Source organism: Dreissena polymorpha, chromosome 1 (genome assembly GCF_020536995.1).
Source record: "Dreissena polymorpha isolate Duluth1 chromosome 1, UMN_Dpol_1.0, whole genome shotgun sequence".
Classification (NCBI taxonomy): Eukaryota; Metazoa; Mollusca; class Bivalvia; order Myida; family Dreissenidae; genus Dreissena; species Dreissena polymorpha.
Window position 1 is genome coordinate 45,219,776 of NC_068355.1, and position 144,179 is coordinate 45,363,954.

Here is a 144,179-nt window from a genome sequence, read left to right on the forward strand (position 1 = left end):
TGCCCAGAACACAATAAATCTATCTTAAAAATAGAGGGAAAGTGTCACTTGAATAAACTGGTTTAAACTCAGTCAAGTGTTACAACTGGTCAGTGTGTGAGACATCTGTCTCAGTGTGTTATTTTGCCGTCTGTAGGTATCGGTTTCCATGTTTATTCTCGCACAGCTTCTGAAATTCTCAAAGTATATTAGTACCAATGATAATTGGTGTTGTTTCTGAAAATGTTGTATCAGGTGAAATAAGAAATAAAGCTGGTTGCTGTTCAGTATCTTGGACACCATCTGTTGTATCTACTTCAACTTCAATGTAACCAGAGTATGGCAATCTAGAACCACTGGCACATTCAATGTTCATAATGTCTGAAACAGTTAAAAGATTAATGTTGATCATAAATTCACTAATTCTACTTGCAAACAGCTTAAATACACATAAACACTTCTATCTAATCAATCTAACTCACTTAAAACTATCAGTGCATTCACTGAAATAATTAAAACATTTAACCTTTGAGATTAATTAAAATAAAATTTAAATGAGAATTCAAACATAAATCTGAAAAAACAATCATTATTAGTTCATCATCTATTTCAATACACAATGTACTCAGGATATGCAAAGAGTTTTACTTAATTAATGCACTTAAGTTCTATTAAATAATGCACTGAGTTTTATTGTATTAATGCACTAATTTCAATTGATTAATGCACTATGTTTTATTTAACTAATGCACTAACTTCAATTTAATAATAAGTTTCACTTAGTTAATACACTTTGTTTCACTTAACTAATGCACTAAGTTCACTTAAATTATGTACCAAGTTCACTTAAATAATGTACTAAGTTCACTTAAATAAATCACTTAGTTCACTTAAATAATGCACTAAGTTCACTTAAATAATGCACTAAGTTCACTTAAATAATGTACTAAGCTTCACTAAATTTTAACTTTACTGAAGTTAACAAGTATCTACTACAATGTATGCAAATGTAGAAATCAATACACACACAAAAAACACAATTGTTAATCAAAGGTATTAACTGCTACCAAATTGTTCAAATTAAACAACAAGTCAAAATAAGTGACACTGCTTTCAAATTAATTGATATCAACTCAATCAATTTGAAATTATCAATTAAAGAGTAACTAAAATAAAATGAATATTTAATTCAGAAAACAATTCAAATGAAAAAGTTCAGATATGTGAACTTGACCGCACACAACTACAATATGTATTTTTAACAACTATCATGTAACACATAGTCTTAATACTAATTGTTCTAATTAATTCTATTTACTAACATTAAAATACTGATTTAACTATTATTAATTTCTACTTGCTTTCAATATCAATGCAATCTGAATGAAAATTGTTTAATTAAATTATTTAATTAGTTTTATTTAAATTAACCTTAATTACTACAAGTCAATGTCAAGATAAATCAGTTAAATATCATTTCCATCTTAAGAGACACAATCTTATAGTAATTAAATTATTTATAATATTTTTGTTTTTGTTTGTACTGTCTAACTCATAAAGTATCATACTTCAACTAAATAGCATTATCATATGCAATAATTGTTCAAGTATTCCTGTTTAAAGAAGAACTAAAGATTTAATTTCAATGCAAACTAACTTCTCTTATCCAATTTCTTCTTTATTATGTCCCATCAGAACATGTGCTTTGAAGCTTAATTCTCCCAACTTAAGAAATACTGTAATTACTCTATGTTTTCGGACACTTAAAAATAATTATTTTCTTTTGTGTCCGAAAATTTAGATACGAAAAATATTTAAAAATTACGAGTGTTCGAAAATTTAGAAACATACATGTTATGGTAGTTTGTCAATTATTGTAATGAAATAAAACCAATTATAAATGTGCAATAATTTTAGTGTGTTGTACTCTCCTTTACCTGCTGCAAATCAAGTACAACTTCACTTATTTACAATCGCTTACCTGAAATGGTTTGTAAAAAACGTCATAAAAACAACCATACTGCTCTCGAATACTATAAAATTTCAAACGCTGTTGGGTGAAACCATCGTTTATTTAACGGGTATACATTGTAATCTACCCAATAACGCAATTGTAATGGTCCATTGCCCTCAGGGCATTCTATGCCAGGTTTTATTACGTTAAACCGGTTGTAAAACTCCATGATCGAAGGGTCCCAGATAAGCGAAAACAGGGCAAAAATCTAGTAAACTAGTGCTGTTAAATATACTGTCCAAAAAATTGGAGTCACTAATTATGGACGAAAATCCGTATGTCCGAAAATATAGTCACGAAAAATAATAATTTTGGCTAAAAAAGAGGGTGTCCGAAAACTTAGAGTGTCCGAAAACTGAGTAATTACGGTAGGTCAATGGTCAGTTGATTTAGTCAACCAATGATACAAGACACTCCAGACCAGTGTCAAATGATGTCACTATGGGGAATACCTCTATAGCCAATCAAATGAGAGTTCAAAATAAAGAACAATCTGTGTCAAGTAATGATCAATGATGCATGAGCTTGTCAAAATATTTACATGAAAATGTGTAACGAAGTGCATTCAAACATGTATTTACATTATACTGGTACTTCAGTCTTCAGTGATTACTGTTTGAGTTATGCTCTGTACACTAAAAGTACAAACTGGTTTAATTACAGTATTAAAGATACCAAAGACCTGTATTCAAGGTTGCAATGTACTAAACAAGCTAAAAGAATGAAAATAAATGCATATTTAGTAGTTTAAGACATTTAGTGTAAGAAACATCACCAGGGTTTGCAAAATGGTAGAACCAACCATCTGGCCCCCTTTGGAGGAGATAAGGCAGAAACAGGCAGAAGAGTGTAAGACAAGACGGACCTATGGTAGAATCAACCATCTGGCCTGCTTGGGAGGGAGAGAAGGCAGAAACAGGGAGAAGAGTGTAAGACAAGACAGACCTATGGTAGAACCAACCATCTGGCCCGCTTGGGAGGAGAGAAGGCAGAAACAGGAATGAGAGAGGAAGACAAGACGGACCTATGGTAAACCCAACCATCCGGCCCAGGTTAGTTGAGATGGAGCAAGGATGACAGGTTTAGAAAGGCGAGCCGTTAGGTAAACCCAACCATCCGGCCCAGGTTAGTTGAGATGGAGCAAGGATGACAGGTTTAGAATGTTGATCCGTTAGGTAAACCCAACCATCCGGCCCAAGAAGTTAGTGGAGATGGAAGCAAGGAGGTTTAGAAAGGCGAGCCGTTAGGTAAACCCAACCATCCGGCCAAGGAGATTAGTGGAGATGGATGCAAGGATGAGAGGTTTAGAAAGGCGAGCCGTTAGGTAAACCCAACCATCCGGCCCAGGTTAGTTGAGATGGAAGCAAGGATGAAAGGTTAAGAAAGGTGAGCCGTTAGGTAAACCCAACCATCCGGCCCAAGAAGTTAGTGGAGATGGAAGCATGAAGGTTTAGAAAGGCGAGCCGTTAGGTAAACCCAACCATCCGGCCAAGGAGATTAGTGGAGATGGATGCAAGGATGAGAGGTTTAGAAAGGCAAGCCGTTAGGTAAACCCAACCATCCGGCCCAGGTTTGTTAGATTGGAAGCAAGGATGAGAGGTTTAGAAAGGTGAGCCGTTAGGTAAACCCAACAATCCGGCCCAAGAAGTTAGTGGAGATGGAAGCAAGGAGGTTTAGAAAGGCAAGCCGTTAGGTAAACCCAACCAACCGGCCAAGGAGATTAGCGGAGATGGATGCAAGAATGAGAGGTTTAGAAAGGCGAGCCGTTAGGTAAACCCAACCATCCAGCCCAGGTTAGTTGAGATGGAGCAAGGATGCGAGGTTTAGAAAGGTGAGCCGTTAGGTAAACCCAACCATCCGGCCCAAGAGATTAAAGGAGATTTAAGGAGATGGAAGCAAGGATGAGAGGTTTAAAAAGGCGAGCCGTTAGGTAAACCCAACCATCCGGCCCAGGTTAGTTGAGATGGAAGCAAGGATGAGAGGTTTAGAAAGGAGAGCCGTTAGGTAAACCCAACCATCCGGCCCAAGAAGTTAGTGGAGATGGAAGCAAGAAGGTTTAGAAAGGCGAGCCGTTGGGGAGAAGAGTGTAAGACAAGACAGACCTATGGTAGAACCAACCATCTGGCCCGCTTGGGAGGAGAGAAGGCAGAAACAGGAATGAGAGAGGAAGACAAGACGGACCTATGGTAGAACCAACCATCTGGCACGCTTGGGAGGGAGAGAAGGCAGAAACAGGGAGAAGAGTGTAAGACAAGACAGACCTATGGTAGAACCAACCATCTGGCCTGCTTGGGAGGGAGAGAAGGCAGAAACAGGCAGAAGAGTGTAAGACAAGACGGACCTATGGTAGAACCAACCATCTGGCCCGCTTTGGAGGAGATAAGGCAGAAACAGGCAGAAGAATGTAAGAAAAGACAGACCTATGGTAGAACCAACCATCTGGCCTGCTTGGGAGGAGAGATAAGGCAGAAACAGGGAGAAGAGTGTAAGACAAGACAGACCTATGGTAGAACAAACCATCTGGCCCCTTGGGAGGAGAGAGAAGGCAGAAACAGGGAGAAGAGTGTAAGACAAGACAGACCTATGGTAGAACCAACCATCTGGCCCGCTTGGGAGGGGAGACAAGGCAGAAACAGGGATGAGAGAGAAAGACAAGACGGACCTATGGTAGAACCAACCATCTGGCCTGCTTGGGAGGGAGAGAAGGCAGAACAGGGAGAAGAGTGTAAGACAAGACAGACCTATGGTAGAACCAACCATCTGGCCCGCTTGGGACGGGAAAGAAGGCAGAAACAGGGAGAAGAGTGTAAGACAAGACGGACCTATGGTAGAACCAACCATCTGGCTCGCTTGGGAGGGCAGAGAAGGCGGAAGCAGGGAGAAGATTGTAAGACAAGACGGACCTATGGTAGAACCAACCATCTGGCCCGCTTGGGAGGAGATAAGGCAGAAACAGGCAGAAGAGTGAAGTTTCATGATCCTAGGCGTATGCGTTCTTGAGTTATCATCCGGAAACCATTTTACTATTTCGGGTCACTGTGACCTTGACCTTTGACCTAGTGACCTCAAATCAATAGGGGTCATCTGCGAGTCATGATCAATCTACCTATGAAGTTTCATGATCATAGGCCAAAGCGTTCTTGAGTTATCATCTGACAACCACCTGGTGGACGGACCGACAGACCGACCGACAGACAGACCGACTGACATGAGCAAAGCAATATACCCCCTCTTCTTCGAAGGGGGGCATAAAAATAGAGGGAAAGTGTCACTTGAATAAACTGGTTTAAACTCAGTCAAGTGTAACAACTGTCAGTGTGTGTCATATGATGACATCTGTCTCGGTGTGTTAAAGTTCTGAAAGAAGTAAACCAAGGATATGTTAATTTTGCCGTCTGTAGGTATCGGTTTCCATGTTTATTCTGGCACAGCTTCTGAAATTCGCAAAGTATATTAGTACCGATGATAATTGGTGTTGTTTCTGAAAATGTTGTATCAGGTGAAATAAGAAATAAAGCTGGTTGCTGTCCAGTATCTGGGACACCATCTGTTGTATCTAGTTCAACTTCAATGTAACCAGTGTATGGCAATCTAGAACCACTGGCACATTCAATGTTCATTATGTCTGAAACAGTTAAAAGATTAATGTTAATCATAAATTCACAAATTCTACTTGCAAACAGCTTAAATACACATAAACACTTCTATCTAATCAATCTAACTCACTTAAAACTATCAGTGCATTCACTGAAATAATTAAAACATTTAACCTTTGAGATTAATTAAAATAAAATTTAAATGAGAATTCAAACATAAATCTGAAAAAAAAATCATTATTAGTTCATCATCTGTTTCAATACACAATGTACTCAGGATATGCAAAGAGTTTTACTTAATTAATGCACTTAAGTTCTATTAAATAATGCACTGAGTTTTATTGTATTAATGCACTAATTTCAATTAATTAATGCACTATGTTTTATTTAACTAATGCACTAACTTCAATTTAATAATAAGTTCACTTAAATTATGTACCAAGTTCACTTAAATAATGTACTAAGTTCACTTAAATAAATCACTTAGTTCACTTAAATAATGCACTAAGTTCACTTAAATAATGCACTAAGTTCACTTAAATAATGTACTAAGCTTCACTAAATTTTAACTTTACTGAAGTTAACAAGTATCTACTACAATGTATGCAAATGTAGAAATCAATACACACCCAAAAAACACAATTGTTAACCAAAGGTATTAACTGCTACCAAATTGTTCAAATTAAACAACAAGTCAAAATAAGTGACACTGCTTTCAAATTAATTGATATCAACTAAATCAATTTGAAATTATCAATTAAAGAGTAACTAAAATAAAATGAATATTTAATTCAGAAAACAATTCAAATGCAAAAGTTCAGATATGTGAACTTGACCGCACACAACTACAATAAGTCTTTTTAACAACTATCATGTAACACATAGTCTTAATACTAATTGTTCTAATTAATTCTATTTACTAACATTAAAATACTAATTTAACTATTATTAATTTCTACTTGCTTTCAATATCAATGCAATCTGAATGAAAATTGTTTAATTAAATTATTTAATTAGTTTTATTTAAATTAACCTTAATTACTACAAGTCAATGTCAAGATAAATCAGTTAAATATCATTTCCATCTTAAGAGACACAATCTTATAGTAATTAAATTATTAATAATATTTTTGTTTTTGTTTGTACTGTCTAACTCATAAAGTATCATACTTCAACTAAATAGCATTATCATATGCAATAATTGTTCAAGTATTCCTGTTTAAAGAAGAACTAAAGATTTAATTTCAATGCAAACTAACTTCTCTTATCCAATTTCTTCTTTATTATGTCCCATCAGAACATGTGCTTTGAAGCTTAATTCTCCCAACTTAAGAAATAGGTCAATGGTCAGTTGATTTAGTCAACCAATGATACAAGACACTCCAGACCAGTGTCAAATGATGTCACTATGGGGAATACCTCTATAGCCAATCAAATGAGAGTTCAAAATAAAGAACAATCTGTGTCAAGTAATGATCAATGATGCATGAGCTTGTCAAAATATTTACATGAAAATGTGTAACGAAGTGCATTCATACATGTATTTACATTATACTGGTACTTCAGTCTTCAGTGATTACTGTTTGAGTTATGCTCTGTACACTAAAAGTACAAACTGGTTTAATTACAGTATTAAAGATACCAAAGACCTGTATTCAAGGTTGCAATGTACTAAACAAGCTAAAAGAATGAAAATAAATGCATATTTAGTAGTTTAAGACATTTAGTGTAAGAAACATCACCAGGGTTTGCAAAATGGTAGAACCAACCATCTGGCCCCCTTTGGAGGAGATAAGGCAGAAACAGGCAGAAGAATGTAAGACAAGACGGACCTATGGTAGAATCAACCATCTGGCCTGCTTGGGAGGGAGAGAAGGCAGAAACAGGGAGAAGAGTGTAAGACAAGACAGACCTATGGTAGAACCAACCATCTGGCCCGCTTGGGAGGAGAGAAGGCAGAAACAGGAATGAGAGAGGAAGACAAGACGGACCTATGGTAAACCCAACCATCCGGCCCAGGTTAGTTGAGATGGAGCAAGGATGACAGGTTTAGAAAGGTGAGCCGTTAGGTAAACCCAACCATCCGGCCCAGGTTAGTTGAGATGGAGCAAGGATGACAGGTTTAGAAAGGTGAGCCGTTAGGTAAACCCAACCATCCGGCCCAAGAAGTAAGTGGAGATGGAAGCAAGGAGGTTTAGAAAGGCGAGCCGTTAGGTAAACCCAACCATCCGACCAAGGAGATTAGTGGAGATGGATGCAAGGATGAGAGGTTTAGAAAGGCGAGCCATTAGGTAAACCCAACCATCCGGCCCAGGTTAGTTGAGATGGAAGCAAGGATGAAAGGTTTAGAAAGGTGAGCCGTTAGGTAAACCCAACCATCCGGCCCAAGAAGTTAGTGGAGATGGAAGCAAGAAGGTTTAGAAAGGCGAGCCGTTAGGTAAACCCAACCATCCGGCCAAGGAGATTAGTGGAGATGGATGCAAGGATGAGAGGTTTAGAAAGGCGAGCCGTTAGGTAAACCCAACCATCCGGCCCAGGTTTGTTAGATTGGAAGCAAGGATGAGAGGTTTAGAAAGGTGAGCCGTTAGGTAAACCCAACAATCCGGCCCAAGAAGTTAGTGGAGATGGAAGCAAGGAGGTTTAGAAAGGCAAGCCGTTAGGTAAACCCAACCAACCGGCCAAGGAGATTAGCGGAGATGGATGCAAGAATGAGAGGTTTAGAAAGGCGAGCCGTTAGGTAAACCCAACCATCCAGCCCAGGTTAGTTGAGATGGAGCAAGGATGAGAGGTTTAGAAAGGTGAGCCGTTAGGTAAACCCAACCATCCGGCCCAAGAGATTAAAGGAGATTTAAGGAGATGGAAGCAAGGATGAGAGGTTTAAAAAGGCGAGCCGTTAGGTAAACCCAACCATCCGGCCCAGGTTAGTTGAGATGGAAGCAAGGATGAGAGGTTTAGAAAGGAGAGCCGTTAGGTAAACCCAACCATCCGGCCCAAGAAGTTAGAGGAGATGGAAGCAAGAAGGTTTAGAAAGGCGAGCCGTTAGGGAGAAGAGTGTAAGACAAGACAGACCTATGGTAGAACCAACCATCTGGCCCGCTTGGGAGGAGAGAAGGCAGAAACAGGAATGAGAGAGGAAGACAAGACGGACCTATGGTAGAACCAACCATCTGGCACGCTTGGGAGGGAGAGAAGGCAGAAACAGGGAGAAGAGTGTAAGACAAGACAGACCTATGGTAGAACCAACCATCTGGCCTGCTTGGGAGGGAGAGAAGGCAGAAACAGGCAAGAAGAGTGTAAGACAAGATGGACCTATGGTAGAACCAACCATCTGGCCCGCCTTTGGAGGAGATAAGGCAGAAACAGGCAGAAGAATGTAAGACAAGACAGACCTATGGTAGAACAACCATCTGGCCCCTTGGGAGGAGAGAGAAGGCAGAAACAGGGAGAAGAGTGTAAGACAAGACAAACCTATGGTAGAACCAACCATCTGGCCCGCTTGAGAGGGGAGACAAGGCAGAAACAGGGATGAGAGAGAAAGACAAGACGGACCTATGGTAGAACCAACCATCTGGCCTGCTTGGGAGGGAGAGAAGGCAGAACAGGGAGAAGAGTGTAAGACAAGACAGACCTATGGTAGAACCAACCATCTGGCCCGCTTGGGACGGGAAAGAAGGCAGAAACAGGGAGAAGAGTGTAAGACAAGACGGACCTATGGTAGAACCAACCATCTGGCCCGCTTGGGAGGGCAGAGAAGGCGGAAGCAGGGAGAAGATTGTAAGACAAGACGGACCAATGGTAGAACCAACCATCTGGCCCGCTTGGGAGGAGATAAGGCAGAAACAGGCAGAAGAGTGAAGTTTCATGATCCTAGGCGTATGCGTTCTTGAGTTATCATCCGGAAACCATTTTACTATTTCGGGTCACTGTGACCTTGACCTTTGACCTAGTGACCTCAAATCAATAGGGGTCATCTGCGAGTCATGATCAATCTACCTATGAAGTTTCATGATCATAAGCCAAAGCGTTCTTGAGTTATCATCTGACAACCACCTGGTGGACGGACCGACAGACCGACCGACAGACAGACCGACTGACATGAGCAAAGCAATATACCCCCTCTTCTTCGAAGGGGGGCATAAAAATAGAGGGAAAGTGTCACTTGAATAAACTGGTTTAAACTCAGTCAAGTGTAACAACTGTCAGTGTGTGTCATATGATGACATCTGTCTCGGTGTGTTAAAGTTCTGAAAGAAGTAAACCAAGGATATGTTAATTTTGCCGTCTGTAGGTATCGGTTTCCATGTTTATTCTGGCACAGCTTCTGAAATTCGCAAAGTATATTAGTACCGATGATAATTGGTGTTGTTTCTGAAAATGTTGTATCAGGTGAAATAAGAAATAAAGCTGGTTGCTGTCCAGTATCTGGGACACCATCTGTTGTATCTAGTTCAACTTCAATGTAACCAGTGTATGGCAATCTAGAACCACTGGCACATTCAATGTTCATTATGTCTGAAACAGTTAAAAGATTAATGTTAATCATAAATTCACAAATTCTACTTGCAAACAGCTTAAATACACATAAACACTTCTATCTAATCAATCTAACTCACTTAAAACTATCAGTGCATTCACTGAAATAATTAAAACATTAACCTTTGAGATTAATTAAAATAAAATTTAAATGAGAATTCAAACATAAATCTGAAAAAAAAAATCATTATTAGTTCATCATCTGTTTCAATACACAATGTACTCAGGATATGCAAAGAGTTTTACTTAATTAATGCACTTAAGTTCTATTAAATAATGCACTGAGTTTTATTGTATTAATGCACTAATTTCAATTAATTAATGCACTATGTTTTATTTAACTAATGCACTAACTTCAATGTAATAATAAGTTCACTTAAATTATGTACCAAGTTCACTTAAATAATGTACTAAGTTCACTTAAATAAATCACTTAGTTCACTTAAATAATGCACTAAGTTCACTTAAATAATGCACTAAGTTCACTTAAATAATGTACTAAGCTTCACTAAATTTTAACTTTACTGAAGTTAACAAGTATCTACTACAATGTATGCAAATGTAGAAATCAATACACACCCAAAAAACACAATTGTTAACCAAAGGTATTAACTGCTACCAAATTGTTCAAATTAAACAACAAGTCAAAATAAGTGACACTGCTTTCAAATTAATTGATATCAGCTAAATCAATTTGAAATTATCAATTAAAGAGTAACTAAAATAAAATGAATATTTAATTCAGAAAACAATTCAAATGCAAAAGTTCAGATATGTGAACTTGACCGCACACAACTACAATAAGTCTTTTTAACAACTATCATGTAACACATAGTCTTAATACTAATTGTTCTAATTAATTCTATTTACTAACATTAAAATACTAATTTAACTATTATTAATTTCTACTTGCTTTCAATATCAATGCAATCTGAATGAAAATTGTTTAATTAATTATTTAATTAGTTTTATTTAAATTAACCTTAATTACTACAAGTCAATGTCAAGATAAATCAGTTAAATATCATTTCCATCTTAAGAGACACAATCTTATAGTAATTAAATTATTAATAATATTTTTGTTTTTGTTTGTACTGTCTAACTCATAAAGTATCATACTTCAACTAAATAGCATTATCATATGCAATAATTGTTCAAGTATTCCTGTTTAAAGAAGAACAAAAGATTTAATTTCAATGCAAACTAACTTCTCTTATCCAATTTCTTCTTTATTATGTCCCATCAGAACATGTGCTTTGAAGCTTAATTCTCCCAACTTAAGAAATAGGTCAATGGTCAGTTGATTTAGTCAACCAATGATACAAGACACTCCAGACCAGTGTCAAATGATGTCACTATGGGGAATACCTCTATAGCCAATCAAATGAGAGTTCAAAATAAAGAACAATCTGTGTCGAGTAATGATCAATGATGCATGAGCTTGTCAAAATATTTACATGAAAATGTGTAACGAAGTGCATTCATACATGTATTTACATTATACTGGTACTTCAGTCTTCAGTGATTACTGTTTGAGTTATGCTCTGTACACTAAAAGTACAAACTGGTTTAATTACAGTATTAAAGATACCAAAGACCTGTATTCAAGGTTGCAATGTACTAAACAAGCTAAAAGAATGAAAATAAATGCATATTTAGTAGTTAAAGACATTTAGTGCAAGAAACATCACCAGGGTTTGCAAAATGGTAGAACCAACCATCTGGCCCCTTGGGAGGAGAGAGAAGGCAGAAACAGGCAGAAGAGTGTAAGACAAGACGGACCTATGGTAGAATCAACCATCTGGCCAGCTTGGGAGGGAGAGAAGGCAGAAACAGGGAGAAGAGTGTAAGACAAGACAGACCTATGGTAGAACCAACCATCTGGCCCGCTTGGGAGGAGAGAAGGCAGAAACAGGAATGAGAGAGGAAGACAAGACGGACCTATGGTAAACCCAACCATCCGGCCCAGGTTAGTTGAGATGGAGCAAGGATGACAGGTTTAGAAAGGTGAGCCGTTAGGTAAACCCAACCATCCGGCCCAGGTTAGTTGAGATGGAGCAAGGATGACAGGTTTAGAAAGGTGAGCAGTTAGGTAAACCCAACCATCCGGCCCAAGAAGTTAGTGGAGATGGAAGCAAGGAGGTTTAGAAAGGCGAGCCGTTAGGTAAACCCAACCATCCGGCCAAGGACATTAGTGGAGATGGATGCAAGGATGAGAGGTTTAGAAAGGCGAGCCATTAGGTAAACCCAACCATCTGGCCCAGGTTAGTTGAGATGGAAGCAAGGATGAAAGGTTTAGAAAGGTGAGCCGTTAGGTAAACCCAACCATCCGGCCCAAGAAGTTAGTGGAGATGGAAGCAAGAAGGTTTAGAAAGGCGAGCCGTTAGGTAAACCCAACCATCCGGCCAAGGAGATTAGTGGAGATGGATGCAAGGATGAGAGGTTTAAAAAGGCGAGCCGTTAGGTAAACCCAACCATCCGGCCCAGGTTTGTTAGATTGGAAGCAAGGATGAGAGGTTTAGAAAGGTGAGCCGTTAGGTAAACCCAACAATCCGGCCCAAGAAGTTAGTGGAGATGGAAGCAAGGAGGTTTAGAAAGGCAAGCCGTTAGGTAAACCCAACCAACCGGCCAAGGAGATTAGCGGAGATGGATGCAAGAATGAGAGGTTTAGAAAGTCGAGCCGTTAGGTAAACCCAACCATCCAGCCCAGGTTAGTTGAGATGGAGCAAGGATGAGAGGTTTAGAAAGGTGAGCCGTTAGGTAAACCCAACCATCCGGCCCAAGAGATTAAAGGAGATTTAAGGAGATGGAAGCAAGGATGAGAGGTTTAAAAAGGCGAGCCGTTAGGTAAACCCAACCATCCGGCCCAGGTTTGTTAGATTGGAAGCAAGGATGAGAGGTTTAGAAAGTCGAGCCGTTAGGTAAACCCAACCATCCAGCCCAGGTTAGTTGAGATGGAGCAAGGATGAGAGGTTTAGAAAGGTGAGCCGTTAGGTAAACCCAACCATCCGGCCCAAGAGATTAAAGGAGATTTAAGGAGATGGAAGCAAGGATGAGAGGTTTAAAAAGGCGAGCCGTTAGGTAAACCCAACCATCCGGCCCAGGTTAGTTGAGATGGAAGCAAGGATGAGAGGTTTAGAAAGGAGAGCCGTTAGGTAAACCCAACCATCCGGCCCAAGAAGTTAGTGGAGATGGAAGCAAGAAGGTTTAGAAAGGCGAGCCGTTAGGGAGAAGAGTGTAAGACAAGACAGACCTATGGTAGAACCAACCATCTGGCCCGCTTGGGAGGAGAGAAGGCAGAAACAGGAATGAGAGAGGAAGACAAGACGGACCTATGGTAGAACCAACCATCTGGCACGCTTGGGAGGGAGAGAAGGCAGAAACAGGGAGAAGAGTGTAAGACAAGACAGACCTATGGTAGAACCAACCATCTGGCCTGCTTGGGAGGGAGAGAAGGCAGAAACAGGCAGAAGAGTGTAAGACAAGACGGACCTATGGTAGAACCAACCATCTTGCCCGCTTTGGAGGAGATAAGGCAGAAACAGGCAGAAGAATGTAAGAAAAGACAGACCTATGGTAGAACCAACCATCTGGCCTGCTTGGGAGGAGAGATAAGGCAGAATCAGGGAGAAGAGTGTAAGACAAGACAGACCTATGGTAGAACAAACCATCTGGCCCCTTGGGAGGAGAGAGAAGGCAGAAACAGGGAGAAGAGTGTAAGACAAGACAGACCTATGGTAGAACCAACCATCTGGCCCGCTTGGGAGGGGAGACAAGGCAGAAACAGGGATGAGAGAGAAAGACAAGACGGACCTATGGTAGAACCAACCATCTGGCCTGCTTGGGAGGGAGAGAAGGCAGAACAGGGAGAAGAGTGTAAGACAAGACAGACCTATGGTAGAACCAACCATCTGGCCCGCTTGGGACGGGAAAGAAGGCAGAAACAGGGAGAAGAGTGTAAGACAAGACGGACCTATGGTAGAACCAACCATCTGGCCCGCTTGGGAGGGCAGAGAAGTCGGAAGCTGGGAGAAGATTGTAAGACAAGACGGACCTATGGTAGAACCAACCATCTGGCCCGCTTGGGAGGGAAGAGAAGGCGGAAGCAGGGAGAAGATTGCAAGACAAGACGGACCTATGGTAGAACCAACCATCTGGCCCGCTTGGGAGGAGAGATAAGGCAGAAACAGGGATGAGAGAGGAAGACAAGACGGACCTATGGTAGAACCAACCATCTGGCCTGCTTGGGAGGGAGAGAAGGCAGAACAGGGAGAAAAGTGTAAGACAAGACAGACCTATGGTAGAACCAACCATCTGGCCCGTTTGGGACGGGAAATAAGGCAGAAACAGGGAGAAGAGTGTAAGACAAGACTGACCTATGGTAGAACCAACCATCTGACCTGCTTTGGAGGAGAGATAAGGCAGAAACAGGCAGAAGAGTGTAAGATATGACGGACCTATGGTAGAACCAACCATCTGGCCTGCTTGGGAGGGAGAGAAGGCAAAAACAGGGAGAAGAGTGTAAGACAAGACTGACCTATGGTAGAACCAACCATCTGGCCTGCTTGGGAGGGAGAGAAGGCAGAAACAGGGAGAAGAGTGTAAGACAAGACGGACCTATGGTAGAACCAACCATCTGGCCCGCTTGGGAGGAGATGGCAGAAACAGTAATGAGAGAGGAAGACAAGACGGACCTATGGTAGAACCAACCATCTGGCACGCTTGGGAGGGAGAAAAGGCAGAAACAGGGAGAAGAGTGTAAGACAAGACAGACCTATGGTAGAACCAACCATCTGGCCCGCTTGGGAGGGCAGAGAAGGCGGAAGCAGGGAGAAGATTGTAAGACAAGACGGACCTATGGTAGAACCAACCATCTGGCCCGCTTGGGAGGGAAGAGAAGGCGGAAGCAGGGAGAAGATTGTAAGACAAGACGGACCTATGGTAGAACCAACCATCTGGCCCGCTTGGGAGGAGAGATAAGGCAGAAACAGGGATGAGAGAGGAAGACAAGACGGACCTATGGTAGAACCAACCATCTGGCCTGCTTGGGAGGGAGAGAAAGCAGAACAGGGAGAAGAGTGTAAGACAAGACAGACCTATGGTAGAACCAACCATCTGGCCCGCTTGGGACGGAAAAGACGGCAGAAACAGGGAGAAGAGTGTAAGACAAGACTGACCTATGGTAGAACCAACCATCTGGCCTGCTTTGGAGGAGAGATAAGGCAGAAACAGGCAGAAGAGGGTAAGACATGACGGACCTATGGTAGAACCAACCATCTGGCATGCTTGGGAGGGAGAGAAGGCAGAAACAGGGAGAAGAGTGTAAGACAAGACTGACCTATGGTAGAACCAACCATCTGGCCTGCTTTGGAGGAGAGATAAGGCAGAAACAGGCAGAAGAGTGTAAGACAAGACGGACCTATGGTAGAACCAACCATCTGGCCTGCTTGGGAGGGAGAGAAGGCAGAAACAGGCAGAAGAGTGTAAGACAAGACGGACCTATGGTAGAACCAACCATCTGGCCCGCTTTGGAGGAGATAAGGCAGAAACAGGCAGAAGAATGTAAGAAAAGACAGACCTATGGTAGAACCAACCATCTGGTCTGCTTGGGAGGAGAGATAAGGCAGAAACAGGGAGAAGAGTGTAAGACAAGACAGACCTATGGTAGAACAAACCATCTGGCCCCTTGGGAGGAGAAAGAAGGCAGAAACAGGGAGAAGAGTGTAAGACAAGACAGACCTATGGTAGAACCAACCATCTGGCCCGCTTGGGAGGGGAGACAAGGCAGAAACAGGGATGAGAGAGGAAGACAAGACGAACCTATGGTAGAACCAACCATCTGGCCTGCTTGGGAGGGAGAGAAGGCAGAACAGGGAGAAGAGTTAAGACAAGACAGACCTATGGTAGAACCAACCATCTGGCCCGCTTGGGACGGGAAAGAAGGCAGAAACAGGGAGAAGAGTGTAAGACAAGACGGACCTATGGTAGAACCAACCATCTGGCCCGCTTGGGAGGGCAGAGAAGGCGGAAGCAGGGAGAAGATTGTAAGACAAGACGGACCTATGGTAGAACCAACCATCTTGCCCGCTTGGGAGGAGATAAGGCAGAAACAGGCAGAAGAGTGAAGTTTCATGATCCTAGGCGTATGCGTTCTTGAGTTATCATCCGGAAACCATTTTACTATTTCGGGTCACTATGACCTTGACCTTTGACCTAGTGACCTCAAATCAATAGGGGTCATCTGCGAGTCATGATCAATCTACCTATGAAGTTTCATAATCATAGGCCAAAGCGTTCTTGAGTTATCATCTGACAACTACCTGGTGGACGGACCGACAGACCGACCGACAGACAGACAGACCAGCAGACAGACCGACATGAGCAAAGCAATATACCCCCTCTTCTTCGAAGGGGGGCATAAAAATAGAGGGAAAGTGTCACTTGAATAAACTGGTTTAAACTCAGTCAAGTGTAACAACTGGTCAGTGTGTGTCATATGATGACATCTGTCTCGGTGTGTTAATGTTCTGAAAGAAGTAAACCAAGGATATGTTAATTTTGCCGTCTGTAGGTATCGGTTTCCATGTTTATTCTGGCACAGCTTCTGAAATTCGCAAAGTATATTAGTACTGATGATAATTGGTGTTGTTTCTGAAAATGTTGTATCAGGTGAAATAAGAAATAAAGCTGGTTGCTGTCCAGTATCAGGGACACCATCTGTTGTATCTCGTTCAACTTCAATGTAACCAGAGTATGGCAATCTAGAACCACTGGCACATTCAATGTTCATAATGTCTGAAACAGTTAAAAGATTAATGTTGATCATAAATTCACAAATTCTACTTGCAAACAGCTTAAATACACATAAACACTTCTATCTAATCAATCTAACTCACTTAAAACTATCAGTGCATTCACTGAAATAATTAAAACATTTAACCTTTGAGATTAATTAAAATAAAATTTAAATGAGAATTCAAACATAAATCTGAAAAAAAAAATCATTATTAGTTCATCATCTGTTTCAATACACAATGTACTCAGGATATGCAAAGAGTTTTACTTAATTAATGCACTTAAGTTCTATTAAATAATGCACTGAGTTTTATTGTATTAAAGCACTAATTTCAATTAATTAATGCACTATGTTTTATTTAACTAATGCACTAACTTCAATTTAATAATAAGTTTCACTTAATTAATACACTTTGTTTCACTTAACTAATGCACTAAGTTCACTTAAATTATGTACCAAGTTCACTTAAATAATGTACTAAGTTCACTTAAATAAATCACTTAGTTCACTTAAATAATGCACTAAGTTCACTTAAATAATGCACTAAGTTCACTTAAATAATGTACTAAGCTTCACTAAATTTTAACTTTACTGAAGTTAACAAGTATCTACTACAATGTATGCAAATGTAGAAATCAATACACACCCAAAAAACACAATTGTTAATCAAAGGTATTAACTGCTACCAAATTGTTCAAATTAAACAACAAGTCAAAATAAGTGACACTGCTTTCAAATTAATTGATATCAACTCAATCAATTTGAAATTATCAATTAAAGAGTAACTAAAATACAATGAATATTTAATTCAGAAAACAATTCAAATGCAAAAGTTCTGATATGTGAACTTGACCGCACACAACGACAATATGTATTTTTAACAACTATCATGTAACACAGTCTTAATACTAATTGTTCTAATTAATTCGATTTACTAACATTAAAATACTGATTTAACTATTATTAATTTCTACTTGCTTTCAATATCAATGCAATCTGAATGAAAATTGTTTAATTAAATTATTTAATTAGTTTTATTTAAGTCTATTACTATCAGTCAATGTCAAAATAAATCAGTTAAATATCATATACATCTTAAGAAACACAATCTAACAGTTATTAAATTATTAATAATATTTTTGTTTTTGTTTGTACTGTCTAACTCATAAAGTATCATACTTCAACTAAATAGCATTATCATATGCAATAATTGTTTAAGTATTCCTGTTTAAAGAAGATCTTAATTTCAATGCAAACTAACTTCTCCTAACCAATTTTTTCTTTATTATGTCCAGCCAGAACATGTGCTTTGAAGCTTAATTCTCCCAACTTAAGAAATAGGTCAATGGTCAGTTGATTTAGTCAACCAATGATATAAGACACTCCAGACCTGTGTCAAATGATGTCACTATGGGGAATACCTCTATAGCCAATCAAATGAGAGTTAAAAATAAAGAACAATCTGTGTCAAGTAATGTTCGATAATGCATGAGCTTGTCAAAATATTTACATGAAAATGTGTAAGGAAGGGCATTTATACATGTATTTACATTAGACTGGTACTTCAGACTTCAGTGATTACTGTTTGAGTTATGCTCTGTACACTAAAAGTAGGAACTGGTTTAATTACAGCAATAAAGATACAAAAGACCTGTATTCAAGGTTGCATTGTACTAAACTAGCTAAAAGAATGAAAATAGATGCATATTTAGTAGTTCAAGACATTTAGTGTAAGAACCATCACCAGGGTTTGCAAAAAATGGGGTTATAGTTAGATTTCAGTGAAATCACTGTCTACAATATCACTTCCAGCAAATATCAAATATTCGGATCTGCAGTTATTTGAACAGAGATTTTACAAATTACACAAAAATAAGCACTTAATAATAAAATAACCAGTTTGGACTGGGAAACTATAACTGCAGTTCCTGAATATTTTGAAAACAATGTGTACTATATTTTGAAAACAATGTGTACTCACGATACTGTTACAGGTTACATCTGCGAAATTGGCCACTAGATCACAATGTCACTATCCAGTCCTTTAATTTGCAGCGGCACTGGTTAAAGTCACACACTTCACATAACACACAAAATTCAGTGTCACTGATAAAACACAATAAAAACTGATAAAAGTTCTAGTCCGTAGATCCTCCAAACTTGAACGTGAAGTACGCAATGGTCTTGTCCCCCGTTGGGCGCCATTTGTAATATAGTGTCTTTCTGGTTGGGTTCAATGTTGAATTTCATTATGGTCAGTATATAAAACTTTAAACAATATCTTTCAATAATATTGTATTCAATTTTATAATAGTGTTCATAAGAAAATGTTCATCACGAAACACTGCACAGTAGAGTTACACAATTCCCTGTAGATTGGATCAAGACTTTTAAAGCCCTGCAATTACACAATAACATACACATAAATATCATATAGAAAACATATAGAATAACCTGCAAGTAAATCATGTTCACACATAAACTTATTAACAGGATGTGTTCTAGTGTCCCAATTAAAATAATCCTTTACACATGTATAAATATTCTTTAGGCAATACATATGATAAAACAATGCATAGAAAACAGTTAACATCACAGAAATAAATTACAAACAAAAGTTATGTTTTCTTCTCTTTCACACATACACACAGAATACATATCAACATACCAAATGTGGTTTGGGCTTTTACATCAGTCTGTCTGCCTCTCTTGTCTCACTGACTCGTGATGGTTAAAACTGCAACATAAGATTTATGGTGCACAATAGAAAGAGCGTGATAACTGCATGTAGGACTTACAAAATGGAAAAGCACAGTACTCTCCCAAATACAGGTTAATACACAAAACCTCAAAACAAAGTATTTACAAACAGAGCAATACCCATTTGCAATCGATTCAAAAGTATATAATAACTACAAAAAATGTACAAAAATGTATTTCATGTTTAATACAACTTAGTTCTAACCTGGTAAGAAGAAATACAAATGAAGATATAAAAATCTGCAGCTCAAGCAAAAACTGACTGCTGACACTTTGACTGCCCAGAACACAATGCAAAAAAGAGAGGGAAAAATAATCTGGCTGAACAGGTTTTAAAATCAATCAACTGTTGTAATTGGTCACAGTGGTCACCTGACTGAGTTGATTTAAAGTCAGTCAACTATGACATTTGGTCACAGTGGTCAAAGGTAGATAATTGACTAATAGAATTATTGGAAATTCTACCTGGTTACACAGTTACAGTGTTTTTATAGTCATTCAAAGCTTTCAATTAATCTTCACCAATCATCATTCCCCAGTACTAATCCTGTTTTAATCAACCTGTAGTAGATGAGTTGGCATATGATGACCACAAATCTTCAAAACACTTGTTTGTAGCACATGTAGTGTTAAGTAGGAAAATAAATTGTACTTAATATGTCAGAGGCGTATCCAGAAAATTTTCAGAAGGGGGGCTCAACTGGGGAGGGTGCGGGAGGGGTGTCCCAGAGCTCCAGATAAGGTTTTGTGAAATTCTTAAATTACTACCAGATTTTCAAAAAGAATTCTTAACTGTGAAATTTTATTCTTAACGTTACTACTAAGTTTTGGAAAATAATTCTTATTTTTTCTAAATGACCTAAAAATAAATAATAATGGTTATTTTCATGCAAAAAAATCAAAATAAACATACTAGCAACTTTATTTATACAAGTTCATCAGTGTCTTTTCAGTATTATACAATTTTATTTTTCAAATACCTTCATATGCCCAAATTGTGCTTAGATTGCATGCCTTAGATGAATTTTTACATATTTCGCAATTAAAACGGGTCTCCCCTTCAATCTTTTCAACGATTAGCCACGGGACTTTTCCCTTCCACTCGTGCAATGTTTTTTTTTTGTGTTTAAGTTTGGACCAGTCGAGTCGCGTTTTTGTTTAGCTTTTCCGACTGTGTCGGCAACTGAACATACAACATCGTAAAGGATCTTTTCTATAATGTCTTTCTTAACATTTAACTTCGGCTCACTTTGCGTACAATATGTTAAAAGCGTGTTTTTGGACGCTTTGCAGTTTTTTAGGACGCTCTGGGCGCCGCCATTGTTTTTTGACTGATAGACTGTATACGCCACTTTTATTGGAAAAAAGGCGCTTTGTTAAACAAACCCGATAACCATTTTATATAAGCACCGCAAAGATCTTTAATACGCGAAAAGAACTCAATAAAAATCGATACGAACCGATGTAAAAATAATATTCGTAACTTGATTTTGTAATTCTTAATGGTACGACACGATTTTAAAATAAATACGTAACGGACTTGAAAATAATTCGTAACTAGAAATGGCGCGGCAGAGGCCGACGCGTATCCCCACGCCGCATGTTTGACCCAAGGGCGCCCCAGGGTTGATCATGGGGCCATGCATAGTTGAGATTGACTGTATTGTCATAAGAGAAGTTCAGTATCAATTAGAAGTGAATGGGTGTAAAAATAAAGAAGTTATAGTAAAAGGCAATTTTGGGAGGGTGTGGCCTATGTGGGCGGGGTGCCCCAGGGTTGGTAATGGGGCCATGCATAGTTGAGATTGACCGTATTGTCATAAGAGAGGTTCAGTATCAATTTGAAGTGAATCAGTGTATTAATGAAGAAATTATAGTAAAAGGCAATTTTGGGCGGGTGTGGTCTATGTGGGCGTGGCGCCCCAGGGTTGGCAACGGGGCCATGCATAGTTGAGTTTGACCGTTTTGTCATAAGAGAGGTTCAGTATCAATTTGAAGTGAATCAGTGTAGAAATGAAGAAGTTAATGTAAAATAACCTAAATTTTTTTTATAGTAAATGGATTTTTTTGGTGGGTGTGGCCTATGTGGGCGGGCGCCCCAGGGTTGGGATTGGGGCCATGCATAGTTGAGATTGACCCTAATGTCATAACAAAAGTTCAGTATCAATTTGAAGTGAATCCGTGTAGAAATGAAAAAATTATAGTAAATGGAAATTTTTGGTGGGTGTGGCCTATGTGGGCGGGGCGCCCCAGGGTTGGGAATGGGGCCATGCATGGTTGAGATTGACCGTATTGTCATAGGTGAGGTCCAGTATCAATTTGAAGTGAATCGGTGTAGAAATAAAGAAGTAAATGTAAAATAACCTAAAAAAATGAGTGATAATTTCTGACGCGGCCCCACCCCAACCCCTATAACTTTTGACCCAGGGGTCAGATCAAAATTCCAAATAGTGCACCGTCGCACATATGCTCATAGCTACCATGTGTGTAAATTTCAAGGTTCTAGTGCTTTTAGTGTAGGAGGAGATAGTGGCCAGGACGGACGGACAGACGGACAGACGGACGGACGGACGGACGGCGGAGATCACCACAATATCCCCACCTTTTTTTCAAAAAGCGTGGGGATAATTACAAAAATACGACCCTTATCTAGAGCTCTGGTGTCCCCTTCCGTTGTAGATTTTTTTTTTTAAACGGCACCTTAAAATGATGCGATTTCCTGCTATATAATCAGCATTTTGCATGATAAAAGTGCATGTAAAACAAACAAGAACTTGAGTTCACACATCAAGTGTGACAGACACACGGACAGACAGACACACAGAGGTAAATCAAATGTCTCTCAAACCACTAAAGTGGTGGGAGACATTATCTTTATCCATAACTTTTTTAACCGAGTTAGATGGGTGGACCTCCTATTGAACCTTGTTGGATATCCTACTAGGTCAACTTAGGTACAACATTAAAATGTTTATGTCCATGTTCCTATGAATGGAAAGCAGGCACACAGCGGACAACCTGTCCTGACCCATTGATGATCTGAGTTTTGTCTAAACAAGTCCTTGGGCACTGATACTCCTTTCACACTCGCATGATGTGACAGGGAACACACATGATATGGACAAAACAGTGTAAATGATGGGGTACAGCTGGGAATCACAATGCGCAACATAGCCCTGAAGGGAAGTAGGTGGATTGGGAACACCTTTCCACCTAGCCTGCCATATAAAGTGCAACTCGGCAGGGAGGGACTGAGGGGAAGGGAGATCATCATTGAACCATTCAAGGTCACTAGCACTGACAGGAGAGGATCACATTTGTTCAGGTATAAACTTCAATCCCATGGCTGCCTTAGTCTGCAAATCACTGAATCGGGTGTCCATTTCGTTCACAAAAGTGTCAACAAAGGGAGTCGTTAGGTTTCTTGTGTAGTTTAATTCGGGTGTTGCTGCCTCGATGTTGTCACGCTTTAAGAAAATGATTTAGTTTCATATAGCAAAGTAATTCTTCATTTTTGAGTCTTTTTTAATTTTAAAAACTATGGATGAACATCAAAGCAGTTAGCCCGATTTGTAAAAAAAAATAAAAATAAATAAATAAAATAATTGCCATTCATTACGTGTGCAGTTGAATTTCACAAATGAGGAAAACTGCCCCCCCCCCCCCTGGCAGCCATGTTATTCAACTGACCGGAACCATTTTCAAACTCAACTCTCATATCAAGGAAACAAATGTTTTGACCAAATTTGATGAAAATTGGGCCAAAAATGTGACTTCTAGAGTGTTCACATGATGTTTTCACTATATACATATAGAGAAAAATACCCCACCCACTGGCGGCCATGTTTTTTCACCGATCTGGACCATTGGACCTAGTGACCTGAAAAGCAATAGGGGTCATCTGCCAGTCATGATCAATGCACCTATAAAGTTTCATGATTCAAGGCCTAAGCGTTGTTGAGTTATCATCCGGAAACCATCTGGTGGACGGACCGACCGACGGACTGGCAGACGGACCAACCGACTGACATGTGCAAAACAATAAACCCCCTCTTCTTCAAAGGGGGGCATAAAAATAATAGAAATAAATATTTTTTTCATACACCAGAGAAAGGTTTTCAATCTGTCTTTCAGAGAATATGATTTTTATATTTATATAGGTGAACTTGTTCAGAGAGGTTATCATCCAATCAACAAGATTCTCATATTTATTCAAATCTACAAGATCCCACTTGTTGTCATCCAATTAACAAGATCCTCACAACAGCTATGCTCCAATCTACAAGATCCTTACTGGTTATCATCCAATCTACAACATCATCACTGGTCATCATCCAATTAACAAGATCCTCACAACAACTATGATCCCATCTACAAGATCCACATTGGTTATCAGCTAATCTACAATATCATCACTTATAATCATCCAATCTTCAAGACCATAACAATAATTACTATGCCATGTACAAGATCCTCACTGGTTATCATCCAATCAACAAGATCCTAGCTGGTTATCATCCAATCAACAAGATCATCACTGGTTATCATCCAATAAACAAGATCCTCACTGGTTATCCAATCTACAAGATCCTCACTGTTTTTATCAAATCTACAATATTATCACTGGTTAACATCCATTCTACAAGCTCCTCACTAATTATCATTCAATATACAAGATCCTCACATTAGTTATGCTCCAATCTAAGATCCTTTCTGGTAATCGTCCAATCAACAAGATCATCACCACAGTTATGATCCCATCTACAAGATCCCTTCTGCTTATCATCCAATTTACAAGATCCTCGCTGGTTATCATCCAATCTACAAGATCCTCACAACAAATATGATCCCATCTACAAGATCCTCACTGGTTGTCATCCAATCAACAAGATCCACAAACACTTATGATCCCATCTACAAGATCCTTTCTGCTTATCATCCAATCATCAAAATCCTCACAACAGTTAAAATCCAATCAACAAGATCCTCACAATAGTTATGATGGAATCAACAAGATCATCAATAGTTATCACCCAATCAACAAGATAATCAAAACTAAAAGATCCTTACTCGTTATCATCCAATCAACAAGATCCTCACTAAAACCATCAAATCAACAGATCCTCACAACAGCTATGATCCAATTATAATGATCCTCATTTGCTATCATCCAATAAACAAGATCCTCACTGGTTATCATCCGATTTACAAGATCCTCACTGGTAATAATCCAATCTACAAGATCCTCACAACAACTATGATCCCATCTACAACATCCTCACTGGTTATTATCCAATCAATAAAATTCTTGAGTAGATAATCATCTTTTTACAAAATCCAATTCAAGTTTTGATTCATCAACAAGATTCTAAAACAGGTTATGATCCATCAACAAGATCCTCACACAGGTTATGATCCATGAACAAGATCCTCAGACAGGTTATGATCCATCAAAAAGATCCTCACACAATTTATGATCAATCAAAAAGATCCTCAGACAGGTTATGATCCATCAACAAGATCCTCACAAAGTTATGATCCATGAACAAGATCTTCAGACAGGTTATGCTCCATTAACAAAATCCTCAGACAGGTAATGATCCATTAACAAGATCCTCAGACAGGTTATGATCCATCAACAATATCCTCAGACAGGCTAAGATCCATCAACAAGAGCCTCCGACAGGTTGTGATCCATCAACAAGATCCTCAGACAGGTAGCGATCCAACAACAAGATCATTAGACATGTAATGATCCACAGACAGGTTATGATCCATCAACATGATCCTCAGATATGTTATGATCCAATCAACAAGATCCCCATACAGTTTATTATCCATCAACAAGATCCTCATACAGGTTATGATCCTTGAACAAGATCCACAGACAGGTAATGATCCATCATCAAGATCCACAGACAGTTTATGATCTATCAAGAAGATCCTCATACAGGTTATGATCCATCAACCAGATCCACAGACAGGTTATATTCAAACAACAAGATCCTCATACAGGTTATGATCCATCAACAAGATCCACAGAGAGTTATGATCCATCAACAAGATCCCCAGACAGGTTATGATCCATCAACAAGATCCTCAGACAGGTTATGATCCATCAACATGATCCACAGACAGGTTATGATCCATCAACAAGATCCCCAGACAGGTTATCATCTATTAACAAGATCACCAGACAGGTAATGATCCATCAACAATATGATCAGACAGGATCCTTTCACATGTTCTAATCCAATTAACATGATTACACTGACCGATATAGTGTTTTGAGTACCCATAATAACAAGCACTGAATTTGTGAAACACAATTCCCTCAACTGCACGATGAAGCCACACAGCAGCTCTAACCCAATTAAAAACGATGGTCCAGAAAGAAACTCACACTTCATCTGTGTGACTGATGTATACCTGACTGACACACCAAAATTCAGCTTAATATCTTATTATTATTTTGCTTACAAAACCTCCTAAGTCCAAAACCCATTACTTCCCCAAAAATCAATGGTCGGAATGAAACTAACAATTCATCTGTAAGTCATGTAGGTAGACTTGCACATCAAATATGAAGTAAATATCATGAAGTGTTAAAGAAAAAATCCAGAAAGTGGAATGCAGGACAGACTGACAGACAGACAGAGAGATGCCATCCTACTGGGGACATACAAATAAATACAACAACATGGAACATAGTTTGACATTGTCAAGATACCTGAAGTACAAAAACTATAAATAATATACTTTACATAGAAATGTTTAAGTTTAAGTATGTGAGGTAATGGATACATAACTTTTATCATTAATTAACATTTATTCTTCATTGGTGGACAAAAAGAACATTTTCAAGATGACTAGATATTGGACAACCTAATAAAGAATTCGTACAGATTGGTCCTACCAAGTTTTAACATTTGTTGAATTGATATCCCCCGTCAATATGCTTCTCTCAAAAAAAGCATTTTATCAAGACACAAAAGGCCATAACTCCGTAATTTACAGATGGTGTACGATTCCATTTGGCGTGCATCATCCTGTTATCCATATATGTACTCATACCAAGTTTCAATGAAATCCGCCAAAGCACTTCCAAGATATGGCTACGGACGGACGGACGGACGGACGGACGGACGGACGGACAAACAGACTGACAATGCCAAAACAATGTCCCTCCGCCTATGGCGGGGGATTATAATAAACGTAAGTACTTTTACAAGATATCAGACCAGCCTAAATGACAATCTATTTCTAACCAGACCAATTATTTTCCTTAATTGATAAATATCCTGTTTTATAATTTACTTCCCATTGCCAAAATAACTAACCGACGTGGTGGTGGTGGTGGTGGTGGTGGTGGTGGTGGTGGTGGTGGAGGTGGTGATGTTTATTGATACAATGCATTACAAAAATGCAGTTAGCCTTACATTTGGTAAAATTTAAATCTATTACAAGGGAGGCAAATGCTGTAACAAAAAGAACATGCATAAACGGTAGTTGTTTCCCTTGTTTGAACCATGCTAAATCCTTAAAATGCCTATTTCCAGTAACTGTGACCTTTACCTGTGACCTTGACCTTTGACCTAGTGACCTCAAAATCAATAGGGGTCATCTGCGAGTCATGATCAATGTACCTATGAAGTTTCATGATCCTAGGCCCAAGCGTTCTGGAGTTATCATCTGACAACATCCTGGTGAACGGACCGACAGACCGACCGACCGACATGAGCAAAGCAATATACCACCTCTTCTTCGAAGGGGGGCATAAAAATTATACAAGAGTTCCGCGGTCGGAGATGACCGCATTGAAGCCGGATTTTTGATTTAAATGACAGGAAAGTACCTTTCGTGTTTTTGTCAATGCAATACTTAAATTACTGAAATATTGTTCAAAGGTCAAAATGAAATGTAAGTACTTTTCAAGGCATGAGCAAACCTTGTGTTATGTTTTGAATGCATGCATATACATGAACAACAATAACATTTAAGGTCACAAATATGAACTTGAATTGACAATTAGGAAAGTTTGATCTCAATTTTTTTATTAGCAAATTAGTAACATATTGTTTGAAGTTTCCATCAATTTCATTATCAAATGTAAGAAAATAAACTTAGAACTTTAACATTTTTACCTACCAAAGTTATAAGAACTTTAACATTTTTACATTCAAGGTCACAGTGACCTTGACCTTAGAATGAATGACCTTGAAATGACCAGTGGTCATCCAAGTGTGCTTGCAAACCTTCATGTCAAGTTTGAAGACTCTATGTCCAAGCATACCAAAGTTATAACAATTTTAACATTTTAACATTTAAGGTCACAGTGACCTTGACCTTCAAATGAATGACATTGAAATGACCAGTGGTCATCTTCTAGTACTGGCCAATCTTTATTTCAAGTTTGAAGACTCTAGGTACAAGCATACCAAAGTTATAACATGAAATAAGAACTTTAACATTTTTACATTCAAGGTCACAGTGACCTTGACCTTCAAATGAATGACCTTGAAATGTCCAGTGGTTACTTACTAGTTCTGGCCAACCTTCATGTCAAGTTTCAAGACTCTAGGTCCAAGCATACCAAAGTTATAACAACTTTAACATTTTTACATTCAAGGTCACAGTGACCGTGACCTTCAAATGAATGACCTTGAAATGTCCAGTGGTTACTTACTAGTTCTGGCCAACCTTCATGTCAAGTTTCAAGACTCTAGGTCCAAGCATACCAAAGTTATAACAACTTTAACATTTTTATATTGAAGGTCACAGTGACCTTCACCTTCAAATGAATGACCTTGAAATGACCAGTGGTCATCTGTTAATCCTGGCCAACCTTCATGTCAAGTTTGAAGACTCTAGGTCCAAGCATACCAAAGTTATACCATGAAATAAGAACTTTAACATTTTTACATTCAAGGTCACAGTGACCTTGACCTTCAAATGAATGACCTTGAAATGACCAGTGGTTACTAACTAGTTATGGCCAACCTTCATGTCAAGTTTCAAGACTCTAGGTCCAAGCATACCAAAGTTATAACAACTTTAACATTTTTTATATTGAAGGTCACAGTGACCTTGACCTTCAAATGAATGACCTTGAAATGACCAGTGGTCATCTGTTAATCCTGGCCAACCTTCATGTCAAGTTTGAAGACTCTAGGTCCAAGCATACCAAAGTTATACCATGAAATAAGAACTTTAACATTTTCGAGCACGCCGCCACCCCGCCCGCCCGCCCGCCCCCCCGACAACATCAATCTATAAGCCGAGATTTTTTCGAAAAAAATCCGGCTAAAAAACTATTTTGTCAAATTTGTCGAAACCAAACGATGTACCTATAGTTGAAATGGCGTCGCTACGCATTTTCGTCAGGAAAAAAGCCAACAATCATTCTACAACATTTCGTCACGTGGCTTTTTCAAGGGCTCGGATTGGCGTAGAGCTACGAGATATAGCATAGAGCTACGCGATATAGCCCAAAACGCGCCAAACTTAATATATTCGGAAAAGACGAAAAAAATATTTTGAAAATTTTGGAGCTATGAGGTTTGAGAACGACAGCGACGATGTGTAATATATATCAAATTTAAGCTGGTTAATTTACTAATGTGCTGCAATGCACACTGTTTGACTTACCCTTGAAAGTCTTCTAGTGTGTATCATCTCTGGAATGATCTTCAGATAGGCAATACATTGGTTCTTCTTAGTAAAAGTACACAGCACTGCTTCGAGATTGACTGAAAATTCATGAGCACAATTACACAGACCTGCTATGAACTTGACTGGAAAATGAATATTCTTAGATCCTCTTCTTGTGCTGGAAATCAACCATCAGTTGCAAATGTCTCATGACAGTACGGTTAATATCCCCACACCAAAAAATCATTAAAAGGTGTTCTGAAATAACTGAATTATATCCTGTATTATTCCAACAATATTCAAATCATTATTTGTACAAAATTTGTTAACACCTTATTTCAATATTTCTGCAGCAGGAGGTTTCAGACCCGATCAGGTGTGTAAACTAGTGTTTTATTAATCAATGCATATTTTATGCCCTCATTCCAAACACTACAAACAAAAATATGGCAATCATGTGAAAAATGCCCAGCATTTTGACACTTGCAAACAGCAGAAATTGAGAAAAGTTTAAGAAAACAAAACACATACAAATGCCAAATGTGGATGGGACTTTACAATCTCACTGCTTCAACTTGTTAGTTATATTTACACAATCACAATTATCAAATCACAAGAGATAAAAAGTAACACACACATTATAGTCCACACAATTAATACTAACCTTTATTTAGTAATATTACAAAAATGAATGCATGAATGATCAGCTCTAAAATATATCTACTTACACTCAAGACTGTACAGAACACAATATATCTATCATAACAATGAAGGGAGTCCTTGACTGAACTTATTAAAACTCAGTCACACTAAACAACTGGTCAGTTTGTGTCATATGGTGACATTTACAGTTAGTGTTTTCATAGGCAGTCAATCAAAGCATTTTATTAATTTTCACCAGCAATCATGCCCCAGTACTAATCCTGTCTTAATAAGACTATAACGCATGAGTTGGCATATGATGAGCACAAATCTTCATAAACATATGTAGTGTGAAATTGGCTAAGAAATTGTAATTCATGTTACAATGGTTTGTTTGTCCTCTGATAAGACTAAAAGCCCACTAACAGAAAGGGATACAAACATGGACATGTGGTCAAACTGGAGTAACCAATTACTCTTACTAAATTAAGAACGACAAGACTATTGCCAAGCAATATAAAATTATGTCCCCTACCGGCACCACCATTGTCCGAAATTCCACCATTGTCAACTTTTTTTATTTGTTTCCATAGCAAAAATAATTTTTGACATAGGAACAAAATTAAATGATGAGCATAATGTCCATATTGTCATCTATCCATGTTTCAAGTTATATGAAAAATATGAAAAACTTTGAAGTTATCGCAGGATCCAGAAAACCACCATTTTCAGCAGTATTTCTAGTCTATTTGTTGCCCTAGCAAACAGAACTTTTGACGTAGGAACAAAATTAAATGATGCATTATGTCCATATTGCCATCTATTCCTTTTTCAAGTTTCATGAAAAAATATAAAGTTTTAAAGTTATTGCAGGATCCAGAAAAGTGTGACAGACAGACAGACAGACTCACAGAGCGAAAACCATAAGTCCCCTCCGGTGAAACCGGTATGGGACAATAAATATCTATGTTATAATAATAATACACACAAGGGATGCTAATTAAGTTTCAACAAATATTATAAATTCAATACCAAAGGCACATATGCTACTCCAACCAAAGATGTATAAACAAGACTATTGCCAAGCAATATATGTCCCCTACCGGCTCCACCATTGTCAGAAATTCCACCATTGTCATATTTTTATATATATTTTCTTATATTTGTTTCCATAGCAACCAGAATTTTTGACGTAGGAACAAAATGAAACGACGTGCATTATGCTCATATTGCCATCTATCCATGTTTCAAGTTTCATAAAAAAATATCAACAACTTTAAAAGTTATCACAGGATCTAGAAAATTTCCATTCTCAGCAGTATTTTTAGTCTATTTGTTGCCATAGCAACCAGAATGACATAGTTTTTGACCTGCCATGACCCATGTTTGAACTTGGCCTAGACATCATCTAGATACAACTTCTGACCAAGTTTGGTGAAGCTCTGATGAAAACTACTTGAACAAGGGCTGTTTGTAAAACATGCATGCCCTCCATATGGGCTGTCAGTTGTAGTGGCAGCCATTGTGTGAAGACTTTTTTGTCGCTATGACCTTGACCTTTGACCTTGTGACCTGAAAATCAATAGGGGTCATCTGCCAGTCATGATCAATGCACCTATGACGTTTTGTGATTCTAGGCGTAAGCTTTCTTGAGTAATCATCCAGAAACCATTTAACTGTGTCAAGTCACCCTGACCTTGACCTTTGACATAGTGACATAAAAATCATATAATGATGGAGGAGTTGCCATGACTGATATATATGCTTTTGAAAAAACTATGAAAATGACATGGTTAAGGAAAATTGTATCAAGTAACGGAAAATGTTTCCAACTAGTATATTCTATGTTTGATGTGAAAAAAATGTTTAATTTAGGAAAAAATTACATAGAAAAAATTATGATAAGTTTAAAAAATTGTTTTTGGAGAGATGTCCTTACATGTTACATTGAGTATATTAATAAACAAAATGTCAGTAAGTGTGAAGATATTCTTGATATGCCGTTATTTTATAACCACAATTTTAAGATAGGTATGAATATTATATATAATACAAATATGTATGACAGGGGAATTAGATATGTAAGAGATATAATGTGCACTTCTGGAGAATTTCTAAAACAATCTGTATTAGAAAATCTCATTGGCGTTAAAATAAACTTCCTTTTTTATGAAGGTTTAATTAGAACTGTGAATGCATTTATCAGATTATCAGGACTTCAATTTATAAAAAAGCCAAATACACAATGTGCATTTATATCTTTTTACTTGAATAACATAGTATTAGGGTATAAACAAAACAAACTTGTTTATAACTGTTTTAGCAATAATACAGATATACCAACTTGCCATTTAAAATGGAATACACTTTTTAATAACGTTGAATGGACAAAAGTGCACGCACTTGTTTTTATTATATCTAAAGACACATACACTCAGTGGTTCCAGACAAGAATTGTTCACAGAATCCTAGGAACCAAATCTTTGTTATTTAAAATGAACATTGTTCATGACAATTTATGTTCCTTCTGTAATGAAAATGAAGAAACCCTATTACATTTATTCTGGGACTGCATTTTCACAAAGAGAATTGTTAATTATGTTGTAGATTTTTTAAGATCCCATAATGTGCAAAAATGTACTGATATTTCATGTCAAACAATGTTATTTGGTTGTACAAGTATTAACATGACTGATATTAATATTCTTATTCTTGAAATTAAAAAGTATATCTTTGTATGCAAGAGAAAGGGTACATTACCTTCAGTAAGAGGGCTGAATAATTATCTGTGCGTAGCATGGGAGATTCAATTTAATACTAAATTTAAAGAAAAGGAACTACTTAATTGGTCAATTGTAAAACTTTTTGTAGATCAATAGAATAGTGTTATTGTAAATTGCGTTGTTTGCTTAAAATATGTAATACCATGGTCGTTTGATAAATGTTTTTAATTGTCTGAAATCCAAATGTTTGATTAAAGATTATGTTTTTCTGAAGTCCAAATACTTTTCCTTTTTGTATCATAACATGGCATTCATTTGTGTATGTGTCTGTGTGTGCGTGTGTGTGTGTGAACTGTATGATTGTGTCTATATAATGAAATGCATAGATTTTATTTACCTCGTTCAATTGTTAAAATCCTATATTAATGTATACTAACAAAATAACATGTAAACTAACGATACACTTTGTAACGTAAATGTATGGAGGTGAATAAACGCTATAAATTCAAAAAAAAAAAAAAAAAAAAAAAAAAAAAAAAAAAAAAAAAAAAAAAAAAAAAAAAAAAAAAAAAAAAATCATAGGGGTCATCTGCGAGTCATGATCAATGTACCTATGAAGTTTCATGATCCTAGGCGTAAGCTTTCTTGAGTTATCATCCAGAATCCATTTCACTCTGTCAAGTCACTGTGACATTGACCTTTGACCTAGTGACCTGAAAATCAATAGGGATCATCTGCCAGTCATGATCAATGTACCTATGAAGTTTCATGATCCTAGGCCTAACCATTCTTGAGTTATAATCCTCAGGAAACCATTTTACTGTTATGAGTCACTGTGACCTTGATCTTTGACCTAGTGACCTGAAAATCAATAGGGGTCATCTGCCAGTCATGACCAATGTACATATGAAGTTTCATGATCCTAGGCGTAAGCTTTCTTGAGTTATCATATGGAAACCATTTTACTGTTTCGAGTCACAGTATCTTGACCTTTGACCTAGTGACCTTAAAATCAATAGGGGTCATCTGCCAGTCATGATCAATGTTCCTATGAAGTTTCATGATCCTAGGTGTAAGCATTCTTGAGTTATCATCCAGAAACCATTTAACTATTTTCGAGTCACTGTGACCTTGACCTTTGACCTAGTGACCTGAAAGTCAATAGGGGTCATCTGCCAGTCATGATAAATGAACCTATGGAGTTTCATGATCCTCAGGCACAAGTGTTCTTGAGTTATCATCAGGAAACCATCTGGTGGACGGACCGACAGACGGACAGACCGACCGACATGTGCAAAACAATATACCCCCTCTTCTTCGAAGGGGGAGCATAAAAAGGTTTTGATAATACTTGCGTCAGGGCACATGATAGATTGATCATAGCTAGTATTTTCGTTATTTAATAGTTCTGGCTTTCATAGCTTTATATGTCAAAATAAATAATAGATTTCAGGAAAAGAAAGTCATGTTTACAATTTCCAGTGATTTTTTTGCTTATATTTGTTACAGCCTGTGCCATTTGAATTGGGAAAATAAGCGCGAAAAACCATGAAAAAGGGAAAAATAGTGTGATAACCATGAAATTGGGAAAAATTTATAATTTTAAATATGATTATAAGTAACAGAATTAAAGTTGTTTTTAAGTGCATGCATGTTCAGGCTGTTTTCTTGCCATTTTGGGAAAAGGAGTCTGTTCAAAATGGGATTTTTTTTAATTGACGAGTTTGAAAATTTGGGAATTATTTATCGACAAACAGGACTAAATTAAAGTTATATATTATGTAGAATTTTTAAACTGGACTGTTAACAAGATTTTACTATAGCCATATTGGGGAAAATGTACTGCCCCTTGGCAGCCATGTTTTTCAAGCAAAGGTTACCATTTTTAAACTCATCCAAGATATCATTGGAATATATCATCTAAGAAAGTTTCATGAAGATCGGAAAATAAATGTGGCCTCAAGGTTTTACTATAGCCTTATAAGGAAAAATGCCCCGCCCCCTGGCAGCCATGTTTTTCAACCAACCGGCATCATTTTCGGACTCGTCCAAGATATCATTGGGATGAAAGTTCTGACCAAGTTTCATGAAGATCAGACAATAAATGTGGCCTATAGAGTGTTAACAAGATTTAACTACAGCCATATATAGCCATATAAGGAACAAGAGTGCCAAACTGTCACAAGATACGCCCGTTTGAAGGTTTTCAGGTTTTTTTATCTGATTTTGGGGAAAGGGCCTGGCCTTTTTTGAGTGGAAACAATCACACGAGACGCCGGATTTTGGGGGAGAATAAGGAAAGTCTTAAATATTCAATTAAGCATATTTTACTGTTTTTAAAACAAATTTAAGAAAACAGAAAATTGAATTATGCAATATTTTTCTATTTTCTACACTGGATCAGGTTACCTTATAAATTTAAAGGTTTAAAAAAAAAAGATTCTTTTTTTAATTTTTTTATTTTTTGTTGGGAGGGGAAAATGAAATCTAGGGGAAAATTTACCACCTGATGGGGAACAAAAATCGGAGGGGAAAGGGCAGATTTCTAGATGGCTTGTGTTTTCTTGGCAATGAAGAAATAGTATTAGTCATGAGTTTTAATGTGTAGTTGTATTTGCATCATAATTCAGAATGGAAAACCTAATACAGTAACTGTTTAAGAAGCTACATATATTTATTAAAATTGCTGCAAATGTTTCTGTACAGTCAGTTATACACGCTTCAATATCCCAGAACACGGGTAGTACAGTACTACCTGTATTTTTAGATATGGTAGTACAGGTACAAATTGATTTCAAGCGTTACTCCTTTTCTTTCTGTCAGTGGCAGTACCGTTACTAATTTCACAAATCCTTATCTGGAGCTCGTTTGTGTTTGTACATTTGTGAAACACAATGTCCCCCTATATGACATTTGACCTTGAAGGATGACCTTGACCTTGACCCTTCACCACTCAAAATGTGCAGCTCTATGAGATACACATGCATTTCAAATATAAAATTGCTAGCTTCAATATTGCAGAAGTGACATTACATGAGCAATTTTGACCCATTTATTTGACCTTGAAGGATGACCTTGATCTTTCACCACTCAAAATGTGCAGCTCCATGAGATACACATGCATGCCAAATATCAAGTTGCTATCTTCAATATTGCAAAAGTATTCATAAAATAAGCGATTTGGGCCACATATATTTTACCTCTGACCTTGAAGGATGACCTTGACCTTTCACCACTCAAATTGTGCAGCTCCATGAGATACACATGCATGCCAAATATCAAGTTGCTATCTTCAATATTTCAAAAGTATTCATAAAATAAGCGATTTGGGCCACATATATTTGACCTCTGACCTTGAAGGATGACCTTGACCTATCACCACTCAAAATGTGCAGCTCCATGAGATACACATGCATGCCAAATATCAAGTTGCTTTCTCTAATATTGCAAAAGTATTCATAAAATGAGCGAATTTTGTCACATATATTTGAGCTCTGACCTTGAAGGATGACCTTGACCCTTCACCACTCAAAATGTGCAGCTCCATGAGATACACATGCATTTCAAATATAAAATTGCTAGCTTCAATATTGCAGAAGTGACATTACATGAGCAATTTTGACCCATATATTTGACCTTGAAGGATGACCTTGACCTTGACCTTTCACCACTCAAAATGTGCAGTTCCATGAGATACACATATCTTCAATATTGCAAAAGTATTAATAAAATAAGCGATTTGGGCTACATATATTTGACCTCTGACCTTGAAGGATGACCTTGACCTTTCACCACTCAAAATGTGCAGCTCCATGAGATACACATGCATGCCAAATATCAAGTTGCTTTCTTCAATATTGCAAAAGTATTCATAAAATGAGCGAATTTGGCCACATATATTTGACCTCTGACCTTGAAGGATGACCTTGACCTTCACCTTTCACCACTCAAAATGTGCAGCTCTATGAGATACACATGCATGCCAAATATCAAGTGGCTATATTCAATATAGCAAAAGTTATTGCAAAATGTTTAAGTTGGCGCAAACCAACCAACCAACAGACCAACCACTCAACAGACCAACCAATAGACAGGGCAAAAACAATGTGTCCCCAACTACTATAGTGGGGGACATAAAAAATAATGAAGATCTGACAGTTACCGATAATTGGTAACGGAGCTCCAGATAAGGATTTAGTCTAAAGGGTATTTCACCCCCTGATATTATTATTTAAGCGTATTTTACTCCTTTGTTACAGCCATAAAAGGTATTTATGTATATTTAGGGGTATTTTCCATTTCCATAGCAAACTGACAAAGTAAATAGCGTGTTTAATCTATAAATATTATTATTTGTTATTTATATTATTAAATTCAAACAGTATGAATTTAAATGACGATAAGAACAGATTTTCTTTTAAATTATTTTCGCAGAAGCCGCTGGTCGCTTAAAACATCCCTTTTTTGATCCACAAACATGATGGGCCGCCATTTTTAATACAAGCTTATTTTGATTGACTTAGTTTTGATTCAAAGGTTAACTTACACTAAAAACCCAACTGGATTATAAAGTTACGCACTTCAATTGATTTGAAATACGTACCAAGATTTGTATTGCGTTTTGTTACGTACTGGGCCAATTTTAAATGCGTTTTTTTAATTATTCAATGCGTAAATACGCAGATACGCCTCTTATCTGGAGCTCTGATTGGTAAAGTACAGGGAGTTTAAAGAAGTTTTCCGAAATATATCACTTCTGTTGGACACTGATTGATGAGAAAAACGCCCTAGGTCGCGATGTTGCTGAAGTTAATTGACATGTGTATGACGATACACAGGGTGGAGTGTGTATACAGTTATCTCATTATTGATTTTTCCTGCGTGATTGCCCAATTTACATGCGTTTCGCACTCGCCGGAAAACTTGTAGAGGCAATTTTTGTTATGGAGTCGAATAAAATAATCACCATTTTTTCTAGACAATTCTAAGAAATAATAGCCAGTTGGATAAAATAATCGCCATTGGCAATAATGTCTGTCAGCAGCGTGAGCACTGGACATACATGATAAATAATGTCTGTCAGCAGTGAGAGCACTGGACATACATGATATATTATTTTTTTACATTAAACAAGAGCGCCGCATGACGGAGCAATATACGCCCGATTCGTGTGCCATTGGAGATGATACACTGATGATTGATGTATTTGTTTTGGAAATAAGCAAAAAAAACAACAACAACTTATATAACTGATATATTCATATATATGCATTGATATCAATAAGTGTACACTTAGTCTCATTTGTTCTCTAAAACACAATATTTAAATCATAATTGTTTAGACCTACATAGGTATAGAATGGCAGTATTTCCTGTACTGATATTACTTATCTTGAAATTAGTTCCCTAAAAACTGAAATAAATATTTGGTTTGAATGTTTAAATACTGTTTGCTTTTACATTTTATATCAGCATGAATACCAAGGCTGTCTGTAATTCACCTTTATAAGATGCTTATAGCGGTTTTTATTGCTATCAAGTTCGATAAGTGTTCAGCGGATGATAAATGTAAATGAGGTGTATTAAATTGATAATCATAAACCTGTATAAGGCATTTTGGCTGGGTCAATTGCGATGATAATGGACATGATGTAAGTTACAATAACCTATAACACATACTTGAAACCTTTTTAAGGAATAAATGGATTTTGCTTTTTTTTTAGGTAATGGGTCTCTATAAATGCTTTTATTCAACTTACATTCTGATTGTAAATCCAAATCCAGATGGCTTTGTTGTCTGAGGAATAAGTTTCAAGTACACCAGTTCGCGCAGTTATCATATTCGTGAAGATCAAGTCTGTTGTTGACCGATAGTCTATGGTAGGGACACAAGGCTGTTGATGTAAGCCATAGTTTGAAGCTATTTTCTGCAGGGCATCTTGCTGGGGTGATTACATCCCAATCCAGATGGCTTTGTGGTCTGAGAAATACGTTTCAAGTACACCAGTTTGCGCATTTATAATATTCGTGAAGATCAAGTCTATTGTTGAGTGATAGTCTGTGGTAGGGACACAGAGCTGTTGTTGTAAGCCATAGTCTGAAGCAAATTTCTGCAGGGCATCTTGCTGGGGTGAACGTTTACTGAAATCAACATTGAAGTCACCGAGTATAACAATATCACGACCTTGCATGTGCTCATTTACTACAACAGTCAGTGCATTGAGCAGCATTGCACTATTTGTCAAGGGCTGTTTGTAGACAAACAAGACTTGAGTGTCAAAAATTTCCACTAAAATCATTTCAACATTTTTCATGGAAACATCAAGTGGAGTCACCGGTGTTTTGCTGTATACAACCATACCATGGGCTGGTCTGGTATTTGTTGTCATAGGTGCATCCTGTCTATATTGATAGAAACCAGTCATGGATGTGTTGAGCTCTGTGTCACTGCTTGTAAACCTGGTTTCACAACAGCAGAAGATATTGCAGCACTGCAGACTGAAGTCGCACCTTACATCTTCAATGTGGCGGTGAAGTGACCTCGCATTCAGAAAGCCAATCTTGTGGGGGAGGGGAACATTGTACAGGAACTGTAATGTTGGTTTTAACTTGTTAGATCTAAGCCGCTCCATTTCCTTTTTGACCTTTGCGTTGATGGATATCTTTTTTGACTCTAAGTTTAGAATATGTAGACCATCTGGGCTGGTAACTCTGCTAAGAGCGACATAATGCATGTGATCCCATTTTCTACTTGATGTTAGATCCACAACGACTGTCTGTAAGGTGTCACCTTGTGATCTGTGCACTGTTTTAGCAGCTGAAGGTCGAAGAGGATATTGAAGACGATGTACTTGCGCAGCACCTTTGTATCCAGCCTGAAACTGTCTTGAAACTGGCATCAAAGGCGTCCAAGTCTTGTCAGGAGACTTAGATTTGAAACCTGCTCGTAAGCTGTGACCGGCATCCTTATCCTGAAATTTGACCCAAACAGGACCAACAGGTCTTTGGCTACTACGGTCTATCTTCATAATCGTGCAAGTGGCACCATTGGTTAAGCCATCAGCTGTATCCATATTAACAGTCAAATCATATGTACCACCTTCAACCAATGTTACAACACCATGTAATTGGTCATTCTTTTTTTGTGCAAATGAATCAAGAATTTTTTTCCTTAGTTCTTCTGTACAAGTTCCAACAATTCTATCAACGGCCTTTACTTCATGAACTGGTTGCTGGTGGGCATGTAAAGCTGAATAGTTGTGGAGATCTACACGTTTGTGGTGACAAACAAATGCGGTGCATCGTGAGGGTATGAGGAACTCTGTCTACTGACAACCCGACTCTCCAGATTTTGAAGGTCACTGGGCGTTTGGTTACCTTCTCGCAGTCTATTAAGTAAATGAGAGATTCTCGCTGGCGCATCACTTGTGTCAGTTCATACATCTGAAAATGTTTTTCCCATAAGCTGGTTGCTAGGGGCAGATATGAACTACCAGGAGGTTGAAATATGTAAGAGTCTTGGACAGGCTTCAGTTGAAAGAGGTCTCCTATCACAACAACAGACACGCCCCCAAAATCTTCTTTGGACTGCTTTAATTCTTGTAATCGCTGGTGGACACAATTGAACATACGAAAGCCAACCATTGATATTTCATCAATGAAGATGATCTTAATATCACCATGCTGATTTCTGAATGTGTTCAGTGTACTTGATGGTAATGACCTGTGTACTAAATTCTGATTTGCTGCTATCTTCATGGCATTGTGAATGGTACTCCCTCTTATGTGGTAGGCAGCTTTCCCTGTAGGTGCCATTAGCAAAACTGGGTTAGCAGAGAAGTCTTTTCCTGGTATACTATTGTGGTATTTCACAGTCATTTGATATAAGGCTTTTGATACATGAGTCTTTCCACATCCAGCACCGCCGCTTAAGAATCGATACAATGGTTTGTCTGAAGTTTTTAACTGGTGCATAGTATCATAGACAAATTCCATCTGTTCTCTATTCAATGACCTCATATGCTTCCTATATTCAGCATCTGGCATTTCATATGTTTTGTTGATCTCCTCTTGATGGCATGTTGATGTTGGTAATCCAAGATCTTGACCAATATCATACTGGTCCTCTAAGCTCACAGGAGGTGGTACAGTCTGATCTCTAAAGCCATCTGTGTCTTCTGTAACAGGTGCAATCTGATCCCATATGTCCTGCATATCTTCTTCTTGATTTCGTTGTTTTTCTGCTTGATCAACCATCATCCTATATGGTTCATACTTTAATCTTTCTTCTTCTAATTGTTCTTTGAAAAATGAAACTTACCAATAAACATGTTGTTAAAAATAACTCGTTTCAAAAATCGCGAAAAAAATAAACCCGATGAAAATATCGCAAAATAAAACTGGATAAAAATATTGCATAAAAATATTGCATGTGTTAATCGGTTGCATGTCTCCAATCAGACCTGACTGATATATAATCTATATACTACCTCTGACCAAGTTTGGTGAATTCAACTTGAACTAGAGCTTTGTCACTGAATGTGACTTATACCCCCATACCACTTTGACGCAGGATAAAAAGTTGTTTAAAAGTTTCGGATGAATACAATTTGAATTAGAGTCCGGACAAAGTGGCGCCGTTGAAAATGCACTAATTGACCCTATGACCTAGTTCTTGACCCGACATGACCCATATTCGAACTTGACCTAGATATCAACTAGATGCAACTACTGACCAAGTTTGGTAAAGATCGGATGAATACAATTTGAATAAGAGTCCGGACAAAGTGGCGCTGTTGAAAATGGACTAATTGACCCTATGACCTAGTTTTTTACCTGGCATGACCCATATTCGAACTTGGCCTAGATATCAACTAGATGCAACTACTGACCAAGTTTGGTGAAGATAAGATTTATACAATTTGAATTAGAGTCCGGACAAAGTAAAATGCACTAATTGACCCTTTGACCTAGTTTTTGACCCAGCATGACCCATATTCGGACTTGACCTAGATATCAACTAGATGCAACTACTGACCAAGTTTGGTGAAGATCGGATGAATACAATTTGAATTAGAGTCCGGACAAAGTGGCGCCGTTGAAAATGCACTAATTGACCCTATGACCTAGTTTTTGACCCGGCATGACCCATATTCGAACTTGGCCTATATATCAACTAGATGCAACTGCTGACCAAGTTTGGTGAAGATCGGATGAATACAATTTGAAATAGAGTCCGGACAAAGTGGCCCCTTTGAAAATGCACTTATTGACCCTATGACCTAGTTTTTGACCCGGCATGACCCATATTCGAACTTGGCCTAGATATCAACTAGATGCAACTGCTGACCAAGTTTGGTGAAGATCGGATGAATACAATTTGAATTAGAGTCCGGACAAAGTGATGCCTTCCGCCCGCCGCCCGCCCGCCGCCCGCCCGCCCGCCAAGGGGTTTCACATAATACGTCCCGTATTTTATACGGGCGTATAAAAATAGGTTAACAAGAAGAACTCTGAGCTGTATGGATATACTTTTAAAAGCTCAGAGCATTCAAGAAGAACAAGGCCTTAAAACAGTGACAGTTGATTTGCGTCGAGTTCTTTCTTACATACTGGAATACCTATCTTTTGTTATTGTTTCAATTAACTTAGTTTGCAATGTTCTTTAAGAAAAGGTATGGTTTTAAGGTAGTTCTGGCTACCATAACTTTAAATGTCGCTTTTTATGATTTTTGGCTGACGCGACTTTATAGTTATGGACCAACCCCATTAGGAAAGTCAACCAGAAATTCCAGAAAAGTTGACAGTTACCAAAGACCAGTCCAAAACAGCTTTTAAATGCAGTTATTGGCCCAAATCAACCACTCGATCTGAAAGATTGACATTTTTCACATTTAACTGATATAATCTTTCACAAAATACTATCTTAATCATTTTAAATTTATCTATTCTGCTTTAACATATCGAGAAAAACAGCGATGTGACAGACTTACTTGAAATGCGAATCTCCCGAGATTTCACGGTCATATGACGTTATTTCTATTTTTAGTAACATACCATGCGCTCAAGGGTTTTCAAATTCAGAATGACATTTCCCAGTATTTTAGATTATTCTGGCTTGTTTTGTAAACAAATTGTAGTGTAAATACAAACTCAAAGTAAATATTATTTAAAACCTGATTCACACTGAAATCAGTCATAATTCACCAGACGTAAGTTGTTTATCACAAATAATAGATTTCAGAAAACGAAAGTAATGTTTACAATTTCAGCAAATAATGTCAAGGTCGATCCGAAAGTATCCAAATGAAAACTCGTCAAGTGACAAAGCGACAATGGCGTCAAAATTTCAGACTGATGAGAGTTTTTTTCATATATTGTAAGATGCATTTTAAACCTTTGAACCTTAAAATAATCCCCGATGCAGTAATTTATATTCATTCACCAATATATGAAGAAATGTATAAAAAAAAGAGCTTTCTTTGATTTATAGCGTGACATAAATATGTTATGACTCTGGTTGACTTTCGATACGGGGTAGGCTTCAGCATACAGGTCTGTCAAGACTCTGGTTGACTTTCGATATGGGGTTGGCTTCAGCGTACAGGTCTGTCAATACTATGTGTCTACGGGCAAAACTGTGAAAAAGTAATTGTTTTCTCATTGAATTTGTTAAGGCTTTTAGTTTATTGTGACTTCAAGGCCTATGTTGCGGAGAAGACCGGAGATAGCAAAATGTATCACAATTGGACTGAACCCAGTCTGCAAAACTCACTTTTTCGTCTTCATAGACAATGTGGCTATGAAACTTTAAAAATGTCATAGCAAGAGGAAATTTTTCATATCCAGAAAATAATGAATTAATTTACAGTGACATTATCATGAAAGGACTACAACAGTCGTTTTATATAGACTGCAATTGGGGGATAAGATTTTAAACAAATCAGTATTCCAGGTTTCAAACTTTTATTCCGTCGTAGCTTTCAGTTTCAGTTTTAACATTGTTAAGTTTAGCAGTTCAATAAAAGTGTAATTCTCAGCAGCAAGTAGTTACCAGTAAAAATACAAAGTCTGTGCTCACGGGTATCTATCTTAATCATATGAATGATAAACACCAGGGCTCATGCAGCCAAGGTTTAAATTTGAGGGAGAACAGCTGAAATTTGGGAGAAGCAAGTCCAAATTAGGGAGAAGTGAAGCCACTTGAAGGGAAAGTGGTCTCTGTTCAGTGTTTAATATTTAATCTTCACTTGTAACTATGTTTTATTCCCTTCATTACACCAAGCCTATCATCATCAATTACACACAAATACTAGAAATATTTTCAAATTCAATGGATCCTTATATATCAGGGGTTTTAAACCTTATATAACAGACGCCAAATATTGGTGTCTTCCCCCACCAAACTAGACTGTTTTTTCCCCTTTCCTGACCAAAATATTCCCCCTAAAAAAAAAATATTTTTTTTAATAGAAAGACGTGTCTCATGATTATAATATCTCAATTCTATTTCAACTTAATCTTGTCAAACATACTAAATTATGAAAAAAAAGAAATGAATATAGTGCAAACATGTACAAATGTAATAATGAGAGAGTAAGTAAACAAATCCCCCAAAGTGGAAAATCACGCGTAAATTTCCCCCCCCCCCCCCCATAAGGGCTAAAGGCCCAATCCCCCACAACCCCCCAAAAAACTGCATATTAAATCAATTCAAACAATTACAACTTGTGATTTCAATGTGCATCATAAAAATCAACAAAACTTAAATATCGTCATGACAATCCAACAGCCTATTTACATTGTAATAAGGGACAGGAACGAATACTGGAAATGATATTTGAATATTCATTTGTCATTATTCGAATATATAATCGTATATTCGATTTTTAACCCTTATATTAAAATGTATGAACCTATGACCGTCCGGAGCAAATTACTATTCCTGATTGCCACAAATGTCATTATAAATCATATCTTATGCGCAGCTTTGAAAAGTTGGATAGAGTAATATATATTTGTTTAAAGCCTGGTATAAGGTGGCAAATCCAATTATTATGCATAAAAACTGGTCTATTTTCTAACGAATTTCAGTTACTGTTGCATAAAAAATGATAATACCACAGCTTAGGTGCAACGTTGTCAAGAGTTATGAAAGATATACCCATTTCATAATTTGAAGAAATGTTTACATCTTTGCAATTTCCGTACATTTTCGCGATCTCCGATGTTCCTCGGCTTCTTTCGTGAAGTACGCATATATAGATGACGTAGGGCAAACAACACAATTTCCTCGAAAACAAAGAAAGCCAACATGAGTTCGGTAAGATATTTTTGTGTTACAATATTTTGTTTTACATGGAATTGCATCACGCATACTTGCTTTAGTTTATGTTTCATTTTCTTGACTTAACTTTTGCCTTGATTGTAATTGCGACTTTGCAGACATATTAATTTTAAAGAAACTTATTGCAACTGTCAATTCACGTCGCTGTCCATATATTTTCAGACATTGAATTTAAAACAAGGGCTGTTTGTAAAACATGCATGCCCCCCATATGGGCTCTAAGTTGTAGTGACAGCCATTTTGTAAATATGTTTTTTGTCACTGTGACCTTGACCTTTGACCTAGTGACCTGAAAATCAATAGGGGTCATCTGCGAGTCATGATCAATGTACCTATGAAGTTTCATGATCCTAGACATAAGCTTTCCTGAGTTATCATCAAGAAACCATTTTACTATTTCAAGTCACTGTGACCTTGACCTTGTGACCTGAAAATCAATAGGGGTCATCTGCCAGTCATGATCAATGTACCTATCAAGTTTCATGATCCTAGGCATAAGCGTTCTTGAGTTATCATCCGGAAACCATTTTACTATTTCGGGTCACCGTGACCTTGACCTTTGACCTAGTGACCTGAAAATCTGTAGGGGTCATCTGCTAGTCATGATCAATCTACCTATCAAGTTTCATGATCCTAGGCATAAGGGTTCTTGAGTTATCATCCGGAAACCATTTTACTATTTCGGGTCACAGTGACCTTGACCTTTGACCTAGTGACCTCAAAATCAATCGGGGTCATCTGTGAGTCATGATCAATCTTCCTATGAAGTTTCATGATCCTAGGCCTAAGCGTTCTTGAGTTATCGTCTGACAACCACCTGGTGGACGGACCGACAGACAGACCAACCGACCGACAGACCGACATGAGCAAAGCAATATACCCCCTCTTCTTCGAAGGGGGGCATAAAAAAACTGTTATGTCTAGAAAAATGCTTCTTCATAGGCATCGTCAAATTTAGCGGTTGTATAAATCGTTTATATACCCGTAAAGTAGAGCAAGTTGGTAATTAATAAATATGGTTTCATGAATTTGGTGCAATTAAATATCTGTTTTGAAAAAGTATGAACATGTACAACTAGAAAAGCTGTCAGACGAAGCATGCATTCTACAAATACAAGTGCCACAAAGTTTGGTCACCTGATTCAAATAGCATTAAAATGTGTTATCTTTCAATATTCACTTTAGACGTCATCATCAAGCTCAAACAGCATTTTTGACAGTCCTGTGCGTCTAGGAAAAAGGAGAGCCTCCCAAAGAAAACCATCCCCAAGCACAGTGCCACAGAGAGCCCAATTCGACCAGGTATATATAGGTAGCTGCTTAAAAAAACTTGGCGGTGGTCCCTTTTTGTCAATTTTATGGACAATAACAGGGATTTCAATTGAAGCAGAAACCTGCGTTTTGATGCAAGTAAACTACAGTTTTTTTCCGTTTTCAATCCTGCACAAAAATAGCTTTACATCATTTTACTTCCAAAATGACAAGAAATGACCAGGTATATATAGGTAGCTGCTTAAAAAAACTTGGCGGTGGTCCCTTTTTGTCAATTTTATGGACAATAACAGGGATTTCATTGAAGCAGAAACCTGCGTTTTGATGCAAGTAAACTACAGCTTTTTCCGTTTTCAATCCTGCACAAAAATAGCTTTACATCATTTTACTTCCAAAATGACAAGAAATGATCTTTGTTGCTACAAATAATGCTTTTTTGAAATTGTTTTAACCATGAATATGACAAATAAGCTATAACAAAATATTAAACATTCAGAAAAGAACACATTTAAAATTACTTGAGTGTTTTGACCCTAAGAATTTTCATTTGGACCCCTTATAGTTGGCAATGGCAGGTCATTTCGACTTCTGGTTTTCACCATATACTGAAATTCGTGAACAAAATATTTTGTACACATGCCTTTTCAATTTTTCAAACTTTATTCAAAAGCAGTGAATTATTATTGCTACATGCATCATTTGTAAAAAAAATAATTACTATACAACTAAGTTTGTTTTTTTTTGTAGGTGAAAACTTAAATTCAAAGAAAATTTAAGGTACTTTTAAATACATAGGACATACATAGTCGTATGTCAATTGGTACGAAAAAGAAAACACCACAAAATCAAGAAATATGTTCATCCAATTATTTTTATAAAATATAACAAAATGTTTCAGCTCGTGGCAGAGGAAGGGGCAGAGGAAAGGGCAAAGGTCCGGCTTCCCGAAAAGGCAAAAAATCTGTTCGCGAAGCTGATCCAAATAGGGATGAAGTTGCCCTTTCTGTCATTCAAACAAGGAAAGACAGATTTCGAGTAAGTATTAACTAGCACACAATATGTGTAGTTGATCTCCAAGTTTTGTGATAAGCATAACCTAAAAAACTGTGAATTATAGTGTCTATGAACTTTTTATACTGAAAAATATCATTGAGAAGTGCAATGCAAAGGAAACATACCATACCTCCTATAGATTTTTAGCTATTGCCTTTTGCAAGTTTGTATACTTTTAGTTTGCCTGAAGCATAACTTGAACAAGGGCTGTTTGTAAAACATGCATGCCCCCCATATGGGCTGTCCGTTGTACTGGCAGCCATTGTGTGAATACGACTTTTGTCACTGTGACCTTATTCTTTGACCTAGTAACCTGAAAATCAATAGGGGTCATCTGCAAGTCACGATCAATGTACCTATGAAGTGTCATGATCCTAGGCAAAAGCGTTCTTGAGTTATCATCCGAAAATCATTTTACTATTTCCAGTCACCGTGACCTTGACCTTTGACCTTGTGACCTCAAAATCAATAGGGGTCATCTGCGAGTCATGATCAATCTACCTATGAAGTTTCATGATCCTAGGCATATGCGTTCTTGAGTTATCATCCGAAAATCATTTTACTATTTCGGGTCACCGTGACCTTGACCTTTGACCTAGTGACCTGAAAATCATTAGGGGTCATCTGCGAGTCATGATCAATCTACCTATAAAGTTTCATGATCCTAGGCATTTGCGTTCTTGAATTATCATCCAAAAATCATTTTACTATTTCAGGTCACTGTGACCTTGACCTTTGACCTAGTGACCTCAAAATCAACAGGGGTCATCTGCGAGTCATGATCAATCTACCCATGAAGTTTCATGATCCTAGGTGTATGCGTTCTTGAGTTATCATCCGGAAACCATTTTACTATTTCGGGTCACCTTGACCTTTGACCTAGTGACCTCAAAATCTATCAAGGTCATCTGCAAGTCATGATCAATCTTCCCATGAAGTTTCATGATCCTAGGCGTATGCGTTCTTGAGTTATCATCCGGAAACCATTTTACTATTTCGGGTCACCGTGACCTTGACCTTTGACCTAGTGACCTCAAAATCAATAGGGGTCATCTGCAAGTCATGATCAATGTACATATGAAGTTTCATGATCCTAGGCCCAAGCGTTCTTGAGTTATCGTCTGACAACCAACTGGTGGACGGACGGACGGACCGACCGACATGAGCAAAGCAATATACCCCCTCTTCTTCGAAGGGGGGCATAATAAATATATAATGCACCTGTTTCCTTTCCTCAATACTTTTCGCTTCTCGTTTTGATGACCTTTCTTTCTGTTCCCTGTCTCCACCACCTTGCAGATATTTTAAAATAGAACCCTTTTCCATGCTGAATTTTAATATTTCAGACGAACTATTACTGAAAGACACGCTTGATTGACAAATTGTTACAATATGGTAACTTTTGGCTAAGGCATCTGATCACGAATCATTCTGTTTATTAATATATAAAAAAATCTGTTTATTTTTTAGTTAAATATAAGAAGTTTTATAATTAACCAGTTATGTAGTATTTTTTTAATTGATATTGACATCAAAATGAAATTTTATTCTTCACAGAATGACCGATATATTGAACTGTTTTTTTCACTCTTAATTGATTAGCTAAGAGCACTGACACCTAAGAAAAGAGCGCAGCCGATTTCAAGAATTATTTTTACTGTGCCCGTGACGTCATTTTTCATTGTCAAAACGAAAGTGCAGTTTCTTTGTGTACTAAACCTATTTTTTGTTCGTTCAAAAAATTGTTAGCAATTTCTATCGATGTGGCAGGTGTTCTGAAACTGAATTTATATGTCTCAACTTGAAAAACAGCACTAGCCTGGTCGGTCGAGTATTTAACAAACTTTACTCGCCCGACCGTCAACTTCAAGGCCTGCGCACAAAGTGACCCCTTGACCTAGTTTTAGACCCGGCAAGGCCCATGTTCCAACTTGTCCTAGCTATGAGATACAATTTCTGACCAAGTTTAGATACAATTTCTGACCAAGTTTGGGGAAGATCGGATGAAAACTACTTGAATTAGAGACAGACAGACTGACAGACAAGTTCACTTCTATATACCCCCCAAAACTTTGTTTGTGGGGGGGTATAATGACAAATTATAAGCCCTTGGTTTAAAGCCTTAATAACAAGAGTTTGACCAACACATTCGTTAAAGCTATTACATTTGATCAAATATCATATATCTGTATTCTGTCCTACCCCTTTTGAGAAGCACCCTGAACCTTTCCTGGGCCCGTATTCACCAACCAATTCTTAGACTTAACATTAAAGAATATACTTAGAACCAAGAAAGATAGGTCCAGCGTTTGAATCTATGCAGGCTTCCACTGGTGATTATTTCATTTGAAAAATGTTCTACGCACAGAAAGCTGTAGATATAGGTGGTAAATACCAAGTTTGAGTGAAAATTAAAGCAATTAATGAATATTCCAATTTAAAGAATTTCCTTTATTCTTAGACTTAATTCTAGGATTTGTTTGGTGAATACGGACCCAGATCCTAGATCTTCCTTTAGTACCTTTGAATAATTGGTTCCGGCACGGTCCTTAGTCACCAGGGTACCATCTGCATACAGCTCAATGGTAACATCTGAGTCAGGAACACTGAAGAAAAAAAAATATACAAATGTTTTATTCATAAAGGAAACATGAAGGCAATGTGCCTTAAGCAGCGATTTTTTACCTTCTTTGTATAGTACCAGAAAAAGCACTTTCCCAATCTGGGGAAAATTACATATTTCCCAAATGAAGGTTTTTTTTTTTTTAAATGAACTTTAATTAATTTACTTATGCAGCTCTTTCGCTGGAACCTTAGTTAATATAATATTAACAACTTGACATCAGTTATTCTCAATTTTAAGTTATTTGTTAGCAAAAAATCAAATACAATTATTTCCCAATTTGAAGATTTCACAAGGTATTTTCACAATTTCAAGGTTTTCACAACTCAATTTTTCCAAATTTTGAGGTTTTCACTACTCAATTTTTCCCAATTGGACCGGTACGGGTAATTTTCCCAATAGGACAAAAACAAATCGCTGATAAGACACGAGACCCAAAGGAACTATTCTCAGAAAGTGGATTTGAGGATAATAAAAGTACATGATAATTAAAAATGTTGTTTTTTCACATTTTTATTTCCTTATTCAGCTGAGGTATCTTTACCGGTAGAACAAATGTTCTGACAAGAGTTTCAGGAAGATTTGACTTAAAACGCTACTTCTAGAGCCTGAACAAGCTTATTCTTTAAATCAACCAAATGACCTAGGTTTTAAAGGTACCGTCTAACCATGACAACGAAGAAAAGAAAAGTTTTAAATATCTTATTTTTTTTACAATTATTAGTTTATATTGATTAAAATATCTCAACTGGTATATTACATTACTTGAAAAAAGTTCATATTTTCATTATATTCGGTACTAAAATTTTGCGATGTGAAATCGAAAGAAGAAGTCAAACTTTTGGCGAAAATAGGTGACATAACCATATACACACAATAAATAACCAAAGTAGATTGGTCATTTTATATATAATAAATACAATTCACTACGTATGCACAATTTGCATTCCTGGGTTTAGTATGTGATGATGATGATCAATCTACTGGCGTTAACTGGCAGTTACCTGGAACCAGTACCCAGTAAAATTTATTACTGAATATACTGAAAATATAAAAACTTTACAACTTTTTTCAAGTAATGTAATACACCAGTCCTGATATTTTAATCAATGTAAACTAATAATTGTAACAAATTACTGTACTTTACAACTTTTCTTTTCTTCATCGTCGTGGTTGATGGTACCTTTAACCTCACTTGACCCAGTTTCAAACTCTGTAGAGCTATCACAAGGACAAATATTCAGACCAAACATTGGATAAAAAAAAAGACTTTTAGTATGTATACATTTGCCATTCAAAGAAAACTACCCCGACCTCTGGCAGATGTATTTTTCAACAAACCAGAGCCATTTTGAAATTTGGCAGGGACTTCATAAGAACAAATGCTCTGATCAAGTTTGAGGAAGATTGGACAAAAATTGCTACTTCAACAGTGTAAATGTTGGCAAAACACAACACACAGAGAACCATGGAAAAAAGGTCATCACAAAAGCTCACCATAACCACATTGTGCTCTGGTCAGGTTTGAAATATTTGGCTGTCAACAATGAAAGTCTTTAAGACCAAGAGTCATGACAAGCAACTCAACTGATAGCAAAAGTATTTTTTTTCCTTTAAGATACATATAACCCCGTTACTTGGAATTTTGCTGCACTTTGTTATAATGTAACTGAAGGGCTTACTTTGATGTTCATTAACACTGAAGGCAATCTTGTAGCTCAATATATTCTTTATCAGTAAATACTGAATGCACATACTCGATACTCTTCATCTTGGGTTTCTCCACTGTGGAACTTGCAGTGACAGGCTTGATGGCACTGGCTGTCTCATTAACTGTAACCTTGTCATTGACATCAGTCTTACTAGGGCTGGCCTGCTCAGATCCCGTGCTGTCAGGAAGTGCTGGGGGCTCCACGTCTGCACCCTGAAACAGGCGGGATTTTATTATTTACAGATCTCCATTAACCCTTTGAATGCTGGGAAATTTGTCATCTGCTAAAATGTCGTCTGCTGAATTTCTAAAATTAGCATTTTCTTAGATTTTTTTCAAAAAATACAATCAGAATAGCAAACAGTTTGGATCCTGATGAGACGCCACGTTCTGTGGTGTCTCATCTAGATCCAAACTGTTTGCAAGACCTTCAAAATTTGGTTCCAGCACTTTAAGAGTTAACAAACTCTCACTTTCTCTCGCAAGCTTAGCTGTTTACATACTATATGAACATGCCATTGACAACTATCCCACTTTAAAGCAAATGAAAGATTATACGAAAAATGTACAATTTAATTCTTTCATTAGATATTATATACATGTATCTAAATAGATTTCAAAACATTTACTATTCTACTATAGAAATAAAACGTAGGACAATAAGATAACCATTTTAAGAAACCAATACAACAAACAATTCACTCACATTGGCATGTGCTCCAGACACTGTCTGTTCTGTATGCTTAAATGTGGTGGATATGGCAGTAGGGCTGGGAACATCTTGGTGGGTATCCATTGCCAGTGAGGAATCCACATCATCCATATCCATTGTGGAAGTATCGGCCATACTTGCAGTATCCTTCCCCATATGATTCAACAATGGTGTCTCCAGGTGGGAAGTTACAGTTTGCTGAACAGCGGTTCTCGCCATGTTTGTAATGTCCAGGGATCCAGTCAGCTGATCTAGCGACCCCGAATTTAAAGCCTGAGTAACCATGGACAACATGTCCAGGTCTGACACTGATGTGGTGACTGGTCCACTATTTCTTACAGCCGAAGTGGAAAATGGAACACTAGCCATACTTGTAGTGGCTTTAGAGACAACAGCTGGCTTCAATATGGGTGAGGCAGCAGGTATGGACTTTGCACCAGGCAGGTTAAAGTCCACAGCATGGATGACATTTGAGAGCATATCAGACGCATGTTTGACTTCTCTGTCACGCTGCTGAGTAACAGAGATCTGGTTTAACTTGTTCTGCTTGGCTGGAACTTTCACAAGTCTGTTAATTGCTGGAGTTCCAATTTGCTGACTTGGGGGAACAGCTATTTTCTTAATCACGGCAGGCTGCAATCTTGTTGATGACACCTTTGCTGAATATTTTGTCTGGGTATTGACACTTTTGTTTGACGTAATAACTGGGCTTGAAAGGATAGTCTGTACACTCGACGGTTGAACTGATTGTTGGTATGTTGTTGGTTTGTATTCAGTTTGAATTGTGACTTCCTTCGGTTTAACAGTGACAGTATTTTGAATTGGCTTGCTATGATTTTGGTAGGTAATTGGTTGTGTTTTAATTTTCTGAGTCAAATGGGTAGGATTAATGTAGCTTGTGAAGGCCCCCCCCCACTTTGAATCGGACTTTGTTTTGGATAGGATGTCGACTGCTGGCCGGGTCTCTGCACCTGGACTGTCCTTGTTGCTCCAGTTGGATTTTGAACAACAGTATTGGTAAATGCAATGGGCGGTTGCTTGATGCCTGTAGACAGAAGTGATTTGCCCCCTGTCGATGTAAAAGTACTGGCAGTCTGAATTTGTACTGCAGGAACTTTGACTGCTGTGCATTCAAAGTTATCCTGTGCTCCTGTGTGAACTGTTGTATCTGGCAAAACAGTCTGAGTGTCAGGCAGAACTGTCTGGTCTTCAAACACACCTGAAATGTTGGATGAATCTGGGATTGTTGTTTGAGAAGTTACAACAGTCGACTCACAGACCACAGTGGGAATTCGAGTGACCAGAGATGCATCAGCTGACATAGTGGTCTGCGTTTCAAATGCCTGATTTGACTGGATAAAGCCCTGCTGCCCCTCACCATAGTCCAGCAGAGAACCTTCAATTTTCACTATCTCTCCAGTTTCTGTAATGTAGTATGTGTCAGTATCCGACACAGCGAACTGCGTTTGATCTGTAATTTGCTGCTGTGTAACATCCATCCCCGTCAGCAAGGAATCCGTGGATGTAGTCAAGATGCTCTCCTGACCAGCCTCGTACACCTGAGTTGTGTAGTTCTCTCCGTCCTGAATGAACTGGTACTGCACATTGTCGTCTCCAGACAGAAGGCCCATTTGCTGAGCAGTTTGTGTGGAGAAATCGGAGGACTCTGCCCCCTCCTCCATAAAGATAACTGTCATTGGTCCATTTTCAGTCTCTATGACCTGTACTTGACCAATCACACCAGTGGAGGACCCAACAGCTGAAACAAATACAATTAACATTCATTCTTTAAATACAATTTCTTGTTGATAAATGTTTACTTAAGACAAGTATTTTCCAATTTTTAAGATTCCAAGTTTTATGCCTAGTAAAAATTAAAGTGGCATAAATTATTTTTATTATGGATATTGTGTATACAATAAAGCCACATTTTTATTGCCTTTATACATGTATATTAATTAATGTTAAATCTTGGCACTTAAGATCTCCTTAAGCTATATTGTAGAGATTGAAAAAGTCTAACAAATAATTAGAAGTCAGCATGACATTGATGCACAAGTTGGCACTCATGCAATAGTTATATATATATTTTTTTTTATTACATCAATTTCAATTTTGTGTGTGTACTTCAATGCATGCTGTTACTTATTTCTATGCATGTTAACGACGATGAGCTTCACATGCTTAAGTAAAAAATATACTATTCTGTTCTGTTCAATTTATGCGTCACTGTCGGACAAACACAGCAGAACTAAAACAGGGAAAATTTTACCCCAAATGATGACATGAGACCATAACGTTCAGGTCGTGATCTGTGCCTATTGTGATAAATGTTCTCACTGCGTCCATTTGGGATTTTGTCACAAAACAACTGTCATTAGAAGGGGTGACAGCTTTTTATGCCCCTTTTATGAATAGAATTTTATTTAGCTATTTTCTGTGAGTAAATACACTTTATCTAGACCTCTGAATACAGTTATCACAGTTCATTTGTTTCTATGAAGACCAGTTTGGTTAAAACCATTCCGTTCAATACAGTTTATTCAAGAAATTCATCTAAAACAACACATAATTAAAACAAATAAACATATATTCACAAAAACATATATCGGTTATTATAAACACATCCCAGGGCCTTGCTATGACGTCATTAAAATCGGTGCACTATCTTATAGGGTAATTCTGTGTGACGCAGACTACGATGTACATGAATGTTTAAATGTATGTAACTCCATTTTTATTAGCTGACAACCAACATATTTCACTCGTTATTTGTTAAATAAAAGATAAATCATAAAGTATATATCAAGTTTAGTTATTGTCTAATGATCTTTCATGAAAGATATGCCTTTGAAGTTTAAGGTGCACAAAATTATAGGTTTAGAGGCTACAGTGTTTTTTTTTTCACTTATAGGGGAATGGTGGCGAGGCCCGTCCAAAGGGGAAAAAATGCGTCGTTTTTTAGGAAAAGGGAAAAATTAAAAATTCACTCTTTTATATGTAATGATATTTATTATATGAATACACATGTTTGTATGAATATAATATTCACAGCAGAATGTCTCTGTCCTTCTCTGAAATATATATCAACGATTTTTTCAACATTAGTTTCAGACAGTTCAGCCTTCATGCAAAGTCTCAGTTTTCTTAGCCATTTTGAGTCTAATTGAGTTTTTTAAATCGATTAAATGGCAAATTTGAGCATTTTTTATCAATAAAATGGACCAAATTGGAATGTTTTTATCAACAAATATTGACACAATATAGATACATCAGGCCTTTTCCTGGCCTTTTTGGAAGAAAAATGCAATTCATGTTAAAAGTTCACTGATTTGGGAAAATCTAATCTAATTTAATATAACACTTTATAATAATTAAAAATCATATAAATTATAGTTATATACTTTGTTAGGTATTTATGAAATAAATTTGAGATATATTAATCATGATTATGAAACAGTTCTTTCTAAAACAAAAATATTTTATTTTTTTACATCTGGAGAGGATTTTTTTTACAAAATAGGGGGAAAATATATACTCTTTTTTGAGCGGAATGGGGCCGAATATCGGCATTCGGCCCCGAAATTGCCATAAAAAACACTGGGCTATAACCATTTAAATGAACATTAATGTGTGGGCTCATGGCCATAATCCCTTGTTAATGAAGCAACTCTTTTAAATGAAGTAAGCCCGGCTTTTCCTTCCAGCACTTTTTGGTTACATCATAAATAGCTTGGTGTCCAACATTTTGTGAATTTTAAGCTGGTGTGTTTACCACAAAATTTTAGTTCAGTGCTGAGTTTGTGGGAAGTCCTACAATTTAATAAATTGAAAAAAAAATATTGTTAAGGCATTTTGCAAAAACAGACAATTTATATTGGTTAAAAGTCAATGATGTAACGCTGGACACAATGTTTGACAAGAGGGCCAAGATGGCCCTAGTTCGCTCACCTGAGAGGAGTCCGTTCATTCAATCTTTACCTAACTTCAAACTTGACCTAGATATTGTCCAGACAAACATCCTGGTCAAGTTTTTTCATTATTGAACCAAAACTCTGGCACATGGAGTGTTTTTGTTTTTGTAAGATTTGACCTTGTGATCTATATTTTTAGTTGACCCCCCCCCTTACCAAACATCAAACTTTGCTTACAAAAATAAATATTATGACCAAGATTCATCAAATCTGAAACAAAATTGTGACCTCTAGAGTGTTTACAAGGATTTTGTATAATATAATGAACATTTGGACAGTCTAAGGGCAATAATTATGGCATAAATTATGTGATATATAAAAAACCAATCTTTGTACCAAGTAACATGATGATAGGGCAAAAAATGTGATTTCTAGAGTGTTCACAAGCTTTTTTTTACTACATAAATATAAGAAAACTGCCCCCCCCCCCCCCCCCGGGGCATGTTTTTCAACTGACCCGAACCATTTTCGAACTCAACTCTCATAACAAGGCAACAAAAGTTCTGACCAAAGTTCATGAAAATTGGGCCAAAAATGTGACTTCTAGAGTATTAACAGGTTTTCACTATATACATATAGAGAAAAATGCCCCACCCACTGGTGGCCATGTTTTTTCACCGATCTGAACCATTTTCGAACTCGTCCGAGATATCAATAAAACCAATGTTTTGACCAACCTTCATGATGATTGGGCAAAAATTGTGACTTCTAGAGTGTTTACAAGGTTTCTCTACAGCCAAATAAGGAAAACTACCCCCCCCCCCACCGGCAGCCATGTTTTTCAACTGACCGGAACCATTTTCGAACTCAACTCTCATATCAAAGAAACAAATGTTCTGACCAAATTTCATGAAAATTAGGCCAAAAATGTGACTTCAAGAGTGTTCACATGTTTTCACTATAAACATATAGAGAAAAATGCCGCGCCCACTGGCGGCCATGTTTTTTCACAGATCTGGACCATTTTCAAACTTGTCTGAGATATCAATAAAACCAATGTTTTGACCAACTTTCATGATGATTGGGCAAAAATTGTGACTTCTAGAGTGTTTACAAGGTTTCTCTATAGCCAAATAAGGAAAACTGCCCTGCCCACTGGGGGCCATGTTTTCAACGGACCGGAACCACTTTTGAACTCGACCAACATGTCATCATGGCAAACATTTTGACAAAGTTACATGAAGATTGGGCATGAAATGTGACTTCTACAGTGTTTACAAGGTTTTTCTTTTTTTTTACCTAGTGACCTAGTTTTTGACCTGGCACAACCCAGTTTCGAACTCGGCCGAGATTTTATTGAGGCTAAGCTTTTGACCAAGTTTCATGAAGATGGGACAAGAAATGTGGCCTCTAGAGTGTTTACGAGCAAATGTTTACGGACAGACGGACATACGCTGACAAAGACCGGTCAGAAAAGCTCACCTGAACAATCAGGTGAGCTAAAAAAAGCAAAATGAAAAACAGTATTTTGTAAAATGAACCAACTTCAGCTTCTTTCTAAACATCTGCATTAACGCAGTACGTTTTTTATGTTTTTTATGTAGTGGCAAGAGTTGTCCTACTCTAGTCTCCATGATGTAACTGGACACGAAAACATACTTGTTTCAATCATAATTATTTTATTTGAGCAAAATCAGTACATTTACACTACGCGACCCGTGATTTTTGCCTAATTCGCAGAGTCAAGGCGGGCATTTTGCTTTTTGGGTGTAAAATCACCCCGATTTCACGTGACTCGTCACTCGGACGTCGTGCGAGAGCAAGATAATCTTCGCGCTAAATCCCCTCAATGTTGTGGTGATTCGCTGCCATTTGCCACAATTCGCCGTGATCGCAGTGGATATCGGTGACATCGATGATTCGCCACTTCATGCATATAAACCGAATCGTAACGCTTTTCTAATGTTCACAACTTTCAAATAATCCAACATAATTGCAACATCACTTACGAAAAATAATCTTAAACATTAATGTCGGTAATATGTTTGAGAATTTCATTAACACAACAATATGACTACGCCATTTTTCAGAAGTGTAAAGAGTACAGTGCATAATGTGGAACACAGCTTTCCTTGGACGAGCGTATTTAAATTTAGATCAAATGTAATACGATCTTACAAAAAAACGTTTTATTGTGTCATACGCCTTCATGTAAAAATGTTTTCCTCCTGGAAATTGTGCTATTAATGCATAATATTATCAAAACATTTTTTCGACACGTAAAGTGTTGTAACAAATTAATATACAATTCAAAACAATTATACCATAAGTATAAATGTTCCGTTAAATTCCCAAATGAGAATAATAATATATAATCCGAAGCACACTTCCGATGTGTTAATGTTAACACGACGTTTACAAATGCTTCCAATATAGCCATCATGTATATTTCCCGACAAAAGAGCGCGAAAATTATGCGGCAATGTACAAGGTCAAGGTATTGAGTGTGCAAGTATTGATTTTTTATACAAACTGCGTAGCACAGAGAACATTGAATTCTGTAGATTTTGGTTAAAAGATTCTTTGGTATTTTTAAAACAGTTATATCGCCAACAATTTGATATTTCTTTTAAAGTCATATCAAACACGCCGTATCCGTATTGTAACTGATAGAAGTAAAACATAATACCTTGACTTGTATAGTTTTTTTGTTGTGAGAGACCATCTGAGTAAACGCCGAAAAATATATACAAACTGTGATTTTTTGTCAATGCCCTTTGATCCATTCTCGCACTTAATTGGCAGCGCCATCATGTTGTTTCTGTGATTGTCACATCTTTTCACAGTTTGAACACGTACAAAGAGTGCCAATTAGACACTAGAACAAACACTATCACCCGCTGGACAGTACACAATAAATAATCAAATGTTGAGTTTTTTTTTGTTTTGGGTGTGAAAACCCAGAGAAATGCATGTACATTATACATCATCATATTTAATGAACTCTGCGAAGGCTTAATGCTACAGTCCGCCCTCGTTATCTTGACATCGGATATCTCGATATTCTCAAGTCGAAGTAAGCTCAATGTCCCAACGTTTTTCCTTCTTTATCTATATAAATAAACATCGCATATCTTGATTTTCGTTATGTCGAATAATTTGATATGTCGATATAAAATTTTGTCCCGAGTCCCGATTTTACATGTATTTACTGTGGTTAATCTCGAAGTGCGAATAACTGTCCCAGTGTCGGCAAAAGGTGAGAAATTTTGTCTTTGATGCTTCACCGTCCCGCTTCGCCCGGCTGCTCCCGATACTGTGCGGTGGGAAATTGATCCGTTAATTGCATCAATGATCACACGTGTGTTATTTCGTTAGCCATTAACACTTGAGTAAGGCCTGTCAATTTAACTGTCACTCTGGGGATATTGAGTAATAAAGATAATTAAGACAAGACTCAAAATGGCTTTTCATTTTTATTTGATCATGGACTAATAATCGATTTAACTTTGCATTTCAAACTACAAACTGTATATGTACAGTTCAGTATTCCGGAACGTGATTTACGCACGTTCAGATGGAAAACCCTCGTCTTGATTGGACGTCAATTGCATCATAACTTTAAATAGCAACATTACCGGATGTTTACTCGACAGTTTAGAAAAATTATAACCGCATGTGTTCATGCAATTCTGTAATACCTAAAACGTCATTTTAAGCATTTAAATAGCAAAATTAATCGTGCCTCGTAAAAACGCATATATATCAGGTAGAGAGTATTATGCCACACGGTGACGGCTTCAGTTAGACCACTTAGCAGGTATTAAGATGTTAAAAACAAGGTTAATGTTCGTCTGATTTTTTCTTTGAAAACGCCTTATCGGATATCTCGAACTCTCGTTATCTCGATATTTTTTCTTGTTCCCGCCGACTTCGAGATAACGAGAGTGGACTGTACGTTGATATACTCGTTTTTTTTCCAGCAAAACAAACACAATGTTTAATGGCTTTAATATATAGGCAATGATGTAATAACAACATATTATATAACACGATGTCATAATAACATGTACTTAACAAGAGCACCGCCTTGCGGGTGCAGACCGCTCATCTATTTTCTTTTTAAAGGTGAAGGGACTCTCATTTTCAATCACAAAGGAGGGAGGGGTGGAGTGAAGAGGGGTGCATTGTGTGGGGGTGTGGACATTTATTACATTATCTTCCAAAAATGCGAAAAAAAGGAAAAAAAATTGGGGAAGAGGTGGGGTGGGGGGGGGGGGTATAGTGTGAGGGTGTGGTGGTCATTTGTGAGATGATCTTAAAAAAAAAAAAAAAAAAAAGGGGGGGGGCACGGGCGATGGTTTAGGTGGAGTCTATTGGTGGTATGTCAGGTAAGAGTAGTTTTGTCAAAGTATCAATCAAATCTAATCATAAATAAAGAAGTTATGGCAATTTTAGCATAATTTCATAATTTGACCTTGAGAGTCAAGGTCATTCAAAGGTCAAGGTAAAATTCAACTTGCCAGGTACAGTAACCTCATGATAGCATGAAAGTATTTGAAGTTTGAAAGCAATAGCCTTGATACTTAAGAAGTAAAGTGGATCGAAACACAAAATTTAACCACATATTCAAAGTTACTAAGTCAAAAAAGGGCCATAATTCCGTAAAAATGACATCCAGAGTTATGCAACTTGTCCTTTTACTGTACCCTTATGATAGTTTGCGAGTGTTCCAAGTATGAAAGCAATATCTATGATACTTTAGGGGTAAAGTGGACCAAAACACAAAACTTAACCAAACTTTCAATTTTCTAAGTATAAAGGGCCCATAATTCCGTCCAAATGCCAGTCAGAGTTACATAACTTTGCCTGCACAGTCCCCTTACGATAGTTAATAAGTGTTGCAAGTATGAAAGCAATAGCTTTGATACTGTAGGAATAAAGTGGACCTAAACACAAAACATAACCAAATTTTCAATTTTCTAAGTATAAAAAGGGCACATAATTCTGTCAAAATGCCAGTCAGAGTTACATTACTTTGCCTGCACAGTCCCCTTATGATATTTAGTAAGTGTTGCAAGTATGAAAGCAATAGCTTTGATACTTAAGGAATAAAATGGACCTAAACACAAAACTTAACCAAAATTTTCAATTTTCTAAGTATAAAAAGGGCACATAATTCTGTCAAAATGCACGCCAGAGTTATCTTACTTTGCCTGCCCAGTCCCCTCATGATAGTAAGTAAGTGTACCAAGTTTGAATGCAATAGCATTGATACTTTCTGAAAGAAGTGGACCTAAACGCAAAACTTAACCAAAATTTTCAATTTTCTAAGTATAAAAAGGGCACATAATTCAGTCAAAATGCACGCCAGAGTTATCTAACTTTGCCTGCCCAGTCCCCTCATGATAGTAAGTAAGTTTACCAAGTTTGAATGCAATAGCATTGATACTCTCAGAAAGTGGGCATAAACGCAAAACTTAACCGGACGCCGACGCCGACGCCAAGGTGATGACAATAGCTCATAATTTTTTTTCAAAAAATAGATGAGCTAAAAAAAGAACAGTTATGTATTTCCGATTTCCGGCTTATCAAGCATTGTGAATGTATGTACAACGCTCGGAAAGTAACGCGAGTAACACAAGTTATCCGCATTGGAGCCTGAAACAGAAAATAAATAAGTATAGCATAATTTAGTCCAAATAATTAGACGTAATCTACCGATTACATTTACACTTTAAATGAAAGTGTTACTTAAACAATTTTCCGTGCCTTATGGCGCGAATATTTTGCTGAACACTGTTAACAAAAGGGTTACACGTTACAATTCTTAATGAAATGCAAAAATAAGTATTAACATAATTAATAACGTCAATAAACACACACCGTAAGATCAAAGTTTAAAAGAAAAACTTATATCATATTTCTCGTAAATAACCAAATTATTAGTTTCGTCTAAATCAAATACCATGTATAGAGAAACAAGGTATTTATAACCCAAAAATGACGAAACACTATGCAACTTTCAATTACCACAGTGCTACGCTACATGTATATGGCAACAATATGGAACTTGAACAGTGGTAGTGTATTCGGGCATGGAATATAACTGATTGTAAGTTTTAATAAACATTCTGCTAATGCAATTAGTTAAACAAGGGCTGTTTGTAAAACATGCATGCCCCCCATATGGGCTGTCCGTTGTAGTGGCAGCCATTGTGTGAATAGGTTTTTTGTCACTGTGACCTTTGACCTAGTGACCTTAAAATCAATAGGGGTTCATCTGTGAGTCACGATCAATGTACCTATGAAGTGTCATGATCCTAGGCAAAAGTGTTCTTGAGTTATCATCCGAAAATCATTTTACTATTTCGGGTAACCGTGACCTTGACCTTTGACCTTGTGACCTCAAAATCAATAAGGGTTATCTGCGAGTCATGATCAATCTACCTGTGAAGTTTCATGATCCTAGGCATATGCGTTCTTGAGTTATCATCCGAAAACCATTTTACTATTTCGGGTCACAGTGACCTTGACCTTTGACCTAGTGACCTCAAAATCAATAGGGGTCATCTGCGAGTAATGATCAATCTACCCATGAAGTTTCATGATCCTAGGTGTATGCATTCTTGAGTTATCATAGGGAAACCATTTTACTATTTCAAGTCACCGTGACCTTGACCTTTGACCAAGTGACCTCAAAATCAATAGGGGTCATCTGCGAGTCATGATCAATCTACCCATGAAGTTTCATGATCCTAGGCGTATGCGTTCTTGAGTTATCATTCAAAAACCATTTTACTATTTCGGGTCACCGTGACCTTGACCTTTGACCTAGTGACCTCAAAATCAATAGGGGTCATCTGCGAGTCATGATCAATGTACCGATGAAGTTTCATGATCCTAGGCCCAAGCGTTCTTGAGTTATCGTCTGACAACCACCTGGTGGACGGACCGACAGACCGACATACCAACAGACCGACCGACATGAGCAAAGCAATATACCCCCTCTTTTTCGATGGGGGGCATAAAAATTACTGATATTAACTTTTCACATCATAAGATATACGAATTTATTTAAGAGAAGTTTAGTGCAAGAAAAACATAATATAACTACATTGTATTCTTTGAGTAAGTGCCATTTTAAAGTTTTAATACTGGCACTTGGATTTTGTCTGGAGGGTATCAGGAAAGTGCGATCTATTTCTGCTACCAATGGCAGTCAGCAAGGCATCCGTGTTCAATGGACGCATTTCTAGTTTTAAAAATGATATTCCAATTTTATTTACTATTTATAACATTATTGTTTATTTTCTTACAGTTTCTTTTCTTTTCTTTAGGAAGACATGAAGACCATGCCAAGGAAACAGCTTGAGGAAATAATATTGGGGGTCCTTGATGAGAACCCTGGTCTTATATTGGACTTTCATAAGCCAGTAGCCAGGGGTGAAGGTGGATACCATCCACCTGAGGGTGCTGAGTCACCAGACTGCATGGTGTGTGTGTGGAAAATGCAGGGAAATGCCAACCCAGGCAGAGCGAATATGCTGCGAAAGGGAGCCAAGACACTGCTTTTCTCTACTGCCTGTAAGTGATAAATGTTATCTAAAGGTTGTAATGATTAAAGAACATGACCTCTATGTCAACTTGCCAGGTACAGATCGCTCATGATAGTATGAAAGTATTTGAAGTTTGAAAGCAATCGCCTTGATACTTTAGAATTAGCCAAATATTCAAAGTTACTAAGTTGAAAAAGGGCAATAATTCTGTCCAAATGCCAACCAGAGTTATGAAACTTGTCATGCACAGTCCGCTTATGATAGTTAGCGAGTGTTGCAAGTCTGAAAGCAATAGCTATGATACTTTATGAGTAAAGTGGACCAAAACACAAAACTTAACGAAATTTTCAATTTTCTTTGTATAAATAGGGCACATAATTCTGTTAAAATGCCAGCCAGTATTAAATGCAATAGCTTTGATTCTATATGAGAAAAGTGGACCTAAACACAAAACTTAACAGGACGCCAACGCTCAGGTGATGACAATAGCTCATATATATTTTTCTCATAAAATAATGAGCTAACAAGGGACAAAATTGTCACAAAACCAGGTTTTCATTGTGAAAAAAAAATCTGATAAAGGGAGAAAACTCAAACTGAACTTTTGAAATTAACAAACAAAATTAACCCCCTTTGTAAGTTTGTTTTTTTTTTAATCTATTTTTAGTCGTGGCGACCTTGACATTGGAGATATTGACGTGATTCTTTTGTGCGACACACCGTCCCATGATGGTGAACAAATGTGCCAAATGATTTTAAAATCTCACAATGAATGACATAGTTATGGCCAGGGCAAGCTAATTTATGGCCATTTTTGACCTTTGAACTCAAAGTGTGACCTTGACCTTGGAGATATCGACGTAATTACCCGCGACACACCATCCAATGATGGTGAACAAATGTGCCAAATGATTTTAAAATCTGACAATGAACGACATAGTTATGGCCCGGACAAGCTTGTTCCGCCCGCCCGCCAGCCCGCCAGCCAGCCAGCCAGCCAGCCCGCCCGCATTCGCCAATCTAATAACCAGTTTTTTCCTTCGGAAAACCTGGTTAAAAACCTGGTTAAAAATGACTACAAATGACCAATAACAATTGCATGAGTGTATGTTGACAAATCATGACACAATAATGATTTTGAAATTAATTGTCAAGTTGTTAATTTAGGACTTCACAGTTCTTGTGCTGGACCCTGCAGTACTGAAACTCGCGAGACTGCAGCAAAGGGACATTCTTCTGCTGGATGATGCAGATGAAGAGGACCCGCACAAGGCCAACAGACATGCTGCCTACAGACAGTATATACTGTGGGTACATGGAAGGCTTGGAGAAGGAAACAGAAGAGTTATTCCATCATGCTGTGTTTGGGCCATCAGAGACAAGTACCCTAACCCCTTCCAAATTTATGTGGGTTTTGTTCCTGCCTGTCTTGTTTGAAAAGGTGTGGCATTAGCCCTACATCTTTGAAAGGCATCAGGTTGAATTATGGTCATGCAGGGCTTGTTTTCCTTCTGTAACAAAAGCCTTATAAAGGCCCCTTCCCTAAGAAAATTTCGATAAAAAATCATGCAATTTTCCCCACATAATAGGCTTACTTTGAGAAATGTGTTCCCCTTTTTCATTTTTGTTGAAAAAAAATTCCCAAAATTGAAGGCCATGCCGTTTCCCCAAATCAAGAAAAAAAGCCCTGTCATGTATTGCAAAACAACAAATCATCAACTTTTTATTTATGAAACATTATCATTTTGAATAAAACAATATTATAAAGTATTAATAATAGTGATTTTTGGTAAATTATAAAATGAATACAAATTTTCTGTCTTGTACATTTGTCTCCAAATGTTATAATGTCAACCCTTCACATCCTGGGAAACTTGTCGTCTGCTAAAATGTCGTATTTCCATCGATTTTTTTCAAAGAATACTATCAGAATAGCAAACAGTTTGGATCCTGATGAGACGCCACGTTCTGTGTCATCTAATCTGGATCCAAACTGTTTGCAAAGGCCTTCAAAATTCGGTTCCCGCACTGAAAGAGTTAAAGTATTTTTATTTTATATTTATTGAAGTTGACTTACTGTCCCTGGTAAGATTGTCAACTTGCAAACTATCTAAGAAATTGGTCCATTAAGCTTTCACGTCAGTCAGTCTCTTTTGTTGTAAACCAAATTTCTTATTGCAACTTAATTATTGAATTTGGTGTAGTTGTTTTATACCGCTGAAACAAGACACTGATATTGGCATTGATACCTCATAAGTCAAGGTCACAGGTTCATTTAAATAACTTTTTGTGACAGCCTTGTCCAAGTGTGGTCATTAGGTCTGTTGTCCCAATTCATAATTTGTATAGGTGTTGCATTCATCAATAAGACCCATATTGAATTTGGCGTTGATACCTTCAAAGTCAAGAAAAATTGTATTGTTAATGTGTATAACGGTGTTTATCGACATGATATATGACACCCTTGTATGAGTGATATTGCAAAGTTCTGTTTGACTTTCAAACTTCACATTTTGTATAATTTTTGTTTATGACAAGACAAAAGTATCCATTTTAGTGTTGATACACCAAAGGTGAGTCATATTTTAATTTCAATATATATATGTATTGTGTCTTAGTGATAAATCTCAACCTTGGTATGGAAGTTGCATGTAACTAGTTCTGTTCAGAGGTCAAAGTCATATTTTTACCTTTCAATTTTATAACACATAACATATAACAGCTGTATGGACATTTTAGGGGGAAGACATGTTTCACAAACATTCCTTGTTTATTTCGTATATCCATTTTACTTGTTTGTAATTTAATTAGTAACACTATTCTCTGTGTGAATAAATCCATGTATGTTGTATTGATAGCAGTTTGTTCAAACTGTGTTAACTTTTATGTAATTGATAAACATTTCTGCGTAGAACAATTTATATATGTGTCGCGTTCTGAGAAAACTGGGCATCATGCATGTGCGTAAAGTATCGCCCCAAATTAGCCTGTGCAGTCCGCATAGGCTTATCTGGAAAAACACTCCGCTTTTATGGTATTTTTCGCTTAAAGGAAGTCCTTTCTTACCGAAAATCTTGTTTAGGGTTAAAGTGTTGACCCCGATTAACCTGTGCGGACTGCACATGCTAATCTGTGACAACACTTTACACACAGGCATTTTGTCCAGTTTTCTCAAAACGCGACACATATGATGCATGTATATGATATTTGTAATAGAGTATTTTATGCATTAAATGAAAAAACAGCATATAAATAAGTTTGTTTATTTTTATTGGCAGTAAGAATATCAATATGTTAACCAATACATAAGTATATCTGCACAGTCATTACAAATAACATGCAACGTCAGTAACTTAAGACAGAAAATTCAAGTATCAAACTGCTTTGCATTTGCTTCTGACTTATTTAAGTAATTTTATCTAGTTTTTTTTTTGAACGCTGCATTCAAAGATTCAATGCTAAGAGCATATAAAGTCAAGATGAATGTTTGACAAAATTACAACAAAGGTAACATGTATGTTATTTTTTGATAATGTCTACAAGGATATAAATATTACCTCGAGCTGAGTAGCCTTGGCCCCTAAAATTTGTGATGCGCTCAAATGTTTTTAGAAAAAATATTTTTTCATCTTTACAAAAAGTTTGGCTCATGTGTTCAAAATGTTAATTGATATCCATGGTCTATGTAACTATGTTTGAACTTTGATTTTTTAGTTAGATTTTGAATGAAATTATGTAAAAAAAATAAACACATTTCCACAGAAACCAAAAGACAATGGTTGAAAAATATACATTGCAATGAATTCTGTATTCAGTCAGCAAGCAACAACAATAAAGGCTAACATAAATGATAAAATATGAGTTGTTTTTAGAACAAAATAATTACTGTATATCATGTCAATTACAAGCAGAAATATTTATTAACATATTAAATCATTACACAATTGAATATCATTCACAACTCACCTGAGCCATTGCTAATCTGGGGTCTGTCTAATCAAAGATAGTACGACAAGGTTAACTTACGATTGAATTTTGAAATATTAAAATATAAGTTATTTTGATCTGTTAGTTTCAAATATAAAGGATAATTGACAGCTAATTTGAAAATGTGCAACAAAAGTAATTATAAACGTGATGGTTACATATGTATGGCACTTTGAAAATTGCATCGCATGGTGCCAATGTCGTAGGATGTTTGATATGATGGGCCCTGGCTTCTTCCAATAGCATATGCCTTTCGCAATGAACCTCATTCACAAAATAATTTATCTTCTGGTCTTGAAATCACTTAACTTAAACACAAAAATGCACTGAAGGTACATAATCATTTGACACCATTTCATCAAATCAATCTAACTAATAGAGACTCCTTACATCAACAATTTATTAAGGTTGCCACCAACTTTTAAACAGCTGTCTACTCCCAGCGTCTTCCACTTTGCCCAGTGTTAGATAAAAAAGTGGCGACCATTAATTGTAGGGTTACCTAGCCTTGACAAATGTGTTCCCTTGTGTGGATAACATAATGTGAACCAAAGAACTTTACAGTTGCCTAGACAGGGACCTTGGCTTAAACGTTCACAATGAAAAGTCAAAGTCAAAAAAAGGCCATGACCATGTAAAAATCATTAATGGATACCTGCCTAATCAAGTTCCCCTGAACAAGCAATCCAAGTATGACTAAATATTTTTTATGATTTCAGATAAATAGAATTTTAACAACAAGAATGAAATTTCAAACTTGAGAATATTATATATTTCAACAAGAGCAGTGTTTGTAAAACACAATGCCCACACCCAAATATTTCACATTGATCTTTGACCTTGCAGGATGACCTTGACCTTTCACGACTCAAAATATGCAGCTATTTGAGATACACATGCATGCCAAATATCAAGTTGCTATCATCAATATTGCAAAAGTTATGGCCAAGTTTAAAAATTAGGGACAGACACACACATACAATGACAGACACACACATACAATGACAGACACACACATACAATGCCAGACAGACACACACATACAATGATGACAGACAGAAAGACAGGCCAAAAACATAATACCCCGATCATTCGATCTGAAGGCATAAAAAGGTGGTGCTTAAATCTATTAAATATACACTTTTTCACTCACATCATACTCAATGTAAATCAGAAAGACAATGCATGTGACATCAATCTTATTGAGAATTGATCATTAGCAATACATCTAATATCAACATTATTGTTGCTCTGTTCAAACAATTTAAGTACCGAGTACTTCTTTTTTCAGTTCAATTTCATTTTCTCTTGAACCTGGTCTGTTTGGCCTGAACAATTGCTGAGGTAGATGGAGGGGATTCTGGGGCCAAGTGTTTTGCCAGTCTTCTTGGATCACCTTCTTCCAAGACCATTTTTTTGCCCATTCCTACTTTATCCTTAATCCGTTTTTTGTACAGCATTTCTGCCATCTCTGGAACGTAGCCATAGGTCTTGGCTACTGGAAAGACTGACCAGCGCTTGCTTTTTTTGTTGTAGCATCTGTGATACCTGTGTTAACAACAAAAAAGAATGTATTACCAAAAAATAATATGACAACTAACTAATTTGTATAAACAATATTATTGCAGGAAACTGACACAGATGACCTATGTTCCCCCAATAGGCCTTTTCACAAATATCCGCCATCAGGGCAAAAAAATGAGTATTTGTGTAAATACTTAAAATCATAATAATTCTAAAACATAATTTATTGAATTAATTTAAAATTAAATGAGTGAAAAAACTCATTTAATTTCTTAAATAATCAAATATTGCAAAAGGAATGGAGTACTTATGGTCAATATTTTATGTTCAACAGATAATACTGGTTTAAATAACTAACAGATTTAGTACTTATTGCCTGTATTATATCTTTATTGTTTGATAATGCATTGTGCAACAACAGTGACTGATGAATGAGTATAATTTGATAGTATGATATCAGATTTAGGTTATTCAAAATTACACAAAATGTTTGTTTACTGCTGCTATAATTATAAATGCAATTAAAGGGGCATATTGATATACAATGTGCATATTATTTCCAACAAGGTTCAAAAACTCTTTTCTATAGTTTCATAGAAAATCAATGAGTGTTGCTGAGGTTTGGAAAAGAAAGGGATAAGAAAATATAACAAAAGGGAATAAATACAAAAACAAAGCATCATCTACTATTCAACAATGAAATTTGAAGTAAACATGTGTAGTAGTTTTATGGGGAAGAGAGAGAAGGACAAAACTAGAACTATATATTCTTGACTTGTTGACATATTAACATCTGCATTATGTTACATCTAAACAGACATAAAAAGCTATAATTAAATATAAACCAGTTTACCTTATTTCTCCATCTTTGTTGGTTTTCAGAGGTCTGTTGCTGTGGTAGTTGTGGTCGATAGCTGCCAATAGGTTGCGGATTCTGTACACAGGCGGTGTATATGCAAACCTCTTTGCACAGTGCATCAAAATTAACTGGTGAAACACTTCTATGTCAGCAGTGGTTCTGAAATGATAGGACATAATTATAAACTTTTGAAAATGTTTCCATGTTGGCTTTATTGAATTCCTGATGAGCATCACATAAAGTTAAAAATACAAAAAAATATATTCAAAAACAAACATAAACAAATTACCTGTAATTCAGGTAATATGACACTTTGCTCAAGAATCTATTGTCCAGGATCACAGCACTCAGGTCTTGTAAAACTCTTGCATGGTCTGAAGTTGAAAGCCAGGGTTTTTCACGCACTTCGTTTTCATATAAAGGATCATGAAGACAACCATTTATTCCAGTTCCTTGAGACAGGATCCATTCGTGCTTGTTTGTGATGTGATGTAAAACTCCCCGCCATATGCTCTAGAAAAAACAAAGGTGACTTTTTATAAAAACAAGTATAAGAATGTACCAGCTAGATTCTGATTTATTGGTATTTAATATGAAACTTTTGATGGCATAACACTATCAATATGTTTATTGTCACTGATATGCTTTGAATTTACCTTCTTCAGAAATATACACATCTCTAATGACACAAGAGATGTCACTGTAGTTTAGTATCAGATAATAATTTCCCCCGATTATTGCTTTATTAAGTAAATATGAACAAAATGTTACACTGATGTAGCAAGGCCTCCAAAAAGTGCCTTGACTCAGTTTTATTTTAAACAAAACTAACCAAAAGAGTAAACCTTATCATACCAGTGAGACTTAGCCACTGAAATATGGGTCTTCTAGTTGTATATCGGAAACAAACTGGTCTACTGACAGATAAACAGACCGACCGACATTATACACCTCCTCTTCGGGGGGGGGGGGGGGGGGGGGGGGGGAATTTGATAGGGGAATGAACATCATAAGTGTAGGAGAAGATAAGTGAGAATAGTGAAAGACTCACAGGACACTTAGACAAGATGCACTACATGGACAAACAAGGGACAAAATTGTCACAAAACCAGGTTTTCATTGTGAAAAAAAATCTGATAAAGGGAGAAAACTCAAACTGAAGTTTTGAAATGAAAAAAAAAAATTAACCCCCTTTGTAAGTTTTTTTTTTTTTTTAAATCTATTTTTAGTCGTGGCGACCTTGACATTGGAGATATTGACGTGATTCTTTCGTGGGACACACCGTCCCATGATGGTGAACAAATGTGCCAAATGATTTTAAAATCTCACAATGAATGACATAGTTATGGCCAGGACAAGCTCATTTATGGCCATTTTTGACCTTTGAACTCAAAGTGTAACCTTGACCTTGGAGATATCGACGTAATTATTTCGCGCGACACACCGTCCAATGATGGTGAACAAATGTGCCAAATGATTTTAAAATCTGACGATGAACGACATAGTTATGGCTCGGACAAGCTCATTTATGGCCATTTTTGACCTTTGAACTCAAAGTGTGGCCTTGACCTTGGATATATCGACGTAATTATTTCGCGCGACACACAGTCCAATGATGGTGAACAAATGTGCCAAATGATTTTAAAATCTGACAATGAACGACATAGTTATGGCCCGGACAAGCTTATTCCGCCAGCCCGCCAGCCAGCCCGCCAGCCAGCCAGCCCGCCCGCATTCGCCAATCAAATAACCAGTTTTTTCCTTCGGAAAACCTGGTTAAAAAGCACCCACAAAAATATTACATACCAGAAATTCTTCATAGGAGTCAGCCTTGCTGCAGGCAAACCAGAAGTGGTTTACAATGTCCTTCAGCCATGGTATTCAAATTTGGTTTGCTTTCCTCTTCACAATCTAAAAATCACAAAAGAATAAAAACACATTTAATTACACGTCAGTTCAAACTCCAAATAAATTTACAAACACTATGATTTTGAATAAAATTGTAAATCCAGTACCGCATGTTGTCTTATTTCTACTTTTTGTCTACGGTTTCTCAAATATTTGATCTATAATAAAAATGAAAGCAAACAAAGGTAAATTAGATTTTCTACCTTTCCAAGACGTTTAGCAAGTTTTTTGGCAGCATGCCAAATATCATGTGAATGCTTGATTTCTGGGTACTTTTTATCTACAAAAGAAAACAAAAAAGTGTCAAAAATAAAAGTGGCTTTCAATTAAGTTGCATAACTTTAGCACACAACACAATGTTTAATGCATTACACCTTTTGTACTATTGTATCAATGCATTTCAACAATATAAACTGTAATATGGATACCTATTTACTGAGGCAATAAAATAAACATAAGCATATAATAAGCATCCTTGAGGTATCATCCAGAAACCATTTTACTGTTTTGAGTCACTGTGACCTTGACTTTTGACCTAGTGACCTGAAAATCAATAGGGGTCATCTGCCAGTCATGATCAATGTACCTATGAAGGTTCATGATCCTAGGCCTAAGCATTCTTGAGTTATCATCCGGAAACAATTTTACTGTTTTGAGTCACTGTGACCTTGACTTTTGACCTAGTGACCTGAAAATCAATAGGGGTCATCTGCCAGTCATGATCAATGTACCTATGAAGGTTCATGATCCTAGGCCTACGCGTAAAGGTCTATGTCGTAAAGAAGACACTACCGTTAGTGAAACCACAACAAGCCCAAACATATACAAATTGTATTGTTGTCACTTCAGAAAACGAAGATAAAAAGATGACAAAGGTGGTCAGATTCCTCCAGTAAACAGCTTAGAGCACGTCAAAAAGTGGGGTGTGATTAATATATGCCCACAAAACAGACAGAGCTCTTAATTCATGCAGTCAGATCCTAAAAAGGAATGAATCCTTAGATAGGATAAGAGTAACTTTCCTTAGTCGAGGTCTAACCCCGAGAAATAGAAGCCGCAGACACATCTCCCCCCCCCCCTTTTTGGGGGAAATGAAGAGTGTCTTTTGAGAACCTCGAATGGACTTCCGACTAACACTGCTGAGATAGAACTTCAAAGCCCTGATTGCCCAAAGAAGTTTCTCCACATCTTCATGACTACCAGTTTAAGAAAAACTTGGAAACTTGAAGGTAGAAGCCATATAGAGGACTTGATATTAAGCAAGGAATCCTGGCTGACACAACAAAGTGAAAACGACAATAGATCCAACTGGAATTGGTCGTATTCAACAGAAAAAGCATGAATTTCACTTCTCCGTATTGTAAAAGCTAAATAAGAAGGAAAACCGTCTTAAAATTATATTGGAACTGTTAATAAGCCTGATGAAAAAGGTTCATAGGAAGCTCATTAAGCATCCCAACATGTAACACAAGTCAAAACCGCTTAAGAAGGTAAAGGAACGAAAAACATAGTGTTGACGTTCCATAGTTTGGATCAGTTCCAAAATAGGTAAGACAGCACAGAGTTGCGATGACTTAAACAAAACAAGGTATACGAAAGCATAATCTCTATCCTTTGATGAAGAAAAGAACAAATTTCTTATCATCAAGAAAAAGATGAGAAAAACCTCTATGTATCTAGCAGAGTGATTAAGGTAATAACTATGCTCTCGAATACCCAGTCAAAAATGAATTTCCATAGAACCTTTATACAGTTCTGATGGAATTATCCTTGCACAAGTTACAAGGATTGAAACTCTAACAGAAAAACGTTCTTCTGTAGAGATAACTAAAAGTTATTAATGGCCAGACATGTAGTGGCACATGTTTGGATCAGTAAAAATATGTCTCTCTGAGATACTGTGAAACCATTATTAATCGTCAGGCATTAATTTTCATAAATTTCGTCAGTCGACCGATCGGCGAATTTAAGATCCTAACGAACAATCATGCTCTTTGTTTGAAAAAAAACCAAACACTGAGTTGAACAATATTTTAAAACTTTACCGTAGACATGAGGCAATAAATTCCAACATAATCCATGCACACATTCACTGCTGTTTCGTTATCAAGATTAATCCGGTTTTGACACAAAGGGATGTAGATTACACAAGGTACTTAACTGACATGTTACACTTCTTTAAAACGCGTGTGCAGTACAGCTGTAACGAATGCGTTGACTTCGTTTATGTAGAATGGTAATGAATTAGCGCTAATTGTTTATGACTTTATTACCCATTAGGTGCATTGTGTTTTTCAGGGGTGTTGCATATCAGCCATCACGCAGCGAATGCCGATGAAAGACAATAAACCAAATGAAAAGATGACGATGTGTGATCAACATGCGTATTTATCACAAATTAATAAAGAAAATTTTAATTGCTGTTTGTTGTTTGATTGTTTGCGTTTAACCACACTTATTACTATTTTAAATGTATCAATTTATTTATTTTTAAATTATTGACATTATTGACTTATATACCGGTAGTTTACTTTTTAAGAACAAACACACACATAGAGTTTATAATTTTAATGTTGATATCAGAATAAAAAAGCATTTTATTTGAAAAAAAAAACACTTAACAAACTGGAACCTCTTTCGTATAACACAAACAGTTTCAAAACGGTATTGACAGCATTTTAATAAAAATCATACCAACTAGAATTACGATTGTTATCAGTATGGCAATTATAATAATAGAAAAAGACTAATGGGCAATTGGCTTCGTTGTTACAAACACTCGTTAACGGTTATTCGATCCCACTTGTCCGCTAATCATAACAATGAACGTGTGAATGGCATACATTAAGAGGGTCCATTACTGTCCCTTCATAACAAAAGACTAGTTAATTGGCATGTGACAAACAGGCCCCACCTCCTGCAGTGATTCTCAAGTGTGTTCCCGCATTCGTACGATTTTTCGCAACTGCGATTGATGGCGAATATGTATTACACACAAATCGGATATTAACTGACGCATTTTTTTTTAATTTAAAATCAGAAATCGGCTAATTTAAGTGCTGACGAAATCGTCATTTTTATAAAAATGACGAAATTTTGTGGTCGAAAATAAATGGTTTCACAGTATGATATTTGACCTGTGAAGAAGTTTCCTGAAAATAATTGTACAGGAGACTTAAAAGGTCGTAGAACCATAATCCCATGGTTCATTAAGTATATTGCATAAAATTATGGCAAAAACTCAGTTATTGCAAAAACTCACCAAGAAGGCAAGATATTGGCGCCCAACGTGGGGCACGAATGTATAACAATCGCACACCCTGCTGGATCGATTTCTGTGAACTGCATTATTGACGTTGTTCAGCATACTGGTATATACTGCGATATACGATCGCATAACGCTAATTACTAGCGTTTGATGATAAACAACATTCTTTGATATACTATGTACACCATGCAACTTCACTGCCGCGCATGCGCAATTACATTATTTGAACCCAACGGAAAAATAATTCGAAAGAAAGAACTGCAGGACAAAACGTCCAACAGGGCGTTGAGACGACCTGGTATGAGTAAGACGATAGAGAAAATGTTGTTCTTGCAAAGAACGAATAAGTTCCTGATTTCCAGTTACAAGGAGTGATAATATGATCACCTCCGTGTCTGTAAGTAAACCACGACCGATGTGTGATAGTTGAAACCATCACAAAGGAATCGTGAAAATGTGTTGTAAATGAAAAACAGCTAAAAAGAATTATCGCTTATCAAGATGTAGATGTGCAGGTGATATTCATTAGGATATCACATAATTGAGAAAATCAAGATACGTTGTTCTATGTGATCGTCCATAACCTTCTCTGCTCACATCTGTATAAGATGTAAGGAAGGTTGTGGTAGAATAAACTATATTCTTGCCAAGATAATCTTCTAGTCTAGACACTACTGAATAGTGGTAAATAATGACAAAAAGATGGAAATCTGTGTCATTGAATAATCCCGAGATTAATACAATTTACTTAAAAATAAAGCTGAAACGGACGTAAGAAAAGACGTATCAGCAGAAGGACCGGTGACCGGACCGGTAAATAACGACCGGTGACCGGAACCATTTGTCAAGGATGGGTGGGCAAAGAAACCACGGCAAGCCGAACTTTCCCACTCCAAACACACTTGAAAATTGGTAGAATAGGACAGTGTTTAACACTTATAAGTTTATGACCTATCTACAGAATATAGCTTCTTCTTGAACCAATAACAGGCGCCTTTAAAATCCTGGATAATACAGGTCATGAAGTCATCGATTTGCGAAGTACGGAAATATGATTGACAGTGGTACCTCCGGAATCGGAGGTGTGATGGCAGAAAAAGGTGAAAACCCTAGGAGTAACATTAAGGGGGTCCACACTTGCCGGTAGAATGCATGGAAGTCTTAAATTCTGACTTGATTAATCCATTTACTTCAAGACTCCTAACCGGAACGAATTCCGAAAGGAATACGACCAGTTATAGGAAGACTGCCTGTTATGGCCAGAAGTGTAATAGAAGAATAACTTTAAGATGAGGTCCCTCCAGATCTTAGGATCAAAGATCTGAGTTCAATAGGTCCTAAGCCATCTACAAGACTGTAGCCGCTATGCGGTCAATCTGAAAGGCAATCCTATGTATCAGAACTCTTGTTGATTCCAGTAGCTTGAAAATATGCACTGTCGTAGGAGCAATAGAAAAGCAGAAGTCGATACAAAATGTCGTCTTGCTAATCCTGCTAGCGTCATTAATGTGTCCCAACTGTTCCGTGACACTGACTGCAAAGTCTGGAGCCGACAGGTAAAGGCGGTTAAAACAATTCATCCTTCGGGTCTCGAACATAAATTAATAGAGGTTAAATAGTAATGTTCGACCTCAATGCTAGTCTCCGAGCCCACTTCAGCCGATCTATCTGCAAGACCAGTAGTCTGCATGTAGCCGTATGAGATAGAAGTACAAATAACAGATATAGAATGATTTGGTAACCGTCGCCAGTAGAACATCAGTATTGACAAACACAACAAGGGCTGTTTGTAAAACATGCATGCCCCCCATATGGGCTGTCCGTTGTAGTGGCAGCCATTGTGTGAATACGATTTTTGTCACTGTGACCTTGACCTTTGACCTAGTGACCTGAAAATCAATAGGGGTCATCTGCGGGTCACGATCAATGTACCTATGAAGTGTCATGATCCTAGGCAAAAGCGTTCTTGAGTTATCATTCGAAAATCATTTTACTATTTCGGGTCACCATAACCTTGACCTTTGACCTTGTGACCTCAAAATCAATAGGGGTAATCTGCAAGTCGTGATCAATCTACCTATGAAGTTTCATGATCCTAGGTGTATGCGTTCTTGAGTTATCATCCTAAAACCATTTTACTATTTTGGGTCACCGTGACTTTGACCTTTGACCTAGTGACCTCAAAATCAATAGGGGTCATCTGCGAGTCATGATCAATCTACCCATGAAGTTTCATGATCCTAGGCGTATGCGTTCTTGAGTTATCATCCGGAAACCATTTTACTATTTCGGGTCACCGTGACCTTGACCTTTGACCTAGTGACCTCAAAATCAATAGGAGTCATCTGCAAGTCATGATCAATCTACCCATGAAGTTTCATGATCCTAGGCGTATGCGTTCTTGAGTTATCATTCAAAAAGCATTTTACTATTTCTGGTCACCGTGACCTTGACCTTTGACCTAGTGACCTCAAAATCAATAGGGGTCATCTGCGAGTCATGATCAATGTACCTATGAAGTTTCATGATCCTAGGCCCAAGCGTTCTTGAGTTATTGTCTGACAACCACCTGGTGGACGGACAGACCGACCGACGGACAGACCGACCGACAGACCGACCAACATGAGCAAAGCAATATACCCCCTCTTCTTCGAAGGGGGGCATAAAAAGTCATGTAGATTGTTGAATCCATAAAATATAGTATTCAATACAATCATAGCCAGGGGTATACAACTAGGTAATGTAGATGATACCCGTGATACTAAAAATTGACTGATGAAAACAAAGTGGAATACCGGTAATTGGTAACTGGTGACCGAACCGAACCGGTAAATGACCAGTAACTGTAGCCAGGTGAACAGACCAGTCATAATATGACCGGTGACGTTACCAGTTAAAGACCGAAAAATGGTGGAATCCATATGGTCTAATATCAATGTCAAGCACTGCTCGGAAAAGAAGATCGTGCCAAAAATCCAATCCGATGGCGATGAGACATCACTTATTCTGACCGGTGATCAGTGATCGGTGATATGACCGATAAATGGTGACCGATGTCCGGTGATCGGGACCGGTATAATATAACTGCGTCAGAATGGAAATATCTGGTGCAGAAGAATGACCATCCACGAAGTCATCTGATAATGTTAACCGGAAAACAACGGTAGATTATCAGTATTAATAGGCATAAGTGTCCTTGTAGTCGTAGTGGAGAAAAGAACAGCTTATCCCGAAGCCTGAAAGTTAAACGAACTAGTGTTCGTATACAACTACGGCTTGGTGACTGCAACATGTGTGGATGCCATAAGAAAAACCATCACATGTAGAATGGAGACATGATATTCCTAAAGGAATAAAATGGAGAACGTCGATATGACCAGTAGGTTCATTAACGCCTACGTGAGAAGTGGCGAAATCCATATAACTGCGATGCCGAAATATTGTTCGGCTACGCTGGAAATATTGTCTTCTACAATATTGTCTCCGTGAGCATTGACGTGATCGCTTACGAGCGTATCAACGCCGAGAACTGCTCAATGAAGGAGAGGTATGTTCGATAACTATCCTGTTGTGCTCAATGAAGTCCGCTGATGACTACGTGAAGGTTGACGACGTCCTCGTTTCCTGCGATGTCGAGATCTGGATCGGCTGCGCTGTCGAGATGTGGATCGGCTGCGATGAGACAGAGATCTTCTAGAATTACGTCTCCGTGAGTGACGACGTGGTCGCTTACGAGAGCCGCCACAATGAGAACTGCTCGACGAAGAAGAGCGTGTCCGATGTCTACTCCTGGATGAAGACGATGTATTCGACGACGAATAGGAGAATAATTCAATGAAGAAGACCGAGTTCTTCTTCTTGACCGGTGACTGGTGTTATCGGTGGCAGGCCTAACTGATGACTGTTGACTGGTGACCGGACTGGTGATCAATGACCGGACCGGTGACATGACCGGTGACTGGACTGGACCGGTGATCGATGACCGGACCGGATCGATGACCGGACCGGTGACCGGACAGGACTGGTGACATGACCGGTGACCGGACCGGTGACCGGAACGGTGACCGGAACGGTGATCAATGACCGGACCGGTGACATGACCGGTGATCAATGACCGGACCGGACTGATGATCAATGACCGGACCGGTGACATAACCAGTGACCGGACCGGACCGGTGACATGACCGGTGACCGGACCGGAGATCAATGACCGGACCGGACCGGTGACATGACCGGACCGGTGACCGGACTGGCCAGTCAGACGTCAATCAAAGGTCCGTGATCAACGTCCCCGGTGACGTACCGGTCATATCATGACCAGTGTTGTCACCGGATAATGACCATATGGCGGATGCCAAATGGTCCGGCATTGGTCGATGTCCTTGACCAATGCCATCGGGCAAAGACCGGGTGTTGCCATATGGTCTGATGTTGACCGACTGTCTAAGAGACTTAGCATAGTACGGTCGCGATCGTGCCCGATACCCGGTGACTGATACTGCAACTATTATCCATGATCTTCGAAGTCACCGGGTATTTATCCACTCTTGTTTCTGCGACCATCATGTAGTCGAATATATGAAAAACAAGAGCAAAGAATATTCAACCATAAACTGGTCACAGACCAGATTATCATACGGCACATAAAATCATTATTTGACCATAATGAAAATTATAATAATACTGCTGTAGATCATAAATTAAACAAAAGTTTAATTCAAAACAGATGAAAAATAAAACGACGATCAGTTAGATTGTCATACGGAACGTTAAAATCATTATTGCACACAATGGCAAATGATAAACAATCTGTCAATAGAAGAACACGCTTTGCACGATCTCGTAACACATTAAAAGAACATGCTTTGCACGTTCTAGCAATGTATTAGAAGAGCACGTTTTGCACGTGGTCGTTCGCGCCTGAAAACACCCAGCATGGTAGAAATAAACCATTTTTCGATAAAAACAAGCATGGCTTACCTTTTACAAATCGAACAAAATCCATTAAATCCAAACAAATTATTTCGAATGAGAAATAAAAAGATAAATAACACAATTTATCTATTCAAAACCCCAATCAACCAAGTGAAAAACAATATTTTAATTCAGAGCCGTAAAAGAAACGTATACACCTGGTTGATCCGGAAAGAATATTGAGGGTTGGTTACCGATTTTTGGCTAGGTTGCATTGCACTATGTTTAACCTGGCCTGTATTACGGTATTGAGGTGGCGGATTCCCAGTTAAAATTCCGGATGAGTTATTTCCCCTTGGAAAGTATAAGCATAAGATAACAGGTCAGTATTTATGACATTAAAACACAAATCAAGTGCATTATTTTTTAAGCTGTTGAAATTGTGTTGAGAAGTTTGGCACATGATACATGTATCGCCTTTCCATAGCGAAAAAGGTGAAAACTTTTTGACAACTCTTATCAGTGATACACTTACTCATAATTGAGTCGATTCCTAGATGGGCATCTGTCACAACTTCCTCAACTGCAATGTTATTGTCAGTCGATTCCTGGATGGCCTGTTCGAATCCAACTTTCTCCATGTTTGTTGATTTTCGGTCCGTTGATCTTTTGTCCAGTGTTATTAAGGTTAAAAATTTTTTGCTGTCATATTCCATCATGGTGTATGAACAATACTGAGCAGAATGGCCTGGAGAATCATTCCGTCCGTCTCCTAAATTAAAAAAATGTTGTACTGATGTTATTCCACAATATATCATTTATCAACACAAAAACCTTAAAAATTTCAAATAGAATATACAATAATGTTATTAATGATCAAACACTTAACATTTCCAGCATTCTTAAATTTCAAGAAACGCCAAAACAATGCAAATGTTGTGAATAATATAAAATACATTTAATGAAAGTTAAGTTCATAATGGAAAAGATAGCATGAAAACTAAACGCTGATATCCTATTAGTTAATTTTCCCTTCCTCTGAACAGGGGAGAAACACATCAAAGCGCTAATTTTAACCCATGATAATCAACTTTCTTACCCATTACAATCAACTTGTGGCCTTCAAAGCTGCTTAGCACCTCTCTCTGCTGCTTCTCCCAATATTCGTCAACAGTAGAAATCAGGTATGTGCGCTGTAGTTTGTGAAATGATGTGCTGGACATTATTTTAAAGTTCATATGCTTAGCCCATAAAGCAAGCTTTCCAAAGTTATTACCGGATGTTAAGGTTGATAGTGCAAACATCAGGTCCCCACCATGTAGCCTCCGGTTCAACACAGGCTGAGCACACCAGCGGTTTTGTATATGGCCACCGCCACACGCCTGAGAAAAATTGTCATTACATTATAACACAAAATTACACATCTGGTGTTAAAGACATTGCACATTAAAGGAACATTTCTTAGGAGATGCAGTCTATATTCAGCTACAGTTATAGATTTATGACAAGGGCTGTTAGTAAAACACCCATGCCCCCAAATGGGCTGTCAGTTGTAGTGGCAGCAATTGTGTTTATGTTAGAAACCATTTTACTGCTCCAGGTCACCTTGACCTTTGACCAAGTGACCTGAAAATCAATAGAGGTCATCTGCCAGTTCATAATCAATGTACCTATGAAGTTTCATGATTCTAGGACTAAGCGTTCTTGAGCTATCATCCGGAAACCATTTTACTGTTTCGAGGCACTGTGACCTTTACCTTTGACCTAGTGAACTGAACATCAATAGGGGTCATATGCCAGCCATGATCAATGTTCCTATGAAGTTTCATGATCATAGGCCTAAGCGTTCTTGAGTTATCATCCAGAAAACATTTGGTGGACAGACCAAATAACGGACAAACATGTGCAAAACAGTACACCCCTTCTTATTTGAAGGGGGGCATAACAAGTCTGATTTCTGAATAGTTACAGGGACTCACTTTTTGCTGTACAGATGCATATAGCTCTGAAGGTTGCAATAAATTTACAACATGTAGTTAGCAATGACTTTTTTCCTTTTATATCTGTAGCCTTTAGCCTTTGAATGCCAGGACAAGGGTCATCATCTGCAGACTCTTCTTCTGCATCAGCATCATCATCACAACCATCTTTTCCAAATGCCTCTTCTTCAAATGCCGCTTCCTCATAGTTTTGGTTAACATCATCTGGTCTGAAAAAATCGGCATTAAACCTAAAAATTAATTTATCATTTTATCGAATCTGGAACTAAAGTTCTGCAGGAAAAGCCTATAAGATTACTACCATATTATACATGTTTGTATATATTTGTTAAATATGTAATGTTTAAGGATTTACTAAATATTGAATTAGGCAAATACATTCCCTTTATTATACATTTGTTTTCAAAATCTCACAATCAATCTCATTTATTATATTTAAAGTTTGTCTATATCATTTTAAACATTGATTGAGAAAAGTGTCTGCCAACTAGGAAGCACTGCTTTCACTTCAAACAACTCTGTAAATTCGTAATGCAGCATAAAAAATAATTAATGAAAGGAATATATATTAAACAGGTAATTAGAGGGTTAAACTGTACAATTTATGTATTATTTTGACTCCTAAATAGCTTTATGATTTGAATATGTGTACTCCGCAAATATATTTAACTATTCAACAGAGAAGCGTAATTAAACATGTAATTATTAAGCAATAAACAGTTTTTTATTTTATGTGTCACTTAGTTTTAATTAAGTGTGCCTATAAAAGGCTGTTTAAATATAACATATTGTATCACTCCCTGCAATATATGATATTCAGCAAAAACTAAACTGTTAGAACTTACAAGACAGCTTCAAAGCTGAAACTAGGTTCATAGTCAGAGTCGTCTTCATCTTCATCCTCGTCCTCAATATTTGTGACATCGATGGACAGGCTGTTAATAAGAGACACACACACACTCCAATTTTGTTTTCTGTCACTGTTCGTATATACAAATCAAAATGTATGTTTGTTTAATTAATTTCGAGTTGATGAATCCAACCTAATGAACTGAATTACAGTTCTGATAACCATGTGTTTACATTTCATTGAGAAAGCTGGTATATGTAGAATTATTTATAATCATGATACAGTACCAGTTACTGGTAACAAGCCTTCTTGAAACAAAACAGAGGCGAATGAGGTATGCAACACATTTTGAAGAACAACTTTTATCTATGATAATTGTGCACAAAAGCACTTTTTTTAACAATGATTTACTGTATTACATTTTGCATACTTGAAAGGGTCTGTGAATGAGGCAAACTTTGGGTTGGATAATATTCCATGTCCCTTTTTCCGCACTGAAGGAACCGTGGTACAAGTTGCTGCCACCTCTGTACCACCGGCATGACTGATGTCAGTTCCAGGTGCTGTCATTGTGGTCTCATCATCTGAGCAGCTTTTGCCTTCTGTGGCAGTTATGGTAGTTACACTGAAATAATTATTTTTTTTAAATACATTTAATGTCCAGTTATTTTCCTATATTATAAGTGTAAACTTTAAAAGGTATACTTTTCAGCTTCAAATAACTTTTGATTATTTTATTATCTTGATAATTAAAAAAATCCAAATACATTGTGTGTGTTTTTTTTTGGCTTATATAGGGGCAGAAAAGGGGCCCCATTCCCAATGCCAAAAAGAAGATATTTTTCCCACATAGAAGTAAACAATTCCCAATATGGAGTTGTTTTTGAGCATTTTTTTTATTGAATTCTGGCTGATACAATTGCAAAACAAGGGCTGTTTGAAAAAACATGCATGCCCTCCTCCATATGGGCTCTACGTTGTAGTGACAGCCATTGTGTGAATGTTTTTTGTCACTGTGACCTTGACCTTTGACCTAGTGACCTGAAAATCGATAGGGGTCATCTGCGAGTAGTGATCAATGTACCTATGAAGTTTCATGATCCTAAGCATAAGCGTTCTTGAGTTATCATCCGGAAACCATGTTACTATTTCGGGTCACCATGACCTTAACCTTTGATCTTGTGACCTCAAAATCAATAGGGGTCATCTGCGAGTCATGATCCATGTACCTATGAAGTTTCATGATCCTAGGCATAAGCGTTCTTGAGTTATCATCTGGAAACCATTTTACTATTTCGGGTCACCATGACCTTGACCTTTGACCTAGTGACCTGAAAATCAATAGGGGTCATCTGCGAGTCATGATCAATGTACCTATGAAGTTTCATGATCGTAGCCACAAGCGTTCTTGAGTTATCATCCGGAAACCATTTTACTATTTCGGGTCACTGTGACCTTGACCTTTGATATAGTGACCTGAAAATCAATAGGGGTCAACTGCTAGTCATGATCAATCTACCTATCAAGTTTCAGGATCCTAGGCATAAGCGTTATTGAGTCATCATCCGGAAACCATTTTACTATTTCGAATCACCGTGACCTTGACCTTTGACCTAGTGACCTGAAAATCAATAGAGGTCATCTGCGAGTCATTATCAATCTACCTATCAAGTTTCATGATCCTAGGCATAAGCGTTCTTGAGTTATCATCCGGAAACCATTTTACTATTTTGGGTCACCGTGACCTTGACCTTTGCCAAGTGAACTGAAAATCAATAGCGGTCATCTGCCAGTCATTATCAATCTACCTATGAAGTTTCATGATTCTAGGCATAAGCGTTCTTGAGTTATCATCCGGAAACCATTTTACTATTTCGGGTCACCGTGACCTTGACCTTTGACCAAGTGACCTTAAAATCAATAGGGGTCATCTGCGAGTCGTGATCAATCTACCTATCAAGTTTCATGATCCTAGGCATAAGCGTCCTTGAGTTATCATCCGAAAACCATTTTACTATTTCGGGTGACCGTGACCTTGACCTAGTGACCTCAAAATCAATAGGGGTCATCTGCGAGTCATGATCAATGTTCCTATGAAGTTTCATGATCCTAGGCGTAAGCGTTCTTGAGTTATCATCCGGAAACCACCTGGTGGACCGACCGACCGACCGACAGACCAACATGAGCAAAGCAATATACCCCCTCTTCTTCGAAGGGGGGCATAATAACAAACATTTGAATTGTAGATGGAAATTATATGAAAATTTATAATGTATCAAAAAAGCACATGATTTCCCAAGTCAGGAAAAAAATTCCCAATTCAATAGGCCCGGGCTCCATTCCCAAACTAAAGAAAAATCAATGAAATATTAATTTTTAAAAATCTAATTAATTAAAACAAGAAAATAGATGTACTGTAACAAAAACAAATTTAACCGTTAAACAAAAATTATGATTTATTATTCTGCTTGATTTGACGCACATGCTTTTTTGTTCAATCAAAGATTCACAAGGAAATTAACTCTTTCAGTGCGCGAACCGAATTTTGAAGGCCTTTGCAAACAGTGGCGTCTCATCTGGATGCAAACTGTTTGCTATTCTGATAGTTTTCTTTGAAAAAAAATCGAAGAAAATGCTAATTTTAGAAATTCACCAGACGACATTTTAGCAGACGACAAATTTCCCAGCATGCAAAGGGTTAAAATTGATAAGCAATCTAAGTAAGTTTTATCTTGCCTCTCTGCTTCACTGGAAATGGAAGATATTCCAGATACTTGAGGTTCAAAAACAAATGGTCTTGTTTTGAATGGAGTGCTTGTTGTAGCTTTCTGTTCTACTTTTTTCCACAGCTGGAAATACTGAAAACAAACAATGTGACAAACAAGAAAATTCATGCAACACGTGTTGTATAGAATAAATGAAAATTGCACAAAGTATGCAACAAAATGGTTTGGAAGATTATCATCGTTATTCTTTGTTCGCTGTATATATTCAAACTATCTAATAATATGTAATATATACGTACAAATACATGGAAATAACATTTCTTCACCTTAAACAAGAATAATAGAAAAGTAAACAACACTATTTTTATTCGTACTCGTACTCGTAGGCTACTCACTGATCTAAAAGAAAACGGGCGGTTTCCTCGTTCGATCGAAACTTGTGCTGCCTTTGAAAGTCTCTCCACCTTACAACTTCACTTCCAATAGTGATACGGCCAAGATTATACGATGTTTTCGCATCCTTTTTGCGTCTCGATTTTTCTTCTATCGATATTGTACGCTTTCTCTTTGCAATTGACGCCATTTTTGTTTTGAATGTCTGGCCTCTTCACCTTTGACTTGCTCACGTGATACACAATGTCTTGTGCCAACCAATCAAAATTTGTTGCCGGAAAATCGGCCAGAATCGCTCGGCATGATTTAGTAAACAGCGATGTAAATAAACTGATTGTTTGTAAACACGATTGACTTGGAGGACACTGTATTTTGAGCTCAAAACAAGTTGTATTGCTCATATTTTTATGGTAATGTCCAATAGCATATATATATTGTTTTTTGATAACCTTTATAAATAAAATAAGGAAAATATATTTAACAAGGGACAAAATTGTCACAAAACCAGGTTTTCATTGTGAAAAAAAAATCTGATAAAGGGAGAGAACTCAAACTGAACTTGACATTGGAGATATTGACGTGATTCTTTCGTGCGACACACCGTCCCATGATGGTGAACGAATGTGCCAAATGATTTTAAAATCTCACAATGAATGACATAGTTATGGTCAGGACAAGCTCATTTATGGCCGTTGTTGACCTTTGAACTCAAAGTGTGACCTTGACCTTGGAGATATTGACGTTATTATTTCGCGCGACACACCGTCCAATGATGGTGAACAAATGTGCCAAATGATTTTAAAATCTGACAATGAACAACATAGTTATGGCCCGGACAAGCTTGTTCCGCCCGCCCGCCAGCCCGCCAGCCAGCCAGCCCGCCCGCATTCGCCAATCTAATAACCAGTTTTTTCCTTCGGAAAACCTGGTTAAAAACCTGGTTAAAAATCGGTAAATAATTACGGATCGTCACCTTTATAGTGCCTTAAAGATCATTGATTAGTATGCTCTTCTTTTAAAATAAATACTGTTTAGTTTTATAAGATATAAGATATTTCCGGAAAACACATTACTGTAATTCTAATTTATTATAATACTTCTAATTGATTTGGATTACTTTCCATCGATCATATGTATGCTTTTGGTTTCGCTATTTTTTCTGGAATTAAGAATAAGAACCACGACGATTTAATTGGTATAAATTTGAGAAATTAAATTCTGATTAGATGATCATTGATTTGATATATGGATAGTGGAATTAAAACATATATGCCAGATCTCGACGGGACCGCGATTTGGGCGATTGTCCCGGCGTCCCGATGTAAGACAATTTGTGCCGATATTAGTTTAAACCTTCTATAAGTTCACAAAAAATCGCTATGCAAGCTATACAAGGTACGGTAAGCTAAATGAATAAAACAATAAGTAGACTTACCCGGGTGTACATTGTCCAGGGTAATCATGGAACTTAGGCTGGAAATCCATGGTATAACATGGAATTCCATGGAAATCCCTGGAATTTGAAACAGTTTCCAGGGTTTTCCAGGGTTTTGTTCTAGAAATGTCCATGAAACGTGGACTTTTTTTCCAAGCATTTTCCAGCCTTGGATGGAAAAGCATGGAAAAGGAATGGAAAACGCTGGATTTAGGCTGGATAACCATGGAAAATATTTCCAGATAGCATGGAAAGTGGAACATAGAATATTTTAAGCATGGAAAAGACTCTAACATTTTCAGCTGACACTGGAAAAAACTTAGACTTTATAAGAGGAGAAAATAACTTATAAAAATGCAACACATTTTATTCAAAGTAAATCAGAGTTCAACAATTTACACAACATATGAATAAAACATAAAACAATGTGCATAGTTTGGGCAGAAATAGTAGTAGTTATAGTAGTAGTAGTAGTGGTAGAAGTAGTAATGCTGAGGCTGGCAGTAGAATATGTTGTAGGAGTAGAAGTAAAAGTGGTTGTTGTATAAGTTGTATAAGCAGTTAAACTACTTATAATTATACTATTGGTGCAAATTTAAATGACAGTAGCAGTAGTAGCAGTTATTATTGTGTTGTTGTTTTAGCATTTACAGGAATAGTAGCAGTAACGGTAGCAATAGTAGTATAAATAATAATAACAATACTAGTAGCAGCAGTAGTAGTAGTAGTTAAGGAAGTAGCATTAGCAGCAGCAGCAGTAGTAGTAGTAGAAGTAGTAGTAGTAGAAGTAGTAGAAGTAGCAGCAGCAGCAGTAGTAGCAATAGTAGTTGAAGTACTAGTACTACTAGTAGTAGTAGTAGTAGTAGTAGTAGTAGTAGTAGTAGTAGTAGTAGTAGTAGTAGTAACAGCAGCAGCAGCAGCAGCAGTAGTAGTAGTAGTAGTCGCTGCAGCAGGAGTTGTAGTAGTAGTAGCAGCAGCAGCAGCAGTAGCAGTAGTAATAGTAGCAGCAGCAGGAGTAGTAGCAGCCACAGCAGTAGCAGCAGCAGTAGTAGTAGTAGTAGTTGAAGCAGTTGTAGTAGTTGAAGCAGTAGTAGTAGTAGTAGCAGTAGTAGCAGCAGTAGTAGTAGTAGTAATAGTAGTAGTAGTAGAAGTAGTAGTAGTAGTAGTAGTAGTATAAGTAGAAGTAGCAGTAGTAGTAGTAGTAGTAGTAGTAGTAGTAGTAGTAGTAGTAGAAGTTGTTGTTGTTGTTGTTGTTGTTGTTGTTGTTGTGGCTGTTGTAATAGTAGTAGTAGTTTTGCAGAAGTAGTAGTAGTAGTAGTAGTACTAGTAGTAGAAGTAATAGTAGTAACTTTCAAAGCAATGTCTACAAGTTTAAATTATTTAACCCTGTTCAAGGTGTATACACACTCAATATTTAACTACAGTCCAGGTTTGCAATAGACCAATTCAAATTAAGCGTCTGTATAACCCCGCGCTCATGATCATCAAGACGCTTTTCTTAAAAATCACGCGAGACCCGACGAGATTTGCAAAACTGGGGGCTCTTCATTTCCTGTTTACATTGCTTTGTTCTCGAACGTGAATATGTGACATAACAAAATGGAAGATAATGTTTTCGATCAAGAATTGTTTTCAGCGCTAGAGTGGACAGATAATTTAAATGGTGTTCCAGATTTTGACATTGAAAAACTAAAACATTATTTGATTCAAAGCCGGGAAAAGTCGTTTGACAAAGGAAGTGTTAGAGCTTACAAGTCGTTGAAAGCTTTTAAATATTTCGAGGAAGGATTTGTCCAGAGACTGCGACATGCGGAGACATTTGTAGCAAACACAAAGGTGTACACAATTCACGCCAAAGTACTTGCATCTTACCAAGGAAAGGCCTACCAAACATACGTGGCCCTTGAGAAGGAGACTGGCATCCCCATTGGAGGTTCTTGTGCTTGCGTTGCAGGGTAAATAAAATGTTTGAGTTATGCATCATTTTAAACATACTTTACATATCTTTTGTTAATCTTCTCACTTTATCACATTGGCCACCTATTTCTTGCCAAAATAATTATTGATTATCTTAAAAGGGCTGTTCTCTCAAATCAGTTGTGACAAGTCTGTTACTTCTACTACTAAAACAATGGTCATAAACTGTACAGACATATTTTTAATCTATAGGTTTATGTATTGAACACACGATTATATTAACAGAAGATTACTGTAAAATTTCTTAGAGATCAATACATATATATTTATTTGTTAACTTCAGGAGAGGCGAAGCATGCAGTCATATCGCAGCGATCCTGTTTGCTGTAGAAGATTTCATCGCCAAGGGGCTCAACCAGTCTACCGACAGGCCAACCTGCACTGACCGGCTGTGCGCATGGAATGCCCCATCAAAACAAAATGTGGAACCGGAAACCATCCACAACATAAGAATAGTAAAGTGAGTATTTTGTTCACTAATCTTGTAGGCTAAAAAATGTAATTAATTCTTGAACAGGCCATATTTTGTGATATACATCTGCAATTTTTACTGTACTTCCTTATATTTATATTTGCTTGAAATGCATAGTTGTTGTTGAGCGATTATGAACATATGATTCTTAACAATAAGAGTTCTATATAAATTTGGAATAAAATAACAATTGTAACATTTTTAAACGGTTGCACCTTTTAAATTTTCACAAAAATATTTTAGAGTTTTATTTTTTAACTTTAATTCTTATTTTATCTTCACTTTTTGTCCTATTATATTTATCTTAAATAATTTAAATCATTTTTTTCTGTCAGGCAAGCTCATGGAAACAACTCAAAGACCATGTGACTTTTGATGGAAGCGGGTTTGATCCACGACAGGCCGGTGACCGACAGGTTGATCTGGTCAGAAAGAATGAGCTTGTACAAGCATTGAAAAGAAGCAATTCAAAGTGTAATTTCCTTAAGTATCAAACTGTTTCTGACAATGCATCATGTAAGACTGTTCCATCACGCAGAGAACTTTCCATGGATGATTACACTGTCAACATTTTTCCTCCATCTGTAATGGACATAAGTGTCAAGTGTGAGGAAGCCAAACAGGAGTTCTTCTCCTTAAAGCCAGACCAAATACGGCAGCTGGAACGCATGACCATTGGCCAGTCTGACAGTGAAAGATGGAAGAAGGCGAGGAAATACCGACTTACGGCGTCAAATTTCCATAAGGTGTTCAAGATGAAAGCCACCACAAACCCCAAAGTGACCCTGGATACCCTGCTGTACAAGAATGTAAGGCAGACACCAGCGATGGCCTTTGGCATTGCTAAAGAAGAGGAGGCAGCCCAACGCTACACCAGTGAAACAGGAATTCAGCTCACGAAGAGAGGCCTTGTTGTAGATTCTAAACACCAGTATTTAGGGGCCTCTGTTGACAGGTTGTCAAAGGATTGTTGTAGAATTGTAGAAATAAAAAATCCTCAGTCATCCTGGAAACTGAGTAGGGACAGTGCAGTGAAAAAACTGAAGTGCTTGAAATTTAATGAAAACAATGAAGTGGAACTGAACATAAACCATGAATACTACACCCAGGTGCAAGGACAAATGGGGATTTTAGGCATTAAGAAGTGTGACTTTGTTCTCTGCACTGAGTTGGACATTTTCATTGTAGAGGTGCCCTTTGACCCGTGTTTCTGGGAGAGGTGCAAAAAGAAACTGATAGACTTCTATGAAAATATTGTGCTGCCTGAGATTTTGTATCCCAGGGTGAAGTTTGGTTTGGACCCCTTCAGATATGAGTTTGCATTATAAGTCTCAATGGAAATGACATATAGATATCAGTGTGTGCGCTGTGCTGTCAATGAAATTAATTTGACGTCAGTCATATCTTTAGCAAGAATATTACTGTAAATCATTATTTTAACCAATGCAATTGAGTGATCTGGGAAAAATAATGTCAGTTTAAAACTTACAAATTTCATCTTTTTGTATTAAAAATGTATAATATAATGTGTCTGTAAATGTTATATGGATCAGGAATTTTATATTATTATTTTTTGCACTGCTTGTGTCTTTCCAAATAGTGGTAATACCGTTTTTTTTTCACTTAAATGATTAAGACCTAGTACTATTTACATCAAGATTAATTAAATTTAAAGCTTCATAAAAATATATTGATCCTAGAAATGAACATTTTCTTGTCTTGTGTGGGATATAACAATGTTATTTATTAATGTACTGTTTAACTATGACAATTATCACAGTTATAGTCTCTTTTCAGTGTGAGACAAAGCTTCATTAAGATGAAATAGTGCAATAATAAGTGATGTGTGTGTTGTTGTTTGTTTTTTAAAATAAATTTATATGCTAATAATAACAGTTATTTAAAAATGCCTATTTATTGAAGACCAATGTGCTGAATAAAGTTTGTGTTATATGTTTTTTGTTTTGTTTCATTCAGTTTTTCAGTCATCCCATTCTTTTATTATAAAAATGTTGTATGTTTCCATTAACCTGACCTGCCTTTATGTTGTGTGTGCAGACCATTTTAAACACTAGCAATTTTTAACCCTTTCCCACTCAGAAGTGAAACAGAAGTGAAATGGGCTATGTGCTTGCGAGTAACTCGCAGTCTGTTCAGGTTTTATGCTGTTTGCTGCTCAACAGTATTTCAGGGTTGGATAAGAAGCCTTAAAAACTTGAAGAATCTAGTAAGAAAGGTTTTTAATTAAATATAACACTGTAAGTAACTGCAGATGCGTGAAATGCGTCATAAATCAAAAGGGGTAGGAATATGTTTTTATCAAATCATCACCATCATCATTGTGTATCATAATCATTTACATGTATCATTATTACCCCCATTACAGTATACATCATCACAATGTATAAATAATCATCACCACCATAAGCATCATTCTTGTTACTCTTGAACTCAAGTTGAAAAAACCAACAGCAATTAACTTTTTAATTCTATTACTTCTTAACATCAAACAACAAGTTTGTGTAGATGACAACTAAAAACAGTCTCTATTACTCAGATTTCAATATAGGTGTTTGGAAGTTTGTCAGGTATGCACATGTTTTAAATATGTCCTCCGCAACCATGTGCAGAGTAATTGGCATTGTTCCACACAATATGGAAAATGTCTTTATTCGCTGTATTGCTCGCTCCACATGAATACGAACTTCTGCAATTCGCCGTGTCTCCTCCACCTGTTCAGGAGTCAATTGGTAACTTCCACTGCGGAATGGTGGCATGTTCAGATGAGCACCTAGTTTAGACAGCTGTGCCTGAATGTCAAAACCACGATCTGCCATTATATTGTCACCTACTTCAATCAGTTTCAAAAGTCCACTATGCTTTACTATAAATTTATCTGACGCAGACCCACCAAACAATGAGGAAATAAATACAACAGTTCCATCAGGTGTGATTCCTACCAAAATTTTATGTGTGTTTCTATGCTTGTAGTTGGACCAGGTTTGACGCTGTGCTTTCAGAGCAGATGGTTTTTGAACAAATATTTCTGTACAGTCAATAATTAATCTGGTGTTTGGGTATTTGGAAAATGAAGAAGGCACATTCCTTTGAACCTGTTCAGCGGTAGGGTACGGGAAAAGGTCTTCTAGTTCCAGGCGTAAAAATCGACACCATGTGTTGAAAACTGATGATATTGTTCCAACAGAGACACCAAACCGGTCAGATAAATCTTCAACTGACAGATTGAGCCGGAGTCTAACCAAAGTCATGAAGAACTGTTCTTCAAGAGACAGTTTTGTGCCCCCTAGTCTCGAACGAGTTTTTGTCATGCTTTTGCCTCGCCAATAAGTCAAATTTAGTGCCTTTGGTTGTAAATAATTAAACAGTGCATTATAAGTCTCTAAATTTGGAAGTCCAGTGTAAAACTGGACCTGGTCATTGGAATGAAGCATATTTGAAGATGAGAACACTCTCCTCTTCAGTTCAGTGCATTCCTTGGACAGGTCTGTCACTTTTTCCTTTAAAGTTTTTATGTTTTTCATCTGGTTTTTCTGTTTGATTTCAGTCAAATTCTTACACATATCACCATCAAAAGAGTCAATCTGAACTGTCTTATCACATTTTGCATTTAAGTCTGTCTGGACATAAGTCTCTGTTATAGGACGTGCCTTAAAGATGTGTTCATCGTGGCAGTATGACTGATCTTCGGTCTGGACACTGGTTGATGTTGAAGCTAACCGAGGCTGTCTAGGACACTCTGCTTTTGCATATACATGGTCTTCATACTTGGGTACCTGAAACAGAAAAAAATGGATATTTATCTGATTGGTTCATTTAAATATGTTTAAAATTAGCCATACATACATAATTCATTGTTGCGAAGCTCCTTGAGAGAACATAAGAAAATCAATTGTAATCCAAACCCACAAAGCAAATAAACAGTTATAGTCTACGGCTTCTTATGAAGTTATTTTTTAAAAAGATTAACCCATTTCTGCCTAGCGTCTAGAAAAAAGGACTTTGCAAACAGCGTAGACCCAGGGTCTGCGCTGTTTGCTTAAAGGAATTTCTGTAAGAAATATTCTAAATATAGAAATAAATATACTAGACATCCCTAATTTTGGAAATAAATTGATCCAATCTAAAAGGACAGGAGAGTCCTCTAGGCTTAAATGTGTTAAGAAATGTGGAGCTTTTCAGAGGTTTCATCTTATTTTATTATACGGACAGGACGCTGTGGGACATGTGCATAACTTCTACAATTCCATTCATTCAACAACAAACAACTAACCGATGCATCGTTTGTTTCTAGCCCCCGAACAACAAATTCGTAGTCGCTCTGGCTTTGTGTTGCTGGCAACCCAACCTCTACTTCCATATGCACATCGTCAATATCTGGCTCACATAAGATCAGTTTTTTACGAGCACAATATTTGTTTGAAGCTTTCTTCCGGTTAATTGCATTCTGCACCGCATCACTGTATGACTTTGCCATCTTACTGGTTGTTGTAGCTCGTTCTACCACAGGGGTCAATGATATAGGCCTTGGCAAATTAACTGTTGGCACATAGTCAACGTCCAAAGGATTATTGCTCTTAACACCATTCACAAAATGTGCACCACAAATACGAGTATATTCTGTGACAATAAATTTGTGTTTTCCATGGCACTGTCGTCCGGATGCTTTAATCCAGGCTTTCCTTCGATGTTCAGGCTTTTTAGGAATACCATGAAATGGTAGCTTTGATTTAGATCGTCTGTTTACACAACCAACGACACAGCAATAGTCCCTTCCACCCATAATAACACTTTAAACGAAAAGTATTGCAGGTTTTGTTGGCTTGAATAAAGACTCGCTTCATCAGTGTAAGAAAACGGCGTTGTTTACCAATTATGTTGCAAGCGTCTGTTAAACCCGACATTTAGCTGAATCGTACTCAATGAGTATCACCTGTCTACGAATGAAATGCATGAGAAAGCCAGCCCCCAGTTTTGCAAATCTCGCGATATGGGGTCTCGTCACGCGATTCGAGATTTAACTCGGCGCATGCGCACTTGAAGCTTGAAGTGGTCTATTAACAAACTATCTGATAAACCTGTGTGTGAGTCAGATATGTCTGCTGCTAATCTATTGGTTATAAAATATCACAGCCTTTTCTGATTGGCTGAGTTCAAATACAGAAAGTTTACCTGTTAGATTGAAATTCTGGCGTATTGCAGAAAATATGCAGGTTAAACTTGTTGTTAAAATGAAGTTAATGTAATGTTCACAAACAGTAGAGTTAATGAGATTTTCCATTAACAAGAATTTCTTAAAATTATAATGTATGGATATCATTTGGAAAGTGACATGAAATGTTGTTAAAAAGTGATGCATACAAGTGTTTCAGAAGTCTGTCTAGGAATAGAACAACAACTGAAGGTTTGTGCTTTTCATTATTTCTAAATATTCCTTTAAATTTATTCTTCTTATGTCATCATTGTAGACCTTTTTTATGTGACATTTTAGGTAAAAGTATGGCAAATATAGAAGTTTAAAAGCAGCTGTCACACACATTTTCACTAAGTGCAGTTTGCAGCTTGATAAAGGAAGTCCTATGTGGAGATATAAATAAGCTTGAATGTAGTATCGGAAGTTTATAATGCATGGCTAGGGAACTGAGGCTAAGGGAGTTATGTGCTGTGCATGATGAGAACTCAATGCTCATTAATGCTGTTAATGTTTATAAATAAATTAATTAAACCAATAGCATTGTTTTTTAGGTTTCACTTTGCATTTTCATACCAATAGAATTACACATCATTCTAATTATAGCAATAATAAATTTGTACTAATCATACCTACAAATTTTGTTATGCTATGCTTTGTGATGTATTAACTTCATTGTAAGTTATTATTTAAAGACCATTTTACTAAATATTTAAAACAATACTTGAATTATTTTCTATATACATTTTCATTATGTGCTTTAACTGTAGCTGACCAGTTGATGGAAGATACATGTACTGCAGAGTTTGGCAGGGAAATAACCCAAGACAGCAAAGCGGCTCTTTTGGCGCATTTACCAAGAGGACTAACATGGCCACAAATTCATGGTAAATATTGTTATGCCCCGGGCTCATATAAGTAATTAAGTGTTAACCACCTGAAAGTATTTTGTCTTTTTGCTATCCAATATTTTGGTCTAGTTTCAATTACAGGTTATTTTTATATGAATTAGCAAATTAGCATAACTTTCATATAGCAATATCTGAATATAAAATTCCTATATATGTTTGAGTTTCCAGATACATGCTAGTGTACCCTGTTTTGGGGCATTTAAGAAAACAACAATATAAATTTCAAAATAAAAGAGAGTCATATAAAAATATAAGTTAAATCACCAATTTATTCACTTGAAAGTCTCAGTTTTCCTGTGTGGTTGCCTGTTTGCAAGTAGATTAAAGCCCGCTTGCAAACTTTAAGAGAATAAATTTCAGTAAATGGAAAAGAAATAATTGCTAACTACTTAGGATCGTAAATGTTAGCTCAAATACAAAAAAGCCAGACGTACGGAATTGAGCAGTGATATGAAATATCTAAAATAGATTAAAATATGAATGAGCATTGAAGTATAGATATTCAATCATATGATTGCTGCACATTTACTTTTACAGATAAATGTAAAAAACTTATGGCTTTCTTGTAATATTGTTTGCTTTGTTTTTCTTTCAGAGATCATGCAGGAGCCGAACAGTATAACAGCAGTACAAGTTCTATAAAAGATCCACGACCTACTGAAGCCTAGCTAATTAACAAAAAAGTTTTTAAAAACTGTAATTTTATCCCACCTGGGTACTTATAATTTACTAAGCTGCCTTCACAAGTTTTAGACTTGCAATTATATTTTAAACTGTCACTTGGAAAGTAATACATGTACATGCATTATGTTCTGAATTTCTTTGAACAATAAAATTATATAAAAGTATTTTAATGAAATTCAGCACCTAAATTGCATTAAAGTGAAAGTAGCTGAGAAAAATAGTATCCTTGTGCTCATGGGCAGCTACATATATTGTGACAAACATGAAGTAGCTAAAATAACTTTAATTTTTCATTTTGTTTCTTGTATATCGTTTGTACAGGGTTCGTGAATTGTTACTGTATATTACTTGACTTGCTTGTATTTTGTTACTTTGAATACATGTTGTTAAGGTTGCATTATACTTTTTAACTTTTAAAGTAGCGCCTGTTCTGTTATGTAAGGGCCTGATTTATGATAATGGACCTAGAGGCTTTGTAAGCATGTATTAAACAACACTTGTTTGATCTGAATAATTTGTTAAATAAATGTAACACAATTTGTAATCTGATGTTATATTTTGATGAATTGTGAACAAAATAATACATCGAAGAAACTAAGGCATTATGTTGATTTTTTGTTTTGTTTTAATCTAACCTTAAATTGTGATTTATTTAAGCTGTGAGTATTGTATTCATTTAATACATGAATATTGTTTTTAGACCAGAAATTTCTTTTTCTATTCAGTGACCATGGTAAACGCTGGACAATTTTCCATGTTATACCAGGCATCCATGGAATATTAAACAAAGAAAAACCCTGGAACATTTTCCAGGGTTTTCCAGCCAGCATGGAAAAAATACCGTCCGAATACTCCATGTAATCTGGAAAACCCTGGAAAAAAATCCATGGTTTTCCATGGTTTTCCAGATTACATGGAGTATTCGGACGGTATTTATTCCATGCTGGCTGGAAAACCCTGGAAATTGTTCCATGGTAATTATTCTAGGGAGCCTGGAAAACCATGGAAACTATTCCAGGCTATTTTCACATACCATGGACAATTTTCCACCCTTTTTTTTTTAAATATTGACGCTGGAAAAGGCTGGAAACTTAGTCTGAATACTCCAGCCTCATATTTTCCATGGATTTCCATGGAAAACCCTGGACAAAGTACACCCGGGTATCAACAGTGCGAAAATTAAATTAAATAAAGCTTAACTGAAACATAATTTTAGTCATGGTATGTATATAAAGGGATCTTTTCATGTTTTGGTAAATTGACAAAATTGAAAAAAATTGCTTCACATTCGCAAATTTTCGTTTTAGTTATGATATTTGTAAGGATACAGTAATACTGAACATTTACCATGGACAATAGAGCCATTATATGCATTTTTTGACGATTTAAAAACCTGAAAATTAACAAGCGTTGCAACGCGAAACCATTGAATAATTTGGAGAGTTCTGTTGTTGTTGTTTAATTTTGTGAAACTACGAAGATTACTTATATAAAGTATAAAATACGTCCGTCATTTATACTCCGCAGGATGGCCGAGCGGTCTAATTGGTTTTTACTCCAGGACTCCAGGGGTCACTGGTTCGAGCTCTGCTGGGGTTAACTTTTTTTTCTTTTATTTAATTTTATTCTTGATTTTTTACTGGAGCTTCTTAGATCCAATGTTTGCATTTATCAATATAAAGCATTTAATGACAAACTTCAAAGTATGCCAAAATCTGTGAAAAGGCCCCTTTAATTCGGTAACTTGAAATGAATGTAGTTATCATTTTAAGTCCTCAATATTTAATGCTCAATGGCATGAACATTAAATACATATTAGCTTCTAAAATACAAACTGCAGTTAATTTGATGCTCAATGCAAGTGTTTTCGTTCCGAAGAATTATTGTTTGTGTATGTTACTCATTTCATATTTCAAATATAGAATCTATTTTGCAACACACAGTGTTGCAAAACGCACACTTTTATTGCTTAAAACTAATTGCTCGATAATAAATTTCGTGAGATTATGTAAAAAGCATGTTTAAGTTTCGTTTTATTGCTGCAAAACGTGCACTGCAATTGCATGAAACTGTATTTACCCAGGATTCAATAATAAATCTGGTCTATATTAAACTTTATGTGTTCGTTTTGTTTTATTGACAGTGAGCCTACCTTGCACCATTCTTCGGTCCATGTGAATTAAATCCGTGTTGCTAATGTAAATTTACCAAAATAGTTTTATCATCACGATCAATTAATGAGTTTTGCGTTTCAATGCGTAAACATCATAACCAGACAGATCCTCTTAAAGTCCCATTAACACTCAAAATCAACGAATATTTCGTAAATTATTTCGTAAAATAAAGTGTACCCATAAAAAAATCAGTGAAACTTATAATAGCCAAAACTTCAACAATAGATGTGGTCTGGTTACATTGTATATTGTTAAATCTATGTTACCAGACCACATCTAGCGTTCGAATTTTGGCTATTGGTTTAAGGAACACTGATTTTTTATGGGTAAACTTTATGTTATGAAATAGTTTACGAAATATTCATTGATTTTGAGTGTTAATGGGGCTTTAAATAATTTCTTGTACCAAGTTTCTGACTACAACAAGCATGGTGTCCATTACTTAAGGTAACGAGTGACCATTTATATTTGCTTTGATTTCATGAAGATTTTCTTTCAATAAGTTCTTGAAAACGTCCAACTCTCGGTCACTAAAGGTTTAAGCCCATTGTTCGCTTATTTCTTTTGTGACAGAGTCAAAGGCTGTATTGGACAATGTTCATCTGACAAATTGCGCGAAAACGATGTCATTTTCAGGATTGCGTTGTTGGTAATTTTACAGTGGTAAGTTAACAAAGTTCCAAGTTTAGGTTATAACGGAGTAACCATCGTTTATACAAATACAGCTATATCAGTGTTTTTTTTCACTTATAGGGGAATGGTGGCGGGGCCCGTCCAAAGGGGAATAAATGCGTCGTTTTTAGGAAAAAGTTGAAAATTAAAAATTCACTTGTTTATATGTAATGTTATTTATTATATTAATACACATGTTTGTATGAATATAATATTCACAGCTGAATGTCTTTATCCTTTTTCTTAAAATTAAAATATATATCAATGATTTTTTCAACATTTAAGTTTCAGACAGTTCAGCCTTCATGCACTGTCTCAGTTTTCTTAGCCATTTTGAGTCAAATTGGAATCTTTCAAATCGATAAAATGGCAAATTTGAGCATTTTTAATCAATAAAATGGACCAAATTGGAATGATTTTATCAACAAATATTGACATAATATAGATACATCAGGCCTTTTCTTTGCCATTTTTGGGAGAAAAATGCAATTAATGTGAAAAGTCCACTGATTTGGGAAAAACTATTTAATACAACTCTTGATAATTATTCAAAATAATATAAATTATAGCAATATACTTTTTTAGTTGTTAATGAAATAAATTTGAGATATATTTATCATGATTATGAGACAGTTCTTTCTAAAAAAAAAAAAAAAAAAATTATTTTTTTTTAACTTCTGGAGGGGATTTTTTTACAAAATGGGGGGAAAATAATATACTCTTTTTTGAGGGGAATGGGGCCGAATATCGGCCCCGAAATTGCCATAAAAAAACCACTGTATATGGTGGTAACATATCCATGTAAATAACTGCGCTAATCAAGTAACTACAGCTAATATTAACCACTTTTTTTAAAATTGACCGCTGAGGTTTAAAAAACTGTAAAAACACAGATTTTTAAATGTTTATCAATAAACGTTAATGTTTCACATAAATTGACTTTCATATTTGACTGATTGTCAGAAAATAATGTGTACATATTGCATAACTCTGAATTGAGAGAAAATTGATGATTTGTCCCTCTCCTTATACCCTCCTGTTTGCCAGTTATCACCTTGTTCATTGATGGCAGCTGTTATCAAAGCAATGGCTTATAATGGAAACCAAAACTGCGACTTTGTACATGTACTTTTTTGGAAGTGCCTTTACATAAAAAATATAATATTCGATTATGAATTTTGTATTTGAATATTCTGCCGATTTTTTAATATTTGGTCCCATCCCTAATTGTAATGTATATGATAATTTCATATTGTAGAGCTTAAACCCAAATTAGAAATCTTATTTTGATACCCTTATTTTAATAAGCAGGAACAAGAGGTGTTTGTGAAACACAATGTCCCCCTATATGATGTTTGACCTTGAAGGATGGCCTTGACCTTGCACACCCTTCACCACTCAAAAAGTGCAGCTGCTTGAGATACACACGCATTTCAAATAAAAATTGCTAGCTTCAATATTGCAGAAGTGACATTACATGAGCAATTTTGACCCATATATTTGACCTTGATGGATGACCTTGACCTTTCACCACTCAAAATGTGCAGCTCCATGAGATACACATGCATGCCAAATATCAATTTGCTATCTTCGATATTGCAAAAGTATTCATAAAATAGGCGATTTGGGCCACATATATTTGACCTCTGACCTTGAAGGATGACCTTGACCTTTTACCACTCAAAATGTGCAGCTCCATGAGATACACGTGCATGCCAAATATCAAGTTGCTATCTTCAATATTGCAAAAGTATTCATAAAATGGCCACATATATTTGACCTCTGACCTTGAAAGATGACCTTGACCTTTCACCACTCAAAATGTGCAGCTTCATGAGATACACATGCATTCCAAATATGAAGTTGCTATCTTCAATATAGCAAAAGTTATTGCAAAATGTTAAAGTTGGCGCAAACCAACCAACCAACAGACCAACCAACCAACAGACAGGGCAAAAACAACTACTATAGTGGGGGACATAAAACAATATGTCCTCCACTACTATAGTGGGGGACATAAAAATGCGCGCCATACTCAAGTCTTCTGTTACATACAGGCATTAATAAATCTACCACACTAATCGGTTCCTACGGGTATATTCATCAACGAAAAAATCATGGCCAATTACTTAAAACTGGTGATGAAAAGCAGGTGTTATCCTAGTGGATATTGAGTATTTCATGCATAAATAATTTTCTATCCAAAAACACTTCAGAATGTTTATGTTAACGCGAGGTTAAAAACAACAACATTCGTGCTTCAAATAACCCGTGTTCATGTAAATTGTGTTGGTCATACTCTCATAATAATAAACCAATATTTTTAAAGCGTCATGGGCGACTTAAAGGCATGTGTAAATAGTGAAGTGTTACACTGTTATGGTTATTTCATAATTTCAAAACTTTTAATAACACACATTCAACCGTTTTACTTAATTTATAAAAAGAACTCACACTATTATTTCATTTATCGGCGCAGAATTAAAGTTCAGTATACCAAAAGGATTAAGACATTTTAAATACAAGAGCCGGACTTTACACTCTCTGGGTTAACCCTAACCCTTTACACTCTCTATAACAGCTAAGGGAGATCCCTAATGATAAACAACTAGGGGAAGTAACCAAGCGGTGTCACTGTGAGAATTTACACCTGAAATGCGTAAATTGATTATTAATTGGTTTATTTTCTCTGATTTTTTTTTCATCGTAATTCAGGCGATCTATATTCAATTTTTCTATCGCCAGAGCAGAGATTTCATCGCATTGGCGATCACGCAATGGCATTGATTTTTTTTCCTTAAATTACCGCCGATAATCGGCTGCTTCCCAATTGCAAAAAATGACGTTTTTTCCCAAAAATCTGACCAAAATTTCAAAAGAATGACCAAATTTTCCCAATTAAGCAATAAGATTACAATGTCATTTAGCATTAATTTTGTAGAACGAGTGCCGATCGAGCTTGTCGAGTCTTTGCCGAATGACAACTGACTTACGAATGTTCACGAATGTAGCGGAATACGATTTTACGTTGCTATCCACACATCTCTCTCTATATTGCGGAGGATACCGACGATAGTCGATGTATCCCAATTGTTAACGCCTGTTTTTACACACGTCCAAGATGGCGGCATGCAGACAAGAAGTTTGCGATGAGCAGCGAAAATGATAAATAACACTATATTAACAGCGGAGATCACATGGTAATTAGGAGATAATTTAATGTGTGTGTCAATTAACGCAAAATACTATGTTTAAGATGAACAACAACAAATATTAATTAGAAATGTTCACAGTCAGGGTTCGACACTAAGGCACGTCCGACAGACATTGTCTAGTAAGATCGGTGGTCGGGCTAGTAAAACTGTGGGCTAGCTTGTCCGACTGGTCGTACATACAAAATCTATACTGATTCATATAACTATAACTAACCGAAAACCTTTTTCTCTTAATGTGTAAAATAACTATTGTATCCATTATTTACATCAGAACAAAACTAGCGTATATAAATAAACGCGGAGAATTCACATGATTCATCGCTATTTTTAGACGCGAAGGAGAGCTTCCCGCAGAAATAGCTTGTTTCCATTGGTAAAGTTGTCATGAATATTAACCCTTTGCATGCTGGGAAATTTGTAGTCTGCTAAAATGTTGTCTGCTGAATTTCTAAAATTAGCATTTTCTTCAATTTTTTTCAAAGAATACTATCAGAAAAGCAAACAGTATGGGTCCAGATGAGACGCCACGTTCTGTGGCGTCTCATCTGGATCCAAACTGTTTTCAAAGACCTTTAAAATTCGGTTCCAGCACTGAAATAGTTAATGATTTTCTGCAGTGTCGTAGAACTTTACATCATGTTTTTACGACTTCTATCGAAAATCGGTATCGTCAATGTAAACATCTTGGCGTAGAAGACGAGAGAATGTAATTTAAAGAGTGACTTTGTTCAAGATTGGATTTTCGTCCGACAAATAAGTTAATAAAGAAGAGTCCGACGGTAAAACTGACACAGATTATGATGGAAAAGGGCATTGGAGCTGTGGTAGCATGGAGCACAGCGGTCAAGGAGGCCAGAATTTGATAACGTTTAATAAATGTCACCTGATGTACAGACATCATTTGTTTAACTGGTGATAAACAGTGAAATTACAACAAACAATTTATGTTGTTAAACAGTTTTATTTTATTTTTTACTATGTGCATCAAAATAACTTTCTTGTGTTCACTAATTATTTTCTGATAAAACCTGATTAAACAGTTACACGACACAATTCTGTTTATTTGCTATGTCATTTATGGTCTAGTAGACATCAGATTCGGGCTAGTACATTTTAAGAGGAGCTGGTCCGATGGTCTGGCTGTAAAAAAAGTTAATGTCAAACCCTGACAGTGAATGTGCGTCACGGAAATCTGTGTTGGGAAATTGGAGTTCACAAAGTTAAAGCATTAAAGAAGAGAACCATTCGAAAATGGAAAGAGACAAACATGATTTGATTTATATGTTAGTGGATCTGTGTATATTCAGATTCATATGCATATTCTGCTTTATTATGTTTGTCACGCTGTATAGTTTGGAAAAATAGCATTGAACTGAGGATCATGTCAATTGTGCAAGATATTAAAAGGTAAACAAATGAAATGCATTATTTTAGCTCCATTTAATACAACATTTACACAGCAAGAACACAAAAGCGTGTTTGTTAATATTTGTTAATGTTTTCACCATATCATATTTTACTTTAAAAAACATCCTGAATTGAATTCATACTTTTAAAGAGATTATGATTAAATCATAATGGTACATGTATATTGAAGAATCTATAGATTATTGCAAGTCCAATATGCATGTGGAAGGATATTAACTAAACGTTGTTAGAAGACATGAAAGCAACACATTAAAATATAAAAATGCTGTCAAACATGAACTTAGCAATTTTTAATCTGTACTTATAATCATATTTATTATTTTTCCCAATTTCATGGTTTATCGCGCTATTTTTCCCAATTTCATGGTTTATCGCGCTATAAATTTTCCCAATCCAAATGCCACAGGCTGTAACAAAAAAAAAAGCAAAAACAATCACTGGATGGGGGAATTTTGCAGACAGGACTGAACATAAACATGAATTAATAAAACAAAACGATGTGAATGCATCTCCAGGGCTCAACACTTACGGTGGTGAGTTGACCCAGGGTCAGTGAAAAATAGGGATGACCAGTGAAACTAGAAATTTGGTTGAGCTGTCAGACCAGTTAAAAATCCTGGCCAGCTTATTGTGAAATACTGCCTTTTACTGGTAGAAAGCCATTTTCATCAATAAAACAACATTATATGTTCATAATAAACCGACTATTTCATCATCATTTTATCATAAAATAGTGATGAAAATTTAAGTGCAGACTAGAGAACGGGATAAAAATAGCAAGATATTAGAAATTCCAATTTATCTAGATGCCTGGATGACAAAAACCTGTTGTCTGATAAAAAAATTGATTCACGTTCGAAACCTCCGCACATGTAGCATGAACCAATGATTTTTTTAAACATAAATAATTGATGTCAAATGCCTGCAGGAATAATATTTAAGGTATTAGAAAGCATTTTCTTTTTGTTTTAATGGATTACTTTGAAAATTCTATTTTTTATGAATTTTTTAGCAACAAGGGGTAATGAACTTTAAAATAATGTTATTGAATTTCTAACCAAAAACTGGTTCCATGGCAATACTGGATGAAATGCACACTTTTCTTAAAAACAATCCAAATTCTAATGCTTTTTCTTGATAAAATATCTCCTATACCTACTAGAAATACCACTTTTGATCAGAAAATTAATACAAAAAGATGTTTTAGTTGTTTTTAATTTCAATAAGCATACTGTTTACGTTCTGTTCATATCTTCCCAAAAATCTGTTATGTCATCATTTTTATAGGACAATATTTAATGTATTGTGTTTTATAATTTTGAAATGAAAACATTAATATTGTTTAAGACTAATAAACAAAACATACTATTTAAAAGTGATTTTTGTTGTAATTATTGGCATTTTATTTTACATGTGTAGCAAGTTTAGGTAAATCTTTACCTATGTATTTTTTTCAAACTATATATATACAATTAACATTTTTGTACCAAAAATGTGTTATAAGATAAAAGTTTCTCAATAAAAATAACTAAAAATATATAATAACTCAAGTTTAAACATATGTGTGTCATAATTTCAAAAATAAGTGGGTGGCTGAAGCTAAAGTAACTGATAAAACAATCATAAGAAGGATAAACTGAAGTAGATCTATGATTTTTCAATGGTTATGCGCTAAATTTGAGGTGTCTTTTCTAGCAGTTATATAAAGTGTTCCTGACCAAAATCAATGTTATATTACTTTCAAATTAGCAACCCCATCAAAAAATTCAACTCACAGAAATCTTAAATGTTTTGATATAAAATTAAAGATCTCATTTAATACTGCTCAGATCAGTTTGAATTATTAATTTATCTCTACTACATCCAAAGTTATGGTAATTTGAATCTTCGGAAAAAATGCTATTTTGGGGAAAATTATGCCTATTAAAAGCGTTCACATTTTGTGTCGATTCGCGGACCCGCTTTCTTTAAAATTTGGCTTCTTTTTTCTGTATAATTTTTTCTATACATGGTATCATATTGAAATTTGGCATACTGATGGCATTTTTCCTGTAGATTTCAATAAAAGCATTGATTTGTTGATCAGAAATTGATATAGTACCCTAATTTTGATTTAAAAAGTGCCAATTTTATATATTTTTTTGTCAAGGAGCATAACACCACAATATATTCGTTGAAAGTATAAAAATCTTTAATAACTTAACTAAGTCTTACCACATTCAACAAACTAACTGCAATAATGTCAAGTGTGTACAAAAGGGAAAATTCAATAAAACATTTCAATACATTTAACTATACACAATTTCTCAAAGTAGGTCCTTTTTGTACAGTTCGTATGATGCTTGATATTTCTCATGTTTGGAAAACAGCCGGCCATTGTCTTCCAATTTCACTCTTCAAACAATCAGGAACCATCCAGTCTAGAATTAACTCAAATTTTACACTTTGGATATCTGCTCGCACTGACAAAGAAAACACTCCTTTTTGTCTACATGCTGTCATGAAATTCACTTTCATTTCATTGCCTTCTTTTTTTACAACACACCCAGGGTACCAGTTGTTTCTATTTTACAGTAATGTCCCTTCTCAAAATAAAATGCACTTTTTAACAAAATACGCTTTAAAAAGTGTATTTTTTCTGCATTTTTACCAAAAAGTGTATTTTTTCTGCACTTTTTTCATAATTAAGTGAACTAAAGTGCATTTTTTCTGTATTTTCATTATCTTTAAGTGTATTTTACTGTACTTTTAGTGTATCTTCTGTAGACAAAGTGCATCTTTTTATGCAATAAGTGCATTTTTTTTAATGAAGTGCATTTTTTGTGCATATTAGTGTATCTTCTGATTTGCAAAAAAATATTCTTTCTGTACAAGTGTAGTTTTAGTGCATCTTCATAAAAAAGAGCAACACTATAGCAACTAACTGAAGTTAAAGGACAGAGATATAGTGTTTAATAGGAGGATTGTACTGAATTCTTTTTTATCTTCACATAATGTTTATGGTCTTATTGTTGCAATTTGTCTTCTCATAAAATATGTGAATCAGTAGAGCAGCTTTTAAAGGGAAAAGTACAACTAAATCAGGCTGTGGGTAACTAATTAAAAATAATGAAAGTGTCAAAAATATTATGTGGGCGTGCCAGAATCAATTATATCTCCACAACATAAAAAATAAGTATTTGAACTTTCTTACACTGATATTTAACCCCAATTCAATTAATGTCTACCACAGTGACTATTAACATACATTTTAAAAGACAATTTAAATAATTTTTATAATATTATTATTATTTGCTAACACCATTCAGTATGTTATATTGAAATATTAACAATTAAATATAATGTGCTAAGTGTGCTGTGTATTATTCAATATTATTATTATTCAATAAATATCGGATAAGATCAGGATCAGATAAGAGATCCATTAGCATCATAAACACTAATCCCTATCAGTGCTCCATCTAGCCCAAACAAAGGGGTGTTTATAGACTTTTGATTGGTTATGGCACCATCTATTTTAAAACAAACCACTTTTGATTGGTTGGAGCTCAGCAAGTTATTTGGAGCACAGAAAGTTGTTTTTTGTAAACAATGTGTATAGGAGGTTTTTGTGTGACGTCACAAGAGGGGTTTTCCGTTACTAAAAATAGATTGGCCGTCAACTTCTTGATCGCGGCCAATTACATTGTATCAGAGTAAAGGTCGTCGGAAGACTAAATACTTATAATTTCACTAAACAAAACTATAAATACTCGTATTCTTTTTTAAAATAAGAATTTAATAAATGATATTTTTCAAAAATAATAAAACATATAATAATTTGAATATTATTATAAGTGGTGTGAATGCAATAGTGTTATTTTTCATCAACGATTGAAATTTATTGTAAGGGGTGCATTGAATCAGTTATAAAACAAAGCCCTAAAATAGCTCAATACTTTTCAATCTTGAAATACATTTTTAATTTTTTTTTACATTGAATGAATTTTCGTTTTGTTAACATTGAATGAAAATATTAATTAATTTAAGCATTCGAATTGAAAAAACACCTGCATATTTTGCAAATTGAACTGTCTTTGCATGTACACGTATATTGAAAACTCGTCTGTAGTGATAATGAGCGATACAAATCTAGCATTTTATGATACCATTAATCTACACATTTAATTTATTTAACGCGAGTATTTTATATCCCTATAATGACCAAACGCGATTGCTCGTTTTCATGATGATGTTTCGAACACTGCAGTAACGCAGGATCTTTACACATTATAGCAGAGTTTACATTTGCAGGTACCCGTTAAATACGTTAATTGTGTAGCAGTAAATGTGTACAATATTTTAAATGTATAGTTATTAAACACTTCATTATTATGTTTAAACTGGCTAATATATATACTTATTAGTTCCTAGCTGTTAATCCATATCTTACAAATGTCTATTTTTAAATATGTTCAAATATTTTATTAAAGCAACTGTTAAGTTTTTTACTTACTATGTCGAGAGATGACATGGAGGTATCATAAATTGTGTTTAATGACCAGACACATGTGGTTTATGCAGAGACCCCATACAGAGTCATACAAGCATAGGTCCCTGTTTTCTTAGTAATTGTCTGGACAGTATCCGATCATATCGAGATAATTGGTTTGTGATAAAGAAAGGGGCAATTAAACACTGGGTTAAAATGCTGAAACAAAGAGTGTCAAAATTGGTGTGAACAATTAAATAAAAACCATTAACATTTATCAAGAGGATTTAGTTAATCTGTAACAAGGTAAGTTTTTACAGACAAATAGGTTCAAATCAGTTTCTGTATGTTGATTACATAAAATCTATCAATTTGTTGTTTGTTTTCGTCCTTATTTGTGTTCGTTCATTGGATTCAATTCAATCTGAAAGAATTTCAATTTCTGAGTATTTTTTGTTCTTCAAAAGGGTCGCGTATATGTTTGTAACCTTATCACAATGTGCTTTATCAATGCAAACAATAGCAGAATGGCCGCAGTTTTGACGGCCAAAATTTGAGCATGCGCAAACGTGACGTCATTATCGGAATCCCCAAAACCTCCTATATCAACAATAAGTTTGTTGCAAAGAAATTCAAAGTGGGTGGTTAAAGTGATATGGTCTCATAGTTCAACAACTGCCGTTTTTTTGGAATACTGAAGAACAGCTGTAACAGGTTTGTATTTTCATTTCTGCATCTCTTTTTAATTTAATTAATTATGATCATTATCATATTTATGTATTGTCACTGGGAAATGTAAATGGATAAGTAAATGTAATGCAATTTTAAGGAAAACAAGGGACAAAATTGTCACAAAACCAGGTTTTCATTGTGAAAAAAAAATCTGATAAAGGGAGAAAACTCAAACTGAACTTTTGAAATGACCAAAAAAAATTAACCCCCTTTGTAAGTTTTTTTTTTTTTTTTAATCTATTTTTAGTCGTGGCGACCTTGACATTGGAGATATTGACGTGATTCTTTCGTGGGACACACCGTCCCATGATGGTGAACAAATGTGCCAAATGATTTTAAAATCTCACAATGAATGACATAGTTATGGCCAGGACAAGCTCATTTATGGCCATTTTTGACCTTTGAACTCAAAGTGTGACCTTGACCTTGGAGATATCGACGTAATTATTTCGCGCGACACACCGTCCAATGATGGTGAACAAATGTGCCAAATGATTTTAAAATCTGACGATGAACGACATAGTTATGGCTCGGACAAGCTCATTTATGGCCATTTTTGACCTTTGAACTCAAAGTGTGACCTTGACCTTGGAGATATCGACGTAATTATTTCGCGCGACACACCGTCGAATGATGGTGAACAAATGTGCCAAATGATTTTAAAATCTGACAATGAACGACATAGTTATGGCCCGGACAAGCTTATTCCGCCAGCCCGCCAGCCAGCCAGCCCGCCCGCATTCGCCAATCTAATAACCAGTTTTTTCCTTCGGAAAACCTGGTTAAAAACACCATTTGAATTATTATGGCTGTATTTTATGGTTATTGTCATCTTAAAATTTATTTATACCTATTTCTTGTCATTAATTCTTTCCCCCATATTTAATAAGAACTTTTATATTTTATATTTGAAGGTTAAACCCCAAGGTGAAATTTACATTGATCGGAAGATCCATTGGACAGAATGTGCATCATCGCCTGCCAAAAAAGGGAGCAAAAGGGGGACTACCTGATGTATGGACATTTATACCAGGTTTTACCCTGCACGAGCAGGCCAACTTGAGGGGAACCAGGAGTGGGAAACCGCGCCCTGTAGCTTGTCCTTGACCAAGAAAAGATGGATGTTGAGAGGTAAAACTATATAATAAAGGTTATTGCATTTTAAAGACGTCACACTTCCGACCAGTTCACACAGCCAAAGGAAACCACATATATTAGTACATTTTTAAACAGTATTTTCTACCAAACGTTATTTCTTTAAATTATTTATGAAAAGCGTTAAGTCACATATGATCACGAGATTAAAATTGCAAAAATAAACAAACAAAATTTGAAAAACAACAAGCCAACAAACTTGTTTTGATTTAAATTTATGATATTTGTAGCAACTGTTGAACAAGATTACCATAACAGCAATATTTAACACTTACATTATAAAATATCTTTCAGGACCTTATCTCAAATGAGATCATGCACGAGATGCGCCTCACAGACCATGACAGTAGTATTCAGACCTGATCAGCTGTTGAACTGCTCTATAAAGGGTGGTTTATGAATGTATTTTTTGTAAGGAACAGTGTATAACAACAAATATAGTGACAGGGACTAAGCTGCTAAATATTGTCAGCATGTATGCAGTGATTTTCCTTGGAAATTCAAAACAACCTGTATATACTGGCTCTCAGAAGGGCATATTTTAGCGCAATAATGAACAAAAAAGGAACATCTTAAAAATAAGGTATAGATTTATATAAATTTCATGAATACGGTTCATTTATCATATATTAGGATCCAGAATATGATTGAATTGAATGTGCTGCTTTTGTCCATATTAAAAAGGGATTTGGAATTAATGTAATATATAAAAATCTAGTAAATGATAGGGAAAACATTTCAGCTTAAGGAGGGGAAAACTTTAATATTTTTGAAGCTGAAACCACCTGTATTTGGCTGTTAATCAGTAACCGGTAATCAGATGGGAGAAAATCACTGGTATGAGCTTGATATTTAAAGTTGTTAATTCCAGATAGGCAATAGCCCGTTTGAATCCTCTCTTATGTAGATATGTAACCTTTGTTTTTGTTTTTTAAGGTTTAACATTCTAATAAAGTGTGTACTTATCTATTGAATTGTACTTTTTGTTTTTTATGTATGTGTTTACACAAAACTTTCATTTAAAGAATGAATGCTGGCTTCAAAATGCTGGGATTTTTTAAAAATTTGGTAAATTTTTAAGCATACTAATTTGAAGTGATGAAAAGTACACTTGAGCGAATAATGCGCTTAAAAAATGCACTTCCAACACTTCAAAAAGTGTATCATTTGTATGACTGAAAATGCACTCAAGTGTATTAATGCGCTTAAAAATTCACTTTTAATACTGTAAGGTGTATTATTTGTATGACTGGGAATGCACTCAAGTGTATTAATGCGCTTAAAAAAATTTACTTTCAATTTTGTAAGGTGTATTATTTGTATCAGTGGAAATGCACTCAAGTGTATTAATGCTCTAACAAAAATTCACTTTGAAAACTCAATGGAAGTGTTTTATTTGTATGTCTGGAAATGCACTCAAGTGTATTAATGCGCTTAAAAAATTCACTTTGAATACTCCATGAAGTGTATTATTTGTATGAGTGTATTAATGCGCATTAAAAAATTTACTTTGACCATGAAGTGTATTATTTGTATGTCTTAAAATACACTCAAGTGTATAAATGCGCTTAAAAATAAACTTAAGCGCACTTTTATCATAATAAACGCACTTTAGTGTATTATTTCGTGGAAAAAATACACTTATATGTACAAACACACTAGTAAAAAGTGTTTTTTTTAACAGAATAAAATGCACTTGTTAAGCAAAAAATACGGTGCCAATAACATGCGCATTTAATGCGCATTAAATGTGCATTAAATGCGCATTAAATGCGCATTTAGTGCACTTTTTCGAGAAGGGGTAGTCTTCTTCTGATACAGCACTCCTTCTAAATAGAGGGTGGCATAAAGGTTAAGGGGTGAAAAAACTGTACAAAGGTGCTCAGTTGGGTGTTAATTCAAAATTATTTACATTGTAAGTGTCTCCAGATGGATAAGTGGTACAATGACAGCCACTGGAGTAAGGATTTTGAAAACTTCTACTGTGGCTGCCTCATGTACCGGGTATATGGCATTTTGGGGAGGGAGGGAATTCAATTGTTTGACTGTTCTTGGGTATAAAAGGAATTTATTTGTCTTGGAACAAGAAGAATATCAGGAGGAATGATGGCAACTACATGGTGGATAATTGTTTACAGCATTATGAGGCGGAATTTTGTTCTGCATGTTTCAAGTCATTCTCTATAATATTTATAGTCTGAAAGTCATCAAGAAAACAACTTTCCATATCTTCTGATTTGCATCATTTTTATCGGTTGAATATTTCAATTACAATTTCATTTGTCAATGTACTGGAATTTTTCAAATTGCTTGGTTATGTCTTATGATGGAGTTGCAGCAGAATCCCACATCCTTTCAGAAGGCACCTGGATACTCTTACACCTTTATCACAGCCAGACACTCTAAAAAAAATAACAAAACATACCAAAATATCTATTTTTACAAATAAAATACATATAAAACATCATTTTTGTCATTATCCTTCATTATTTGACATCTTTGCAAAATCTCGAAAAATGGTACGAACAAGATTTTAAAAAATTTAAGTTCGTTCCCAATTCAAACATTCCATTATTTTACGTAAATACTTAGAGAAAAACGCAGTTATTGATCTATTTCGATTCAATTTGTTATTATGAACCATTTCAATGCGTTTATTTGAGGGATGCATTACACGGGACTGTTATATTCAGTGACATAACTTAATTATTAAGCGTGTTTTTCGTGTCAAAAAAGGGAACATTGCCATCAATGCGAAAAGCTGGTTTTAATATTTATAAAATATTATTTAAACATAATTCAAACCAAATAATATCGAAAATGATCATAACAAACCTTTTCTTTTGTTTTCTGTAGAGTTTAAGCGTTATGGTTTAATTAATTCAGATCGTCACAAACGATAACAATTAGCGAAGCAAAACAAAAATGGCGCCTCCCTCTGCAGAGGTCAACCGAGGTCGAATTGTATAAATGCGCGTCTTTGTTTAAAGATGCGGGTACCTAATTCTCATTTGCGGAAAATAAATTTGGTATCAAAATTTAAGTTAGACTTTCTAGTTTTTATAACTATGTTCAAAATTGTGTTCGGTCCATCAGAAGTAATTTTATTCATCGTCAAAGTCGGGTACTATTTTCTCGACGTAGGGTGGTCCTATGTAAATTTTGAATGCATTGTAGTAAAGTTCATTCAGTCGTGAACAAGATGATGTCAATCTCATAAATATTCATGATGTGTAGAATATCCGCATTTGAATTGTAAACACACACATGTTTATGCAAGTAGTCCGAAAGTCGGCATTACGCAATAGCGATATTTCTGCCCTGAATTTGTTCAATAAACAACATATTTACTTATCATCCTGAAATAATAATAAAATGAATTTTATATGAATAGAAAGATAAAACATTTTTCTTTTAATAACTTTTTATTATTTTGATTTATATAATAAAATAATGGTTTTATTGATCATTTAGTAAGAGTGGTATTGGTTTTTTCCGCTTTTCTCCCATTGAACTGATAAGGAATCAGCTTTTATCGGGGTTGCTATTCAAATCATTTATGTATTGTTATACAACAAGAAAGTGGTGGAATGTTTGCGGAAAACATGAGAATTTTTGACAAAACTTGTCTGCTGAAATTTACCGAGATATTCTGGAAATGACCGATCGTCGGTTTCCGAAAATAATACATGTCGTGGTTTCTGAAAAACAAAATGGATGTACCCAAAGATATTGGTGTTATTGACTATTACTGGTTGATAAATGTATGATTTTGCTTCTTATTTGAAAAAGTGATGCTTTCAAGGCTGATTAACTTGAAATATGAAAGCTAATCAGTCGTTTGGCCTTTGTTTGTCAATACATCTGTACGATCGGTAATTTCCGTAACCACTCGTAAAATTGTAGCAGACACAAGTTTTAATCACAATACTTATGTTTTCCACTTATATTCGACCACTTTCTTGTTCAATACCGATACATAAATGATTTCAAAGCAATATTTTATTGATTTCAGCAAGTAACACCGTCTATAACCGCGAAAAAAAACATTCCGAACTTTTTGGTTTACGATTTTTATTTTCTAAATAGCTTGCATAGAGCATGGCATTGAATGTTATGCAAGCTAAATGTCTCTACTTTGTTGATTGGATGATTTCAGACTGTTTAATCCAATCAGAAAAGAGCTTTAAAACGTTATTTATACCCATGTTAAGCGAGATAATAAAGAACCACTTTTTGGTTACTGCCGATTTGTGACATCATGAGTTGCCTCCCTTGTTGGTTCATGCTAGCACATGTCTCCAGATTTCGCCGTGATCGTTACACAAATTTACATAAATTCAAATTGCCGGAGAGTAAACTTGCGTACTTACAAGATTACAAGTTTTCGCGATGTGGTATTTCATTCCGGGTTGTTTTTTTTATATTTGCACAACACATTGTAAATAGTCTGGAAACTATGTTGAAATTTAGGTAAAATAACATAGAAATTGTCGGATCATTTGAAATCTTGGAGGACCAGTAATTTCTGAAAGATGGTGGTCCTTTGGGTCAGTAAGTAAAAAATTTAGTGTCAAGCCCTGATTTCAGTGCAAATACAAATCTAAACAATAAACACCATTTGGTACTGACCGCAGGACAAGTTGAATCATTGTCGATTTTTTGTTAAAAACTTGAATAGGTCCTTCCTTCTACCAATCCCGCGTAAATGCGCAATCTGAACGCTTCGGACAGTGGGCTACACCACACCATAATGGCGTAATTACATTCGTCACCATGGGCTAAGTGTCTATTTGCCACACTATTAGGCCATAGAAAATAAATTCATAGATTCTCGTCACCGTCCGTCCCTCAAAATCGTCCCGCCCGAACGTTTTTTTTATTTTCAAAAAAAATCCGTAAAATACTGAGGACGAAACGGCTGAAAGTACGAAAATGGCGAAGTGCGAATCGGTAACTCAATGTCTCCGAGACGCTTATTGATTTTTAACTGCGCACGAGCGTCGTCTGAAATTTTAGTGAACAACAACAAAATGTTTCTTGTTTGAAGATGTAGAAACGGCGTTAAAACCGTTAAAGATTGGTACGGGCTGTCAAAGTGTGCCGAAAATTACACTCTCGCGGACCGTTACGATCAGTTCATAGGCGGTTCGTATGATCAAGCCCCATCGTTGAAAGTTGACCACCAGAATAAAAAGGCAGAAAATCGTCTGTGCCTTCGTCGGCCGAAACAAATTAGACTTGACACAGGTTTCACCGGATGTGACAGTTAGTCAAGCAGTCGGCTGTCTTGGAAATTTTATAGACTTTAGTATTGGGGACACCCCTGAAACTTCCTATAAATCTCCACTAGGTACATTGGAAAGAAAACATGCTTTCACTTTGCTAATGTCAGAGGTAGCAGGCTCTTTCGGCCCCAAGCTCTTTCGGCCCAGTCCGAAATTTCAGGCTTTTTCGGCCCCAAGCTTATTCGGCCCCAAATCGTCCAGGCTCATTCGGCCCCATATTTTATTACACCTATTAACCAGGGTGTATGATTGAATTAAGGTGTTCAAAATGATATATATTGTGTTGTCGGTTTGTTCCTTTGTATTGCTTTTGATTATTGATATTAAAATGAAATTTTAAAAACCGTTATTGTTTTACAAACTGTTACCAATGTATGTAATTGTTTTAATTGTTAAATTGTGCCGGCTTTTAATTGCATCGAATGTCGGTTTGTTTGTTAAATATTGCGTTTGATTAAAGGTGTAAATGATGAGTATTTGTTTGGTATGTTCCATTGTTGTTTTTTTGTCGGTTATTTAGCAATTCTTAACGAAATTAATGCAAAAACGTATAAAAGTGCTATTAATGTGTTAATTGGTATCATAAATCATTTTGCTGTCTATGTTATACTTTGGTTACTAGTTCTATAATTGTGCTGTGAAATTTGGTATGATATTGGATGTTACTTGTGTTAATCGTAAATAAATTTGTAAGTGTTAGTGTTTGTGATTGTGAATTTGTGATGGAGGAGGACAAGTGTTTAGTGTGTAAGAATGATGTTCGCTCGCTGCAGCATGGTATCACATGTGACGTTTGCGACAAATGGCAGCATCGCACCTGCAATACAGGTACCTAAGTGTTTATTCAAATACTAACAATAAAAGTTAAAATTCTCTCGCAAAACATTGTAAAAATGCTTTCAAATGAGAACTGAGACATTTAATGCAAACGTGAATTAATCTAACTGCCTTATTACAATATGTTAATCTGGTTAGACACATGTATTTTACAACCTGATAAAGGTCATAAAACCGGGCATAGGTGCGGGTGCTATTCAATGGCTTCACTCAATAATGAAAGACGGAGTCGCATTAATTAATGAATTATGATATGGATTTTATTATTATAGTCTCATCCATATTTATATTTTTCATAATTTTGATTTTATAAAACATTAAGATGATGATGCAATACAGGTAAGTGTCAATGCCAACTGACTAGCTAAGATTATCGACAAATAAATTATTTTCCTAAGTAAGACTGAGCATGGGTCTAATTTTCAAAATTTTAAATTTATTTTATTGTCATGGTTATAATTTGCAATTTTTTTAAATTTATTTTATTGTCAGTTCATTGTCAGTTCAAAGTTTACTGATTTATCAACTTAAATCTACATTTTTTGTTACCTGTTAACCCGAATACACACCACACATGTATTTAACAACCTGATAAAGATCATAAAACCGGGCATAGGTGCGAGTGTGCTAGACAATGGCTTCATTCGATAATGATTGAATTAAAGAAAACAACATCTGTTTAATGCATTAACGATGTGTGAACATCGTCAAGTTAGTTATTAATCAATTAGGTTATGTTGTAAATTTATGACGAACTTTGCAAACACTTTGTAGGCATATCCGCGACAGAATATTTTAGTGCAAAGAGGGGGAATATTGTTCTTACCTTCATCTGCAATGACTGCCGCAACCGCCCTACAACGCCTGACATCAGCCTAAACATCAGCCTAAACTTAGAAAATGGGCAGCTATGGGAAGAATACGACCAGCGGGAACTGACCACCGAGGATTTCCTCACCAAGATCGGGGAGACGTACACATGCCTTCTGAATCGTCGTCTCTTGATGATGATGATGATGATGATGATAATGCTGGGATATATAAACCTATCACCACATGATGATGATTATCACGTTACGTTGATGATAATTATGATGAATATTATTATTATTATGATGATGAATATGCTGTTATTATTAAGTTACAAATAAATTATGCAATTATAATGATGATGATGATTATTATTAGAGTGATTCTTTTGATGCTGAAGATTATTATGCTGCTGCAGACTATGGTGTATTTATGCTGATAATTGTAATGATGATGATTTAAATGCTGATGTTTCTTATGCTGATTATTATGATGATGATAATTTTGATGATCATTATTATTATGCTGATGATTGTGACTCTTATGATGAGTGATGATGATTAATATTCATATGATGATTATTATGATGATGTAATTGCATTATTAATAAAATAAACTAAACTTAATAAAATAAAAAATGGGGCCGAAAAAGCCTGGTACCTGGGCCGAAAGAGCCTGAAATTGGGGCCGAAAGAGCCTGAAAAAACCGGGGCCGAAAGAGCCGACAACCATGTCAGAAGCCAACAAGGCAAAACACTTGCCACCAGACAAGGCACCAATTAATGCAAAAGCCAGACTTTTTAATGACATTCTTACATGACTGAAAGATAGGATTTATGTCCGTTAATGCCCCAACTGTCTCTCTGAAATTCTATGGTATATTGACGGTTATCATGACATCTTAGCAGGGAGAGCTTGTGGTGTTCCAGATAAGCTTGCACATTTTCAAAACTACTACAAGCCTGTTGATAGGAAGCGTAAAAAGGTGGACAAAACAAATTTGAAGAAACCATGCTACGACTTTGCTGCTGCTCTAGGAGGATATGTGAAATATGGACTTCTGTCTGTCAGGTAGATCTATATAAAATGTATTTTGAAGTGGTAGTGTATTTTATTTTTACCAATTTAAATCAATTTTGTTATAATGTAAACTTTGAGCCACTGGTGTGTGGGTGGTGAAACACTTTTTCGTTTCCACTCATGAACAAGAACAGTTCAAACAGCGTTGGCTGTTTATTTTTAGCATAGTTGCGGTTACGCAACTATGCTTTTGTTAGAGCTACATTTTGAAAACCGACATGGAACGGTTGACCATTATGAAGCCTTACCTGATCAAAAATCAGATGAAATATCTATTTAATATAGTATATGGTAATTCTAACATTTTTTTTATTTAGAAACGTTTTTCTAACGTTTTCTTCCAAGAATATTACTGACACCGTTTTTAGTGAATTTTTCTTAGACCGTTTAACGTGAAAAAACCTTCTAAGAAACTAAAACAAATTTTGTTCGTAAAACAATTCTGTTCTGGTTGATAGTGATCTCACACCTACTTTCTATTTCCTTCGTTTACTGTTCTGGAAGAGGTCAAATTCATTAGGATATGTAGAATTTCATTGGTTAATTATAAATAGAAATTAACATATTCTAAACAGGAAGTGGGGCATAAAGCACTTTCATTCTTTGTAATTGTGTAAAAAAAATAGCGGAGTACGATGAATGTTTTCTGATTTATGACATGGATTCTGACCTGCCTTTGTATGGATTTAATGAAGTAGAGTTTGAAAGTAATAGAGATGTGTTAATTGAAATTAAAATGATTTACTTTGAGCCAGAAAATTACGTTACGAGTAGAGCTAACGGTTTAAATGTGGCATCAAATTTAATGGATTCGCGCAAATTCTGGACGAGTGTTATGTCTGTAAAATATTAAATGGAATGCCGTAAATGTATCAAGACGGAAATGAAAACGGATGGTTGCATAATGGTATGCGTGAAATAATGTAATTCTACGTATTTATTTTCATGGTTATGTCATTTAGTAACCATTCACATTCGTCACGATTTGGAATTCCCGTTTCTAAAAATAGAACATTTTGGTAGCATGAACCAACAGGGGAGGCGACTCGTGATGTCAGAAATTGTTAAGGTTACAATAAACTAAATAATCGAGTCATGAATAATCGAGTCATGAAGGTCTGTACCTTCTAAACCAGGGACCTGTATAGGTCCCTGTCTAAACAAATCATCATATTTTCCTCAAAGGCATGTTTGACTTTTTAGACTGTTGTTCTGGTTTTATCGTTTGGAGATATTCATAGGGTAAGCATAGGTGTTCACTATTAAATACCTGAAATATGATGAAGTTAGAGATTAAAGTAAAAAAATGGTACTGCAAAAGGTTACAATCCACTAGAAAATGGACGAATATAGAAAGTGCAAAAACAGTCGATTTTGATTTGAGTCCAATTCCTTTTTGGTTTGAACATGACATATCTTTTTTATTGCTTAAATCGATTCAGCTAAGAATGCCCAAGAACAGGTATGGTTATGGGGGTCTCTATTTGCAAAATGTTGTATTTATTTTCGCTCAAATTTGTCGCTTTTACATTGAAACATATAAGGAAACTATTTAGTATATTTTGACCTAAACATTTACTTCAGCAGCAACTTCCCTGTATCTTGCAACTATGCTTTCAACGCCATCGGCGCTCTCGTTTATATTTTCCAGTGGCATTTTTTGCTTCTTTCTTCTTCTTCTTCTTCTTCTTCTTCTTCTTCTTCTTCTTCTTCTTCTTCTTCTTCTTCTTCTTCTTCTTCTTCTTTTATAATAATGGCTATGTTCAATACTGATAGATTATGGCCATGCGTGGGGGGGTAAAAAGAAATAGATTGATAGGTTACCGGAGTTACTCAATCCACTCAGGAAAATCCTATCAACAGTGATAAAAAAAGGTGCAAAACCTAACACCTTAAGCCCTTAAGACTTAAATATGTACATAAACAACTGTGCATGTGGTGAGAATATTAGTCGAGTTAAAAACAGGATAAAAGCAAAAACATGTGATCTAAGGAAGTAACACTGATGTAGACATCACTGATTTAAATCCAGGGATCGTATCAGCGCTGACTACATAAGATGGAAGTGTGTTCCATTGTACAACTGTTCTTGGAAAGAAAGAAATTTTGTGGTAATCAGCTGTACTTGGGAGTATTTGGTATACCATGTGATGGTGATGGCGTGAGTGTCTAATGTATGGAGTGAGATAGTGAAGGGGATTGACATCAACATGATTATATACTATTTTATAGAACAAAATGAGTCTTGCTTGTTGTCTTCTTGATTGCAAGGTATTCCAATTCAAATCCTTAATTATATTTGTGGTGTCTTGCTGTAATTATTCGTTACAAATCTGGCGGCTTGACGCTGAACATTTTCAATTTTATCAATATCTTTCTGATGGTAAGGGTCCCACACACTAGAGCAATGTTCCAAGGATGGTCTAACAATTCTGTTATATGCCGCTGCCTTAGTTTCCAATTTAGAAGAATGAATGTTTCGTTTTAAGAATCCTAAGCTCTGGCTTGCTTTACTACTAATTTTATTTACGTGAGGTGACCAGTTTAAAGTTGAGCTTACTTCAACGCCAAGATAAGTGGCTTGGTTTACAACAGACAGAGGTTGATTGTGAAGAGTGTAGGCTGTTTTTAATGGTTTACAGTTTCTCGTAACATGCATGATATGACATTTTTCTATGTTAAAAGACATCTTCCATTTCAGCTCCCACAATGATAGACTATCTAGATCTCTCTGAAACTGAATAGTGTCAGCCAAAGTTTTTATGGATCTGTACATGACATAGTCAGCCGCAAATAGAGGGACGTTTGACTTTACAGATGAAGGTAGATCATTAATGTAGAGCAGAAACAGAAGAGGCCCAAGATCCATAGCTTCCATAGATCCACTTTTTATATTATATTATGACGTTCAAATATGGGGCGAAATGTCTGTTGTTTTACTCAGGTGCTAGCTTGTGATATAATATCCTCATGTACAGGGATTCTTCATCCACCAAGATAGCTGAACACGCCATAATGAACTAAATTTGTCAGTACAACATTTAAACCCAACAAAATAAATAAAATAAAATTAATGTTCAGAATAAAATTAAAAAGGGTTTGTAAATTCGACTTTAAATTGAGAGTAAATTTCAAATAAATATTTTATGCCATAAATATTTCAGGTACTGGTGAAGTTCGGAGAGTCACTTATGAACTATTTAGAATATCTGGTTAAACAGAAAAGTAACGTAGAAACCAAGGTTTCAAAGCTAGCATCCGACAGAGAACACTACAAAGTTTTATCACAGAAACATCATATTACTCCTGGGTCACATAGCAGGTATTTGTAAATATAGAGACAAATGTTTGTTACAAATTATACTGTAAAACCATTAAATTTCGTGTGGTACGAATTTTCGGGGATTTCGTTTGTCCGCTTAACCACGAATTCAAGTACCAACGATTATTTATACTTTTTTAATCCGAAAACTGTCATTTCCGACATTTTCTTTTGTTGTCTGTTATGCGAGATATTTGCTTTTTGTAAAAGTTAAAAAAATACTTCAGTAGGTCACATTACACAATATGTTGACTAATTAAAATATTTCCGAATTGAAAATGTTTGGGTTATTTTCCACCCATTTGACGTAAATTATATATGTTTGAACTAAGATGTTTATGATTACTTAGTATGATAAGAACTACGATGTTCATGATTACAAAGTATGAATAACAAGTAGAGTGTTTAGATAAAATATCAAATACCAAATTAACAGTTTGCAGATTTATCACATATGTCAATTAATGCAAATTAAAGTTAAAAGAGACATAACGCTTTTCACACGTGTATTTTTGGGACCTTATTACTCAATTGTTACTACTATGGGACCGATTGCGCTGAGAATTGCAAATATTGTCAAAACAACATTGATGGCAGTTAGCGAGCAGGGACCCACAAGTGCGCCGCCTTATTGCTCTAATCGACAATTATCGGCAACACTTTCATGCTTCAGTGCACATTAACCTCAAGTCTTGCTGTCAACACAGATTAGCATATTATGCTTTGTTATAACTCTGCTTGTTTTAATAAAAGTTAATAATTATTATGACGGTCAGTCTTTCCCGAAAATTTAAAATCCACAAAGTTACGTATCAACAAATTAGTTGTTTTTTATTTGAAATCCACGAAATTACGTGTCAACGAATTAGTTGTTTTTTATTAAACCACGAAATTTCATACCGACGAATTTCTATACGTTTACAGTATATTTCTTGGTTGCATTCTGTTCTTCCATAGGATCTCATTTAAAGATTTTATTATCTTAAAATGGAACAGAAATACCATAGACTGTTTAATTTTTTGAACAAAATAAATACTGTATGCTAGGCATTAAAACAATGCATACTCTGTCATATGATGACATGACAATATTGACATAGTATAAATTAAAATGACATTTTTATGCCCCCGAAGGAGGGCATATAGTGATCAGACCGTCCGTCCATCTGTCTGTCCATCTGTCCTTCCGTCACACTTTGCCTTTAGGTTTCGAAAAATGCTCATAACTTCTATGTCGCTTCAGATAGCAACTTGATATTTGGCATGCATTTGTATCGCATGGAGCTGCACATTTTGAGTGGTGAAAGCTCAAGGTCATCCTTCAAGGTCAAATATATGGCTTCAAAGCGGCGCAGAAGGGGGAATTGTGTTTCTGACAAACACATCTCTTGTTCACCTTGAAATATTTTCATTTACAATATTTTTTTGATACTTTTTGTGATATCATTTGCACGTTTAAATATATACTGTTTACAGGTACCAAGCTCTGCATACCGCTCTGATTGCCAGTGACCCATATGAGAAGGTTTGTCTGAATGACTTCGCACCGGATGACCCAAGACGCAGGTTTGACTACATTAAAAAACTTGTTGTGCCAGTAAAATGTAAAATCACCTACACCAGAAGCAAGGAACACTTGGTTTTCTTATGGAAACAAGACAGTAGTCACACTGAAGGTGAAATTCTAGCTAAAAACATGGAGCTGTCAGCAGAAAAACATAAACAATTACCGGTGTATCATACCAAGGCTATGAGGAGAGAATTTTACAGGTTGTTTGGTAAACAGATGAGTGATAAGGCTGGCTTTTTGAGAGAGGCGTACAGACGTCTTACTGGTGATTGTTCTGCCAATGTAAATTATGAACAGGGTGAAGTTGATAAAAAAATTACTTATATTCTAGAAATGGAAGATCCAGATTATAGACTATCCCAGAATCGATAAATTGACCGCCGCCATATTGGCTGTCACATGACACGCTACTGAAGAATTTGGCAGATTACAGCGTAATCATCGTGTACACCCGCTTTATTCCAATAAACAGAACTTAATGACTTCGCACAGTAGGTTTGAAAACACTTGAAACATGAAACCACGTGTCGATTTGTTAAACATCGTTAATCAATATAAGTTGAATAAGAAATGTACACGATAGATTTATAAAATGTGTCTCTGCAACAATATTCAGTGACAACACGTAATGTTTAAGGCCAAGTTTGCTTTTTTAAGCATACCTTTCAGTAATGCCTTTGTATTAAATTTAATGATTTCTTTTAATATGGAATAACATTATTCAATGAAAATTATAAAGTTTATAGAAATATCTTAAGTCTGAAGTCAACGTAGTGATCTTAGCGTAAATAGTGCCGAAAAAATTATTTGGCTAAATTTTAAAAGATTTCAGACCGAGGTAGACAATTTTATTGAAAAGTAGATATCTGTCTTTGTTAAGACTGTATTATTTCTTATAAATTACCGTACTTCTATAGTTCCGGAGATACTCAATAAGAAACCGTGTAAGATTAAAGACCGAGGCCGACTTTTTTTATTGAATTGTACATATTTTTGTTTGTCTAAATATTTTCCATTTCGTTATTTATATTTCCTTTGTAAGTGTCATTTTAAAGGTAATGTAAAAATGTTTAGCCGAAATGAAGTTTGTGATTCTAAAATTGGTCCGGAAATATTTATTAGCGAACCTGTGTAATATTTCAGGTAGAGGCAAACTTTTAAACTGAATGTATGTATCACTTTGAGTCTTAAACTAAAGTGCTTTTTAGAAATTTCTTTTATTTAAAAATCTCTCTCAAGCTATAAAAAAAAATCACTAGCCGGATATGAATTTTGTGATTCTAACTGAACAAGTACCGGAGCTATTCATTTCCAAAACTGTGTAAGATGTCAGAACATGGCATACTTTTTTTATTGAAAAGGACATACCAGCTTTTGCCTATAACTTTCTTATATTATTATTTAAATAACGTTAAACATGTTATATCAACGTTTATAGTCTGAACAAAAATTTTTTAGGCTGTTCTCAATATTTTCTAAACTGATTTCATTATTTATTAAATTTTCTTAATAACATCTAAATTCACGATTAACATGTTCAACAAGAAAAATATGGAGCCTTAAATAAACTTGAATAGTTCCAATTGTGTTCTCTAGATTTCCTAAACTTGTGTCTTTATTTAATTTTCGTAATAAAGTCTAAATTTACGATTAAAAAATAAAAACACGAAAAAATAAGTGATTTTGCTTCATTTATTACGGATTAAAAGCGATATGGGTATGCCCGTGACACCACATGTCTGCACATGTGTATATACTGTAATTAAGATAACATATCACGTGTCGCCTTTAAATAACATGTTAAATGACAATCAAGACCTTATTTTTGCCAGGGACCTTTACAAATAGGTCCCTGTTCATGCCGATTTTTATTACTCTTAAATGAATGCAGATGAACCTTATTTCTACTAATTAGGTAATAACTGATCTTTAAAAAAACGCAAACTATTATTTGCTTATCAGATCGAGAAAAGAAACTATTTAAATCTTCAAATATTTTCGATAAAATCGTTTCGCCTTCTTGTTTTGTTCAGGGACCTATTCAAACATATATTTATGTTCCTGTTGGAGACGTGCGCGACTATTCAGGGGCGGTAATCCGGGAGTTATCAATTTCTGGGATTGTTTATTTGTGACTTAAGAGTTAATAATGAAGGTAGACTAGAGAAATATGAATTATTGTTGCAGGAATGTCATAAACATATTGTGTCAAGTTTCGAGACAGCTGTAGATGAAAGAAGGCATGATAAGGTAGTAGATGAGGGTGAAACTGTTACTCATTTTTCTGATGCTTTTTAGGTGAGAGATTTCTATGACAAGGTAGCTAAGAAATGCCCCTCTAATACCCCTATGCCATCTAAACAATGGTTAAGACTTCAATTTTGGCCTAAAAATTGTCACAACAAGAGTTCAGTAAGGTACACTGGCAAGTTGAAAGTTAAATTCATGATTCAAAGTCGTCAGGAAAACACATGATGATATGCACTATGCATCTGCTGTATTAAGGTATGAAAAGGAATTTTGTATCAAATACAAATGTATAAAGATTATTGTAGCTTAGTTTGTGTAGATAATGTTGTAATTGAAAATAGGAGAGCCGGGGTATTCAGTGGCCACAGTTGAAAGGGGCAAACAAGTATTGGTTGCTATTGGCAAGAGTTTTCAAGTATGTGATCACGACTTCACGAAATTTTCCATGACCCCTGTGTATACTTACATGTTAACATCCCCAGTTCAATAGAAGAAACTTTCTATGATGGAAAAGTTTTCGTAGTTTTGAAGGAATCTGCATTTGAACCATCCTCCCTGTATAGGCACGCTGCTGAAATGCAGCAGGTTTTAGACATAGAGAAACCCATAGTGGTCATATATAGTGATGGCGGCCCAGACCACAGGTTACATATGGCTCAGTGCAAATTTCTCTCATCAACTTATTCCTCACTGGAGATTATGATATGGTACTTGCTTGTAGAACACCCCCTTGTAACAGCTGGAAAAATCCAGCGGAAAGAATTATGTCAATCCTTAATATTGGGTTTCAGTCAGTTGGGCTCATGCGAACCAATTCAGATGAGGCAATGGAAAAGGTATTAGCTTCAGCTTCTTCCACAGGTCAAATCAGTGCTCTTGTTGAAAAAAATCCTTATATTGAAAATTATGTTAAGGAGTCTTCCTTTACTTCTTTATTTATGATCAGATTTTATTAATACTTTGACAAAACAACACTTACCTGAATACCACAATGGATTCCACCCAAAAAATAACCCAGAATCCCTGCCCCGACCTCCTCCCCCCCCCCAAAAAAAACTTTCCTTTTTTATTTTTGAAAGATTGTCTAATAAATTATTGAATATGAACAATTTCCCCATGATGGCTTACGTTATACTGTCAAGCACATGAATAGTCGAGCGCACTGTCCTCTGACAGCTCTAGTTTAAATACAGAGTCGTGGCTGGATGTTTCATTTGAGGAGGAGGTTTCAACTACGGCACCATGATATGAACAGCACAGTCCACATGGTAATGCACCTTGTTGTTAAATAATTAAATTCACGACTAGGAAATGATAAAAATCGAAGTTCCATCTATAAGACGACAGTTGAACTTGTTCGACGTTCTGAAATGTCTTAGCATATATGAGAGTCTTGACCCTTCCCTTCAAAGTACACTCGAGAGCGTAATGTCGTTGGTCTCAATATAAATGACATATCTTCAGCTTGTGAAATCCCTTATACATTCTTTCGGATAGAGAACAACGATATGTTTTTATGAGACAGTACTCTTTCATAAAAAACAGTTGATTTTCATAATCTCCAACTCGCTTATCTATAAACACTGCTTATGTCAAAGTAAATCCCATGTCCCAACTTCGATCCTTCTATTTCTAATACAGATTTTGATTTTCCTTTGAATATATCAAAGCGATTTTCTTGGAAATCGGTTATCGCCAACTAATTTTGCGATTAATTTCATGTTCGTATACATGATTTTACCTGTAACGGCCGTATGCTGTGGATAGTAGGATACCAATAACACAACTCCGAATTTGCCTAATCAATGTCCATTGTTGTAAAAGTGTGGGAGTGGGTTTCTGTCACAGGTTATTGTTTACTGCGTACATTGCGGCCGGTAAATTTACCTCGTGTTACATTGTGGTTACTTTCGTTTTTCCTTTTTCTGTTTTCATCTGCAGTTTTCCTCCAATGTTTATCTCCAATTCCGGATATCTTCAACTATTTGTTTATGTCCTTATTATTTCAAGATAATGAGAGTTGACTGGAAATCAAATCATATTGCATGCATGCAATTACACAAGTATGATACTTGATTAATTGAAGATTTCATTTGCCGGTCTTTACCAAATAGGCTCCACATTCACAGGATTTGCAGGATACGACTTTGATAGTGGAGTTAAATCATAGTGTGAAAAATTCTTGTTAAAGTTGTTACAATGTTTCCCAACTTCTTTCATAGAAGGGTCGTTAAAATTTATAATAAACACCTTCGCCCCTGTTACACTTTCAACAGACTGTTTTTATCAGTTCAATTATATTGCAGATCTATAACAATTTGAATGTGAAGTGCGATTAAACGATGACAACAGTACGATAACGCGATAGTACGATGGCCACAATGCGATAATACGATGATGACAGTGTGACAATACGATGGCAACAGTGCGATAGTGACAATACAATTGTGCGATAATACGATGACGACAGTGCGACAATGCAATGGCGACAGTGAGATAGTACGATGGCGACAATCTGAAAATTTGATAGTGCGTTAGTCCTATGGCGATAATGGGATAATACAGTGACGACAGTGCGACAAAACGATGGCGACAGTGCGATAGTAAGATGGCGACAATGTGATAGTGCGATAATACGATGACAACAGTGCGACAATACGATGGCGTCAGTGCGACAGTACGATGATGACAATGTGATAATACGATGACGACAGTACGATAACGCGAAAGTACTTGAAAATGGCAGTATGGGGTTCTGAAAACTGTGCTATGTCATGAAATGGATACAGAAACTTTGATGAGTAACCTATACATTATATTTGGAGTTTGTTACACAATCAATACATACTCTATACATACTCGAAACCTATACATAAAGCAACTTGTAATTGCCTTTGAAACAAAGCATTTGAATAAGTAAAATATATGTTCGTAACCTGGTTTGTACTTTAAAATGTTTAATGTACAGTTTATCCAAGTAACATGTAGTTTCATTTAAGTTAAGTTACTATAATTGGCTAATAGAATAACCATCTTATGCATTACTTCAAATCAAAATATTTCGATTTTAGCTCAAAATCAATGTAAAGGTTGCACCTACGCTCATTTGTAATTTGTTTGTTATTGAAAATAAGTACCTACTATTACTGGATGTTCCGTTCTCTTATCCATAAATACCAGAAAAGATTAAACTCGTCTGATTAAGTAGTTTATTGACACAATGTTTCGTAGTAAAATCCAACGTCATAGAGAAACGGGCTACGCTTTGACCTCGTCAGCCCCCAGTGGTAACAGGCTTTTTCGGCCTCATTTATAATTTGAATAAATTGTTGTAAATATGTTGGTCAATACTCTATATAATCAAGGGATATTGTTTACTATAGTATTATGTTATCTTCATTAAACTTAATTCCATTTGAAAAATGTTTCATTTGTCTTTTTCTTTAGGTATGTCGTCATCATCAAAATAAGGCGTTACGATGCTAGAGGTGGCTTTGAGATAAAACAAACAACAAAGTTATTGCTATTGCATATATTTAGTAAGTTAACTGTAAAGTGGTAACAATAACATATATATATAATAAACACGTCTTAAAAATACAATACTGAATCGTTACACACATACAACCATTATTGTTTATTAAGCTAACACTAGTAACAGTGTACACACACAAGCACGCATGCGCGCACACACACACACACACATAGGTACATTCGCATTTAATTGAGGACATCTGTCAAACTACCGTCAAATGAGTACACATATTACCATTGCATTTACAGCAACCAAACATTGAGATGTTCATTAGTAGTTAGGGAACTCATTTGCATGTTTTCTTAACTGAAAATTCCACTGGTTATGAGTCTGATATTAAACCGCCAACTCGAGACGTGACATATACACAGCGCCAAAGAGACAAAGTTACACACCTTCAACTAAGAACAAATACACAGGCCAAATAGGGACACAATACATTCACACATTCAATTGAGATTCGAATCACCTTAATGAGGACGATTATACACAACTTAAAATGGGACAATTGCTAGCTGTTAAATAAGGATGATTATAAATGTCCATGTCGAAATAAAAGATTAAGTACAAAGTGTGTAAAACAAACAATTAATTTTGTTGGCTGTTAAGTCATGCGAGACATATTAGCTTGTCTTCAGTCGCCGGTGTGTAAACTTGTATCCGTCTCATAAAGAATATATACATGTTATATATAATAAATATATTTACAAAGCTAATTTTACAATAGCTAGAAAATGGCTCAGTCTGGTAAAATGTGGAATAATTATACTGATAGCATATGCACAACACTGAAGCCTGCTTGTGATCACACATAGACAATGTTACTCATGGCATGAATATTTAGCAACATAAAATAATTTCAATATGTCCTACTCGTTATGTTGCATCTTTGTCTCAGTCGGGTTAATAAATAGTCTGCCATTTAAACTGTGGCACCTGATTATTATCTTCAGTGCTTAGATTTGGTGACATAGTTGTATTAAAATAAAACCAACATTATTAATGCCTGTTGATATTATGATCAAATCGAGTTTAAGCGCACATACATTCAGTGTATTGATCCCATGGCGTCTCTTTTCGTTTCAAAGTTATTTGCGTAACTACACTAATTGCTGTAAAGTTTAACCCTTTGCATGCTGGGAAATTTGTCGTCTGCTAAAATGTCTTCTGCTGAATTTCTAAAATTAGCATTTTCTTCGAATTTTTTTCAAAGAATACTATCAGAATAGCAAACAGTTTGGATCCAGATGAGACGCCACGTTCTGTGGCGTCTCATCTGGATCCAAACTGTTTGCAAAGGCCTTTACAATTCAGCTCCAGCGCTTTAAGGGTTAATATATTCTGAGCCAGGGTTCCGATGTTTTAAGTGTCCAATTTAAAACAAGTGGCATTACCATCTTGATATTTGAATGAAGACAAAACAACGAAAATATGGGGAGTTTCTTACTCGTCTTGACTTCGGCGTCTGCGTTTATGTTCATGTGACACCGTAAAGTGGTTTTAGTCAAATCCGTTATTTTTCCTTAACCCATCGGAATAACGCTTATTACTTCTATTATTTAATTATTCGATGGCGTCTAATGTGTTGAGACTTTCAATATTTGCTTCTGGTATCATAGGACACCATTTAGTCCAGGGGCACTTCTTGTTCATTCATACAAGCATTTTGTTTCGAAAATGTAATGATGCTTATAGCTTGTAACAACTATCAATAGTTATTGAATTTTGAAAACAGAATTGATGTAGATATAGTTCAATTAAGGTATATATATATATATATATATATATTATATAATTAGATACAGATTAGGTAGAGCTAAATAGCTTACACACTAATTTAAATGTATTCTATCAATGTATGCCGATTCAGCCAATCCCTGTTTATTGTTCAGAAATAATGCTCCCGCAAAGAAAACTTAATTCAAGTCCCTGCCATTTATCGCACGCTGTACTTCATGATCTTCTTATACTAGTAATATTGTATGGCGGTTTAAACCAAATCCCGCCTTTAAATTTGAAGTTATGTTCCAAACATCAATATTCAATGAAAGTTAAAAAACCTGGACCAGAACATTTCACTTTCTCTTAATGCCGTCCATTGTAATGTAACGGTTCGATCAAATTCATTTAATAATTTTGAAGTTTTTTTTGCTGAGCAAAGTTGTTTCGGACAGACAGACAAAATGTCAACATTACTTTATCCCTTAAGCTATTCATCTTGCAATTTGCATCATTGTAGGTAAGGCATTAAGCTGGATTTCCTCCTATAAAATTGTCAGTAAATGTTTATAGTTACTAGTATTGTTTTATTGTCAAAAATCACTAAATGAACGACATAGGTGTCCGTTTAATTCGTACGCGTGGTGTGTTAAGTCACCATGGACACTTTACTACAAGAAAACTGTACGTAAAAACATATTCTTTATTTTAGAAGTCACATATTACACATGTACAAAATAATTTTTCACAAGAGTACATGATACATGTGCAAATACATAATAAAGCAACATATATGCATACATTATATATTATTTTCCCAACACATTTTATTACAAGACTGGATAACAGATAAATATATAAGTACATTGGCAACACAAACTATCATATGAGTTGCGTACTGAGAAAACTGGTAATAATGCATGTGCGTATAGTGTCATCCCAGATTAGCCTGTGCAGTCTGCACAGGCTAATCAGGGGCGACACTTTCCGCTTTTATGATATTTTTTGTTTAAAGAGTCTTCTTAGCAAAAATCTAGATTGGGCAGAATGTGTCGTCCCTGATTAGCCTGTGTGGACTGCACAGGCTAATCTGGGACAACACTTTATGCACAAGCATTATGCCCAGTTTTCTCAGAACATGACTCATATAATTATAGACAGTGAGATACAAAAGTACACATGCAAAACAATCAATGTCATAGTGTCATACTTTATATATATATATATATATGATTGTAGACAGTGACATACAAAGACAAAGCAATTTGCATAGAAATTTGAAAACCATAGAAACACAACGCCCCCTACTGCGCTGCTTTGAAGCCATATCTTTGACCTTGAAGGATGACCTTGACCTTTCACCACTCAAAATTTGCAACTCCATGAGATACACAAGCATGCCAAATATCAAGTTGATATTTTCAATATGGCAAATGTAATGACCAAGGTTAAAGTTTTGGGACACACACAGTTAATGAATGGATGACAGACAGACAGGCCAAAAACAGTATACCCGCGATCATTCGATCCGGGGGGCATAAAAACACACCCTACATTTATCATAGATGAAAGAATGACTGACACATCATACACAGCATCAAGAGCTAACACAGCATCAGAGCTAATACTAAATGTCTTCGACCATGTTTAATTGTTTTCTTAAATATTCTACAAAAGCTTATCATCTAATTTATACATTATACTCTTAAGGGTGTAAATTTACTTTTGTTTATTAACAAAATTACAAACATCATGTCTTTGTTAGCTTTTACAAATATTTACAAGAAAAAAAACACAGTTTCATGTCAACAGACATTAAGAGTTTACAAAGTGAAAGGAATGCTGTAACTATAAGACAGTTGCATGCGATTGTGTGTTGGAAAAATATTAAAAAGTATTTATAGAGAACAAAAGTAAAAAAACTAGATATTTCATTATATAAGCATATTTAAAGCATGTATTAATTGTAATAAGAAATTAGTATCTGCATATTCAGATGAATAAGAAGCATAGCAAAGCAAAAATAGGTACATTTTCAAATAAAGACATTTTCCAAGGTATTTACATATTAAAAGTACCTGTGTGTATAAATTACAGAAAGCAAATAGTGGTTGCATATTCAGATGAAAAAATGCACAGAAAAAAACAAAATACGTACATGTAATTGTGATTTATGACACAAGGTTCTACCTATAATTTCAAGATTTAAGATTTCAACATGGTCCTTTGAGTTAAAACAAAACAAAACACATATTTATACAAAGTTGTACAGAACAACAATATTCATTAAATTTAAATACTAAGTTTGGTCTACAATGGTAGTAAACAATACCCATTCCCTAACAAAGGATTCTGTATTATTATTTGAAATTGCTATTTTTCTTATCATATAAGTTATCATATACATACTTTGTGTTTTTTGGCTCATGTAATGTTTGGGATGAATTTATTCATTTTCCACTTGTATAAGATATATAGCTTGATGAACAAAATAACATTATTTATGGCTATAGCTGACCTTTTTTAAATAATCAAGTAGAAAACTTTTTTTATTCATAAAAGGAAACAATTGACCTAGTAATATCTCATCAATTAGTGCATTAGATATCAGACATTCCCAAAATAAATGTTCTAAATTTTCCTCACTTTGTTTGCAAAAGGAGCACAATGGATAATTTATTTTCATTTTGCTCAAAAGACTATTTGTTCGAAGAATCCTATGAATTATTCTGTATTGGAACCACTGTACCTTTACATCATTTGTTATTAAAAAGGGTAGTTCAAAAATGCAGTTCCATTCATTTCCATTAATTACGGTATTGAATTTTATACCCCATTTTGTTTTCACTGAAGGTTGTTCATTGTTCTTATTTACAATATTATATGGTCTTTTAGCACCAGATTACTTTTTTAATATCAGTTGCAATAATGGGGGCAAAAAGAGTTTTATCATTTGTTGGGTAGGACAGGGTAAACAATATTTTTTCACAAAGTTATCTATTGCTCTTGTCACACCTATATAATTAATACAATTTATTTTTAAATTGTACATTTCACTTAATGCATCTACAGCAATAAAGGTTTCATTTTTGAATATATCACCTATACAGTGAATTCCAGCATCAAAACATGACTTAAAGTAAAAACTTTTATTTCCTATCAATATATTTGGATTATAAAAAAGTGGATAATACATAAACTCTTCAGCTTTTACTTCTAATTTACTACAATAAATTGAAAAGTTTTTAAGACATCTACCCAAAAGGGTTTGAAATTCTGTTTAATATATTTAAAGCATGAGGATAACCACAATTAAAAAACATACATGTATATTTTATTGAAAATGAATGTCGCTTAACATGTATATGAAATGTCTTCAACAAAACTGTGATGACTTAACTTTATATTAAAATAAATAATTGAGCAGACTCCAGTTCTGAATGCCAAAAACGATACTTTTCATACAGAACATGAAGCATGGACAAAATTTGTTTCACAATATCTCTTCTAGCGCAAACATTTAAACCGCCTATAATCAATAAATGTTTGTGAAAAAGTGTTATATATTGATTACTGTTACATTATGATATTGTCAGTTTTGGATTGTTTCCAATGAAAACACTTTTGAGTGAATTTGAAAAACATATGCATCTAAACAAATTGCCAGTTACAGCATTCAAATCTACAGCATCTTGTTCATTCCTCAATCATTTCAATTTTCCTGATGCTTGTTAAATGTGTTTTTTTTTTAATTTCGAATGAAGACATTTAAATTTATCCAACTTCTTCTACTTAAACACAGGTTTTCTTTTAGCAAACTCTTGCATTCGGACTTCCCAGGCAATTTGTTAAGATGCATATACTTTTCAAATTCACTCATCACAACTCATTGTTCCTGCAGCGTCCACTTCTTTTTTGCTGAAATATAAAATACAAAGATGCAATACATAACACAAGAGTTCCGCGGTCGGAGATGACCGCATTGAAGCCGGATTTTTGATTTAAATGACAGGAAAGTACCTTTCGTGTTTTTGTCAATGCAATACTTAAATTACTGAAATATTGTTCAAAGGTCAAAATGAAATGTAAGTACTGGCCAATCTTTATTTCAAGTTTGAAGACTCTAGGTACAAGCATACCAAAGTTATAACATGAAATAAGAACTTTAACATTTTTACATTCAAGGTCACAGTGACCTTGACCTTCAAATGAATGACCTTGAAATGTCCAGTGGTTACTTACTAGTTCTGGCCAACCTTCATGTCAAGTTTCAAGACTCTAGGTCCAAGCATACCAAAGTTATAACAACTTTAACATTTTTACATTCAAGGTCACAGTGACCTTGACCTTCAAATGAATGACCTTGAAATGTCCAGTGGTTACTTACTAGTTCTGGCCAACCTTCATGTCAAGTTTCAAGACTCTAGGTCCAAGCATACCAAAGTTATAACAACTTTAACATTTTTATATTGAAGGTCACAGTGACCTTCACCTTCAAATGAATGACCTTGAAATGACCAGTGGTCATCTGTTAATCCTGGCCAACCTTCATGTCAAGTTTGAAGACTCTAGCTCCAAGCATACCAAAGTTATACCATGAAATAAGAACTTTAACATTTTTACATTCAAGGTCACAGTGACCTTGACCTTCAAATGAATGACCTTGAAATGACCAGTGGTTACTAACTAGTTATGGCCAACCTTCATGTCAAGTTTCAAGACTCTAGGTCCAAGCATACCAAAGTTATAACAACTTTAACATTTTTTATATTGAAGGTCACAGTGACCTTGACCTTCAAATGAATGACCTTGAAATGACCAGTGGTCATCTGTTAATCCTGGCCAACCTTCATGTCAAGTTTGAAGACTCTAGGTCCAAGCATACCAAAGTTATACCATGAAATAAGAACTTTAACATTTTTACATTCAAGGTCACAGTGACCTTGACCTTCAAATGAATGACCTTGAAATGACCAGTGGTTACTAACTAGTTATGGCCAACCTTCATGTCAAGTTTCAAGACTCTAGGTCCAAGCATACCAAAGTTATAACAACTTTAACATTTTTTATATTGAAGGTCACAGTGACCTTGACCTTCAAATGAATGACCTTGAAATGACCAGTGGTCATCTGTTAATCCTGGCCAACCTTCATGTCAAGTTTGAAGACTCTAGGTCCAAGCATACCAAAGTTATACCATGAAATAAGAACTTTAACATTTTCGAGCACGCCGCCCGCCCGCCCGCCCGCCCGCCCGCCCCCCCCGCCCGCCCGCCCGACAACATCAATCTATAAGCCGAGATTTTTTCAAAAAAAATCCGGCTAATGAATCAAAATGACATTTGCAACAATTTACTTTTATGTTTGTCATCCATAACATAATGACTTAATATGAACAAAATTTCAAATCATGGGAAGAGGACACCATGTTAAAATAACCAATGCTACACCAAATCTGTACAATAAGAACAATTTTGCTGTTTCATGTTGCCAGAAATATACAGTGTACATGTTATATCCAAGATAACAATTATACTATAATGCAAATATTCCTCCAAACAATTATTACACAGGCAAATAACTATGGCCATGTACCCAATTCTGGTTTAATGATTTGGTTCACTGGAAGGTATGGTATAGCCTACATTCTAATAGCGCGTCCTAGTGGTATACCGTAAGCAACACTGTACATGAAAAAATGACCCAAATAGTCCAAGCTAAGTGCAGGAAATGTTAAAGCCACAAACCTTGAAATGAAATACATCTTAATCAATACATACATATAGATGCAATTTGAAAGTGTGCAAAATTGTCATTAAATCTATAGCCTTGTTAGCAAGTAATTTATATAAAAAAAAAATTGTAAACCGAAAGTAGGATTTATATACATCCATTTCGACAAACGCGATTATTTTTAAGTTTAAAAGCGTATAAAATACTGATTTCTACCTTCTTACCACCAGTCATATTCAAATTGGCATAAATAAAATTAAATCTATAGGCTAGTTAGCAAGTAATTTTTTTTTTTTTTTTCTTTTTATTTTAAAGCCAAAGTAGGATTTCTGTATGTATACGTCCATTTCAACATTTCACCAAACGCAATTATTTTTACCGGTATGTTTTATAGCACAAAAAAGACGGATTTCTATCTTGTAACCACCAGATATATTCTAATAGGCATAGATAAAATTAAATCCATAGCCTAGTTAGCAAGTTATTTCTTATTTTTCAAATGGTACCGCTTTTAAAACCGAAAGTAGGATTTCTAGACGCATACGTCCATTTTGACAAACGCGAAAAAGACAGATTTCTACCTCGTAACCAGCAGATATATTCTAATTGGCATAGATAAAATATGTTTCTAATTTATACTTAAATTTACTATGCCAAATAAGTTATGTGGCTTTAAACAGCAATTGAATTTCGATGCTATGAAACATACCACTGTTATTTCAGTTTTTCTTTGTTTGCCTTTGTAAGTCCTCATCGGAGTCTTCACTTTCTGGGGCTACAACAAAATTGAAAAGGCATGGTGAGCTTAAGATTCTTTTATCGCATTGAATTCAGTCTGACCCAACAATTTTTTATACATCAACATCTTTTTATGTATTGTCCTTGGTGGTAATGAAAAGGTCATAGACCGGATGGACTCGTATAACTTGAAGGAAAGAACAAACACAATATTGTTGCGATTGAAAACGGGCATTTATTATAAAATGACATAAAAAAAATAAAAATACAGATTCTTTCCAGAAAGGCATAATGGGTGGTAAAAACACACCACACGCATACAAAACATGAATTTGTGAAGTTGAATGTGATGACCGCAGGAAAAACATGCCCAAAATAAGTATAAAAGAAAAATATTTGATGCTTATAACAGTAAAATAATATACAAATGTGTTTTACACACAGGTAAAAACATACATAGTATGAGTGTCAAACCTTGTGGCGGAGAAGGGGTGGATGTGGGTTGTTAATTTTGACCAGACTGGATAACCACGTCAAAGTCTGGAAGGATCAAAAGGGCCAAAATGACCAAGACCGAATTTGATTGGTCAAAAGAGCCCATGTGACCCCACACTGAGGTTATACACAAGTAATTAAATATAAGGCTTGAACAAGTACATGTATAATGGTAACAGACAATTAAACAATTAAGAAGTCGTACAATGACATAAAATCTTTTATGTGTGCATAAAATATTATATATGTATTGTCCTCGGTGGAAATGAAAAGGTTATAGACCGGACAGACTCGTATGACTTGAAGGAAAGAACAAACACAATATTGTTGATTGGAAACAGGCATTTATTATAAAATGCCATAAAAAATAAAAATTGAACAGATTCTTTCCAGAAAGTCATAATGGGTGGTAAAAACACGCCACGAAGGGGACCGGAATGGGAACCCCGCCGCCCATGAAGTATAGGATATAAACGTAGCCATACGTTTAAGGTAAGGTAATGTGAAAATTAAGGACAAATAAGCATTATAAGCTTTGATTTGTAAAGAGGCCCAAGGCTTAATTATCCATCTGCTAATTAATAACAAATTATAGAACAAGAGTGAAGTTAATTAATTGAAAACAATAGGATTGGTGTTCAACAATCACTAGAATAAGCATTACTTAATTACAAGTGTATGCTCCATAAGAAAAACACTGCCGGGAAAAAAAATCAGTGTTAATAAGAACTGCACAACATAATTGTCAACAAAAGTGACTTAGACCTATCAGTAAATCATTGGAGCCGCAACCTTAAACTTCAGACAGAAAACAACAAACAAATATTTATATCAAGTATAAGCACTAGTAAAAAAAGGTGAAAGACTACCTGCAGTCTTAAATTGTCAGGGGAAACATAACTTTTACAGCAAAACAACAAAAGTAAAACAAGATTTCTTTGAGAAACACAATGCCCCCCAGTAAGCCAAATATGAAGTTGCTATGTAGTTTATCAGGGTTGCAACCAACCTGATGAAATAAAATTCCCTGACTTTACACTGACTTTTCCCTGACCAATTCTTGGTTTTCACTGACTTATTTCGGGACATATTCAGCCTCCTCCTCCCGATACAGCTGACCAAATCCACCCATTTAATGTTTCTTTTATTCTTTAACATATAATATTTAACAACTTATAACAAAGCAGTTCTACTTGTACACTACTCTATGCATGATGCAAGGCTATATAGTAAAAAATCAATAGGGGTCATCTGCAAGTCATGATAAATGTACCTATGAAGTTTCATGATCCTAGGCCTAAGTATTCTTGAGTTAATACCCGGAAACCATTTTACAGTTTCAAGTCACTGTGACCTTAACCTTTGACCTAGTGACCTGAAAATCAATAGGGGTCATCTGCCAGTCATGATCAATGTACCTATGAAGTTTCATGATCCTAGGCAGGTTTTTTTTTGGCCCGATTTTATAGCCGAAATTCGGCTATATTCCCAATTGCAAAAAGTATACTTTTTTCTTAACCAAATTTTCAATTTTCTAAGTATAAAAAGTGCAAATAATTATGTCAAAATGCAGAGTTATCTAACTTTTCCTGCCCAGTCCCCTCATGATAGTAAGTAAGTGTACCAAGTTTGAATGCAATAGCTTTGATACTTTATGAGGAAAGTGGACCTAAACACAAAACTTAACCAGACGCCGACGCCAAGGTGATGACAATAGAGGAGTAGCTGCTGAAAATCTGATGTCAAGCTCCTGGCTTGTGGGACCACATTTCTCTGGAAGTGCGGAAAATAAGGTGCCATATTGCTTAGTGAACCCTGATGAAGACAAAGAAGTGAGACCAGAGGTGACGACTATGGCAACAAGTGTTACAGAGAAGACACAACTTGGCACTGCAAGATTCTCAAGGTTTTCATCATGAACCCGTCTTTTGATAGCACTTTCCTGCATAAAGCACATTGCCAATAGTTTCCTCTCCCGTGAAAACAAGTCAGACTGTACTGGATGGCATGTGTGTTCCAATTCACAGGACGTTTCTCACCACAGACAAGCTGCAGTGATTATCTTGAGAGAGGTACAGAAAGAACATTATGCAGATGAGTATACGTCATTGGAGAGAGGGAGACAACTTCACCCAAGCAGTCCAATTGGCAACTTATTTCCTTTCCTTGATGAGCAAAAGGTCATGCGAGTAGGAGGTCGACTGAAGTTCGCTGATTTGCCCCATATAGAGAAGCACCCTGTCATTCTCCCCGGAAGTCATCATGTAGCATGCCTACTGGTTGAACATGTCCACAGAAAGGTACGTCATCAGGGACGCCATTTCACTGAGGGGGCTGTACGTGCTGCTGGATATTGGATTGTAGGAGGGAAAAGGCTTATTTCCTCAGTAATTCATCATTGCGTCACATGCCGTAAACTACGTGGATCGTTTGAGACCCAGAAAATGGCAGACCTGCCTAGAGACCGTCTAACCATTGCATCCCCCTTTTCCTATGTTGGTGTTGACACCTTTGGCCCATGGCAAGTTGTCAGCAGGAAAACTCGTTCTAGTCAAGCATCCAGTAAACGATGGGCCATCATTTTCACATGTTTAGCTGTGAGAGCCATTCACATTGAAGTTGTGGATGAATTATCGTCATCAGCATTTACGAATGCATTGCGTCGCCTTATTGCTATTCGTGGACCTGTCAAGGAATTACGGTCAGATCGGGGCACCAATTTCACAGGAGCAATAGACCTTCTTGAGATAAACTCAATGAGTGTGGAGCAAAAAGCCTTCCGCAAGTTCTTGAATGATAGTGAGATCATTTGGCGCTTCAACCCACCACATAGCTCTCATTTCGGAGGTGTCTGGGAGCGCATGATTGGTGTTTCCAGAAGAATTCTTGAGCAAATGCTCATGAACGTGCCACATCTAACACACGATGTGTTAGTCACATTCATGGCCGAAGTATGTGCGATTGTGAATTCCCGCCCTATTACACCTGTGTCCAGCGACCCGGAGAATCCTGAAATCCTCACTCCAGCCATTCTACTTACACAAAAGTCAGGTTCCGTAACATCTTGTGCAGCAGAGCCTGGGACCTTGGATACCAAAGACATGTACCGGCAGCAGTGGAGGCAAGTGCGACATCTATCTGAGACTTTTTGGGCCCGATGGAAAAAGGAGTATCTTCCCACTCTGCAAAAACGTCATAAGTGGACCCATGAGAGTGAAAGTATCTCCGTGGGAGATGTCGTGCTGTTAAAAGAAAAGCTGAAACATCGTACCGGATGGCCAATTGGAAGAGTGCTGGAAGTCTTCCCGAGTGAGGATGGGAGAGTACGATCAGTGAAGTTACGCGTCACCAGTGATGGACAGCCTCAAGACTGCGTTTGACCTATAGTTGACCTTGTGATTCTTGTGAGGGACAGTGGGGCTTAATAGCCTGCATTAAACTATATTCATGTGTTGAAATATGTGACTTTTTAAATGAGTGGTGAGGACTCGTGTGTTTGATATTTGGCATATGACTATTGACATTATGTTTATTTCAAAACAGTGACTTTCTATTAATTCTACATTTATGCCCTAGTATATGCTTATACTAATGTTTTGGTTTCATGGTTGAGTGTATTGTTTATGGAAAACATATGAGTATCATTGTTTTGATTTGTTTTGTTTGCTTATTTTGATTTCCATATTTTTGATGTTAAGGTTAAGGTTAGGGCCATTTGTGTCTTACTTGTTTAACAAATTAAAGTTAAGTATGTTTAAATTTTTGGTGATATTAATGTTTTAATATCAGACAGGGAGTGTGTTGAGTTTAACCTCTGGTGTGTAACCTTTTTGCAATATCAGGGTTACCTCCCCTGAACGTAATTCTGCTACTAATCGATTTCGTTTCCCTCGTTTTTGGTCATAGCGCCTTCAGAGACACTTTTTCTCCCTTTGCGGTCTATAATGATGCACCACGTCGTAAGTTATTGTTTCTAAATGATCATTTTAATATTGCTTTATCATATATCTGTATATTTTTTGTGTAATTAAGGTTTACTGGGTTAATACTTAAAATACATTCAAGTCACGTGGCGTCCACTTTCTTTGTGGCGTCCACTTTCTTTGTTTTGATGCAGTGTAGCCTTTTATACATTGTCTATGTAATTCTACTGTGTCGCAAAGCATTTTGAGGAGTAGTATTTTTAATTCCATATATGTAAATTACCAAAGCTATTCTCGTTTGACTAAGTTAGTACGTTTTTCAGAGAAAGTTTCTTATGATTGTTCCCATCTTGTATTTTTCATTTTTTACCATGCTGTACCATATTGAACAAAGATTAAATTTGAATATTTTCGTGGTCTTGGTTATACTTAATGCGGTGGATCCGTCCCCAAGGCATTACAAATATACCCCCTATTTTACCTTCCGGGGGGCCTTCAAACACTATATTGAAGATGAGAAATCACACCCCTAACAGTGTAATAAAAACTTACTGCAGTTCAGTTCATCTGCTCCAATCTTGCTTGCTGTCACACACCTTGAAACTGCTGATACACTTGTTGTCTGCTGCACACTTGTACTGGCCCGTCATACAGGGGAACGTGGCTGAAAATATTCACAAACCATTATTTATATAGGGCCATGCTGTGTGAAAACAGGGTTTAATGCATATGCATAAAGTGGCATCCCAGACTCATTCCAGATAAGCCTGTGCAGTCCACACAGGCTAATCTGGGATGACACTTTCCGCATAAACTAGTATTTTCCTAAGAAGAGACTTTCTTGAAGCGCATATATCCTAAAAGCCAACAGTGTTGTCTCTGATCAGCCTGTAGGACTGCACAAGCTAATCCAGGACTAGGCTTTCAGCCAGACTGGTTTTTTGACTACCTTTAAACAAATAAATGCAGTCAACACAGGCTTATCAGGGACAACACTTTACACCTAAACTTTATTTTTGTTTCCCATTAAAGCAGAAAGTGTTATTCCTTCTTAGCCTGTGCACACTGCACAGGGTAATCTGCGGTGACACTTAACGCACAGGCATTAAATCCTGTTTTCCCAGAATAAGCTAAGTGACCATCTTCACCTCAAAACTTTCATACACAAATGCACAAATTTTAAGCAAACTATATTATTCATATATTTTTTAAGTGCAGTTGTAAGTCAATCTCGTTTACTTTTCATATGAAAATAACTTGAAATGTTAATACTTTAACACTAAACATGCATATATTTCAATATACACTTCAACACCGTTATTTCGAACACCGATAATCCGAAGTCACCGTTATTTCGAAGTATTTTTCCGGTCCCGATTTTGGTTCTTCTTTGTTTAATGTAAAATTTCATTGTTAATCCGAACTTCGTTAAACCGAAGAAATCGTTAATTCGAAGTGATTCTGTCGGTCCCAACACTATAATTCGCACCTAATTATCAATCTTTAATCCGAAGTCAAAACTGCAAAATACTGAGCGCAATTTCACACCTTTGTCGTGGCGCGTCAAAAGCCGATAATTACACCTTTGTCGTCTGCGCGAACGCCGGTGTTCAGAGAGACATTGCGTATTATTAAAAAAAAAAGGTTAATTCATTTCCGAAAATGTATTCATATGTATGTATGTCTGATAATTTGTGCTATTCATTTTATTTTATATGTTCTGTAAATAGAGAAAAATAAAAACAAGAAAAAGAATCGTTATATTCCCCCGTTTGTTACTTTCTTTTACCGTTTGTTACGGTTCTTTAATCCGTTAATTCATTTCCAAAAAAATGTATTTATCTGTATTTACATGTATGACAATTTGTGCTATTCGTTATATTTTATATGGTCTAATAATTTGTGCTATTCGTTATATTTTATATGTTCAGATAATTAGCGCATATTCATTATATTTAATATGTTCTGTACTTAGAGAAAACATAAAAAGAAGAACAAGAATCGTTTTATTCCTTCGTTTGTTACAAGTAG

General features: G+C 36.1%; 6 protein-coding genes and 2 long non-coding RNA genes across 18 annotated transcripts in view; 2 read left to right on the forward strand and 6 right to left on the reverse strand.

The window, feature by feature from the left end:
• Positions 1-2,347: 2,347 nt before the first annotated feature.
• On the reverse strand, positions 2,348-85,530 carry LOC127865092 (uncharacterized). 7 transcript variants are annotated; one of them, XM_052404986.1, is made up of 10 exons: positions 85,235-85,530; positions 16,021-16,335; positions 14,978-15,139; positions 14,177-14,338; positions 13,855-14,095; positions 13,376-13,534; positions 8,659-8,817; positions 4,735-4,815; positions 4,096-4,334; positions 2,348-2,938 (listed from the first exon to the last, which is right to left on the reverse strand). In XM_052404986.1, the coding sequence occupies exons 2-9, from the start codon at positions 16,253-16,255 to the stop codon at positions 4,175-4,177; spliced, it is 1,359 nt and encodes a 452-aa protein (XP_052260946.1). In that variant the 5' UTR covers positions 16,256-16,335; positions 85,235-85,530; the 3' UTR covers positions 2,348-2,938; positions 4,096-4,174. The 7 variants fall into 7 exon arrangements, 3 of the variants coding, with proteins under 3 accessions (XP_052260946.1, XP_052260947.1, XP_052260948.1); XM_052404987.1 differs by lacking the exons at positions 14,177-14,338; positions 14,978-15,139; positions 16,021-16,335; positions 85,235-85,530 and adding exons at positions 4,414-4,494; positions 15,461-15,587 and having other exon boundaries at positions 4,096-4,254; positions 4,575-4,815; positions 8,738-8,817; XM_052404988.1 differs by lacking the exons at positions 13,855-14,095; positions 14,978-15,139; positions 16,021-16,335; positions 85,235-85,530 and adding an exon at positions 4,414-4,494 and having other exon boundaries at positions 4,096-4,254; positions 4,575-4,815; positions 8,738-8,817; positions 14,258-14,446.
• Positions 18,900-115,640, reverse strand: LOC127865095 (uncharacterized). Its single transcript, XM_052404993.1, has 7 exons — positions 115,481-115,640; positions 52,406-54,170; positions 51,746-51,912; positions 49,887-49,971; positions 29,327-29,427; positions 19,587-19,655; positions 18,900-19,316 (listed from the first exon to the last, which is right to left on the reverse strand). The coding sequence occupies exons 2-5, from the start codon at positions 53,540-53,542 to the stop codon at positions 29,368-29,370; spliced, it is 1,449 nt and encodes a 482-aa protein (XP_052260953.1). The 5' UTR covers positions 53,543-54,170; positions 115,481-115,640; the 3' UTR covers positions 18,900-19,316; positions 19,587-19,655; positions 29,327-29,367.
• On the forward strand, positions 63,783-65,321 carry LOC127871266 (P2X purinoceptor 7-like). The gene is made up of 2 exons (XM_052414057.1): positions 63,783-63,912; positions 65,052-65,321. The coding sequence occupies exons 1-2, from the start codon at positions 63,847-63,849 to the stop codon at positions 65,319-65,321; spliced, it is 336 nt and encodes a 111-aa protein (XP_052270017.1). The 5' UTR covers positions 63,783-63,846.
• LOC127871327 (uncharacterized) lies at positions 67,170-83,815 on the reverse strand. The gene is made up of 6 exons (XM_052414163.1): positions 83,625-83,815; positions 83,190-83,279; positions 82,415-82,553; positions 70,544-70,767; positions 70,249-70,413; positions 67,170-69,419 (listed from the first exon to the last, which is right to left on the reverse strand). Exons 1-6 carry the CDS (start codon positions 83,762-83,764, stop codon positions 69,170-69,172), a joined length of 1,008 nt encoding a protein of 335 aa, XP_052270123.1. The 5' UTR covers positions 83,765-83,815; the 3' UTR covers positions 67,170-69,169.
• LOC127865091 (uncharacterized) lies at positions 92,487-95,166 on the reverse strand. Its single transcript, XM_052404985.1, has 2 exons — positions 94,489-95,166; positions 92,487-93,991 (listed from the first exon to the last, which is right to left on the reverse strand). The coding sequence occupies exons 1-2, from the start codon at positions 94,996-94,998 to the stop codon at positions 92,747-92,749; spliced, it is 1,755 nt and encodes a 584-aa protein (XP_052260945.1). The 5' UTR covers positions 94,999-95,166; the 3' UTR covers positions 92,487-92,746.
• Positions 115,641-131,948: 16,308 nt separating the features above from the next.
• Positions 131,949-139,905, reverse strand: LOC127865129 (uncharacterized). Its single transcript, XR_008042503.1, has 3 exons — positions 138,205-139,905; positions 137,702-137,767; positions 131,949-135,177 (listed from the first exon to the last, which is right to left on the reverse strand). It is a non-coding gene; the product is annotated as an uncharacterized LOC127865129 (long non-coding RNA).
• Positions 139,906-140,408: 503 nt separating this feature from the next.
• Positions 140,409-141,605, forward strand: LOC127871384 (uncharacterized). The gene has a single exon (XM_052414302.1). It carries the CDS (start codon positions 140,409-140,411, stop codon positions 141,603-141,605), a length of 1,197 nt encoding a protein of 398 aa, XP_052270262.1.
• Positions 141,606-142,700: 1,095 nt separating this feature from the next.
• Positions 142,701-144,179, reverse strand: part of LOC127865127 (uncharacterized) — a 13,918-nt gene continuing 12,439 nt past the window's right edge. For all 5 annotated transcript variants that reach the window (XR_008042499.1, XR_008042498.1, XR_008042501.1 and 2 more), the window contains one exon: positions 142,701-142,812. This is a non-coding gene — a long non-coding RNA (uncharacterized LOC127865127). The remainder of the gene's footprint in view (positions 142,813-144,179) is intronic.

What these genes read in the sequence shown, in the direction of transcription:
- LOC127865092 (XM_052404986.1), bottom strand. Translation starts at nt 16,255, where the DNA reads ATGAAACTTCACTCTTCTGCCTGTTTCTGCCTTATCTCCTCCCAAGCG. An exon ending in GATGGTTGGTTCTACCATAG is followed by an intron (nt 14,339 to 14,977) that starts GTCCGTCTTGTC and finishes GTTCTACCATAG; the next exon opens with GTCCGTCTTGTCTTCCTCTC. An exon ending in GATGGTTGGTTCTACCATAG is followed by an intron (nt 4,816 to 8,658) that starts GTCTGTCTTGTC and finishes GTTCTACCATAG; the next exon opens with GTCCGTCTTGTCTTACACTC.
- LOC127865095 (XM_052404993.1), bottom strand. Translation starts at nt 53,542, where the DNA reads ATGCACAGCAGTCAAAGTTCCTGCAGTACAAATTCAGACTGCCAGTAC. An exon ending in TGTCTGGAGCACATGCCAAT is followed by an intron (nt 51,913 to 52,405) that starts GTGAGTGAATTG and finishes CGCCTGTTTCAG; the next exon opens with GGTGCAGACGTGGAGCCCCC. An exon ending in CCCAAGATGAAGAGTATCGA is followed by an intron (nt 49,972 to 51,745) that starts GTATGTGCATTC and finishes TTTTTTCTTCAG; the next exon opens with TGTTCCTGACTCAGATGTTA.
- LOC127871266 (XM_052414057.1), top strand. Translation starts at nt 63,847, where the DNA reads ATGCCAACCCAGGCAGAGCGAATATGCTGCGAAAGGGAGCCAAGACAC. An exon ending in ACTGCTTTTCTCTACTGCCT is followed by an intron (nt 63,913 to 65,051) that starts GTAAGTGATAAA and finishes TTGTTAATTTAG; the next exon opens with GACTTCACAGTTCTTGTGCT.
- LOC127871327 (XM_052414163.1), bottom strand. Translation starts at nt 83,764, where the DNA reads ATGACAGCACCTGGAACTGACATCAGTCATGCCGGTGGTACAGAGGTG. An exon ending in TCATTCACAGACCCTTTCAA is followed by an intron (nt 83,280 to 83,624) that starts GTATGCAAAATG and finishes TCTTATTAACAG; the next exon opens with CCTGTCCATCGATGTCACAA. An exon ending in TCATATTACCTGAATTACAG is followed by an intron (nt 70,414 to 70,543) that starts GTAATTTGTTTA and finishes CTATCATTTCAG; the next exon opens with AACCACTGCTGACATAGAAG.
- LOC127865091 (XM_052404985.1), bottom strand. Translation starts at nt 94,998, where the DNA reads ATGGGTGGAAGGGACTATTGCTGTGTCGTTGGTTGTGTAAACAGACGA. An exon ending in TAGAAACAAACGATGCATCG is followed by an intron (nt 93,992 to 94,488) that starts GTTAGTTGTTTG and finishes TTTCTGTTTCAG; the next exon opens with GTACCCAAGTATGAAGACCA.
- LOC127871384 (XM_052414302.1), top strand. Translation starts at nt 140,409, where the DNA reads ATGCGAGTAGGAGGTCGACTGAAGTTCGCTGATTTGCCCCATATAGAG.